The sequence below is a fragment of the Sphaeramia orbicularis genome, chromosome 7, assembly GCF_902148855.1.
Source record: "Sphaeramia orbicularis chromosome 7, fSphaOr1.1, whole genome shotgun sequence".
Lineage (NCBI taxonomy): Eukaryota > Metazoa > Chordata > Actinopteri > Kurtiformes > Apogonidae > Sphaeramia > Sphaeramia orbicularis.
Window position 1 is genome coordinate 6,842,655 of NC_043963.1, and position 141,397 is coordinate 6,984,051.

The 141,397-nt window shown below is 35.7% G+C and overlaps 3 protein-coding genes and 1 long non-coding RNA gene across 4 annotated transcripts in view; all 4 read left to right on the forward strand.

Annotated features, from left to right (window-relative positions):
* Positions 1–9,457: 9,457 nt before the first annotated feature.
* On the forward strand, positions 9,458–14,202 carry LOC115422035 (uncharacterized). Its single transcript, XM_030138077.1, has 5 exons — positions 9,458–9,581; positions 9,681–9,838; positions 11,300–11,498; positions 11,725–11,821; positions 13,756–14,202. Exons 1-5 carry the CDS (start codon positions 9,469–9,471, stop codon positions 14,200–14,202), a joined length of 1,014 nt encoding a protein of 337 aa, XP_029993937.1. The 5' UTR covers positions 9,458–9,468.
* Positions 14,203–15,654: 1,452 nt separating this feature from the next.
* On the forward strand, positions 15,655–18,514 carry LOC115422010 (uncharacterized). Its single transcript, XR_003935778.1, has 3 exons — positions 15,655–15,732; positions 16,768–16,988; positions 18,475–18,514. It is a non-coding gene; the product is annotated as an uncharacterized LOC115422010 (long non-coding RNA).
* Positions 18,515–58,715: 40,201 nt separating this feature from the next.
* On the forward strand, positions 58,716–121,569 carry LOC115423040 (FYVE, RhoGEF and PH domain-containing protein 1-like). Its single transcript, XM_030139740.1, is given in 20 exon segments — positions 58,716–58,996; positions 84,700–85,005; positions 86,099–86,297; positions 88,827–89,607; positions 92,966–93,013; positions 93,015–93,056; positions 94,031–94,136; positions 94,139–94,178; positions 94,284–94,440; positions 95,356–95,494; positions 95,595–95,653; positions 103,352–103,498; positions 105,877–105,969; positions 107,831–107,910; positions 108,005–108,035; positions 109,768–109,869; positions 115,528–115,656; positions 116,742–116,900; positions 117,076–117,222; positions 119,837–121,569. Coding segments are annotated over 20 exon segments (3,099 nt in total). The 5' UTR covers positions 58,716–58,938; the 3' UTR covers positions 120,113–121,569.
* Positions 121,570–133,008: 11,439 nt separating this feature from the next.
* Positions 133,009–141,397, forward strand: part of LOC115422649 (transcription factor E3-like) — a 42,546-nt gene continuing 34,157 nt past the window's right edge. The window contains exon 1 of the mRNA XM_030139091.1: positions 133,009–133,464. Coding sequence (XP_029994951.1) covers positions 133,310–133,464 — 155 coding nt within the window. The 5' untranslated portion in view covers positions 133,009–133,309. The remainder of the gene's footprint in view (positions 133,465–141,397) is intronic.

A 141,397-nucleotide genomic window follows, 5' to 3' on the forward strand; every position in this document is an offset into this window, starting at 1 on the left:
TTCACCTTCTAATGCACAGACCGGGCCTGACGATGAAGAGCAACATCACATCACCACATGAATATAAAACACAGAAATGATTAAATAAGGCAACAGAGTTCACTGGAGTCTGACAATGAAAGAAACAACACACGATAAGAAACAGATGGAACAGGATGGAAAAGGCAAAGGATTTATTTCACGTTTTGTCGTCTTATAATAATAATAATAATGATAATAATAATAATAATACATTTTTATTTTGAATATAAGGACAAATAGAATATAAAGGTGAACAAAAGTAGAGCTGCAACTGATTAATCGACTAGGTGTTTGAAGCCAATGCAAAAATTCCCAGTTCGATTAATCGACTCGAATTGATTGAAGGGAGATAGCCTATTGCAGTTTTCCTGAATTGAAGCTTCTTTGTGCGTCACAGTAAGCGTCCGTGTGAAACACAACAGTGGAACCAATGTTTAAGAGCAGAGAAATGAAGGAAACAAAACTTTGATTCAGGAGAATTGTGGTTGAGTGAGTTTTTTGGATCACTTTGAGTCGATTAATCGGTTGCAGCTCTAAACAAAAGGCAAAGAGAAGCAACAAATTTAAACAGAACACTCCAGAATATCGAAGGCAACCAAAAAAAAATAAAGGTCATACAACATACAGTTACCTCATTGTGGCTCGTCAATAACACTTTATGTCCGAAATGGAGTAGGAAGAAGTCGAGCTTATATTGTCATCCCCCAATTTTACATAGCTAACATATTCAGTCCGTAATAAAGAACCGATCAAACAAATGTTCAGAGAACGCAAACCTCCGCCAAGCACCCTGAACGGTGTGCATGTGTGGATCGACTGTTTCTGTTTAAATTCAACAGTTTCCAGGTTGTTCCATACAGCAGAAAAAGTTGAAGCTTGGTACCAGTCATGTGTCTGTCAAATTAGATTCAATTCCAATCAATATTTGTTGAGTTCTAATTTTAAATGTGTCATAAATGGGATTTTCAGCGTTAAATGTAAATGTCCACAGAGTCCACATTCCACAGTGGATGTGGACAATTTTGTGCCAGATACAAGATACTGTTATAAGCTACAAGTGGATCAAATTGGAGGCTAATCAGAGTCGTTTGAATTTTTTATGAATTTTCGACAATTGCTCAATGATGACAGATAGGAAAATTGCAGATTTTGTGACCTTGCTGTGACCTTGAACTTTGGCCTACTAGGCCCAAAATTTCGTGGGTTCATCCCAGGGCCTAGGCCTATCTGTGGGGAAGATTTGGTAAAGATGGTTGGAATAGTTTTCCCATAAAGTTGCTAACAAACAAACACACAAAGCAAAGTGATCACAATACGTCCTGGTGGAGGTAATAATACATTTTTATTTAGAATATAAGTACAAATAGAATATAAAGGTGAAGAAAACTCAAAGAGAAGCCACAAATTTAAACAGAACACTTTAGAATATCGAAGGCAACAGGCAACCAAAAAAATAATAAAGTCACACAACGTACAGTTACCTCATTGTGGCTCCTCAACAACATTTAAGACCGAAATGGAGTAGAAAGAAGATGAGCTTATATTGTCCTCCCCCAGTTTTACATAACTAACATATTCAGTCCATAAAAAAGAACAGATCAAATTATAACATACCATAGAAAACAGAACGGCACAAAACAATACAGGTGTATTTCCTTCTTTCAACACTTTCGTTACCGTCCTGGGTTAAACTGTTGTTCCATATTTGTATTTTTTTTTTAATTTTATTAGTTTATTATATCGTGGACAATCCCAGTTAATGAACTGTATCAATAACAGTAAAAAGGGGCAACTTTAGCCAACATGGCCAGTATCCCGCTGTTGTCCCCGGCCTGATGACAATAAGCTCCCTAAAAAAAACAATGTATTACAGCACATTAATTAAAAGAGAGAGTTAAGCCAGATAAGAGACAAGATAAAGCAATAAAGATAAAAGAGAACATTAGCATCAGAACAATCAGCACATACAATATAATCACATATGATACATCAGCACAGAATCACAGACAATCCTCATCCTTATATTTATTTAAAAATGGCATTTTATGTATTCCTTTAAACTGATTTATGTTTTTACTTTAATTCATCTGTTAGACTGTTCTATAATTTAACCCCTGCAACTGAAACACACATCCTTTTACAGTTCCGACACAATTCATCTTCCCTTTCATCTCTGAGAACAATGTGTGTATTTTATTTGGAAGTAATTTATGTCTTGCTTTAAATATTAGCTGAGCTGTTTTAAACTGAATCAAATCAGGAAATTTTAGAGTTTGTAATCTTAAAAAAAAGTTCATTTGTATGGTCTCTATATGCTGCATTATTTATCCATCTAATGACCTTTTTCTGCAAATATTTTTTTGTACATTGGTTTTATATGTTTCCCCACATCTCAGCAGCACAGTAACAGTAAAACTAATGCACAGTAAAATGTATATCACAGGTGTCAAACATGCGGCCCGGGGGCCAAATCTGGCCCGCCAAAGGGTCCAGTCCGGCCCTTGGGATGAATTTGTGAAATGCAAAAAATACACTAAAATATTAACAATCCTTTTAGTTCAAGTTCCACATTCAGAGCAATTCAATCTCAAGTGGGTGAAACCAGTAAAATACTATTACAATAACATATAAATAATGACAACTTCAAATGTTTCTCTTTGTAAATATAAATATGTTCATGTATTTACACTACAACAAAGTATAATTTTGCAAAAAATGTGAATAACCTGAAATGTCTTAAGGGCAATAAGTACAATTTTAACAATATTCTGTCTGCTATTATAATGTTTTGTGTATTTGTAGATCCACTGTGATCTGTAAGTTATAATGAACGTGTAAATGATAAACTGAGGCAGAATATTGTTAAAATTATACTTATTTTTTCATTTTGTTCATGTCATTCACATCTTTTGAAAGGACAGTTTGTAGATGTAAACCTTTTCATAATGGAAATTAACTTTTTTTGCTCTAAAACATATAGAAAAGTTTGGAGTTGGCATTATTTATATATTATTATGTTATTATTTCAGTATTATTTCAACCCACTTCAGATCAAATTTAGCTGAATGTGGCCCGTCAACTAAAATGAGTGTGACGCCCCTGACGTATATAGTTCTTTCTGATTGAGGATATGCCTTGGTTTTCCCAGGACAGTTAAGCTCCATGACAACTTCCCCCAAAACATATTTAATATGAGGTTTTGTTGGCTTCGTTTCATTTATAAAATTACATCCGTTCCTCACATTCAAGAAAAAGTTGGAACAGCACCAGTTTCCAGTTCGTAATGAGGTCAGTAATTATGGCGTGAGCAGGTTATTGTATCATGAGTTTGTCCAAAAGCAGCATCTGGGAAAGGTCCAGTCCTTCAGCAGCACAAATATGAGAAAGAATTATTAAAATATTTAGTACAATGTTCCTCTAAGACGGATATGAGTAGTTCTGACCCATGTGGTTCTATCAGGTCTACAGATGAATGATGGTTCTGGATGCGGTGTCATCTGAGGGACCAGATATCATGGTGTTCTCTAACAGACTCCATCCATCTGATCTGACCTGTAGAGGGTTAAACGTCCAAATCCATTCATATGTTTTTGCAGGATCGTCACCTCTAAACATTTCAACAATTCTGTCTCATATTTGATGTTAAACTGGTGGTTCTCGGCCCACTTTTGCTCCTCAACAACTGGACCTTTCCTGGATTCTGCTTTTACATCCAATCATGATCACATTTATCTGATCACATCATCATTATTAAACCTATTAATCTTAACCTGCCTCTGTTTTTAGCTCATTCTTCAATGTGTTTCAGCCTGAATATGAAAATAGATGTTTTCATAGATAAACCGAAGTGAAATCTGTTGTATTCATGTTAAAGTACATTTCAATACAACTCCATTGATTTTTTAAAAATTATTTATCTCTTATTCTTGGTTGTATATTTATTGCAGCCTAAATCACAAACCAAGTTATTCAAAACAACTGTAAAAGTCTATGAGACATTTCTTTTTATGTCATTTTCTATTTTACCCATTACATGAAGTGGCTGAATTTATCCAAAGTTTAGTATTTATAATTTTATCAGCTTTCTGTCCTGGTTATTCATTATCTAATTGCTTTAAGATAATTACATATAAAATATTCCAAATGGCCATAAAGTACAGTTCATTCGGATACAAACAAACTACATTTAAGAATTCACCTTAAAAGAGCCTGGTTTTAATGGGTTTTGAGCAGAATTTATATATATATATATATATATATATATATATATATGTATGTAACGAAAGCTTGTCACCTTATCTTTTTTTTTTTTTTTTTTAGATTTTCTTGGTGAAATAATAACTTTCTGTGAACATATTTTCCTTTGGTTCTGAAATCACAGCCGAAACAGAACAATTTTTAAATAATTTTATATATAAAAAAATAATACAGTGACAACATCTGGGTTTATTACTTATATTGGTAAATTTGCTATGTATTTTCATTTTTATTTTCACTAAAACTTTATTTAAGACAAATTAAAAACATTCACGTGACATCTATGACCTCTGACCCGGTTCAAATACGGCGCCCTGATTGGCTGAACCCGCGCACCTGCAGACATGGTGAAGGTCCCGCTGACGCAGACTCTGCTTCTGCTGTTGTTCCTGCCGGTCTCCGCCGGTACCGGACCGGACCCTGACCGCGGCAGAACCGAGCTGCGGCGCGTGCAGAGCCTCGCCGCTCAGCCCCGGTATGGAGACTGCTGGGCGCGTGCTCTGGAGCACCTGGACACGCGCTGCCGGGACATGACGTCAGAGAGCCAGAGCCGCATCGCGCTGAGGTTCACGCACTGTCACCTGAGCAGGTAGGTAACGCACGAGACTAAAGAGTTTATCTTAGTGATGGGAATTTGGAGCGCGTGCAGTGGCTCGCATCCCGGCCGATGGTACCACGAGACTGGTTCAGAGAGTGGTGATGAGAGATGAAATAAACAGCAGCGAAACATAACTGAGGTCCCCAGACTTTTTTTTTTGTTTTTTTTTTTAGATAAACAATGCTTTTATTAATGTTGTTACTTTTAGCTAATGCTTTTACATATTTATAGTGTACACAATATACAAATAATAATAATAATAATACAAAATAAATATGACAAAAAACACTGTAGCAGATGAATTAAACCCTGCATTGGTTAATTTTTTTTTTTTTTTTTAATTGGCACAAAGCAAATTTACAGAACAAGAATGGGATAAACATTACAAAAGAGAAATATAGAAATACATTTGAGACATGGTGGAATGATTAAACACAACTATCTGAAACAAACAAACAAACAAACAAACAAAATAAATAAAATTTTTAGACATTTGAAATGTAATGAAAATATTGAAGCAGAAAGAAAAATAAATAACTAAATCAGACTGGACAACAGAGCACAAAGGACTAGGCAAGATATAATTAAAACAGCAAGGACTTAGATAAACTAAAATAAAGTTTTCTGGCTTTTTTTGACATATTTTCAATATACTTAAGAGATTTGTAATACTTGATAAAATCATATAAAAACAAGTTAAAGGAGGGGTTTGGAGGTCCCCAGACTGTTTAAAAGTTATAAGATCTGTGCCGTTTGTTCCCAGTTGGTATCATTACACAAAACAATAGATTAGCAACAGTAGAAGCTTCATTCATATAAAACCAAGTTATGGTCTGAAAACAGCAAAGGTGAGACAAAACTCATTATTATCTCTTCGTAATGTGACTTATTTTTGCTCTTTGTCTTGTTCAGTGACTTTTAATGACAGAGGAATTCTGCTTGTATTGTTAGATCTGCTCAGTGTTAGCTTAGCGCTGCAAAGTTTGTCTCATTGGTGTGTTGTTTTATTAAAGGAGTGATATTTTGCTTTTTTTAAATGGAATTATGCATTTTCAAACATTTCCCTGTGGTCTACATAAACTGTAAATGCTCTGTTTGGGTCAGAGTTCTTCATTAATTCAACTCCAGAGATCCATCTTCAATCCTATTTCTGAGTAATGACACCAGAAAGGTAGTTTTGAGCGCTGGCCCTTTAAATGCACATGAGCCACTTCAGGCCCCGCCCCCTCCAGGTTGTTGACCATTTTTTTCTGTCCCATTCAGCCACTTCTTTTCGTTAATACAACCAACAATTGAACGTTTTAGGTAATCGGCTCAAAGTTTGGACATATTTTCAGTTTTTACTACAACCGCTGCTGCTGACAAACAATTATGTTGTAGTCGGAGAAATGTTTGTCAGAAGTCTTGACCTTATATGTGCAAATGTTGTGATGTAACTATAAAATGTAACAAATTAAGAAAGAATTGAAGTGGAGGGACTTCAACAGATTTATTCTCAACCATGTTTTCAGAGACTTTGTCATATTGGGGAAAAATGTACTATTTTGTTTTAACAGATACCCCAAAAAGGAAAAAAAAATGCTTCTTTATAATTAATTTATTTCTCTTACTTGCAAAATTTTTCATTCACAAATGTAAGTTCTGTGACACAAAACCAAATATTATTTATTTTTTGAAAGATGTTGAACTTAATTTAATGCTTTTAGATCAATCTGGAAACAAAAAGACTACAAAAACCATCAATATTTGTTCTGATGCAGACATTATATTATAATAATTGTATAACCCTTCCCCCTGGAAAACTTATTTTTTTCTTGTTGTATACATTGTTTATATACTCTTCTTCATTGAATAAAGATTTAATAAAAAAAAATTTTTTAAGAAAATTTAAAAAAGAAAGAAGGAAATGAAATGGGTTGTAGAAATCCACTCGGTTTTTGCTGGCCTGAATGTAAAGATAGCTTTGCAGCACCTGGAGGGTTCAAATTCAATCTTTTTGAACTATTAGGGTCCAAATACAAAAATAAATGAACCACAGACTAATAAAAGTGGGTTTAGACAAATATGAGTCCTTTAAATTATTCATGACATACGCTGGGCTCACACTGTTAGCCCATTTAAGTGCTTGTTGTTTGTATGGTGTTCTGTTGTCAAGGCAGTTGGTTTTGTTGATTGCATAGCTGATGTATAGAATGTATATATAGGTACAAGAATCGTGTATGGTTACCATGACAACACAGATAGAACTATGGCTGACCCCTGGCCTTAAGGGGCCATTTTAAAATGGTTAAAATGCTTTAACCAAGTAACACACACACAGGGCTGTGCAATTAATCGAAATTCAATTACGATTTCGATTATTACACGCAACGATTACAAAAATTATGTAATCGAGAAAAAACGATTATTAATTTTGAGTTGTTTAATTCACGCGCACTCAAGCTCCCATGAGCTGCTCTGCCCCGCCCCCCTCTAAGCTACTGCTGCCAGCTAGCCGGCAGGTCCACCCCAAAAGGAAAGTTGTACCTAGCGGTCTGGAAAAATAGTAGGAGAATCACAGCAGAGGTGCTTGGTAAACAAAAAAGGCAAGTCAAATTCAATTGTATGGAATCACTTTGGGTTTGATGAAGAGCAAAAACCCATCACGTGCAAAAAGTGTTTCGTAGTTGTGTCCGCACCGACCGGTAACACAGCAAACCTGTTTAACCACCGCGACCTTTATCATAATCTTATGAAAAACTAAAACACAAAAACAACTTCGTCCACAATGCAATCTTCAGTCTCCGAATCTCTTTACGCTGCAACTCCCGTATTAACCTAACTGAAACCTCACGGCACGCCACTGAATTTACTGTTTCATACTACACTGAACATACTTGAATTTATAATTTGCACTTTACGTGAGTTTTTTTTTTTTATTGTTCCAGTTCTATGGCAAGTCTAGAGCAGTTTAATTCCAGTGCACTATTTGTTTACAAAAGGAAACATACTTGAATTTACAGTATACTTATTTGCATTCAAAGATTTTTTTGTTTCGTACAAAAGTGAACATACTTTGTTTTAATGGTTAAAAGCTTTATTTATATTTAAAGATTATATCTTACATTGTTTTGCAGGAAAAAAATAAACAACTTTAAGGTTAACAAATAATCGTTTTTAATAATCGTGATTTCAATTATTGCTAAAATAATCGTGATTATTTTTTTTTCTATAATCGAGCAGCCCTACAAACACATTCAGTGTAATCTCTCCAGTTTTAATATTTCCATGTTATCTTATTTCTTAAAGGACAGTACATTTATTGAAATGGAAAAATATACATCAAACCAATAATAACCAAACCAGCTTCTTCCCTCTGCTGTCAAACTCTTGAACTCTAAGTAACACCAACACCAAATACACTGCATTATCACTGCATCCACCTGCTGATTAGACTGTTAATCACTTGCACTATCTGCACAGAACCGTAACCGGTACGATTATAGTCTTATTCCACCCACTGGTTTTGTCCACACTGTATATTTTATATTTTGAACTTCATCTTACTTGTTTATTCTCTTACTTCTTTATTTATTTTATTTTGTTTTTTACTTTATGCTTCTTGCTTACTCCATGTCCTATGTACGCACCAAAGCACTGAAGCAATTTCCTAGTAATATGAACCCTGTTTACTTACACGGCAATAAACACGATTTTGATTCTGATTCTAATGGCCTTGTAAAAAGTTTGCATGTTGTGTACTTTTTGTCCAGTAGATGGCTTAGTAGAGCAAATGAAGCTTTGCCCATGGTGAACCAATTCAATGAAAAGCTTCCCTTAAGGTTCTTGAAAGTACGGAAGAGGATTAGGGCCACTGGAAAAAAGAAATTTAGATTAAGATCCAATATATATATTTTTATTATTATTATTCTGAGGAAAAAAGTCAGAATTCTGAGACAACAAGCAGAATTCTGAGATTAAAATCAGAATTTTGAGAAAAAGGTCAGAATTCAGACTTTTTTTCTCAGAATTCTGACCTTAATCTCAGAACAAAAAAAATGAAAACAGTCAGAATTTTGCCTTTTTTTTTTTTTTTTTTTTTTTCAGAATTCTGACTTTTTTCGCAGAATAATAATTTAAAAAATATATTGGGCCTTAATTTTTATTTTTCCCAGTGGCCCTAATCCTCTTCTCTCTACAAGGTTAGTTGATGAAACCTTTAAAGAAACTCAGCCTTTATAGAGTCTAACAAGACAACATTTCAATTTTATGTTTGTTTATTCTGTTGTTTCTAGAATGAAGTTTTTATCATCATTATTTTACATGTTCTCTTGTTTATATCCCAAATAAGGCCTTCAGTTCAATATATTCCAAGATTAAATAAAAATAAATATTATGGTCCTGTAGGGTCCACATGACCTTATTCTTTAGAATCTTTATAGATCCTTTAGGGCCTGAGTTAGATTCTTCAGGTTGTGACCCAAAACAGATGTTATGCAAACAGGAAAAAAGCATCTGACATGAAAATAGTTACCTGTCATGGGTATTTCAGCTCTGGCAGAGATTTCCCATCATGTCCTGAGGGGTCCGACGTCCGCAGGTGTACAGCCAGCATGGACGCTGTGGCGTTTAACACCTACACAGAGTTCTTCACCCACACTCACTCCATCTGTCACTTCCTGCAGTCTGAGGCCTGGCAGAGCCGAGCAGAGAACACCATGCACAGGTGAGTACTCCATGCACAGGTCGATACAGGTAAAAGTATGGACAGGTAATAGCATAGATGGGTAATGAGAGGTTCCACAGGTGTGTGTTTGTGTCTCAGGCTGACAGAGAGTTCAGCGGGTGTAGCAGAGCAGCTGCAGTCCACCAGGCAGATGGCAGAGGACCTGATAGAAGCCCAAAGTGCGGCCTTACAGGCACAACAGGAGATCCTGGACAACGGAGAGGAGCTGAGAGTCACCCTGAGAGACTCAACCCAGGGTAAACAAAACAGCACAGCCTGAGAGATGAAACTCTGGGTAATATAAGAAAAAAAACATACCACCTGAAAGGCTGTACCTGTGTAAAGGATTATTAGAGCCTGGGGATGGGAATCATTAAGAATTTAATGATTCTGATTTCATTATCGATTTTGCTTATCGATCCAATTCCTTATCGATTCTCACTGGGTGAGGGAATAAAAGAGTACAAACGGGCGTGTTTTCTTTAACTGTCTTCTATATTTCCATCTGCACAGGAAATATACCATAGACAGTATGTACAAATAATAACAGTTGATGCTGGGCCCGGTTCGGGGGCGGGTCGGCGTGCAGTGAAAGTGAAACTAAAGACACTTTACTAATTCCTCTATTGCCGCATGTTCACTATGTTGAACCAGTTCGACTCGGCTCGGCTTGTCTCCCGTTGTTGTGCACCTCATTTCCTTTCCCCTACCTTCGGAAACTTGTATTTGGGTACGACGTTTGTTGCCCACACTGGAACTGGGCCCAGCGTTCACTCTGCCGGTACATTCACAAGCGTCGCTAAGTAGCGTTTCAAATACGTTACATTCCTGTAAATGAATCACATGCTGTGGACGAATGTTTGAGCAGATTGGAGGGATTCCACCCTTTAGAAGACATGGAAGCTTTGACAGTGTTCCAGTGGACCTGGTGTGGTCTGTTTAGACCGTTTGCCTCAGTGCCATGTTGGCTACATTCTGACCAAAACAATGCAGCGTACGTGTGATGTCATCGCGCATGTAGGTGGAATCAATAAGCAGAATTGTTAAGCAGGCAAACGATTCCAAGGAATCGAGCTACTGGGATCCGGTTCTCAAAAAGATCCGGTTCTCGATTCCCATCCCTACTAGAGCCTGAGAGACATGACCCAGGGGAAATGAAAGCGATAATTTTTAAAGACTGTATTCATACAAGTTTTATTTTAAAGGTAGGGTAGGAGATCCTGGAAAAAATGGTTTGAGCAAGCTACATTTTGAAAATACACAATTTAAAAGTCCAAACCCCTTTCTTCAGGACCCCCCCCCCCCAGAGTACCGGATTGTACTCACAGAGGGGTGAGGGACAAATGACAGTTGAGTTTGACAGACATATCACAATTTAATCATTTTGATGCACTGGTTAAAATGATTGGATGGTGGTTTTTCAGTCCTGTCCATTCCACAGGTGACTAATTTTTTTTTAATTTTTGTGTTAGAGCATTAAATAAGTTGGTGCAACCTGGGTGTGAAGGGGATTTTAAGCAATATAGTAAAAAAAATGCCCTAGGAAAACATCTCCTACCCTACCTTTAATTCTGTAGATTCAGATTCTGTTCATCCGTTCCAGTTCTTTATCAGTTCCCTACATAGAATCTACTTGAAGTTCCTGATGTGACCCCTGTTATCTTTGTTTTATTTGAACATTTAACAGTTTCACCCTATCTCTCCATGCCTTTCTGTAGGCCTTAGGTCTATTTTCTTGGAGCTCAGCAGTGTCTCCAGGGAGCAGCAGGTGGCGCTGTCTGAGCTCTTCAACAGAGTGTCCTTCCTGCAGAGCTTCCTGATGGTGGAGGCTCACAGTATGAGCTCCTGTCTGTACAACGCAGCTGCACTCTGCGCCTCCTTCCTCCTCACCTCCACACAGCGCTCCTCTAGAGCCAGGTATCTGCTCCTCCTCCTCACCTTCATGAACATCCTTTTGGGTCGCTCAGGATAAACGCAATACATGGTAAAGCTGTTTTATCTGGACTAAAGGTGCCGTAACCTTTGACCTTTCCAATATGGCTGCAGCAGTGACTTTTTTTAACTTTTAACCTTTAACTCCTCCTCTCTGGTGGTGGCGCTGTAGCTGATTGGATGACTGTTCTGTCGGTCTGTCTGTGTGCAGGTTGATGCTGTTGGGTCTGGTCTGCTTAAACTTCTACTTAGAGAGGAAGATCTACCAGTTTGTGTTGAGCTCTGATCATCCTGAACACCAACACATGGTGAGGGTTTTTACCTGGAAACACCGTCTTTTTTCTTCAGCTTTATTGAAAATATATATTAGTATATATTTTATTATATATAGGTGTACAAAACAGGGAAATTTTGAACAAACATCAAGATGTCACAAGGAAAAAACATCCAAACAAATAGATTAAAATAATGCAAAGACTTAGAGACACAAAGGAGAACAGACAAATAATAATAATAAAAACTTAAAATATAAAGATCTAACAAATAAATAAATACATCAGAGTAGGTTCAGTCTGTTTTAAAGAATTCTTTATAAATTGTCAGTGTTTGTGCTTTTCTTGTTTAAGATAAATTCCATTGATTTAATATATTTTTCAAATTCAATCAGAAAGACTTTAAAATGTGGGCGTGTTTTGGCATATTTACCTGGAAACACCTTCATCACACATCGTCATCAGAACCAGCTGATGATGAATAAATCACCTGCCCTTTGAAGGATATTGTACAGGATAAAAACACACAATACTCACATTTAGTCACAGGTCATCCACATACCTGACCCCTAACACAGTAATGTAAACGGTCACTCCTGAACCACTTGCGTCATTCACAAAATTCAAATGGCATCAGAAAGCAGACATTCTGAGGTTTCCAACGCTGTATAAGGATTTATGGTAGAGGCATTGACTGTGGGGGAGAGGTGGAAGTGAGCAGAGCATAAAGTAGCAGACCGGAGCAGGGCAGACAATAACGGGTTAATGGGAGACACTTTTAGCTGCATTTTCAGTTCATTTCACATATTTATTTCCAACCTGCTACCACAGTATAACACTTAACAGATGACGACTTGACAGACTGCTAAACACATGGTTTTGAAAAGGGAATGGAAGAAGCATTGCTTTTAGAATTCCAACCTCTCATACCATGCAACCCATCTCACTATACCATTACAGAACAATACAGAACATTACAAAACAGTACAGTTATGAAAAAAGGTAAACGACACGCACATCCAAAAAATAGGAGGTGTGCAGGATCCCAAAAATTAACCATGAAAAAATAAAGGAAGGTCCGCACAACCTGTGAGCTACACATTCTCACAGGACAGGAACACAAAGACAGCTGTGTGTTAACGACCTAGTGTGTTTTGGCGTGTTTTTATGATTAAAAAACACATTTTGTTCTATAACACACTGTTTGTTTGTTTTTTAATACAAGTTTTTATTTGGTTTACAATGCAAGATTTACATATTTACCTCCGCCAAGGAGGTTATGTTTTTGCCAGGGTTTGTTTGTTTGTTTGTTTGTTTGTCTGTCCGTTAGTGTGCAACATAACTCAAAAAGTTATGGACAGATTTGGATGAAATTTTCAGGGTTTGTTGGAAATGGGATAAGGAAGAAATGATTAAATTTTGGTGGTGATCGGGGGTGGGGGGGCCCACGGGGGGGGCCACTGATCAGCCTTGGCGGAGGTCTGCGCTCTCCGAGTGCTTCTAGTTTATAAATTGATAGTTTTGTTTTTTATAAAACAATATAAAAAACAAACAAACAAACAAAGAGAACAATCGAGTAGCAATTGAACAATGGGCGTCAAGTATGTTCTTTTTAAGTATTTATAAAGTCTATCCACGGTCTCCAGCATTCCTTGAATTTGTCATGGTCCAGTCTTAGTGTAAAGGTGAGTTCTTCCATTTGAGCGATTTCTTTAACAAGGTCCAATATAACACACTGTTTTAAGCATTTACTGCATATAATAATGATAATTAATGGCCAGATATTAAAAATGAAGTTCTTCCTGAAAAAATATGCAAAAGAATTGGCAAAAAAGAGAGATTTTCTGACACTTTTATTGCAAAAACAACATAAAGAAATCAATAATGGTGGTCTTAAAAGGGTTATATTGAAGAAAACAACATTTGTCTTTGTTGTGTGTGTGTGTGTGTGTGTGTGTGTGTATGTGCAGGAGCTGGTCAGTGTGTATGTGAGTGTGTTGCGACAAGTCATGGTGTTTATAGGAGTGTGTGTTCTGCTACGAGCGTGTGTTCGGTACCAAGACCCGGTCCAGGAGGTTCTACAGCAGCTCAGAGAAACCCAGAACAGCCTGCAGGAGGCGCTGCAGCACGCAGGTGAGTTCTGCCTGATCCACATGGACCAGTACCTGACCCACGTGGACCGGTACCTGATTCAGATGGACCAGTGCCTGATTCAGATGGACCAGTACCTGACTCAGATGGACCAGTGCCTGACTCAGATGGACCGGTACCTGACCCACATGGACCGGTACCTGATTCAGATGGACCAGTGCCTGACTCAGATGGACCAGTGCCTGACTCAGATGGACCAGTACCTGATCCACATGGACCAGTACCTGATTCAGATAGACCAGTACCCATCTCACATCTCTGATTAGATCATCTGAACTGTAATATTTTAACATCTCTGGACACTATTTAATTCAGTTCATTTCTGCTGTATCCGTGGAAACACTCCTCATGATCTCATCCTGTGGCTGTGATGGTTTTATATATAAAAAATATATATCCATAAGTCTGTAGTTATTTAAAGATCATGCACAAATGGTTTCCAGAAAAATATGTTAAAATAGTTAATTTTTGAGGTTTTTCTGCATTTTGATGTGGATAAAAAAAAAGATAATACATCGATCAAACAATCTCGTCACTAATGTGGTAAAATGTAAAAATTGTGTACAAATAGAACAGATTTGTTGAAATGCAGCATCTAGTGGATGATGGAGGAACTGCAGCGTCTGATTGGTTCATTCTTTGTCTGTAGAGAATTTAGGAGAGACACAGAAGAACATGGAAGGACATCAGCGGAACATGAAGGTGAGCAGATACAGAAGATCTACTCAGCAGTCTGTCATTAAACCTTTTATTGTAAAATCTGCATTTCTTGTGTTTTTGAAGATGATGTTTCTGAGGTTCTGAGTTTCACGATTTTTGAGTCTTCCGATGAAGTTCTTGAGGAGGATTTAGAGGATTCTTATGAGGGTTTTGAGGATTCTTGAATCTCATGAAGAGGTTTTACAGCATTATGATGATGTTCTTTAGCATCCTGAGGTGGTTTTGGGGGGACTCAGGTGAGGTTTAGGAGTCTTGATGAGGTTTATGGGTCTTGTGCCAATGTTCTGGAAGATATGGACTGATTGGGCTCTGTAGGATACTGACAGTCATTGGGGAGATTTTAAAACCTGCTAAGATTGTGGGGGATTTTGATGAGGTTCCTCTTGTGGTTTTAGACCTTTCTGATGAGGTTCTTGAGCCTTCTAGTGAGGTTGTAGAAGATTCTACTGAGGTTTTGAAAAATGGTGAGGTTCTAAAGGAGGTTTTGGAGGATTCTTATGAGGGTTTTGAGAATTCTTGAATCTCATGAAGAGGTTTTACAGCTTCGTGATGCGGTTCTTTAGCCTCCTGAGGTGGTTTTGGGGGGATTCAGATGAGGTTTAGGAGTCTTTTAATGAGGTTTACAAGGTCTTCTGCTAAGGTTCTGGAAGATTTGAACCAGGCTCCTGACTGGGTTCTGTAGGATTCTGACAAAGTTATTGGGAAGGTTTTAAATCCTTCTAAGTTTGTGGAGGATTTAGATGAGGTTCCTCTTGAGGTTTTAGACCTTTCTGATAAGGTTCTTGAGCCTTCTGGTGAGGTTGTAGAAGATTATACCGAGGTTTAGAAGAATGATGAGGTTCTAAAGGAGGTTTTGGAGGATTCAGATGAGATTCTTCATGAAGTTTTAGAGCCTTCCACTCATGTTTTAGAGGATTCAGATGAGACTCTGAAGGTCTTGAGGGCATTTCAGGGGGTTTTAATATGGTCCTTGTTCATGTTTGTATGTTTACCTGTTCAGGAGTCAAGGAGGAGGAGACGAGTGGAGGAGGATTCAACCATTGACTGTTCTGACGTGTTGGACCTCTCACACATCGGTTAGTACCTCTATGGAGAGATTATGAAGATACTTGTTTCTTTATTCATCAATCAAAAAGAATGGCTTTACAATTAAAAAGAGATTTGAGAGCAAAAGACAGTAAGTGGCAATAAAAAAAAAGATCATTTTGCTCATACATCAGTCCTCTTTGCTTGTGAGCTAAAAACTTTTGCTTGCGACTTCAAAAGTTTTGCTTGCGAATTAAAACTGAACTTAATGGGCGGGGCCTACGCTGCTGGATGAGAGAAGAGTTTCTATTGGTGGGTTTGACCTGGCTCCAGTGCCGGTGTTCTGTCGAGTTGAGCTGCTCCGTCGAAGTAAGCTACCAGTAGCTTATATCGACAGCGACGTCTATCGATTGACGCTACCCCGTCAAAACATGCTACCTTACATTTCGACACGCCTATTTGAAAATGAAATAATGCTTTGATTGTCGAAAAACACCATTATTTACTTATTCATCTGAATATGGGTAGAGGAAGCTCATTTCGACAGGCTTATAACTTCTATTAAATAAAGCTCCTACTATAGAAACACCATTATTTATGTTATTATCATCTCACTTTCTACATCTATCCTTCGTGCACATGTAATTGTTTACAGGAATTGTTAACATAGATTTAGTCAGTTAAATGATAGGCTACCATTATTGGCGTCCGTTGAACTAACTTAAACAATAATCTAAACGCCACTAACACCCACCTGACCCACATACTTAATGCTATATCATACAATGAGAACTTCCTTACGCTATTATCATCTCGTGTCAATATTCTACGTCTATCTTTCGTGCACATAATTGCTTCCATGCTTACTGCTCAAAAGGCACTATTAAAGAAATATACATACAAAATATGACTCACTTCTGCCTGGGGGAGCACAAATCGATGGGCATTTAAACTGTGAAAACGCTTAGGGGCATGCGCATGCTCAGTAGCACTAGGTAGCTGAACTCGACAGGTAGGGTGTTTCGACAGGATACCGGCTCTAGCTTCCGTGTTAAACTCACTTCTCCCTCGTGTTTGTCTTGCAGGTTGGAGCACCGACAGCCTCCTCAGCAGTACAGTGAACGCCTCATCAGCCGATACCACCCTGGTGCCCGACACTACCCACAATGCCACTGTGCAGAGTCCCAGTCCTCAGAAACCCCCCGCCAGTCCAGGTAGACGTCCTCGGCGATCGTCTTCCTCCCGCTGCGTCTCCTCCTCATCCTCGTCTCCGCTGGTCTACAGTATCCTGGTGGAGGACAAACAGGTATGAGTGGAAACCAGCTGATGTGTTCACGGGTTCACATGATGAGATCTGACACGGAATGAAATGATCTGTACCCAAACCTCTGAATACATTTTTACTGTATTTTCTATATTTTGATCAGTCTCTTAAAGTCAGTTATAAGTCATCGGACCAGGTTTAAAAAGCTGTTTAGGAAGTGGAGGCATTTTTTTACCCATTGTCCAACATGTCCAACATATGAAGACAATGTCCTACGTTTAGGTTTGAAAACAGTTCAGGCAAATTATACTTAAGTTTACATCCAAATGTTAGAAAAAAACATTGAAGAAAATTGTGTTGACCTGTGTTTTCTATTTGTTTTTTGTTTCTCTTTTTTCATTTTGTTGGTTTGTTCATTTCGCTGCTCAGTTTGTTTACTTTTCGTCATTATTGGCTTAATTTTTTTCATTTTTTTTCATTGTCTTCCTTGGTTTGGTGATTTTGTTGGTACTTTGGTAAATTTTTTCTTAATTTTGTTTGCGTCTGGTTAATTTTTCTTCATTTGGTTGCTACTTCGGTCCATTTTTCTTCATTTTGTCTCAACTTTGCTTCATTTTTGTTTCTTTGTTTATTCATCTTTCTTAATTTTGTTGCATCTTTGGTTAATTTTTCTTCATTTTGTTACTTCTGTTGTTTTTTTCTTCATTTTGTTGCTTAGTTTTTCATTTTTCTTCAATTTGTTGCCCCGGTCCATTTTTCTTCATTTTGTCTCATCTTTGGTTCATTATTGTTTCTTAGTTTATTCATCTCTCTTAATTTTGTTGTGTCTTTGGTAAATTTTTCTTCATTTTGTTGCTTAGTTTTTAAATTTTTCTTGAGTTTGTTGCCTCTTTGGTCCATTTTTCTTCATTTTGTCTCATCGTTGGTTCATTTTTGTTTCTTAGTTTATTCAGCTTTCTTAATTTTGTTCCATCTTTGGTTCATTTTTTTTTTCATTTTATTGCTTCTTTGGTTAATTTTTGTTCATTTTATTGCTTCTTTGGTTCATTTTTCTTCAATTTTTTTACTTATTTTATTCATCATCTTGCTTATTTTGTTCACTTTGTTGCTCATATTGTCAATTTTCTTGCCCATTTTATTGCTTGTGTTTATTCATTTAGTTTATTTTGCTGCTTAATCAATTCTGTTTGGTCGTTTTTACTTGTTTTCATTTTGTTGCTGTATTATTCTTTTTTTTTTTTTTTTTCATTTTGTTTGTTTTTTCCCTGAATTTTGTTGCATTGTTTTTTTGTTGTGCTATCTTTCACAACATCGAATCTTATCCTGTACATGTTTTTTTTATATTTTAACGTGTATATAACATCTGATATGAACAACATCAATAATTAGACCCTGTGACTGTCTTGAGATTGCAAGATTACAACCATCTTCTTCAGAGACCAGATGCTGACAGGTTTCGGACCAGTAGACATGACCTCTGACCTCTGCTTTCTCCTCCCTGCATCTTCATCATTGCCTTCATCATCAGCCTCGTTACAGCCTGAGGAGCCGACGATCAGAGACTCCACGAAAAACCAACTCTCACTGAAGGAAACAGAGCTTTTGACACCGAAACCCTTTTATTCATATTTTCTAAATGTCAATAAAGATTAATTTTACATTTTAAGAAACAGAAACTTGTCACATAAGAAACCAGTGTTCTGCTGCCTCCTGCTGGACACAGGCAGCATTCCAGCCTGAATCCAATATTTTCACAGGAGACAGGATTTTTAATGAAAAAAATACCATTGGAAACTACACAGAAGCTGATATTTGACTCTTTAATCTCACTCTTATTTTTGTTTGATTATATTGACACATCACTTTCAGTAAGAATCAGTTCAAGTCACTTAGAATAATCCAAATTTTAATCAATTAGATTTTTAGTCAGTGTCCATTGGCTGTTAAAATTTAGAATAGAACAGGTCTTTATTGTTATTGTTACAGGAACAATGAAAATCCATTTAGCAGCTCTGTCACTGTTTAGCAGCAAACATTGAAACTACAAAAAGACTGAAAAATATCACACAAAACACTGAGAAATATTGGCAATATACAAAACAACAGAGCTAAAATATTAGATATGCAAATACTACTAAAATATACAAAAGCTAACTCTGTACTACAGATTAGAAATATGTACAAATTCTATCCAGATAAGCAAGCATGACAACAGAAAATTAAATTATTCAGCTATTATTTATACAGATGGATTTTCTAACTAGACAAACAAGTAACATTAAGAGAAATATTTCTAGATCCACCTCCATTAATATGGTTTTGAGATAAAATTCACTGATACTTGTCATATACGTGTACAAATAACCCATTAAATTATGGAAATATTTACATTTACAAACTATCCAAACAAAAAAGATTTGAATCAACCTAGAAAAAAAAGGAAATTTCTTAAGAAAAATAAGTGCAATTTTAGATATTGTGCCTCAACTTATCATTTATACATGTATATTACATATCAGATCTACAAAGGCACAAAACATTTAGTAACAGGCAGAATATTGTTAAAAATGCACTTTATTTTCTTTAGACATTTCAGGTTGGTATTTGTTCAGGTTACTCACATTCTATTGTTCAAGGATAGTTTATGTCAGTATTTTAATAATTTAGTATAAAATAAGTTATTTTTTTGCTTTAAAACAAATAGAAAAATTTTGGAGTTGTCATTATTTATAGGCATAATGTAGTATTTTTTTCCACATTAAACCAATTAGTAAATTAGGAGTAATTATTTCTAGCTTATACCATTATTTTACTTTAGGTCCCATTGGTCAGTATGTGGAACCTGAACTAAAACTAGTTCAACACCTTTGATTGTTAATAACTTCCAGTGTAATTTTTGCACTTTGCTAAGTCACCTGTGGGCCGGATTGGACCCTTTGGCGGACTGATTTTGGCCCACTGGCCACATGTTTGACAACCATTTTCTAAAACATTTATAGAGAATCAGAATCAGTTTTATTCTTTGTCCCAAACAATACAGACCGACAGGCAGATCTGCACAAAAAAACAAACAAAAACCCCAATAATTAGGTCAGTTGTAATAAATTCACATATTTGCAGTGCCCTAAAAAACTAAAAACTGACTGATTGATTGACTGTTTTCATAGTAAAACCAGAGCATAGTGGAGCCCCCTGGTGGAGGAGAAAAGTTTAGAAAGTTTAATTTTACACTGTTGGTTTTAACTAAGAAAATCCAGGAGGAGGAGCTTGTGTCTGAGGAGGGGAAAAAGTGCTGGAATTTCTCTCAGCAGTTTTCCTTTTGCTTCAAATTTCAGCCTCAGAAAACCAAAAAAGCAGAGAAAATGAGAAACAGACCGCAGAGAGAGAGAGGGAGGGAGGAAGAGGAGGTGGGTGTCGGGGGGGGTTGTGGGGGGGCTGGTCTGGGATCAGATGTCTGGACGGAGGAGGAGTTGTGCTGTTGGTCTGCAGCTCAGATCAGATTTTCACACAAAAGCCTGGAGCTGCCGAGCAGAGAGCGACCACCCCGCCGTCCGTCTGGAAGTCTGGACGTCTGTCTGGAGGTCTTCAGACAATCCCACCCTGGAGTAGAGGACGGAGGTGGAGGAGCAGCAGGACGGCGGCGAGCTGGAGGAGCGCTGAGTCTGCACTTTGTGGATTTAAGAAAGAGAAGGAGCTGGGACCCCGGTTCTGTGATCAGGGGTCAGTTTGAGCCGCCTGGAAACCTGAGACCAAACAGGTTTTTATTCTGAAACCTTTCCCAGCCGTTGGAATAGACATGGAGAGGAGACGCTTCAAAGTTTTCTTAAAGTGACACAAGGAGGAGGAGGAGAGGATGGGAGAGAGAGGGGGAGGATGAAGGAGGTCCGTCCTCACCTCCACATGGCTTCAACCGGAGACAAAAGCAGCAGATTCACATTCAGATACAAACGCGGCATCTGCTGGTTTTAACGTCTTTAATGTGAAGGATCTGAACTGAAAGAAACTAAGTCAACAAACTCAGCGAGTCGCCTCCTTTTCCAACGTTTCCTTCACTGTCATTTTTCACTTTCACTCTTGAGGGTTTTCTCACATTCCTCGGCTGTGGGAGAAAGTTTCCCACCAAAAAATCTGAATTTACGGGGTTGATGTACGAGCTGGATTTGTGACGAGACCAAAACACTGGAGCAGATTGTAATCTAGAGTGAAAAATGAAGCCTTCAGTGACCAAAGACTGAACCTTTTAGGAGGCAGGAAACGTCCAAAACCTGGGAGATAAACTGAAAAACTCAGAACCCGGAGAAGAAAATGTCAGAGTAACACATTTCTTTGTCAAAACCTTCACATTTTTTTCCACTCTGGGTGTTTTTATGAACTCTTCTAACATGACTGAAGGAGATTTGTAAACAGTCAGACAAACGTCAGCTCCTTGCTGACCTCTGACCCCTGTACAGGAAGCCCCGCCCCCTCCTGTTACCTACCCAGGTGTCCGTCATGCAGTTGAACCGGCCTCGTAGCGCCCTGCTGGGGTTCAGCCTTCCTCCTCCCCCTCCTCCTCCTCTTCCCCCTCCCTCCTTCTCCAGCCAGTTCAGCACCATGAGGTTCTCCTACCACCTGGTTACCACGGCAACGCCTCGCAGCAGCATCTGCCGGACAGGTGAGTGAAGATAACACATACACACATCTGTTATGAGGGAGTCTACGGGTCTTATCTTTATAGTATCTTTACATCTTTTACCGTTGTGACTGGAAATACATCTGTTCAGACTTGGTTCCAGATTGATCCGATCACAAGTGGATGTTCTAAACCCAGGTACAGACACATCCAGTCTGGGTCGAATACGTCCTCATACTGTCAGGAGCAGAAATCAAACATAGAGGTTTGTAAGTCAAATGAGCATATGCTTCATGTTCAGCAGTAACTTCCTCATTTTCTGTTTTTCACGAACACATAAAATCTCCAGAAGTCCCAGTGGTGAAAAACCTTGTACAAAAATGATCATACATATTTATTTCTCATTCTTTTTTCTTCACATACAACAAGAAAATACAGTAAATATGTGCTCAGCCTTAAAAAGACACGCAAAAAGCGTGTTGTAAAGGTTAAAGTCACTATTTGGTGTGACCTCTGACAAGAAGCATCACAAACAATTAGAAATACCTGACGTGTTGAATGAAACGTGGTATAAAACCTCAGAAAATTAAAGCCATAAATCTCATATTGTCTGAACAAAAGGGTTTAAGATGCTAATTACAAAAGGAGGTCACACTAAATACAACCACTTTGGTTTATAGAAGCTGTTTTTATCCTGAAATTTTAGTATTTCCTGCTGTTCATACTTCGCTTGTATCAGATTGGATCTAAATACAGACAAATGTATATGTGTGGACTAAGACTTTTACACAGAACTGTAGATCGCAAAGAATTAATATTAAATTTATGTAATAGTAGTTAGAAATTTCATCAAATTTCAGTATGTATTTAGAGCAACTGTAATAATCTGGACCTTAATGAACATTGATAAAAACTCCATTTGTTTTTAGGTCTGACATTAGCTAACATTAGCTAGCTTCGGACACCATTGTCAGCAAACTCATAAAAAATGTCCCTTAATTAGTTTTAGTTGTTTCCTTTACAGTATTTATTCAGCCTTGAATTATACACAACCTATTTTAAAGGAAACACGAATAAATTAACTCCTATCCCAAAAAATATGTTGAATTTTCCTTGTTTGCTAACATCTGCAGCACTAAAGGAGCTAACTTAGCTTAGCTTAGTGATAACATTTAAAGACAACATTGTACCACTTTGGTTTATAGAAGCTGTTTTTACCCTGAAACTGTAGTTTTTCCTGCTGTTCATACTTCACGTATATCAGATTGGATCTAAATACAGACAAATACTATGTGTGGAGATTAGAACTTTAATAAACCAACAAACAGAATGTTGGACTAAGACTTTTACACAGAACCATAGACCAGGTTTTCACAAAGAATTAATGTTAAATGTATGTAATAATAATTTAAAAATATCATCAAAGTAAGGATCACAGTGTGTATTTAGAGCTACTTTAATAATCTTACCTCAGTGAACATTCATTAAAAACTTCATTTGTTCTAAGGTCTGACATTAGCTAACATTAGCTAGCTTAGGACACGGTTGTCAGCAAACTCATAAAAAATGTCCCTTAATTAGTTTTAGTTGTGTTTCCTTTACAGTATTTATTCAGCCTTGAATTATACACAAACTAGTTTAAAGGAAACATGAATAAATTAATTCCTATCCCTAAATATATGTTGAATTTTCTTTGTTTGCTAACATCTGTGCGCTAAAGGAGCTAACTTAGCTTAGCTTAGTGATAACATTTAAAAACAACATTATACCACTTTGGTTTATAGAAGCAGTTTTTACCCTGAAACTGTGGTTTTCCCTGCTGTTCATACTTCACATATGTCATATTGGATCTAAATACAGACAAATACTATGTGTGGAGATTAGAACTTTAATAAACCAATAAACAGAATGTTGGACTAAGACTTTTACACAGAACTGTATGTTAACAAATATTACATTGGTTGATGTATGACTCTTATTGTTCTTTTTTGTATTGTTTTAGTGTTGGTTTTGTTTGTGTTTCCCAAAAAACTAATGGAACAACAGTGTTTACAGTGACTTTAGATTCCGTATCCCTCAAATTTGACATAATATTGCTGTTATTTTAGAGAATTTTATTTTCATGTTTGAATTTCTCCATACTTTATAATTCATTATCATGCCCAAAAATATATTTAAAATGCACATTTCACCGGTGAATCAATTATGGGCTTTATATTCATCTTTGGGGTTTTATTTGCAGTCAGATCCATATATTTAATGGTGTTGTAGGTGCTTAAACAGCCGCACACAAGACACATCCTTGAAAATGGTCCAAATGACATCCAGGTTCTGCTGAAATCTGATGACTTTTATGTAAATGAGGCCTTGAAGGATCTTTCCTTGACTTTGAGAAACACCTGATATTTGAAGCGACTGTCGTGGCTACAGATTTGTGTTCCGGCACAGACAGATAAAACACATTTTCATTGTCATTGAGATGTGAACCTGCAAGATAAACAGAAGACTAAAGTGAACTGCAGCGAGTACAGGAAGTAGTTTTACTCATTCGACCAATCAGGATGAAGTCAGATTGTATTTAAATTAGATTAGGTTGGATAGAACTTTATGGATCCTTTGGGCATAATCCTCAGGAAATTAATGTTCCAGTAGCAGCACAACACTAAATGTACGTATATAAGAAATTTAATAAGAAAATAGTAATAATAACAATAACTATAAAACAGTAATGAAAAAACAGGGAATTGCACATTAGAATAGAATAGAATATCTTTATTATTCATTGTAACGTACAACGAAATTAAAAGTGCCATCCAGTCTGTACATCATATTTAAAATTTACCATAAAAATACAAATAAAAACAACTAAATACAAGGCTCAGGTAAAATAATTGGGTATAAAAAAAAGCAACAAATAAAACCACAACTAAAAATAAAAAACCCTAAAACTTAAAAAACACAACTAAAACAAAAAACAACTAAAACAAAAAAAAAACACCTAAAACTGAAAAAACACAACTAAAACAAAAAAACACAACTGAAACTAAAAAAAAATGCAACTAGAAGAAAGAAAACACAACTAAAACTGAAAAGGACTAACATAAAAGTATTACAAGAAATAATAAAGTAGCAATAATAATAAATAACAATAGATAAGTAATTCTGTTATAATATTATAATATGCACAATATATATTTGTCGTTTAATAATCACAGGATAAAAATGTTAGTTATAATAGGGATAGTAGTCGTAACAATGATATATAAGTAATATAAATATGTAAGTAATAGTAATAATAAGAATAAAAGTAATAAGAAGCAATAAAAAAAATAAATTGACAACAAACAAACATTGCACACTGGAATTATTCCAACTGGTCTCACAGTATTGGATCATGTCATTGCACGTTGCAGATTTTCCTCATTCTACTCCATCAGATCTGCTTTATTTGCCAAACACGTGAGCCCGTTTAAGGAATCTGTGTGGGTCTGGATGTAAACCCCGGCTGGCAGAGGCCAACACCCAACCGCGAGGTGGTAATTCTAGTTTTCTTTGACACTGGAAAGTTTTCCCCTGACCCAATAAATCGCTTTTCTCCCCCTCTTTGGAAAAAGCCAAACATGAAATTCACATTAGCGAAGCATCACGGCGGCCTCACCAGCCTGGAAGTCCGAGCGTTGAGCGTCTGTATGTGGTTGTTTCTGAAGGTCACAGAGACGGTTCATTACATTAAACTGAATCTAATTACATGTGCAGCTCCTCGCTCTGCGCTGTGAAGGCGGGTCAGACGGGTCACACTGTGTTTCCGGGTTTAGCATCAGTGACGGTGAAAAAAAAAGTGCGTGTCTTGTGATGCTGTTTGTGGAATAATCCAATGATGCAAACTGTAAGACAACAAAGTGCATGTGTGTGCTGTTTAAAGGGTCAGTACAAGGACAGTTTGGTTGAAAAGGTGGTTTGTGGTTTTGAAGGTTTGGATTTGGGCTTTTTTTTAGATGTTTCTATGAATAAATCCAGGCTCTAATACACCTCTACTGGTGTTATTGTCATCAGCTGCTCTGCACAAACAAACAGCACTAATGAATTCACCCTAAACTGCATCATCTGTGTGACCATAACCTGATTTATCTGAACTCATCTGAACTATAAATATGAATAATTGTGTATAAATGTGTCATATGTTAGCTAGTGTAAGTGTGTATAGACATGTCTCACATATGATCTATATATGACTAGAAAAGCACTCAGAGAGCGCAGACCTCCGCCAAGGCAGATCAGCCCCCCCCCCCCCACACACACACACACACACTTTTTGAGTTATCTTGCTAACAAACAGACAAAAAAAAAAAATCCCCCCGATCACTACCAAAATGTAATCATTTGTTCCTTGTGCCAGTATCAACATTTCCTGAAAATTTCATCAAAATCTGTCCATGACTTTTTGAGTTATCTTGCTAACAGACAAACAGACAGACAGACAAACCCAGATGAAAACATAACCTAACTAGAAGCACTCGGAGAGCGCAGACCTCCGCCAAGGCCAATCAGTGGGCCCCCATGGCCCCCCTACCCTCGATCACCACCAAAATTTAATCATTTGTTTCTTGTGCCAGTTTCGACATTTCCTGAAATTTTCATCCAAATCCGTCCATAACTTTTTGAGTTCTCTTGCACACAGACAGACAAACAAACAGACAAACAAACCAACACCGACAAAAACATAACTTCCTTGGTGGAGTAATAATAATAATAAGAATAATAACAGCAGTTATTTATTTATTTATTTTGTTTTTATTTGCACAAAATAAAAACAGCAATAGAAAAAAAACAACACCATTCAAACAAGTAACAAAATTGTGCAGGAGAGGTTAGAAGCCAAAAAGAAGGCTTATATGAATACCTGCCCCGAAAAGAACAATACACAAAAAAAGAATTAAAAAATACAATATAACTGAAATAATAAACTAAAGTAAAAACAATAAAAATGTAATCCACATTACAAATCATCAAATACAAATCAAGTGATACACAGCCTTACATTTTTTCATGAATTAAAGTCCTTTTCAGATGCTTTTTAAACAATGATAAAGTAGATGTTGATTGAAGTTCAGGTCGTAGATTATTCCACAGATTTGGTCCACGATATTTCAGAGAATACTGACAGACTGAAGTTCGACAGTACAGAAGATAAAATTTGCTTGAAAATCGTGTCGGAAAGTTGTGAATGACAGAAGACAACATAAAGAAATTGTGAAAAACTTTAGGAAGAATATGAGTGAAGTGAACATATTTGTACATGAAGACACAGGTCTGGTAAATGTTCACATCAAAAACTGAGAGAAGATTGAATTTTTGGAAAAGAGGAGTTAAGAGTTACCTTTGAGTTATTTTGCAAACAGACAAACAAACAAACAGACGAACCCCGATGAAAACATAACCTCCATGGTGGCAGAGATAAATATGCAACAAGTGGTTCCAGGCACAACAAGCCCCGCCCCTCATACATATGGTAGCTTATTTTGGCATCGATCCAGCTGATGTCATCATGTCTATGCATGTGCTGATGTCATCATATCAATTGCCTCTATATATGTGCCAAGTTTGAAGTAAATTTAAACAAAATTGATGTTTTTATAAACGTGAAATTTCACCCATTTTAAGTAAATGGGAGAAAAAAAAAGATTTTAAAAATTCATAAAAATTTGAACTTTGACCTACTTTTCCCAAAATGTAATCTCATCTAGAGCTCCAACCCATTAATTGACTAGGTGCTTGAAGTCGATGCAAAAAGTCCCGATTCGATTAATCGACTCGAATTGATTGAAGGGAGATATTCTATTGCAGTTTTCCTGAATTGAAGCTTCTTTGTGCGTCACAATAAGCGTCCGTGTGAAACACAACAGTGGAACCAATGTTTACCAGCAGAGAAATGAAGGAAACAAAGCTTTGATTCAGGAGAATTGTGGTTGAATGATTTTTTTGGATCACTTTGAGTTGATTAATTGGTTGCAGCACTAATCACATCTATTCTGGGTCACTGGCAATCTATAAACCCAATTTTATCTTAGTTTTGCTGCTACAGACGTGGAAATTTTGCCCATTATAAGTAAATGGGGAAAAGAAAATTTTCAAAAAATGTATAAAAAGCTGAAACTTTGACCTATTTTTGTCATCTGAGCAGTAAAGAGACATTGTCGTGTGAAAGTGGGTAAAAGGAAATCAGTGAGTCTTGGCGTTAAACAGGGCAACATGTCTGCACTTTGGGAAACAGAGGAGAACATTATTTTTTAGCAAAATAGCTCTAAAGTCTAAAAATCTGTGTGAAAAAATCACTTTTTACAGTGGAGATGATTCATTCTGCAGCCTCCAGAGTGATGGCATTTTCCTGCTGATTATGGGGGGTTTTTGCATTCGAGTTCATTTAACCTTTTATGTTATCAGTGACCTGTGATCTCCAGCTGTATTTAGGTTTTACTGTTCGTACATTAACAGACATATTGTCTCTGGACTGGGGAAGCCTGATTTTCCTGATCTCACGAGTTGATGAATTGAATGAGTTGAAACAAAGTCTAAATTTGAGCCAATATCTATATTTAAAAGACAGTTTGGACAAAACCAGTGATTATTTTCTATTTGTTTGTTTTATTTTTGTTATTTATCCCATTTTGTGTCCCAATGATCAATCTTAGAATGTGCGTAATTCTAACACAAACTATAGTTAGATACATAAGTATTTGGACGATGACATATATGGAGGGACTACATTTGTAATGGTTGTAATTATTAACTGATTCATGCAATATTTTTATTGAAGTCCTTGAATAAAAGCTGATCATCCACATACGATCACGTCTTCATTGTGTCAAATCCATTTTACTGGTGTACAGAAAATCCAACGTGATATCATGACACATGTAACTATACACACCACTTTTAATTGGCTTATCTGTACACATTATAAGCTTTCTGCGTGTATGTTCAGACCGTGTCAAATACCACACACTGAGGGTTAGTTGTGTAAACCGGAGATCTTGGCCTAACTTGATACTCAATCAAATGGCGTTGAATAGCACGCAAAAGGTCAAAAATGTGTATGTATAGCACGCCAAATGTCACAAGAACTGGCATGACATATAACGCGATTTCATGATATCAGTCTCAGAAAACCGCAAAATTTATGTCACTGTCCAAATACTCATGTACTGACACTGATATTTTCTTGCCTTTATTGTCTGATATTATCAATATCTCTTTGGATCTGTAGAATATATTGATAAAAAGTAAAATAAATTATTCTTGAAGTGGTTTTGTGTATTGTTAATATTCCAAACTCTCACCAGTAGGGGTCAGTCTGGTACCAGAACACACTTAAGTTCCAAACCACCGACAAATCAACCTTATGTATCCACAGACTGAAACAGTCACTGAATAAAGTATAAAGCTCGTTGTTTACACACAACCGCATTATGGAATCATCAAGTTTCCTTCAAAAACTAAAACTCATAGATGTTTATTTTAACAGTTAATAAAATAACACTGTTTCTTATAATCTACACAACAGCTGATAGTTTACATTATAGCTCTGTTAGCTTAGCTCTGTTAGCTTAGCTCTGTTTTTAGACTGAAAACAGCCACAGCAAAACCACTAATCACCTGTTTTCTGTTTGGTTTGTGTTGTCAGTAGCTGCACTAAAGATCTGTTTGAATCCAACAAATAAGGTCAGAACTGTCACAGTTTAGTCTGAACCGATGATCAACAAACAGCAACTTAACAAAGATAAGAACATCCCATAATAACTTTACACCCTCATAAGCCTCATAATCAAACTCACTCGTGTAGAAGAAACACTGACATTTAACCATTAAACTCCATTCTTTACATTTACAGCTGAGTCCAGTGGCGAAAACAACAGCTTCTATTTTTATCACTTCTTTTCTTTGACTGAAAGTTGTTTCTTTCTGGTTCTCATCATCACCTTGTCCTCTGCATTAGTTTTCCTCACCGTAGGAGACCGGTATTATGACTCATTACTCCCTCTAGTGGTCACATAAATCCCTCGACCCGTCACTAGAAGTAGATTGAGTTCATATCTGTACAGTCTAATAAAAAAACAGAAAAAAAATCTACTTTTATCACTTCTTTTCTTTGAATGTGAAAGCTGTTTCTTATGGCTCTCATCCTTAATTAGGCCTTGGTTTCTTGGGTTTCCTCACCGAAGACCAGCAGAGTGACTCACCCATCCAATGGCTTGTAACCCCATTTTAACATCACAAATTAATGCTAAAATTAATTAGTTTTTGATCATGTAATAGTTTGCTATACTATGTTGCAAATAAACGTTCATATTAGATAATATTTAGACTGTATAATAATCCTACTATAATGGATGTTCTGTGTCCGACGCGTGTCCTGATGTTGCAACATGGGAGGGCGTACGGGTGCAATGCCGCTGTTGCACCACAGGAGGGAGCTATCCTACAATGGCACCACGGGTACAATGCCGCTAATGTATGTAATGCATCTTTTTGGTGTCTGCTTCTTAGTTTCTTTTGGAGATGTTTTAGCGGGGCCAGGCGGGAAAAGAAATCTATTCATTCTTTGTTCGGTCCAGTTGTCTGATTGCGACTGTGTCCGGGCAGGTTGAAGCGTAGTAACGTACGTGGTCACATGATCGGGTCAATCAACATTATGCCCTCTCAGATATTATATCCTGCATTTTATTCGAACTGGATTTTTTTTATTAGGAAAAGTTTGTGGCGCTTTAGTTATAATGAAATATATCTTGAATCATTAAAAAATGTTTTATTTGTAATTTTTAAAAAAAATCAATTACTAGAAATTTCAGGCGACCCCACGTTTGACCCCAAGGTTGAAAAACATTGGACTACTCCCTCTAGTGGTCATTTATGTTATATTCATAGTGAAGAATTTACTTTTCATGCATTAACATTAATCATAGCTTCAAAGCTGCAAACATGTTTTTTCTAACAGCAGTAAATTCTTCAAATTCTTTCAACTCTGAAAAGTTCAACCTTATATGGTCGTTTTATGGGCGAGGCTAATGCTAACGACTAAAGGGTACAGATGTTCACCTCCTCATGAACTGTGAGTATTTATATAAGTCAGAGATATTTAGGAGAATAATCTGACAGTATTTCACAGTAGAGGCCTGATGACTTTCTAATTCTAATTAATCTGACATTTAGGAATAAATCTATATTTACAGATTCATATTATCATAAATTAAACAGTTAATGGCTCTATTAACACTCTGCCACTCATCCTGTATTCTAGTGGGATAATGTAACCTGCAGATGAAACACCGAGGCTGGTTCAGAGTCTGAAGACGGTGACTCAGTCAGTGTTTCCCCCCACGCTGCTTCTCGAAATAAAGTGAGGCGTTAGTCATTCACCGCCCGCTGCAGGATGAATCCGGAACAGGGTTTATGGAGCCACAGCAGATGTTTGGAACAAATAAACACCTTCGCATTAACCTTTTAACCTCATGTTCTTTTATTCATCTGATATCAAAATGAAGCCCCGCCCCCTCACTTGGATGGTCCTTCAGCCAATCAGATGCAAGGGTTTAACTTTCAGCTTTCCCACTGTTTATTATCTCAAAATATTAATCTGTATTCAACTCAAACATGATTATGCGTTAAAAAAATAAGTTCACTTCTATGAAGAAACGTGGTCGTAAACAGACTATTGTAAAGGTGCAGTAGATAAGGGTTAATTAATAATGTTGTTGGCATGAATAATTTTTTAAAGAAAATGTAAGAATAGTTAACATTTTAATTAATTCATATATTTATTATACATCATCTACATACAAACATGCAATATCTGGTTAATAACACTTCATTATGCAGTTATAGCAGATATAATCATTAGTTCATGTATCCATAGTGACTAATGTGATTATAAATATATTATTATTCATTAATATCACATTATTATGCAGAGGCTACAGATATAATTATCAATTCATTCATTTATCATGCATATGCTGTTTAGAAATATATAAGAACAATACTATACAGTCATAATAAATATAATCATTTCATATATTTTCCAGGACAGTCTACTTGTAAACACGTAATAACTGGTTAGTAACACATTATTAAGGAGCTGTAGCAGATATTATAATTAATGCACCCATTTATCATTAATAATCAGTTAATTAGCATGTAGTAACTTATGAATAGTGTTATTATGCAGAGGTAGTAAATATAACCACTATTACTGCATGAATGTATCTATAATCTTTGAATAAAAATGTAAGATTGATTAGTGACAATGACACACAGCTGTAGTAGAAACAGTCATTAATAATAACTGATTACTAATAGCATGTTATGCAGCTGCAGCAGTTTTTGATGGCTTAACCCTTTGATCGCCAACATCACAATATTGCGAGAAGCAGCATAAGTGAATGAAACAAACAGCTTTTTAAAATCTTTATCAAGATTGAATATTAACCCAAAAAGACCCAATGTTACTTTTCCGGCAGTTCCCAAATGAATTTTTCTCTCCATTTAACCTTTCTTAACCAATTTATCACAATTTTTTGTAATATTATCATCTGTAGTTTGTGCTTCTTCAACAAAAATCTAAAATTTTCCCATATTTAATTCACTGTTTGTTGTAGATTTTCATAAAAGCTCAGATTAAAGTTAATTGTCCTAATATCAGAAACGGAGAAAAACTAAGAAAATGTGACTGTTTTTAACAAAGTTCATCAGTAACTGAACGTAAACCCAGTGTGTCCATCCACTTTCATTAATCCAACTCCATGGGTTTTACTGGTGAATCAATGTTGAAGAAGATAACAGTGTTTCCATGGTAACTATGGAGCCTCTGAACATCCAAATGGGTCATATCTGATGACCATGAAAAGACGACAAACTGCAAGTTTGTTATTAAACATTTTATACTGGTAGATGATTTTGGTTGCCAGTGGTTGTTTGAGTCTTTATGGGTTTAAAAAAACAAAAATCCTGCACCATAAAAGGTTAATCATGAATAATTGTCTATAAATGTGTCATATGTTAGCTATTACCTAGTGTAAGTGTGTACGGGCATGTATCATGTATGATCTCTATATAAATATGCAATAACTGGTTGAAGCTTTAAGCAAATAACCAGCAGAGTGACTCACTACTCCCTCTAGTGGTCACATAAATCCCCTGGCCTGTCGCTGTACATCAATAGTCGCTTTTCCATTGACCCTTAAATTGTGCAAATATAACTTGCGTATAAAAATTTACCTAATGGAAAAAAACATGATCACTTCGCCTAAGCTCTTATTTTTCGGTTAAAAGTTTTGCACTGGCAAGAGGTGGTTTTTCAAGTGTAGCGCAAATAGTATATCAAAACTGCAATGGAAAGACCTTTTTTCGCAACAAGAGTCACGTGAGTAAAAAAAAAAAACTGATGTTGACGGACGTTACATCAAGTGAAGAAGAAGAGTTTTAAAAGAAATGTGGCGGTATGTGTGGACGCACCAGGGAACCCAATCATTTTTTAATTTAGTACGTGATAGAGGGGTAATATGTAATAATAATGAATATATCTGTAAATTAACACCATATTTACATTTGTAGACATGTTTATGGAATGACTTCTCGTGTCATCTTGCGATGATAAATAAACAAATCATTGCATTTGTGATTTATTGGAGAAAACGACTTTACGCACTTCTGTTTTTTCGACATTTAGTAAATATCGTCAAGTTTTGCGCAGATGTCCAATGGAAAAGCGACTATTGGCATCTTTGACAGAACTTTGCAGCTCTGATGTTGCTTTCAGGTCATTGCTTTAATATTTCAAAGTAGAAATACTGCATATAGGCCCTTGTAGGTTATTTTTGTATAATTAAAAATCTGTAGTTTCTGCTGTTTCTGCATCTGTTCACGCTGTAAATATTTATATATATGTGAATATGATAGTAAAGTAAACAGGCACAACATGATGATTAAAATGCAGAAAAGTCCTGCATTGCTTTCAGATACCGTTGCATGTATGAGTAATGTCCTGGTGGTTTTTCCCTCTGGCTCTTTCATGTTTTTATTTGGGGTCGAATCCCCTGCATCAGCCCTGAATCCTACGCCTGTGACCGAGCTGCGTAAACCCAGTGTGTGCGTATTAGTTTTCAGTTTAATATCGAGTTGTGGTGCGACAGACAGAAGCAGTAAAACCACAGACAACGTGGCAGAGGGAAACACAGGGTCAGATTTTCTGTTAAAGTTGGACGGAACGAGGAGAGAGAAAATAAAAGAACGACGACTGAGTTTGGTTTTATTGTTCAGCGACTGATGGAAGTGTAGATTGTGTTTATTTAGTTGTAGAGGTTTTTATTCTGGAAGTCTGAACCTTTACAGTTCATATTAATAGATTTTTCTTTTTTTCTTCGTCGTGGTGTATTTCCCATAAATGCTTCCACTGTGGCTTCTGAGTGGAATGACAAAGGAGGAAGGGACAGCTCAGCCCAAATGTTCGACGTTAGTCCTTGTTTCTTCATATCTCTACAGGGCAACAAAGTTAGCGTGACCGCAGAGACACAACAGTAAAAGGAAAACAACCCAGGGATGTGTGTTCTAGTACCCACTCCAAGGTCAATCGCAGTCTGAGGTTGTTTTTCTGCACAGTTTTATCAAACCACAAACTATGACCCAGGATCAGTCCAGTTCATCCAATCAGATCTAAGGGTTTAACTTTGACTGATGCCACTGTTTATTACCTCAAAACATCAGTAATCTACTCAAACATAATTATTACTTGAACCCTTTCATGCATGAATTAAGAGAACCTTAGTCAAGATTTTTTTTCTTGAGTGTTTTTATTCCTCCTTAGGCATGAAAAAAACAATGCGATCAAGTTTTTTTTTTTTTTCATGGAGTTTCAAAAATGTCCACGCATTTCATTTTTGAAGTAAAGAAACATGTTTACAACCCAATATCAGAAAGTGATGTAAAAACAATGAAATAAAAACCTTTTTAATGCTGCTAATCTGATGTTTTCTCACATTTTAACATTTTCTAATGCTAGTTATTACTCACTTCATGGAGATAATATGCAAAAAAAAAAAAAACTTGTGTCCAACAAATGACAATTGATTTACACTCAAACATGTTACTGCAGATGAGGTTTATCAAAAACAGCAAAGTTACAGTAATGGCATGAATGTCAGTGTATTATGAGATGATGCATAAATGTCCACTGTGTCGGCTGATATGAAACTAAAACTACAAAACCCATGAATATACAAGAGAACAGCTATAGAATAACTGTCCACTGTAGTGACCACCATGCATGAAAGCATTAAAAAAAAGTTCCATAACTTTAGCCTTTAGGGGTCTGAGCCTATTTTGGCTGTTTTTGAGTAGTTTTGATTTTGCCTTAATATAGAGCAGGGCTGTCAAGATCATTTTAGTTCAGGGGCCACATTCAGCTAAATTTGATCTGCAGTGGGCTGAACCAGTAAAATAATAACATAATAATATATAAATAATGTCAACTTCAAACTTTTCTTTATATTTTACAGTGGAAAAAGTAAAATTAAACAATGAAAATGTTTACATCTACAAACTGTCCTTTCAAACAAAGTGAATTACTTGAAAAAACACTGAAAGAATAAGTGTAATTTTAACAATATTCTGTCTCAGTTTATCATTTCCACATGTTCATTATAACTTGCAGATCACAGTGGATCTACAAACACACACATTTAGTATCAGGCAGAATATTATTAAAATTGCACCTCTTTTTCTTTTTCAGGTTCTTCACATTTGTTCAGATTATTCACATTTTTTGTGAAATTATACTTTGTTTTAGTGTAAATACATGAAAATATTTACATTTACAAAGAGAAAAATGTGGAGTTGTGAGTATTTATAGATTATTATGATAGAATTTTACTGGTCTGACCCACTGGAGAATGAATTGGTCTTAATGTGGAACCATAACTAAAATGATTGTTAATTTCTTAAGATCTATTTTTGCATTTCACAAATTCATCCCAAGGGCCAGACTGGACCCTTTGGTGGGCCAGATTTGGCCCCCGGGCTACATGTTTGACACCTGTGATATAGAGGGTATGCACATACGTCACTTCCCCCCCGGGCCACGTCCCTCTAAGTCAGACTGAGTGGCAGAAACCAACCTGCTCAACATGACGGAGTATAGCAGTAAACACAGCCAGGCTGGGAAAATGTGAAATATGAAATTAAATGAAGGACAACTGGACTGGACATGGATCTGTACGAGCTACCAAAGAACAAGTGGTCCATGAACACTGGCATGTGGACACGAAATGGAGTATCCTGACCTGATCCAGGGTGGAGGGGATCATCACTACTTTTACCTGAAATAAATATATATGGTTTCATCACCACTGACAACCAGGGTCCAAAACTAGGGCCCAGAACCAGCTGATCCAAAGTGCATTTACAGTAGAGCGTGGACTGACCCCAGTGAATATATGCATGATCTACTGGGACTGAGGAGATTTACTGAGTCTAGTTCAGATCCAGTACCGTATACAACACAGATACTACTGCTGTGGACCAGCAGGGCACCACTTTATTCTTGTAATATTATGGCTTTATTGTTGGAATATGACGACTTTAATCTCATAAGCGAACATAAACATTATTCTTCAAATCAGGCTCGTTTCAGGTCACTGAATAAAAGTCCTGCGGAATTTCATTTGAGTGTATTCAGTAAATACATTCAATGATGTCCAGGCTTTTTATCTAAACTGTGGTCAGATGGACAGGCAGACAGGTGGACAGACAGGTAGATGGACAGATTATTGTAATGCACTTTTATGAGCGACACAGATACACTGTACGAAAATGTTTGTCAATTTTTTTTTATCACAGACAGGTGGACAGAGATAGACAAACAAGTGGACAGACAGATAGACAGACAGGTGGACAGAGACAGGTGGACAGACAGATATACGGAGAAACAGATAGACAGATAGATGGACAGACAGACAGACAGGTGGACAGGATGTCTTTGTCAGTGAATCTAAATACAGTGTGTTACTGATGTGTGACTTATAGAAGTGATGTAATGTTACTGTGTGTGTATGTAGAGTGTAAATGTAGTGTGTGTTGTGTGTATGTATGTAGTGTGTATTGTGTGCAAATGTAGTGTGTGTTGTGTGTATATTTGTAGTGTGTATTGTGTGTAAATGTAGTGTGTGGTGTTGTGGATCTGTGTCAGTGTAGACAAACTGTGACCCCCCCCCCCACCCCTCCCTGCCGTTTCCCAGCATGCACCGCTGCAGCCGGTCGGTACAGATATGAGCAGATATGAATGAAGAGCTGGACGTTAAAAATAGACGCCACATTCAGCTGCTGAGTGTGAAACCATACGACACACTTTCTACTCACTTTGTTCTGCAGTCGCTTTGAAATGGACAGATTTGATTTATTTTCTGAATCAAACATACTTTTACATAAAACCGACTCATATTCAACTGTTTTTGCTCATAATTAAAATATTTCTATTATTTCCACTGTTTTCTTCTTTGTTTTCTTCTTTATTTAATCATTACAGTTATCTATTATTATTATTATTATTTATTTATTTTTAAGTAGTCCAGAAAAACGCCCTGTTTTCGAAACAGTGACATATAAGACTACTGTTTAGTTCACCCAAAAATCTGTTAGTAGTATTTGTTCTCTGTTATAAAGTTATCATGACTTGATCAGGAGCAGTTTGTAGGTTTTACTGGACACACAAACAGCTGCATGAATGAAAATGTGTTCAACATGAGGATAATGTTAGCCTTTCATAACGTTAGCCTTTCATAATGTTAGCCTACTCACAGTTTAACTATTGGGACAAAATCTCTCCTCTAAATGTGCATTTGTCCAATAGTTTAAAACAGTGACTCGTTCTGAAACCACCTTCAAACTTACCTCAGAATTCTGTATTCCATGAAAGTAGGTTCTCTCCATATGTGTCACTCACTTGAAATGCGTTCAATCCTTCTTTATCGTTCATATTTCCAATAATCGTGCATCTTTCAACGAGACGTGCAGTGACCTGTCAATCAACTGGGGTGGAACTGGCACCTGAGGAGGCCAATCAGGTTCCAGAGGTGGACAGTAGTCCTCATGCCAAAAGTTAACCAATCTAATCAGTGAAGGTACTGAGCACTAGCCAGTTAGAGGCAGAGCAGGGCGGGTCATGGCTTCACCATCTGAGGGGAAAAAATGGACAATTTAGTTCAGATACGACTGAACGGTGCACATTAGAGGGATTTAGAAGAGGGTATACACAATGATGAATGAAAAATAAGTAGGTATACACCATATACCCTGGACTAAACCACTGCCTTACTTCCTTGTGTTTCTCATACTTAGACCCGAGGTGTCAAACATGCGGCCCAGGGGTCAAATCCGGCTCACCAAAGGGTCCAGTCTGGCCCCTGGGATGAATTTATGAAATGCAAAAATTACACTGAAGATATGAATCATTTTAGTTCTGGTTCCACATACAGACCGGTTTAATCTCAAGTGGTCGGATCGGTAAAATACTTAGGAAAAAAAATCCCACATTAAACTTTAAGGAAATATTGATGTTTTTATCTGAAATCCTCATAAACAGGACATCTTACAGCTGTAGACATGATGTGTCCCAATATTTATGTCCATATAGTTTATAAACATCAGTATTCAACAAAACAAAACAGTGAGGGGCTATGACGTAACTTACCTGATAGTATTAGACGTGATCTTATGAAATAGCAATGAAAATTCACTACAGCAGAGGTGTCAAACATGCGGCTCGGGGGCCAAATCGGGCCCACCAAAGGGTCCAGTCCGGCCCCTGGGATGAATTTATGAATGCAAAAATTACACTGAAGATATGAATCGTTTTAGTTCAGGTTCCACATACAGACCAGTTTAATGTCCAGTGGGTCAGATCAGTAAAATACTATCATAATAACCTGTAAATACTCACAACGCCAGATTTTTGTCTTTGTAAATGTAAACATTTTCATGTAATTTTACTGTATTTACACTAAAACAAACGATCATTTCACAAAAAAAGCAAATAATCTGAACAAATATGAACATTTTGAAATGTCTGAAGTGTAATTTTACAAATATTCTGCCTGTCATTAAATGTTTTGTGTATTTGTAGATCCACTGTGATCTGTAACATGTGTAAATGATAAACTGAGACATAATATTGTTAAAATTGCACTTAGATTTCTTAATAAATTTCAGTTTGTTCATGTTTTTCACATTGTTTTAAAGCACAGGTATCAAACATGCGGCCCGGGGGCTAAACCAGCCCACCAAAGGTTCCAATCTGGCCTGTGAGATGAATTTACAAAGTGCAAAATGCAAAAAATTACCCTGAAGATATTAACAGTCAAGGGCATCAAACTCAAAAATAACAGCATAATAACCAAGAAATAATGACTCCAAATGTTCTTCTTGGTTTAATGTGAAAAAAATCATATGGCATTATGCCTCTAAATAATGACACCAATTTTTTCTCTTTGATTTATTGTAAAGAACATTAAATTCTGATATCCTTTAACACGAAAATGTCAATAACCTGAACAAATATGAACAACCTGGAATATCTAAAGAAAAATAAATGTAATTTTAACAATATTCTGCCTGTTTTGTGTCTTGGTAGATCTGATCTGTAATGCACATGTAGAAATCGTAAGTTGAGGCAGAATATTGATCAAATTGTACTTATTTTTCTTCAGAAATTTCAGTTTTTTTCCAGTTATTCACATCTCACATTCACTTTTTTGTTTTGGATAGAAATAGTTTCATCATTTAATGTTATTTTTTGCACTGAAAAATTTGGAGTTATCATTATTTATAGGTTATTATGCCATTATTTTACTGCTCCAGCCCACTGGAGATCAAATTGGGCTGAATGTGGAACCTGAAAGAAAACGAGTTTGACACCCCTGTTTTAAAGGATAGTTGGTAGATGTAAACATTTTCATCGCATAATTTGACTTTTTTCGCCCTAAAACATTGAGGAAAATTTGGAGTTGACATTATCTCTATATTATTATGTTCTTATTTCACTTCAGGTCAAATTTGGCTGAATGTGGAACTGAACTAAAATGAGTGTGACAGCCCCCTAGACCAGGGCTGTCAAACTCATTTTAGTTCAGGGGCCATATTCAGCTAAATTTGATCTGAAGTGGGCCAGATCAGAAAAATAACATAATAACGTATAAATAATGACAACTCCAAATTTTTGTCTCTGTTTTAGTGTAAAAAAAAAAAAAAAAAAAAAAAACCAAAAAAACATTAAATTATGAAAATACTTACTTTTATAAACTATCCACAAAAAAAAAAACTGAAAAAACTTAAATATAAATTTAAAAAATGTAAGAAAATTTAGTGCAGTTTTAACAATATTATTCCTCAACTTATCATTTCTCCATGTGCATTATGGATCAGATCTACAAAGACACTAAACACTGAGGAACAGGCAGAAAAATTGTTAAAATTGTGCTTAATTTTCTTTAGACATTTCAGGTTGTTTATATTTGTTTAGGTTATTCACATTTTATTGTTACAGGATGTTTTGTAAATGTAAATATTTTCATAATTTAATGTTCTGTTTTACACTAAAACAAAGGGGAAAAAAATTAAGTTGTTAATTCTAGATTTTTTTTTTTTTTTTTTTTTTGCTTAATTCAAGATTTTTTTACTTAATTGAAGTTTTTTTTTTTTGCTTAATTCAAGATTTTTTTTGGCTTAATTCAAGATTTTTTGCTAAATTTGAGATTTTTTTTTTGGCTTAATTCAAGATTTTTTTATACTTAAATGAAGACTTTTCTTTTTTTTTTTGGCTTGATTCAAGATTTTTTCCTTAATTCAAGCTAATTGGTTTTTTTTTTTTTTTTTAAATTTTTGTTTTTTTATTGCTTAATTCAGTTCAAAAGTGTGGAATTTTTGCACTTTGTAAATTCATCCCAGGGGAACCCTTGGCATTTGGCCCCCGGGCAGCATGTTTGACACCCCTGCCCTAGACTGTTTATTTCATCTGTTATTTCCAGTCTAGTTCTGTTGTTTTTACTGTTTCTTCTTTGTTTTTATGACATCTTTAATGTTTCTCTTGTTTTATTCCTGCTTTTCTTCTATTTCTCTTCACATTAAACTTGTCTTCCTTGTGTTTCTCATTCTCAGACACATATTTCTTTACTTATTCATAGATTTTTTTTTTTTTTTTTTACTCTTGCTTCTACATTCATTTAAGTGATTTCATTGATGTGTTTTTTTTTAGTCTGTCACTGATTTTCATCCTCTTTCTCTTTTTTTCCATCCTTATTTTGGATATTTCTGGTATTTCTTCTTTCATTTCTGTTGCAGTTTTTGCGTCAGGACAGTGTTTTGTCAGTAAAAAGAATAAAAAAAAAACTAAAGCAGCAAAGTTCGAATAAACCAGATCTGAGTCTCTGCCAAAACCTTTGGCTTTGTCCACATTTCTGATCCTCTGACTCTTATTTATAGTCTTTCTATTTATTTACTGTTGTGATTTGTTTGAGTTTTCCTGGTGTTTCTGTTCTTTCTTTTCGTCGCTGATGTTTATACCGTTTCTCTATTACTTTACACTTGTATTTTAAGTCATTTTAATAATTCTACAGCTTTTTCGACTCTTTCTTTTGTCATTTCACCTTGTTTTCCTGGTGTTTCTGCTCCTCAGACTCTCACTTCTTGTCTTATTTGTAGTTTTTCTGTCTACTTTGGCTTTTCTTATTGTTGTTTGGTCTATGTCTATATCTGGTTTTTATTAAGTCTGTGATGCTTTTACTGTTTTGGTTCTTTTATTTCAGATTTTTCTACTATTTAAGCTTTTATTTAACCTTGTTTTCCCTCATGTTTTCTGTCCTTAGACTCTTATTTTGTCTCGTATTTATTAATTTTCTGTCTATTTTTGCTTTTTCTAATGTTGTTTGTGCTGATTTTGGGGGTTTTTCTCTTCTTTTTATGATTCTTGTGCTCTCTCTGTTGGTTTATTCCATCTTTTTACAGTATATTGTCATTTCACCTTGTTTTCCTTGTTTTCTCGATCTTTCGACTCTTATTTCGTCTCCTATTTCTCATTTTTCTATCTATTTTTGCTTTTTCCAATTTTATTTGTGCGGATTTTGGGATTTTTTGCTTTGCTCTTTATTATATCTAAGATGCTCGTACTCTTTCTGTTGTTTTATTCTATCTTTATCTTGTCATTTCACCTTGTTTTCCTTGTTCTCCTGATGTTTAAGCTCTTATTTCATTCATCTCTTATTTCTAGTTTTTTCATCTACTTTGGCTTTTTTACTGTTTTTCTCACTGTTTTTCTTCTGTTTTCTACTGTTAATATTCTCTTTTCACCTTTGTCTTTTTTTTTTACTGTTTTTCTCACTGTTTTTCTTCTGTTTTCTACTGTTAATATTCTCTTTTCACCTTTGTCTTTTTTTTTACTGTTTTTCTCACTGTTTTTCTTCTGTTTTCTACTGTTAATATTCTCTTTTCACCTTTGTCTTTTTTTTTACTGTTTTTCTCACTGTTTTTCTTCTGTTTTCTACTGTTAATATTCTCTTTTCACCTTTGTCTTTTTTTTTACTGTTTTTCTCACTGTTTTTCTTCTGTTTTCTACTGTTAATATTCTCTTTTCACCTTTGTCTTTTTTTTTTTTTACTGTCGTTTCCACTGTTTTTCCTTTCATTTCTTCTATTTATTTTCTCATTTCACTGTTTTTTTTCTTGTGATTCTTACTCTTATTTCTTTTTTATCTACTCTAGCTTTTTTACTGTTTCCACTGTTTTTCTTGTTTTCTACTATTTATATTCTCATTTCACCTTTGTGTGTTTCTGATTCTTAGGCTCTCATTTTTTTCTCTTATTTCTTATTTTTTAACCTCTTATGTTATTTGTGCTGTTATTGGCGTTTTTCTTCTTTTTTTTTTTTTTTTTTGTAGATTTAGGATGTTTGTACTATTTCTTTTTCTATTATTATTTTCTCATTTCACCCTGTTTTTTGTGTTTCTTATCCTTAGACTCTTATTTCCGTTTTTATTTCTCGTTTTTCTATCTACTTTGGCTGGTTTACTGTCATTTCCTCTGTTTTACCTTTCATTTCTTCTATTTATTTTCTCATTTCACCCTGTTTTTTTTTTCTTTTTGTGATTCTTAGACTCATTTCTTTTTTTATCTACTCTAACTTTTTTACTGTTGTTTCCACTGTTTTCCTTCTGTTTTCTACTGTTTATATTCTCATTTCATCTTTGTGTGTTTCTGAATCTTAGACTCTTGTTTTTTTCTCTTATTTCTTACTTTTTAATCTCCTTTTATGTTATTTGTGCTGTTATTGGCGTTTTTCTTTTTTTTATTTTTTTCGTAGATTTATGATGTTTGTACTATTTCTTTTTCTATCATTATTTTCTCATTTCACCCTGTTTTTTTTGTGTGTTCCTTATCCTTAGACTCTTATTTCTGTTTTTATTTCTAGTTTTTCTATCTACTTTGGCTGGTTTACTGTCATTTCCTGTTTTACCTTTCATTTCTTCTATTTTTTTTCTCATTTCACCCTGTTTTTTGTGTTCCCTATCCTTAGACTCTTATTTCCATTCTTATTTCTAGTTTTTCTGCATCTACTCTAGCTTTTTTTATTTTCATTTCCACTGTTTTTCCTTTCATTTCTTCTATTTATTTTCTCATTTCACCCTGTTTTTTTCTTTCTTTGATTCTTAGACCTTTATTTCTTCTCTTTTTCTATCTACTCTATCTGTTTTACTGTTGTTTTTTTTTTACTGTTTTCCGTCTGTTTTCTACTATTTATATTCTCATTTCACCTTTGTGTATTTCTGATTCTTAGGCTCTTTTTTTTTTTTTTTTTTTTATCATATTTCTTATTTTTTAATCTCCTTGTATGTTATTTGTGCTGTTATTGGCGTTTTTCTTCTTTTTTTTCTTTTTTTAGTAAGTCTGATGTTTGTGCTATTTCTTCTTCTATTATTATCTTCTTATTTAACCCTGTTTTTTGTGTTCCTTATCCTTTATAGTTTTTCTATCTACCTTGGCTGGTTTTCTGTCATGTCCATTGTTTTCCTTTCACTTCTTCTATTTATCTTCTCATTTCACCCTGTTTTTTTTTCTTTTTATGATTCTTAGACTCATTTCTTCTCTTTTTCTATATACTCTAGCTTTTTACTGTCATTTCCACTGTTTTTCCTTTCATTTCTTCTTTTTATTTTCTCACTTCACCCTGTTTTTTTTTTTCTTTTTGTGATTCTTAGACTCTTATTTCTTCTTTTTCTATCTACTCTAGCTTTTTTCTTTTTTTACTGCTGTTTCCACTGTTTTCTTTTTCTACTATTTGTCTTTTCATTTCACCGTTTTTTTCTTCTTCTCTTTCTTTTCGACTTACGCAAATGATTTCTCATGTTTAAACTTCTATTTTTGCTCATATTTTGAGTTCTTTTACTTACTTTTTCTTCTTTTTTCTACTTTTACTGTTGGTGTTTGTCATCTTTCTGACATTTCCTGTATCTGTTTATTTCTGTTGTCGTTTTTCTATAGTAATGAATCCGATTTTGCCTTTGCGTTCATGCTTCTGTTTCTTCTTCTGTTCGTCTTTCCTGTTGTTCCTTCATCGTCCTTGGTTTCTCCTCTTTTTAGATCCTGCTGTTTGTTTTCGGTCTCAGTCAAATAACAGTGGATTTTTGGACTATATAAAGCTGACAGTGGTTTCCAGTGTCCGTCAGCTGCTCGGTCTCTGTCCCCGGGGGGTTGGACGGGGGGAGTCTGTTTCTCTTTAGGTCACTGGGTCGCTTGCTCATTTCTCTGGGGGAGGGGCATTCTGTAAATGCCGGGAGGCTGGAGGTCAAAGGTCAGGATGTTGGTATTATCTCCACCCCTGTCAGACGATAACACAGTGTTTGTGTTTCCTTTACTCTGATGTGTTGAATGGGTTGGGTGCGTTTGTTTTGTCCTTCACAGACGGGTGGAGCTGATGTGTGTTCAGTGAATCGTATCATTTATAGTTGTCACCGTCCACATCCACAGTAACAGAGGTGCGTTAGTTTTATACACATCCACAGTAACAGAGGTGCGTTAGTTTTATACATATCCACAGTAACAGAGGTGTGTTAGTTTTATTCACATCCACAGTAACAGAGGTGTGTTAGTTTTATCCACATCCACAGTAACAGAGGTGTGTTAGTTTTATTCACATCCACAGTAACAGAGGTGTGTTAGTTTTATCCACATCCACAGTAACAGAGGTGTGTTAGTTTTATTCACATCCACAGTAACAGAGGTGCGTTAGTTTTATCCACATCCACAGTAACAGAGGTGCGTTAGTTTTATCCACAGTAACAGAGGTGCGTTAGTTTTATCCACAGTAACAGAGGTGCATTAGTTTTATCCACATCTACAGTAAAAGAGGTGCGTTAGTTTTATCCACATCCACAGTAACAGAGGTGCGTTAGTTTTATCCACATCCACAGTAACAGAGGTGCGTTAGTTTTATCCACATCTACAGTAACAGAGGTGCGTTAGTTTTATCCACATCTACAGTAAAAGAGGTGTTAGTTTTATCCACATCCACAGTAACAGAGGTGTGTTAGTTTTATTCACATCCACAGTGACAGAGGTGCGTTAGTTTTATCCACATCTACAGTAAAAGAGGTGTTAGTTTTATCCACATCCACAGTAACAGAGGTGCGTTAGTTTTATCCACATCTACAGTAAAAGAGGTGCGTTAGTTTTATCCACATCCACAGTAACAGAGGTGCGTTAGTTTTATCCACATCCACAGTAACAGAGGTGCGTTAGTTTTATCCACATCTACAGTAACAGAGGTGCGTTAGTTTTATCCACATCTACAGTAAAAGAGGTGTTAGTTTTATCCACATCCACAGTAACAGAGGTGCGTTAGTTTTATCCACAGTAACAGAGGTGCATTAGTTTTATCCACATCTACAGTAAAAGAGGTGCGTTAGTTTTATCCACATCCACAGTAACAGAGGTGCGTTAGTTTTATCCACATCCACAGTAACAGAGGTGCATTAGTTTTATCCACATCCACAGTAACAGAGGTGCGTTAGTTTTATTCACATCCACAGTAATAGAGGTGCGTTAGTTTTATTCACATCCACATTAACAGAGGTGCGTTAGTTTTATCCACATCCACAGTGACAGAGGTGCGTTAGTTTTATTCACATCCACAGTAACAGAGGTGCATTAGTTTTATCCACATCCACAGTAACAGAGGTGCGTTAGTTTTATCCACATCTACAGTAACAGAGGTGCGTTAGTTTTATCCACATCTACAGTAAAAGAGGTGTTAGTTTTATCCACATTCACAGTAACAGAGGTACGTTCGTTTTATCCACAGTAACAGAGGTGCATTCGTTTTATCCACATCCACAGTGACAGAGGTGCGTTAGTTTTATTCACATCCACAGTAATAGAGGTGCGTTAGTTTTATTCACATCCACATTAACAGAGGTGCGTTAGTTTTATCCACATCCACAGTGACAGAGGTGCGTTAGTTTTATTCACATCCACAGTGACAGAGGTGCGTTAGTTTTATTCACATCCACAGTAATAGAGGTGCGTTAGTTTTATTCACATCCACAGTAACAGAGGTGCGTTAGTTTTATCCACATCCACAGTAACAGAGGTGCGTTAGTTTTATTCACATCCACATTAACAGAGGTGCGTTAGTTTTATCCACATCCACAGTGACAGAGGTGCGTTAGTTTTATTCACATCCACAGTGACAGAGGTGCGTTAGTTTTATTCACATCCACAGTAATAGAGGTGCGTTAGTTTTATTCACATCCACATTAACAGAGGTGCGTTAGTTTTATTCACATCCACATTAACAGAGGTGCGTTAGTTTTATCCACATCCACAGTAACAGAGGTGCGTTAGTTTTATCCACATCCACAGTAACAGAGGTGCGTTAGTTTTATCCACAGTAACAGAGGTGCGTTAGTTTTATTCACATCCACATTAACAGAGGTGCGTTAGTTTTATCCACATCCACAGTAATAGAGGTGTGTTTTATTCACAGCCACAGTAACAGAGGTGCGTTAAATTTTTTTCCTGCTCTTTCCACTGTTTTCTTCTTTTTAATTTTTCTCTGGTGTTGATACTGTTTCTTTATGAGTCATTTTAATATTTCCCATTCTTTGCCTCGTGTTTCTGATCTTTAGACTCTTATTTCTTGTTATTTCTAGCGTTATACAAATAAAAATATTATCTAAAGGCTGTGGTGAGGGACGCTTGGTTTTCACAAGTGTGCAGCCCTGATAGTGATGCCCTTTCCTTCAGTCAGGGTCAAACTACTGAATAATTTTTATGGATTTTCTTTTTTACTGAGATTTTTGATTCTAACAGAAATCCAAACTGTATCGTGTGTTTTTTTGTCAGTAGGTGAAGGTTTCATCACTTTGTGTTTGGAGACATGACAGTAGAAATAACAGAATATGATGAGGATGCTCGCTGCTGAAATGCACCCTGGGAGTCGTAGTGTGGTTCATGTGGTTTTGAATGTGTTGATGCTCAGCACATTCCCTCAGTAAGGTAACGTCCAACCCTGGAGTTTCACTGGAATTTACTAGAGATGTGGAGTTTTCATCTAGAACCAGAACCAGAACCTGAACCAGAACTAGAACCAGAACTAGAACCAGAACCTGAACCAGAACTAGAACCAGAACCTGAACCAGAACTAGAACCAGAACCTGGTTTAGAGTTAAAACCTGAGGCTACATGGTCTAATGTCTTTGCTTTGTTTCATTTTTTGTTTGTCTTTTTCTTTCTTTTTCTTTCTTTCTTTCTTTCTTTCTTTCTTTCTTTCTTTCTTTCTTTCTTTCTTTCTTTCTTTCTTTCTTTCTTCTTGCCTTCCTTTCTTCCTTCCTATCTTTCTTTCTTTCTTTCTGTCTGTCTTTCTTCTGTCTTTATTCCTTCCTTTCTTCTCTTTCTGTCTTTTTTCTTTCTTTTTTCTTGTCTGTCTGTCCTTCCTTCCTTCCTTCGTCCGTCCTTTCTTTCTTTCATCCTTCCTTCCTTTCTTTTTTCTTTCTTTATTCCTTCCTTCCTTCCTACCTTTCTTTCTTTCTTCCTGTCTTTCTTTCTTTCTTTCTTTCTTCCTTCCCTCAGGCTGGTGTGTAAAACTTTGCTGAACCTCAGATTTTTCATTTCAGGGAAACAAGCCTTTTGTTTAGGGGAAAAAACACTGCTCCATAAGATCAGATCAGATAAGTTAGATGAATGTTTAAAGTCATTTCACATTCATACCATTTACACAGTACAGTGAAATTGGAGCACTGCCCCACACGGTGCAGGAGAGAGGGCACAAAACAATAAAAAGAACACAACCATAAAAACAGAACAAAATATACACAGAATAAAACTATGATAAAATGTTTTATATGTGCAAAAATATGCATATAAAAGTTTATTGCTGATTCATTATTTATTATTGATATGATTTAAATCATAGGAAGAAAGAATAGGTTAAGTCAAGGATAATATAGTAACTACAGGATTAAATTGTAATTAAATAAATAATTTAAAAATGAGAGCAAGATATTTTTTTCCTACATATTTAAAAAATGTTCCCCCAGTGTACTACTATGAAAACATTCTGTTACTACTACTATGAATACTAATGATACTAATAATAATAATATAACTAACCAGGATCCATCATCTGGAGTAATAATTAACCAGTGTAATCAAAACTAAATATAACCTATTTCTCTTATTCTGGATTCTTCACATTCAGAGACTTTTATTTTGAAATTATGTGTTTTCCTTCTGCTTCTGCCTCTGTTCAGTCACATTATTCAGGTTCAAACAGGACATTAACTCAATCATCTGTGTATTTTCTGATGTTATATCATACATCAGTCACAGATTTCTGTCTCTATAGTTATTGTACTTTATTAAACCATTATCTCTGCTTTGATTGTTTTAATGTTATAATAGTGGGATATGTGCGGATTTTTTTTTTTTTTCTGGTACTGGTTTGTCTCCATCCTTGGTTTTCAGGTTAGAGTTGATGAGGTTTTGAATGTAAACCAGTGTAACGTCCCTACAGCGAAGGAAAAGCTCATGTGTGTTGTATTTTATTGAGTGTCATTGTTCGGCCACATGTTGTGTGAGTTAAAGCTCGGGGCTTAGTGTGGTGTCATTACCTCACTATTGTTCCGACACATGTCACGTTTTTGTGTGTGTGTGTGTGTGTGTGTGTGTGTGTGTGTGTGTGTGTTGGCGGCAGCAGATGGTCAGCGGCCTCTCAGGGGAATCTGGGGTTAAATCTCTCCTTTTAGCTTCGAGGCAGATTAAATGTCATGCTGCTGGTCTGAGGGGGGCGGGGCTTATCTCAGGTGTTCCTGCAGGATCACACCTGTCCTTTTGCATCCCCGCTCTATGTCTGACATTTGTACTGGGTAAAAGGCCAATACCAGTACCTGCCAAGGGTTTGAGCCAATAACGTCATAATATTTGCAAACAAGTGTTCAGAGAACGCAAACCTCCGCCAAACACCCCGAACAGTTCGCATGTGTGGATGGACTATTTCTTTTTACCCTTTCATGCATAAATTATGAGAACCTTAATCAAGATTTTTTTTCCTGAGTGTTTTTATTCCTATTTAGGCATGAAAAAAACAATGTGATTGAAATTTTTTTTATGAATCTATTTTTCACAGAGTTACAAAAATGTCCACTCAGCTGGACAGCATGCATTTGATTTTTGAAGCAAAGAAACATATTGAAAACCCATCACCATAAAGTGATATACTGTGTGAAAACTATGAAATATATATATTTTAATGCAGCTAATCTCATGTTTTCACACATTTTATCATATTCTAATGTTAGTTATGGAGATAATACACACACACACAAAAAAAAACTGTTTGAGAAAGTTAGCAGTTGATTTACATTCAAACATGTTAGTGCAGATCAGGTTTATCAAGAACAGCAAAGTTACAGTAATGGTCTGAATTACAGTGTAGATGATGCATGAGCATCCACTGTGTTGGCTGATATCCTCCTGAGACCCAGGAGAGTGAACATTTTTAGCTTTTTTTTTTTTTTTTTTTACATTAAACAGTCATCTTGATTGGAAACTGCATAACGCAACAGTTTTTTTCAGATACATTTCTAAAATTATTTTCATTTATTTATTCTTTAATGGAATGTCCATCACAATGAGCAGCATTTATTTTATTTATTTATTTATTTTTTTTGTGAAACTGTCAAACTTTTGCCCCCTACAGAGGACAAAAATGCATTGCTGGGTCTCAGGAGGACATGGAACTAAAACAACTAAACCCATGAATATACAAGAGAACAGCTGGAGAAGAGGTGTCCACTGGAGTGACCACTATGCATGAAAGGGTTAAACAGTTTCCAGGTTGTTCCATACAGCAGAAAAAGTTGAAGCTTGGTACCAGTCATGTGTATGTCAAATTATATTAAATTGCAATCAATATTTGTTGAGTAATAATGAAAAATGTGTCATAAATGGGATTTTCAGTGTTAAATGTAAATGTCCACAGAGTCCACATTCCACAGTGGATGTGGACAATTTTGTGCCAGATACAAGATACTGTTCTAAGCTACAGGTGGATCAAATTGGAGGCTAATCTGAGTTGTTTTGAATTTTTTTATGAGTTTTGGAAATTTGCTCAATGATGACAGATAGGAAAATTGTAGATTTTGTGACCTTGCTGTGACCTTGACCTTTGGCCTACTAGGCCCAAAATTTAGTGGATTCATGCCAGGGCCTAGGCCTATCTGTGGGGACAATTTGGTAAAGATGGTTGGAATAGTTTTCCCGTAAAGTTGCTAACAAACAAACATGCAAACAAACACACACACACAAAGCAAAGTGATCACAATACCTCCTGGCAGAGATAACAGTAAGAACTTATTGGCTGTTTATTACATTACTGTCCCAGCATTAAAACAAATCCTTTGAAAATGTAATAACTGCTGACAATAATGTACTAATACATAAATGGGAATGCATTTCTTGGAAATTAAAGATTTTTTTTGCAGTTTTTGTGTTCATCAAAAACAGCTGTAGTGCAGGGATGTCAAACATGCGACCCATGGGCCAAACCTGCTAAAGCTTCCAATAAATAATGACTCCAAATGTTCTTCTTGGTTTAATGTGGGAAAAAATACAGTATGCCTATAAATAATGACATCTCCAATTTTTTCTCATTGTTTTAATACAAAAAATAACATTAAATTATGAAAAACAAAACAACAGCAAGTGAATAACCTGAACGAATATGAACAGCCTGAAATTTCTAAACAAAATTAAGTGCAATTTAACAATATTCTGCCTGTAACTAAATGTTTTGTGCCTTTGTAGATATAAATGATAAGTTGAGATATAATATTGTTAAAATTCCACTTTTTTTTTCTTCACAAATTAACATTTTTTCAGGTTATTCACATCTTTTCTGTTTAGATAGTTTGTAATTATAAATATTTTCATAATTTGATGTTATTTTTTGCACTAAAACGAAGAGAAAAATCTGGAGTTGTCATTATTTTAAGGTTATTGTTTTACTGGTCTGGCTGAATGTGGAACCTGAACTAAGATGAGTTTGACACTTGGTATAGTGAATTACATAGTCGTTATATTCATTCATCAAGGATTTGTAATGTCCAGTTCTCTCTCCTTAATTATGTCTCAAACATTTTATTACTTTATTTGCAAGTCATTGCAATTTAAATAGCCTAAAATTATTATTCCTTAAATAGGCCAAACTTACTCTGTTACTGACAGGTATTACATTATTGATGCTACAGTTATAAAATATTAATAACTGCACTATAATTTTTCTCACTATTATTCTAACAAATTCTTGATAAATGTATGATCTGTTTTCAGTGTTTAGATTTATTGAAGCTCCATCTGTGTATGAGTATGGCTGCATTCAGTGTCAAAAGTTAACCAGGGTTAATGGCTCATATCTAGTTTTTCTATGTTTTAATTAGTGTTTTCATATTATTGTACAATGTGGCCAATTTGAGAATCCACTATGACCTGACGTGCATTTGCATCAGTGTATTTGCAGTTTCTGTTATGAGTTAATGAGCAGTGGAAGAAGAGACATTTATTATTTATTAACATCAGTATGAAGAGAAACTGAGCCAAACTTTTTCACCTAAATTTGTGATAAATATTGATTTGGAGCGGTGGTTCCTGAACTTTCTCAGCTTGAGACACAAAGATGAAAATGAATTTTAAAAAGGTAAAAATAAATATGTCTTCTCTGGACCCTAATTTGCAAAACTACAGAATGAATCCCATCTTAATACTTTGTTTTTGTCTTTTATATCATTTTCCTCTTGTTGTGTCTTATACGACTGATGCCTTCCCTCTACATTTCACTAAAAGGTCAACAGTTATAAACACTTACTTTATCTTAAGACATGAGAACAGTGTATGATGTTTGTGTCACATATCTTATTCTCCGTGACCCATTTAAGGTCCTGACGCTAAGTTTGGAAAAATCAGATTTAGAGTCCTGTGAAGGCTGCATGAATTCCAAACTGAAGTTGTATTATTTAAAACAGGCAAATAACATGGAAATGGTTACAGATATCAGTTTATTTACTATTAAGCACTGATAGGAAGTCATATATGGACTTTGATTTGGGTCCATGACCTTTGACCTTGAGTGACCTTGAGGGTCAAACTTACGGTCACCAAAGTCTAGATCTCAACAATCTTCTTCTCTGAAACTCCTGGTTAGATTAATTTCAAATATTATACGTATCTTCCTGGGGGCAGTGTCTACAAAGTGTATTCATAGTTTTGAGAAATTTTCATTTTTTAAAGTTTGATGAATTTTTTAAATGTAAAAAACGTGCCTTTACTTATAATGGCCCGCATTTGATGGTTTGTAACATGTAAATGGTTACAGATATCAATATAGTTACTATGGAGCACTGATAGTATGGAAGGGCATTGCATTCACACAAAAAAATAAATTCGGCTCTGTTTTTCCAAATTAACGAGATAATTATCTTGTAATTACGAGAAAAAATAAGTAAAAAAAAAAATTCGGCCCTGTTTTTCTGAATTAACGGGATAATTATCTTGTAATTACGAGAAAAAATGAGTAAAAAAAAAAATCGGCTCTGTTTTTCTGAATTAACTAGATAATTATCTCATTAATTCAGAAAAACAGAGCCGAATTTAACTTTTTTCAGAAAATGGTATCTTGTTAATTTGGAAAAACAGAGCCAATTTTTAAAAAACTTATTTTATACTGTTTTATGAAAAAATTTAAATTCGGCTCTGATTTTCTGAATTAACGAGATACTGTTTTCTGCTAAATTTTTAATTCGGCTCTGTTTTTCTGAATTAACTAGGTAGTTATCTCATTAATTCAGGAAAACAGAGCCAAATTTAAATTTATTCAGAAAACAGTATCTCGTTAATTTGGAAAAACAGATCCAATTTTTTTTTTAGATTTATTTTATACTGTTTTATGAAAAAATTTAAATTCGGCTCTAATTTTCTGAATTAACGAGATACTGTTTTTTGCAAAATTTTTAATTTGACTCTGTTTTTCTAAATTAACTAGATAATTATCTCATTAATTCAGAAAAATAGAGCCAAATTTAAATTTATTCAGAAAACAGTATCTTGTTAATTCGGAAAAACAGAGCCAATTTTTTTTTTTGGTAAGTATTTTATACTGTTTAATGAAAAAATACAAATTGGGCTCTGATTTTGTCAGTCGATGGGCCAGTGGTGGCGTATATGGACTTTGATTGGATTAGTTGAGTTCTCCTCCAGTGAAAGTCCCGCCCACTTCTATTGGCAGATTGATCTGCTTCATCCAGACCACAGAACTGGAACACAGAACAGAACCTGAGAACCTCACACATTCAACTGGGGACTGATTCTTGATTGAACATGACACTGACATACAGGGATATTAGTCCCATGTTTGTTTTTTCTAAACTGTAAAGCTACAGAACCAGCAGTGTCTAGTTATTACTAAACTGTGATGTGTAAAAAAAACCATCATCATCCTCTTCTGAACTCGTCTCGTGGCACAAAAACAAAAACCCAGAATCAAAACTAAACCTAAAAGTGCTTAAAATGATCATTATCACTGTTGACATGACTGATCCATGAGGTTTAAGGGCTACACTGAGGTGGTTCTGTGTCCGATGGGGATGCTCTGCGGATGTATTCCGGACCAGTTCACCTCGGCTGTCACCACGGCAACCAGAGTCCAGACGAGCAGGAGAACTGGATGGATCCTAGGCGGCTGTCGGTGAATTGATAAACGCTCTTTTATTTTACCTTTGCATCGGTTTGATCTCAGTTGGTCAATAATCAGCCGAGTCATCGCTCATTTTTCTCCATCGACGGGCAGACTGACAGATTTCCTTCCTGTAAAAATGATTCTGCCACGACCAGCAGACTGAATAAAATGACCTGATAGAATGTGTGTTTAAGTCCCAACACATTTAGGCAGAATGAAGTTTATAGAAGGAAATATAACATTTTAAACCTTTACAATTAATGAAAATATTTTCAAAACTGTAATATGGTGTTACAAAGAAGCCCTGGAAGACCAATCATAATGTTCAGATGTAAAAGGATGTTTGACCGGTAGATTTGAATCAATGTTAAAATTAATATTCCATGGATCAATCTCATCAAATCAATCTCATCAGATTTTGAATTTTAAAAACCATTGAATTTGTAGCACTGACTTTTTTTGCACTGAAATTAGGTATCTGAATTTTTTTTTTTTGCACTGAAATTAAGTATCTGAATTTTTTTGCACTGAAATTAAGTATCTGAATTTTTGTCTCTTAATATAACTATGTTCATAAAGTTAGAATGAAAAAAATGCAAAAAAAAATCAGATGCAAAAAATTCTGAGGCAAAAAAATCAGATGCAAAAAATTCAGATGCAAAAAAAATCAGATGCAAAAAATTCAAAAGCAAAATATTCAGATGCAAAAAAATCTGATGCAAAAAATTCAGATGCAAATAATTCAAAAGCAAAAAAAATCAGATGCAAAAAATTCAAGAGCAAAAAATTCAGTCAAAAAATCAGATGTAAAAAATACAAAAGCAAAAAATTCAGATGCAAAAAAATCTGAAGCAAAAAATTCAAAAGCAAAAAAATCTGATGCAAAAAATTCAAAAGCAAAAAATTCAGATGCAAAAAATTCAAAAGCAAAAAATTCAGATGCAAAAAATTCAAAAGCAAAAAATTCAGATGCAAATAAATCAGATGCAAAAAATTCAAAAGCAAAAAATTCTGAGGCAAAATATTCAGATGCAAAAAATTCAGATGCAAAAAAATCAGATGCAAATAATTCAAAAGCAAAAAAATCAGATGCGAAAAATTCAAAAGCAAAAAATTCAGAGGCAAAAAAAATCAGATGCAAAAAATTCAAAACCAAAAAACTGAGATGTAAAAAAATTCAGATGCAAAAAACTCAAAAGCAAAAAATTCAGATGCAAAAAATTCAGATCACACATCCGCGCTGACCGTCTTCCGGCATTGGTGTCACTTGACTAACCTAACGTAACTCGACTGACTGGCTGTCGGTTCGACTTGAGATAGAAGCGATCGCTTATCCTTGGTGTCCCGGATGTGTGATCTGAATTTTTTGCTTCAGAATTTTTTACATCTGAATTTTTGCATGCGAATTTTTTGCATCTGAATTTTTATATTCAAAATATATGAACATAGTTAAATTGAGAGACAAAAAAAAATCAGATACTTAATTTCAGTGCAAAAAAATTCAGTGGCTTTTATAATTCAAAATCGGATGAGACAGATTTACATCCATAATATTCCCACTAAAATTGTCTTTTATTTATTTATTTATTCATTCATTCATTCATTCATTCCAATGTAAATGATTGGAAAGGAGCAGGATGAAGAACACTTATAATACCTGCCCCTTTCTTGAATCATCTGTTTACATCAGATACGTTGCCATTACAGTTATTACAGTAAACACTTTACCTGACAGTCAATGCAAATAAAATAAATAAATCCAACATCCATAAGTTGAATTATGTCATTACATGCTTTTATATAGCTTCTCTATTCTTTCCCTGTACAACCTCTTAATCTGAAAAATATTTGTACAGCTCTTCTCTTCCACTGCCAAACAATTCCACATCCTGACAGCCACAACACAAATACACATTTCCTTCACATTAGTCCGAACCCTTTGCTGTTTAAAATTAAACCTCCTTCTATGTTCTTCATCCTGTGATACTAAAACAAATAATCTCTGAAAGTTTGCAGCAAAAGTCTGTTTCTCGCTCTAAACACAATCAGCAATGTCCTTAATTCAACCAACTCTTTTATTGCTCAGTATGGTCCAAATTCAAACTTTTGAACCTTTACGGTCCCCAAATACACAAATAAATGAACCAAAGACTAATAAAAGTGGGTTTAGAGAAATATGAGCCCTTTAAGATATTTATGAAGAAAATATGTACTTTTGTGTTTTTCTTTCATCACTCTGCTGCACTTTTTAGCTGTGTTTACCTCCTACCTTCGAACTGAATTATGGGAAATTTCTCATACCCCGCCTTTCCTCTGACTCATCGAGAACCGGGACACCCCTAACCCTTCATGTGAACGCACAAAATGGAGGGGTAGGGCTAAGGGGGAGGGGCCAAGGGGTGAATTAGGATTAGATCTGAATGTTTGCCCTGATATCCATCATATTTTGGTGTCTCCTGTTGACCTGGTCGCTGGTTATCTGGTCTGGTCTTCTGGTCTTGGTCATGACTTAGTCCTGGTTTAATTGGTCTTGACTTATTTGTCGTTCCTATTTTTATTGGAATATCAGATTCCATGTAAACACAGTGATGGAGTGTTTTCCAGAGGGACAGAGCCTCATCGATAAGTTGAGAAACAGATGAGATCCATTATTAATAAGGACGCTGAGGGCTGTCAAACATATGGCTCGTGGGCCAAAACCGGCCCACTAAAGGGTCCGATCTGGCCCAGGATGAATGTGGAGATCCAGAAATTACATTGAAGGAATGAGCGCCAAGGATGAACTCATTTTAGTCCTGGGGCCACATTTACATTTACATTTATGCATTTACATTTATGCATTTGGCAGACGCTTTTTTCCAAAGCAGTTTACAGCAGAAAAACCAAAAATGAAAGAAAAAAACAAGAATAGCTTAAAAACATAAAACAGCTGTACAATTAAAACAGTGTTGTACAGAAGAATAAAAAGCAAAATGATCGACTAAAATACAAGAATAGATTAAAAAGACCTAAAAGCAGCTGTCCAATTAAAAACTGAAATAAAAATACCAAGTAAAACAACAGAATAAACATAATGATACATTTAAAATGGAATGTGTGAAAGTGGACAGGAGGTGCTCTCTGAAGGGCTGGGTCTTCAAGAGCTTCTTGAAGATAGGCAGGGACCCCACCACCACCACCACCACCACCACCACCCGTTCTGGTAGTGCTTAGATCATTCCACCAACGTGTAACATACAGACCAATTTAACAGGTCAGACCAGTAAAATAACAGTATAATAACCTATAAATAATGACAACTTCTAATCCAAACTCCAAAATTTGAACATTATTCTGCCTCTTACTGTAGGTTTTGTACCTTTATAGATGCACTGTGATCTGTAATGCACATGTATAAATGATAAATGTGAAGTCACACTGCAAAACATCAGATATGTAACCGATTTAGGACCTCATATGAAAGTGGCCTGGGTCTGATTTGAAAAAAAAAAAATCATGAAAAATATAACAAAAATCACATATGTGTCACGTATGGGTGATTCAGGCCACTTTTCCCTGCAGAGTGAATGTAGCATTAATGTTTTGTGCCTTTGTAGATGCACTGTGATCTGTAATGCATATGTATAAATGATAAATGGGAAGTCACACTGCAAAACATCAGATATGTAACTGATTTAGGACCTCATATGTCAGTGGCCTGGGTCTGGTTTAAAAAAATAATAATAATAATGAAAAATATAACAAACATCACATATGTATCCGATTTAGGACCACATATGAAAGTGGCCTGGGTCTGATTTGAAAAAAAAAAAAAAAATCATGAAAAACATAACAAACATCAGATATGTGTCACATATGGGTGATTCAGGCCACTTTTCCCTGCAGAGTGAATGTAGTGTTAATGTTTTGTGCCTTTGTAGATGCACTGTGATCTGTAATGCACATGTATAAATGATTAGTTGAGGCATAAAATGGTTAAAATCAGATTTGCTTTTTTTTTTTGTTTTTTTTAACTTAATTTTTATTTGGTTTTGCTCATCCAAATATATGACATTTTACATACATTGACATATATAACCACACATCCCCATATGGCACACATGAGAAATTAAAAAAAAAAAAATCTATATCTACAGCAGATATTGATTACAATTGACCACAAATGAAACATAAATGATAAAATAAATAAATATATATATACATATAAATACATACGTACATATTAATAACATACCTGTTTACAACCACTTCTGAATGCTCACTGCATTAAACGCTTCATCATGGGACTCCATCTCTTTGTAAATAGCTCTTCCTGAATTCTAAGTACATATGTAATTTGCTCCAGCTGATAGATTTCCCTCACTTTCTCAATCTAAATGTTCTATGTTGGAGGTTCAGGTTTCAGATTGACTTCTCTGAAGAATTTTTTGTTTGTTCAGTTACATTTTGTGTAAATTTTCATAATTAAATTGTACTTTTTTGCACTAAAACAAAGACAAAAATCAGTAGTCGTCCTTATTTCTAGGCTGTTTTGTTGTTATTTTACTGGTCATTTTACAGTTGAGCTCATACTGGGCTGAATGTGGTCCCTGAACTGGACTGACTTTGACACCCTGGTCTACATGATCCACATCAGACCAGGTTAGACCTGCACATCCAACTGTCACTGCTGCTGTCTGCTTCTCATTTTTTCTTAATTTGTTGTCAAGGAAACCAAAATGGAGGCGAGAGGATGTGTCAAACTCTCTCTCTCTCTCTGTTGCTCTCTCTCCCTCTCTGCCCCCCCCCCCCCACCCATCCACACCGGGCAGCCCTGTGAACCAAACCGAGCGGCTCTAACCCACTTCTTCCTCCTGCAGCTCCGCCGCAGCAGCAGTAGACCTGTCGGGTCCGTGTCGGTCCGGACCGTCTGTGGGTCTGCGTCTGGGTCTGGGTCCGAGCCGTTCCGCTCCGGTCCGTGCCTTTGCGTGCGTGCGTGTGTGTGTGCGCGTGTATCTGACCCGGTTTCTTCTCCGTGCTGTGGACCGGGAGAGCCGCTCTCTCCCCGCACCAACATTTTCTTTAATGACCGGATTTGTGTTTTGCTGCGCGATGTACATGGACAGAAGCAGCCTGACCAGGGGTGAGTCCGCATCTGTGCAGAAACACACATGCACAGTCCACATGCACATTCCACACATGCACCTGCACCGCCTCTGCACATACATGGATACCTGCACATGCACGGGCACGCGCACACGCACATCTGCAGCCTCACCACACATGATGCATCTCATTTTAATTTAGGCTTTAAATGCAAGTGATTTTTTAAAAATATATAGAAATATAATCCTGATGATGGGGGGTTGGGAATGACTTACGCGCGCCCCCCACATGCTGTCGTGCACGCGCACACACTGACCGACATCTCGCCGCAGTGAATGTAGGCTAGTATGGCTGCATGATACTGCGTCTGCCAGATGTGAACCCCCACTATCCCCCTTTTTTTGTTTTTAAATTCAGGTTTTTTTTTTATTTTCATGCTCAAACATGGTGGATTTTTGGGGGGGTCTGCAGACATATTTGTTCCATTAATGATCCCACAGATGTCAGCTGATCAATAATGTCTCCACACACCAAATCCACAGCACAAGTCTGTGTTTTTTTACTGACAGCATCCAGCATGTGTGTGCATGTGTGTATGTGTGTGTCATTGTATTGATGGACTCTTAATCCATTGATTTTGCACGGAGTTGCTGATGAGAGAGGAGCAGGAGGATGGGCATGGGGTGGGGTGAGTGGGTTTAATATGTGCAGTAGTATGGGTTTATGTGCAGACAGACACACCCCCCTCCACCAGCACATACACACAGGCAGCAGCAGCCAGTCCTTTATTTAACCCTTACAATTCAGTTAACGCTGAAGGTGAAATCTGCACAATCATTAAGTTGTCATGGTTAAAAAGGTGGATTTAATCATAAGCAGACCTCTTTTACCCTTTCATGCATAAATTATGACAACCTTAGTTGAGATTTTTGTCCTGAGTGTTTTTATTCCTCTTTTTAAATCAACCCTTTCATGCATGAATTTTAAGAGCCTTAACCCTTTCATGCACGAATTATGAGAACCTTAATCAACATTTATTTCCTGAGTGTTTTATTCCTCTTTAGGCATGAAAAAAACAATGTGACTGAAAATTTTCTTATGAACCTATTTTTCATAGAGTTAAAAAATTGTCAGCTTGACACCGTGCGTTTAATTCTGGAAGCAAAGAAACATGGATTTACTGATATATCATGTGAAAACTATGAAATAAAAACCTATTTAATGCAGCTAATCTGCTGTTTTCTCACATTTTAACATACTCTAATACTAGTCATTACTCACTTCATGGAAATAAAATGCAAAAAAACAAACAAAAAACTGTTAATTGCACTTTAGTAACAATAACAAGCAATTTATTTATTTATTTTTGTTTAATTTATTTTGAATATGCAACAAGACAAAGTAATCTTACTTAGTCCTTAGGGGAAAAAAAACAGGTAGTAAGAGGTCATGGAAGAAAACAAAAAAACAAAACTTATACATATACATGACTTCATTTGCACATTCTAAAAGGAGTGGAGGAAGTATAATTTATTTATCCCACCCCTTCAACACTCAAACATGTTAGTGCAGATCAGGTTTATCTAGAACAGCAAAGTTACACTAATGGTATGAATGTCAGTGTACGGGATGATGTATATGTGTCCACTGTGTTGACTGATATGGAACTAAAACAATAAAATCCATGTATATACAAGAGAACAGCTGGAGAAGAACTGTCCACTGGAGTGACCACTATGCATGAAAGGGTTAATCAAGATTTTTATTCGTGTTTTTATTCCTCTTTAGGCATGAAAAAAAAAAATGCAATTGATTTTTTTTAATAAACCTGTTTTTATGATTTGTTTCTTTATTGCTTTAACAAAAAAAAAAAAAAAATCAATAAAAAAAAGTGTTTGAATGAAAAAAAAAAATTACAATCCAAAAAAATTGCATTTGAACACTTTTTTCCTTGATTGAAGTGAATTTTTTTTTTTTTTTTTTTTTTTTTTTTTTATGACATTTTTTTTGGGGGTAGAAGCAATAAAGTAACAAATCTACCTTCATAATTTCTTGTGGAGTTCCAAAAATGCCCACTCCGTTGGACACCATATGTTTAATTTTTGAATATCAGAAAGTGATATACAAAATCAAAACATTTTTAATGCAGCTAATCTGATGTTTTTTCACATTTTATCATATTCCTAATTTTTATTAGCAATTGATTTACACTCAAACATGTTAGTGCAGATCAGGTTTATCAAGAACAGCAAAGTTATAGTAATAGTATGAATGTCAGTGTATTATGGGATGGTGCATAAGCGTCCACTGTGTTGGCTGATATGGAACTAAAACAACAAATCCCATGAAAATACAAGAGAACAGCTGTAGAAGAACTGCCCACTGGAGTGACCACTATAGTGACCACTAACTATATGAGCCTTAATCAAGATTTCTATTCGTGTTTTTATTCCTCGAGGCATTAAAAAAAAAAACAATGCGATTGAAATAGTTTTTATGAACCCATTTTTCATGGAGTTGCAAAAATGTCCACTCAGCTGCACACCATGCATTAAATTTTTGAAGCAAAGAAACGTATTTACTGATAAACTGTGTCAAAACTATGGAATGAAAACATTTTTAATGCAACTAATCTGATGTTTTCTCACATTTTATCATACACTAATACTAGTCATTACTCATGTCATGGAGATAATATGCAAAAAGGAACCCTTTTTGTTTAAGAAAACTGTTAATTACAGTCTAATAACAACTAGCAATTGATTTACACTCAAACATGTGTGTGCAGATCAGGTTTATCAAGAACATAAAGTCGCAGTAATGCAGGGTTGTCAAACTCCTTTTCTTTCAGGGGCCACATTCAGCCCAATTTGATCTGCAGTGGGCCGCACCAGTAAAATAATAGCAGATAAATAATGACAATTCCAAATTTTTTAGTGCAAAAACTAACATTAAATGATGAAACTATCTCTATCCAAAACAAAAAAATGACGTGAATAACTGGAAAAAACTGAAATGTCTGAAGAAAAATAAGTACAATTTTATCAATATTATGCCTCAACGTATGATTTCTACATGTGCATTACAGATCAGATCTACCAAGACACAAAGCAGGCAGAATATTGTTAAAATTGCACTTATTTTTCTTCAGACATTCCAGGTAGTTCATATTTGTTCAGGTTATTGACATTTTCTTGTTAAAGGATATCAGATTTTAGTGTTCTTTGCAACAAATAAAAGAGAAAAAATTGGTGTTGCCATTATTTATAGGCATAATATCATATTATTTTTCTCACATTAAACCAAGAAGAACATTTGGCGTCATTATTTCTAGGTTATTATGCTAGTATTTTTTAGTTTGATGCCCTATCTTCAGGGTAATTTTTGCATTTTGCACTTTGTAAATTCATCTTGCGGGCCAGATCGGAACCTCAGGCGGGCCGGTTTTGGCCCCCGGGCCGCATATTTGACACCTGTGTAGTAATGCTATGAATTACCGTGTATGGGTGGTGTGCGTAAGTGTCTAATGTGTTGGCTGAAATGCAACTAAAAAAAACCCAAAACAAAACCATGAACATACAAGAGAACAGCTGTAGACTAGATGTCCACTGTGGTGACCAGCATGCATGAAAGGGTTAATTAACACCAGATATTTCAGATCATAGTGCTGAAATGTGTAAAATATTAAACACGGTGCAGATATATTCTTACAACCTTCTGGACACACACCACAGCATGAAAAAAAAAACCCAGAAACATCCAGATAAGGGTTTAATTGGCCCGACTGGTGCTTGGCAACAAAATGTGTCCCAAACCCTCCTGAAAGTATGCACAGACACATGGGTAATTGGACCCTTTAAATATGACCCAACCCTCCCTAATGTATTCTAGAACATAATCACACCTTAACAGACGGTGTTAATAGAGGAACCAGCTGAAGAACCTCCTCTGTAAATCAGTGTAGGTGTTTGGTTTTATTGTATATTTTTACATTACTTTTATTCTATACATTATATATGTTCTAGATCTTTTATTTTGTTTTTAACACTTTAACATTCCACTGTTGGTTGTGTGTGGGATGTGTGTTATGAAGGGTCAGTGGGTTTTTGTACAGCTGTAGTAACCAAACAGTTTCCTGCAAAGGAGCAATAAAGTATCGTCTATCTATCTATCTATCTATCTATCTATCTATCTATCTATCTATCTATCTATCTATCTATCTATCTATCTATCTATCTATCTATCTATCTATCTATCTATCTATCTATCTATCTATCTATCTATCTATCTATCTATCTATCTATCTATCTATCGTTCTATCTATCGTTCTATCTATCGTTCTATCGTTCTATCTATCTATCTATCTATCTATCGTTCTATCTATCGTTCTATCGTTCTATCTATCTATCTATCTATCTATCGTTCTATCGTTCTATCGTTCTATCGTTCTATCTATTGTTCTGTCTATCGTTCTATCGTTCTATCGTTCTATCGTTCTATCTATCTGTCGTTCTATCGTTCTATCGTTCTATCTATCGTTCTATCTATCTGTCGTTCTATCGTTCTATCTATCATTCTATCGTTCTATCTATCTATCTATCGTTCTATCGTTCTATCTATCGTTCTATCTATCTATCTATCGTTCTACCTATCGTTCTACCTATCTGTCGTTCTATCGTTCTATCTATCATTCTATCTATCTATCGTTCTATCGTTCTACCTATCTGTCGTTCTATCGTTCTATCTATCTATCTATCTATCTATCTATCTATCTATCTATCTATCTATCTATCTATCTATCTATCTATCTATCTATCTATCTATCTATCTATCTATCTATCTATCTATCTATCTATCTATCTATCTATCTATCTATCTATCTATCTATCTATCTATCTAAATCCACCTATAGAGGCTCTGGTTCTAAATACCAGATGACTACAACCACTAGAACTGAATTTTAAACGTCCTCTAGAGACATGGGAAGACTGGAACCTTCTTGAAGAGGTTTGACACCTGTTCAGTGAATAACAGAACCTGTGCACAATGGTAATCAGTTGTACGTAAATATGACATGAACCTCCAAACTAATCTGTATACTGTCCAAATGGATGATTTTTTTCCAACTTTATTGAAGATACATACATACAAATTATTATTTACATGTATTGGTAGGATTAATGCAGTGTTTTTCAACCTTGGGGTTGCCTGGAATTCAAATGGGGTTGCCTGAAGTTTCTAGTAATTGATTTAAAAAACAAAACAACTTACTAATAAAAAACATATGGTGAGTTGACAGAGACAATCCCAATCCATAACAGACATGACAAACTGTGAGTCTGAAACTGCAGCACTGTGGTTCTGTTTATTTGTCAAATGTTCATTGTGGTCAGTTTCAGATGCTGCAGCTCTTTCATAATTCATAGTTTGAGTTTTTGTTTGTTCAGTATTAATTATCAGCCTTGGAAATCCAAGCTGGACTGACTGTACATATCCTGACCAAGGAAAATCAAATTCTCATTTTGTGCAGTAATCTACACCTGGATTCCCAGACTATTACATGATCAAAAACAAATTAATTTCAGCAAAAAAAAAAAAAAAAAAGTCTCAGTTTTGAATGTGTGGGGTCACCAGAAATTTGTGATGTTAAAATGGGGTCACAAGCCAAAAAAGGGTTGGAAACCACTGGATTAATGGATCAACACTTATTGCACATTTTAGATCAGTAGATGCTTTGGGTCGGCAATGAATGTTTGGGTCTTAACGGGTTAACAATCTCTTGAAGCCACCAGTAGAAACAACATAAAAACCACAGAATTACACTGGGTTACAAAAAAATGTTTTTTGCAAGTTGTCTAGGTTTTTTCAACCGAATTAGGACCATTTTGCACCGCTAAATCCAAAAATGACATCTGTTTTTCTTAATCAGGTCAGGTTTTTTTTGTTAATTTGATTTGGAAAAATTTGATCTTCTCACAAAATTGATTACATTTTTGTGACTTTATCAGTTGATTTTTTATGTAGTTCTCACCCAAAATAGGTTTTAAGAGGAAAAAAAATCATTTTCTAACAGGACGTATGTATTATTTATTATGTATTCACTGCAGATGTAGCAGAATACGTCAGGCTTATTTTTGCAAGATCTTCTAGTCGGAGCCATTTCATTCACCTGTAATATTAAAAAAAACATTAATCATAAATTGGCAAAAGTAAAATCTTCAGAATTCGTTTATTGCAAGAAATATGAAAGAATTTTGTATCATATGATGTGAAAATGCCCATAAATGTAAGCAAAAATGTTAAAAAGCCAATATGTAGCATAGTTCAGAAAGTTGACCTGATTGAGCAAAATGAATGTGATTTTTGGATTCAGCACCAAAATGATCCTAAATCAGCTCAAAAAACTTAAACAATAAATTTGTTGTTGACCAGTGTTATTTATAAAGATGTCTAGAACCTCCTCAATAAACGATAGAGTGAGTAGAACGTTTATAGGAAGCTAAAGGACCAAATGTAGAGTGAAAATTGTGGTCCAATCCAATGCACCGTCACATTTATAGTCATGAAAAGTCCAACCTCTGGACCCCCCCTCATCCACAGTGGTGATTAAATCATGTTGGATACACATAGATTGTCCTTATGAACCATCTGAATGACTAGAGAACCACTCTCTCACCTCTGCAACATCCATGAAGTAACTTGAAGGAACACTAAGCCATGTCAATGGCCGGTAAAGTCATCTGTGTCCTCCAGGGCCACTTTAAAGACCTGCAGATGAGGTCTTAAGATCCCTAAATCCTCCTCAGCAAACACTAGAACCATCTGAGCAGCTGTTAGAAGCTAGAAGCCAAGTGGAAGTCCTCTTGAACGTCCATATTGATGACCATAATGATTATTTAAGTATTCCTAATGAGACGGTACAGATTCCTAAACCCTGTCTTTACTTTCTGACGCCCAAAGAGCAAGTTCTTGGCTTGGGTAGGCTGGTTCTGGATCGGTGCCAGTGATCAGTGGTCCAGCATCAAAAACCACTTATATCAGGGACTTGGGCAGGATTATCAGGACCAGTAAGACCAGCTAAAGGGGCGAAACCTCCCCTAGACCACAGTGCAGACCAAGGACTAGGAGTTTGGAGGTTCTTCTTGGCCCAAGTGGTCTGAAGATACCAGGACTAGGAGCTTGGAGGTTATTCTTGGCCCAGGTGGTCTGAAGATACCAGGACTAGGAGCTTGGAGGTTATTCTTGGCCCAGGTGGTCTGAAGAAACTAGGACTAGGATTTTGGAGGTTCTTCTTGGCCTAGGTGGTCTGAAGATACTAGGACTAGGAGTTTAGAGGTTCTTCTTGGCCCAGGTGGTCTGAAGAAACTAGGACTAGGAGTTTGGAGGTTCTTCTTGGCCCAGGTGGTCTGAAGATACCAGGACTAGGAGCTTGGAGGTTATTCTTGGCCCAGGTGGTCTGAAGATACCAGGACTAGGAGTTTAGAGGTTTTTCTTGGCCCAGGTGGTCTGAAGAAACTAGGACTAGGAGTTTGGAGGTTCTTCTTGGCCCAGGTGGTCTGAAGATACTAGGAGTAGGAGTTTGGAGTTCTTCTTGGCCCAGGTGGTCTGAAGATACTAGGACTCGGAGCTTGGAGGTTCTTCTTGGCCCAGATGATTTGAAGATACTTTTTGGGTGGTTTTAAGTTTCAGACCCATCACAAGAAGTTAAGAAACAAAAGAAGAAAACTAACTGAAGAGGGACGTGCTTAAAAATGAGGCGAATTTGCAGCACGTTGACATCAAATTAGCATATCTTTATAACCCAATCGATGTCAAATAGGACATATTAGTCGCTGCCAAAATTACAGCTTGAAACAACACTACCTCTGACCAAAACTTGAATCGGGTTTGGACTTTCAGATGTGAAAACTCAAAAAACCGCTTATGTAGAGTCTGTTTTATCCAATAAGACCGTCAGTGTGGATCATTACACTGTAGAGTCTTCACACCAATTATTTACATGTATTGACAGGATTAGTGGATCAGAAGTTATTAAACATTTTAGCAGATAGATGATTTTAGTCAACAGTGGTTGTTTGGGTCTTTATGGGTTAAGATGAGATAAGATAAGATGAGATAAGATAAGATAGGATATACTTTATTGATCCCTCACGGGGGAAGTTCAAATGTATAGCAGCTCAAGACAATAAACATCAAATGCTATAGAAAAATAAAGAGAATGTTAAAATATATATATTGAAAAAATAGTTAAAGTGACTAAATGAATGTGTAGTAGGTGATATTTAATTCAGTTTTGTTTAATTTCTATGTTGAGGAAAGCCTGTGTGACATTAAATCTGTTTTCCAAATCCACTGTATATTTAATTCCCCATATTGTGCAAAGACATTTTATTCTTATGCGTCATAAACCATTAACATCTGGGGTAAACGAGGCTCATTTTACCTGTAATTGTCATTTCTGTGTGTTACAGTGTGTGTTCATTGTACTTTTTCTGTGCTTCTCCTGTTGTTGACACCTGCCACCTGCTGTTTCTCTGCAAATGTGACTTATGTTTCCTTCTTGAAACGTAGATACAGATGATTCCAAACCACGTTGCGATGCTGATGTGTGAGTGTGTATGAACAATAGTTGATGATCACAGCATCTTTGTTCTGAGCTCTATTCATTCTCTGCAGTGTGTGTTTGGTGCAGTTTAAATATCTGCTCCAACACAGCGCTGGCTCGGTTCTTCTGTTCTGGTCCGTTCTGTTGCGTTGTAGTGGAAACCTTCTGCTGCAGCAGCTGGTTCTGACATGTTGCCCGTGTGCAACACAACATGTATCAGCGCCGTACATCAGTGTGTGTCTTTGTGGGTCTGTGGTGGGGGAGGGGGGGAGGGGGGAGGGGTTCACTTCCAGCAGATTCAGCGTCTCAGAGACAGAAATATGTGTCTGTTATACGCTGATGCAGAGAGGTTTCTAAAAGCTAAATGTAAATGTGTATAATCTGTGTGTGTGTGTGCGTGTGTGGTGGATTTGTGTGTCAGGATTGTGTGTGCATTAGGCTGTGTAGGTGACAGTGGTATTGCAGCAGCCTGGATTTATTAAAGGAGCAGTCTCAACGTTTCAGTAAATCTTCTTGTCTTCACATGTTTCCAGAGGGATCCCAGTTTCCAGTGTGTAAAAGATAAGCCTCGGCATTTCCAAGGTTCATTTACTGGAAATTTATGCCGCGTTCTGTTCATTTTGGAAGCCGAAAACCCACAAATGTGAAGCGTTTCATTTATTTGTTTATTTCGAGCAAGTTCAAAAATTCCAAAATCATTCATTTACATTCGAAAAGGAGTGGGAAGAAGAAAAACGTATTTAATCCCACCCCCATTCTCATCATCAAATAACTTAACATAATAACGTTTTAAATACTCACTCCTGTCCTTTGACTTCAAGCCAGAACAATGAGCAAAACAGACCTATACCAGACTATGATAAAGTCATTTGACAGTATTTACATTATAGAACCAAAATGTGTGTGAAAAATAGAAATAAAGTACAGGGTGGGGAAGCAAAATGTACAATGAACATTTACTTGTTTTTTCTCAGCAGGCACTACGTCAATTGTTTTGAAACCAAACATATATTGATGTCATAATCATACCTAACACTATTATCCATACCTTTTCAGAAACTTTTACCCATATGAGTAATCAGGAAAGCAAACGTCAGAGTGTGTGATTTGCTGAATGCACTCGTCACACCAAAGGAGATTTCAAAAATAGTTGGAGTGTCCATAAAGACTGTTTATAATGGAAAGAAGAGAATGACTATGAGCAAAACTATTACCAGAAAGTCTGGAAGATACTATTAAAGAAGAATGGGAGAAGTTGTCACCCCAATATTTGAGGAACACTTGCGCAAGTTTCAGGAAGCGTGTGAAGGCAGTTATTGAGAAAGAAGGAGGACACATAGAATAAAAACATTTTCTATTGTGTCAGTTTTCTTGTGGCAAATAAATTCTCATGGCTTTCAATAAATTAATTGGTCATACACTGTCTTTCAATCTCTGCCTCAAAATATTGTAAATTTTGCTTCCCCACCTTGTACATTCTTGGCGGTGTTAGCACAGGAAACAGTTAACCGTCAACTTATATTATAATAAATACACTCTCAAAAACAAAGGTACCAGCTTGTACTTAAAAGGGTTCAAATGCTTGTCGCTGGGGGTGTACTTTTTTGAGAGATATTTCTGTACCTTTTCGAAATGGTCCATTTTTGTACCTTAAGTACTTTACATAGAAAGAAAACTGCCATATGGTTGATAATACCATGATGTTTAACCTGTTTAACCCTGACCATACTTTCAGTAGAAAAACGCCTAAAAAGACAAACCCAAGGTAAATGAAGAATTACTTATAGTACTTACAATAATAAGGTTCTTATGGATGTTCTTGGTGTCTGTGGACATTTAGAGACCTAAATGTCTAAAATATTGTATCTATTACTCTGCCTGAGTAAACTGTAACAAACTAAAAGAGAAATTAGAATTTTTTATCCTCGCCTGTTTTTTTTTTTCGCCTGGATTGACGATGATACGCATAAATTAATTGTTCATGCTGGAGATTTTTTATAGCGTATATTTCACCCCACAAAGATTAAAAATCACGTTTGAACATTAAAGTTTGCACTAAAATACACTTTTGATGTACTTTTATTAACATTAGGGTCTAAACTTTGAGCGAAAGTTGAAAAAAACATCCATTGTCCTTATTTATTATATTTTTATAGTAGATGAATATTAATATAATTTTTTTTGGCCCGCGGGTGGGCTGATAGGGCTAAAGGGGTTTCTAAAATATTGTATCTATTACTCTGCCTGAGTAAACTGTAACAAACTAAAAGAAATTAGAATTTTTTATCCTCACCTGTTTTTTTCGGCTGGGTTGACGATGATATGCATAAATTAATTGTTCGTGTTGGAGATTTTTAATAGCGTATATTTCACCCCACAAAGATTAAAAATCACGTTTGAACATTAAAGTTTGCACTAAAATACACTTTTGATGTACTTTTATTAACATTAGGGTCTAAACTTTGAGTGAAAGTTGAAAAAAACATCCGTTGTCCTGATTTATTATATTTTTATAGTAGATGAATATTAATATAATTTTTTTGGCTGATAGGGCTAAAGGGGTTTGCACTATAAGACTCACACGTCAGGGCTCCAGTGATTCTGTTACACAGTACTTAATGCAGTTTACAGTGTTAGCGTTTAGCATTAGCTCACCTCTGACCCTTCATTCTCCTGTAACTCCGCCCCTTTTTTTCCAAATAAGGTCTCTTCCACCTCCAAAAAAACCAGCATGGGGACCAGCTAATCACAAACTTATTTCACAATATCAGTTCAGAAACCAGTGGGAAATGTCGCGTTTCCTGTGTTCGCTCATTATATCTCGTCGGTGGTTTAACCAGATAATTCCATATATAAACACACAAACATGAGGTCATCGCTCTGCCTTCTGACCTCATTATTTACTGATTGGACGTCCCATTTGGAGCTCATTAACCAACCACCAACATACACTGATCATCTGTGTGACCTTTGACCCTCTGACCTACATATTTACCCACTGACACGCACACGCTGATAAACGACGCTACAAGTCTCATACCTGTTTTCTTCTCGAACTACAGACGCTGAGGGGGATTGTGGGTAATGTAGTGTGATGAGTGTGAATCAGACAGGAAAAGTGAAACTTATTAAAGGCCGTCTGTCTGTGTGTGAACCTAAACACACACCATCTGCTTTACATTAGCCTGTTGATGTTTTCCCATGACCTCTCCCATCATGTTCACATGTGTGCACCGCCCACAACACACACAAACACACACACACACACACACACACAGCCGTCATGTATGTACGAGTGTTCGGTCATGTCTGAACTAAAACAACGGTTCCTAGAAAAAGTCACATTTGTAGTCAGTGTATAAACATTTACCAACTATTTCACCTTCCACTGTTATTATAATGAGTCTGTGGTGTTGAAGATACAGATAAAGATGTTCCCCTCATAGGATACAGTAGTGTTATTTTTACTGGGTTTAGTGGGACGTTTTGTGTATTCAGTGTTACAGTTTGTGTATCAGTAGTGTTATTTATAGTGTAATCATAGTGTTATTTATAGTGCATTAAAGCTAGTGTTTCTTGTGTAATATTATGTGAAGTCTGGTTTATTATAGTGATACATTTTGTGCATCAGTAGCATTATTTCTGGGTATTATTTGTGTTATTTCTGGTGTATTATTAGTGTTATTTGTGGTGTTTTAATAGTGCTATTTCTGGTGTAATATTAGTGTTATTTCTTACGTTTTAATACTATTATCTCTTGTGTTTTAATAGTGTTATTTCTGTTGTATTATAATGTTATTTGTGGTGTATTATTAATGTTATTTGTAGTGTTTTATTTGTGTTATTTCTTGTGTTTTAATAGTGTTATTTCTGATGTATTATGGTATTATTTCTAATGTATTATAGTGTTATTTCTGATGTATTATTGTATTATTTCCGATATCGTATAGTGTTATTTCTGGTTTATTATTAGTGTTATTTCTTATGTTTTAATACTATTATCTCTGGTGTTTTAATAGTGTTATTTCTGTTGTATTATAGCGTTATTTCTGACATATTATAGTGTTATTTCTGGTGTATCATAGTGTTATTTGTGGTGTATCGTTAATGTTTTTTGTGGTGTGTTATTTGTGTTATTTCTTGTGTTTTAATAGTGTTATTTCTGATATAGTGTTATTTGTAGTGTATTATTAGTCTTATTTCTGGTGTATTATAGTGTTATTTCTGATGTATTATAGTGTTATTTCTGATGTATTATTGTGTTATTTCTAGCGTATTATTAGTGTTATTTCTGGTGTATTATTGTGTTATTTCTAGTGTATTATTAGTGTTATTTCTAGCATATTATTAGTGTTATTTCTAGTGTATTATAGTGTTATTTCTAGTGTATTATTAGTGTTATTTCTGGTGTATTATTGTGTTATTTCTAGTGTATTATTAGTGTTATTTCTAGCATATTATTAGTGTTATTTCTAGTGTATTATAGTGTTATTTCTAGTGTATTATTAGTGTTATTTCTGGTGTATTATTAGTGTTATTTCTGGTGTATTATTAGTGTTATTTCTAGTGTATTAGTGTTATTTCTGGTGTATTATAGTGTTATTTCTGGTATATTATAGTGTTATATCCAATGTATTATTATTGGTATTTGTTTTGTAGTATTAGCATTTTTTTCTTGTGTAATATAATGAAATTTCTTGTATATTCTTATCATTACAAACTGTATTATTAGTCTCATTTCTACTATATTAATAGTGAGTTTTCTTGTCTTCTACTAATGTTAAATTGTGCATTAATAATGTTATTTATAGTGTATTATTACTGCTCTTTCTTTTGTAATAATACTGTTATTTTTAGTGTACTAATAGAGGTATATCTGGTATGTTAATAGGATTGTTTCTTATGTATTAATACTGGTATTTCTTGTGTATTTTAGTATGATTTTTGGTGTCTAAATAGTGGTATTTCTTGTGTAATACGATGTGATTTCCGGTGTATTAATTGTGTGATTTCTAGTGTATTATTATGTAATATAGTGCTATTTCTGGTGCATTGCTGTGTGATTTCAGGTGGATTAATAATGTTATTATTAATTATTGTTTGTGCTCTGGTACTGCTGTTATTTGATGCATATGATTAGTTTTATTTCTGGTGTATCATTAGTGTTAAAGATGTCTTTTCTTTCATCAGAATACGCCATGAAATGACTGAAACATAACAAAACATTTAATACGACACAATACACATATAATTTTTCACTGCAAAATGCAATGAAACGTTGTCATTTTTACATTTCGGTGGCTCTGCTTTTTCCTCTACTCTGCCTATAAATAAAAATACAGGTTATAAATACATACAGATTACAACAGACTGTCTGAAACTCATTGTACACTATGGTATTTGTCTGGCCTACATGAACGTCTGGACATTTACTGAACTGAAACCACTTACACATGTGTTATTATGGTCTTATTCAGTGGATGTTATTGATGTTTTGTCGTTGATTTTAGATTATTTTAAACCATCTGCATTTGAGATTCCCTCCTGTTGGATCAGTAAAGATATTCCGCCGCTAAAAGAGGTCGTGGCTTTTTACCCTGTAGGTCAGAGGTCAAAGGTTAATGGGTTCGACAGGCGTTCTTTGTCCCAGAATTACAGAGTGGTGCGGTTATCGATCGTTTGTTCCCTGGACGATCAGTAAAGAACAACCTGAACAGAAGCTTTTCCTAAAAAAACCTGACACTGTGACCGCATCCCATCAGTCTGTGCGTCCACGTCCTTCTGCCACACACCAGTAATCTGAAAATAATATGTTTATGAAGATACGACAGAAATGAAGAGGAGGTGGAGACAGATTATCAGTGCACAGAGGCGGTAGACCAGGTCTGACCAGGTTTAATCGGTTCATCTGTGTCCCAGAATGAGACCCACATGTCCCACATTTAGATCCAGCTCTGGTTTACGTCCAGATGTGTCACAAATTTTAACTGAATTCTGAGAAAATACACACAAACATGCAGAATTTCCTGTTTCTAGGTTAGTTCAGAATAAAGTACATATAAGATGAGACATTAAGCAGAGTTTTTGTTTGTTTTGTGACTTATTTTGTTCATTTCCTAGTTTTGTTGCTAATTTTTTTTTATTTAATTGTTTATTTTTGTTCATTTCATTAATTATTCTGTTGATTTTTTTTTTAATTTCTGTGATTATTTTGGTACATTTTTGGTCACTTTGTTGCTAATTGTGGTCATATTTGTTTAGTTCAATGCTTATTTTATTAATTTTGTTGCTTATCCATATCAAGTTTTGTCCATGTTTATTTTTTACGCTTATTAATTTCATTGGATATTTCATTCATTTTCCTTATATGTTGCTTATTTTTTCACTTTTCTTCATTATGCTACTTATTTTGTTCTTTTGCTAAAATTTTGATATTTTTTCTAATTTTTGTTCATGTCATTTATTCATTTCCTCCCTCTCTTTGATTTTTTTTTTTTTTTTTTTGGTTAATTTTTATGTTGTCAAATGAACTAACGAAATTCAACATTCCAAGTGAAATGGCTTTTTATTTTTATTTTCAGCTGCAGGATGAGAAACTTCCAAGTAGATCTATGAAGAAGCAGATCTGAGGAAACCAAATGAGCTGTTTTTAACTGTTTTTGATCGGTGATATAATGGTAAAACATCATAGATACTTCCAATCATCATTAATTCCTGAAAATATAAGGAAGAGAAAGTGCAGACTCAAGTATCTGAAAATACTACTGAGGTGAGGTAAAGTAATGGAGTACTTCTACTTGCAGACATCCTTCTGGATCAATAACCAGGAGCTCAATCATTCACAGAGTAATCAATAAGTGTCTGAACATCAGATGTGGTTGAGGTGTTGGCGATCTGACAGATTCCTGTTTCCATGAATAATCCATCAAGACAAAGAAGAAAACGGTGACTCAGCGAAAACCTGAGGTCGTTTAGGGGTTTAATGAGTAAAGGATAAAGTCATTGTTTCCACACATCTTTACTATGGAATTAAGAATCTCCTGCTGGGGTTTGTGTGGGGGTTAATGGTGTCCTCCCCTCTTCGGGCTCTGCATGCTTGCCCCCCCCCCCATAGTCATATGAATTTAAACTGATTCATATAAACTCAAAACAGATAGTAACTGATACAAATACATTATTACAAATATTACATTATTTAACTCGTTGTATTGTGACTGCCTCCGCCGCTACCTCTGCCACAATAATACTAGCAAATTAGGCTACTGGTATTATTAAATATTTTTCTATTATTACAACAATTATTACTTTCCCCCTCACTCCCCCCTCTCTCTTTCTCACTTTCATTCACACCCCCCTCTTCCCCTTTTCCCTATCACCCCTAACCAAGCTATATGGTTTAGTTGCTATTTACATTTATGATCTTTTTCTTTGTAATATGATGCTGTTGTTGTTGTTGTTGTTGTTTGTCAATACTCTCATTGTTGTTGTTTTTGGTTTGTTTGTTTATTTGTTTGAGTTTCCCTTTGTTTATGTGTTGTTGTTGTTTTTCTGTCCACATTGTCTTGTTAACTATCACTAATAATAAAAAAAAAGAAAAAAAAGATTTCTCCTGCAAACTAAAACTCATAGACGCTTATTTTAACAGTCGTCAAAGTAACACTTATAATCTTGACATGCTGCGTTAGCTGATAGTTTACATTATTTTTTTATCTACCGTTTTATTTAATAGGGAGCATGCACATTTATGAACATTGTTGTATAAAAAATACACCCATGTAAATATGCCAGAATTATCAAAAATAACTCCTTTTCATCTGCAGTCCCTACACAGGTGACAGGAACAAGACATAAAACAGCCAACACTGATGCATCACTCATTTGTTTTATCCTCCTCAGACCCAGGAAATGTCAGCAAAGTACCAGCTTTTTTTGTTTTTCATTAAATAAGTGCCTATACTGGAAACATCATGATGCAACAGTTTTTTCAGATGCAGTTTTTAACATTTTTATGGACTGTCCTTTGTGGTGGACAGTTTTCTTTTCTTTCTTTCTTTTTTTTTTTTGTATAAAGTTGTGAAACTCTTGTCCACAAATGTAGACAGAAAACCCAAAGCTGGGTCTTAGGGGGATAAATAAAAAATTTAAAAATCACAGTCAATTCTAGAGATAAATACCTGATTAATATAATGCTGGCAGCCTGTAAAAAAGCCATAACAAGAAAATGGCTGAGCGAAGAAACCCCAACAAAGAAGGAATGGATTGGAATTATTAAAGAAATATATAATGTGGAAAAACTAACTTTCTCCTTTAACCACAATTTGGACAAATTTACTAATTATTGGCTAAAATGGACATCTATCCCAGAAGATGTGACGCCCCAATAGGACAGCAGCTTATTTTTCTCATGAGAAATACACATATATGCCAACATCTGTGTTTTATTATCAACATGAGTAAATATGCGTTTCAGGAAAATGTACCCAAATGTTTATGAAAAATGATGCATGTAACTATGTCAGCAGGTTTACGTGACATGATTGGATGCAATATGAGAATACATCTGAATCATCTGACTCGGACTGAAACAGGACAATACCCAAACTATTTCAACCTTCTTATTATGATGGGATAACATTATGACTCATTGACCCGCATATTTATCGTTGTACTTAAATTTTTGATACTACCCAGTCTGTGCTTGTTGACGTCTCTTGTTTTGTATGTCTTTACTTTATGTTTTATTATCTGTTTGTTAAAAAATGTAAAACCTGCTAAAAATAAAGTATAAAAATAAATAAATAAATAAAAATACTCATAATGATGACAGGCATCACCAAAACAAACAAACAAACAAACAAAAACAACACTAATTTTTTCCATAACTGTATCTATAATCCAATATATCATCATGTTTGGCAGAACTTCACAGCTGTTTTTTCTAAACACTGATGATACTTTTAGGTCTTTTTTTTTTAACATTTGAAAGAAGAAATATTATATATAAACCCCTTAGTTTATATTTTTCTCAGTTTTGTTGATTTAGGGCTCATCCTGACTTACACGTCAATAAATTAAAAAAAAAAAAAATGAACAAAACTGAAGTTCAATCTCTAATCTTGTAAATTTTCTCAGCTTTTCACTCCAAAAAACTCCTATAATATGTAGATGTTTTTTGATGCATCCTAAAATTAAATAAATATTCAACCTGTCCGACACAAACATACTCCTCACCCACATTCATTTGGTTTGTATCTGTTCACTCCAGTCCCATGATACTTTTCCGAGTCTGTTTGGGTGTAATTTCCATTTTCCATCCGACTCCAAAGTCCCCTTTAACCTTTGACCTACAGGTGTGCTCCATATTTGAGCCAATCATCTGCAGCCGTAGGTGTTCTTTGGATTAGGTTTCAGTCCAGCTGTCACTCGGACGAGCCGGAGACGTCATATGGAAGCTATTAGAGCGCGGTGTCTGTTTCTACAATCAGCTGATTTCATTCTGCCGTCCCTTTCCGTGTTCCCACTCGTCCATCTGTCTCAGTTCAGATGAATGACTTTGTGCAGGAATCTAACTGGGACAAAAAATATGCAAAAAAAAAACCTCAGTATGTGATTATTGTGGACAGAGATGTCAGTATATGCTTTAGCGCAGTGGTTTTCAACCTTTTTTTGGCTCGTGACCTCATTTTAACATCACAGATTTCCAAGGTTATTATCGTTAACGAAAACCAACAAAATGACGAAAACTAGAATTGTAAAAACATTTTCGTTCACTGAAATAAATAAAACTATAATTAAAAGAAAAAACGAGAACTAACTGAAACTGTATTGTGTGCTTACAAAACTAACTAAAACGTATAAAAATTATGGATAAAATTCCCTTTGTTTTCGTCTTTGTCAATGTCGGATTGATTTGAAATCCATTTATTTCGAGCAATTTTAGCTGCTGGCACCATACGACACTTCACAGTCCGTCACTTCTTGTTACTTGTTGTTTCCAGTCGTCTTTTCGTCCCCACTCTACCTGGAAACATGCAGACTAAAGTTGGGAAAAAGCAGCAGAGTCCTGTCTGGGATTTATTTGAATGTAACGGCGAAAAAGATAAAAGACATAAAAAAACTAAGACTAAAACAAAGCATTTAGACCAAAACAAAAACGAATAAACACTAGCAAACCTGCTCTAAAAAATAATTAAAACTAAATGAATTAGAGAAAAAAAAAGTCAAGACTAAATAAAACTAAACTATAATGAAAAATCCAAAACTATTAGAACCTTGCAAATTTCTGGTGACCCCACACATTCAGAACAAGACTTTTTTTTTTTTTGTTGCTAAAATTAATTTGTTTTTGATCATGTAATAGTAAAAGTAAAATAACAACAACATTTAAAGAGGGGTGTACTTGATAAAATAGATGACAGTAGCAATATGCAGGGAAATACAGTTTCCTAAAGAAAAGAGAATATATAAATACATTTTTTTTTAAAAAGATTTACACAAAATCCGGTCATTTTAATAAGATATATGTACTCCATTTCTCCCATATTTTATCAAATCTATCATTTTGGAGTTTGTAGAATGTGATTCGCTCCATCACAGAAACTGTGTAAAACAGTGGTTTCTAAACTGTTTTCACTCATGACCTCATTTTAAAATCACAAATTTCTGGCGACCCCAGACATTCAACATGAGACTTTTTTGGTTATTTTGCTAAAATTAATTTGTTTTTGATCATGTAATAGTTTGCTAGACTATGTTGCACATAAGCACTAATTTTAGCTGACATGTAGTCTATATAATGTATATTATTCTGGACGGAGGCAGTAACTCCAGGTGTAGATTACTGCACAAAGGGAGAATTTGATTTTCCTTGGTCAGGATATGTACAGTCAGTCCAGCTTGGATTTACAAGGCTGACAATTAATACTGAACAAACAAGAACTGAAACTATGAACTATGAAAGAGCTGCAGCATCTGAAACTGACCACAATGAACATTTGACAGATAAACAGAACCACAGTGCTGCAGTTTCACACTCACAGTTTGTCATGTCTGTTATGGATTGGGATTGTCTCTGTTAACTCAGTATAGATTTTTAAAAATTTTTATCAATTACTAGAAATTTCAGGCAACCCCATTTGAATTCCAGGCGACCCTACGTGGGGTCCCGACCCCAAGGTTTAAAAACACTGCGTTAGTGTCAAAGATAAACCACAGTTTATCCATCAGATCATACTTTTAGCCCAAATATACACACTCAAACTAGAATTAAAGTAGTAGTAGTAGTAGTAGTAGTTTATTTCAAGCACATAGAATCATCAAATAACAAAGAATCATACAACGTGGTCAAAACAAATAAATAAATACAATTTTTTTGCGCTCGAAAAGGAGTGGGAAGAAGTATAACTTATTGACTCCCACCCCCTTTTTACAATCTAATAATCAAACTAGATCCGCCTCCTTTGCTTTGTTCACACACATTTTCCTCTGTATATTTTTTACAATAACACAAAACATCCATAAAAACCATTCATATACACTTTTTTTTAGTCACCTCATATACAATCAGATTTACAATAATCCACCGTTTTCAATATAAACTATAATATATATATATATATATATATATATGTATATATATATATATATATATATATATATATATATATATATGTATATATCCACCTCGAATATTTACTCCAAATACAATGATCAATAAATATGATAGTATCTTCCTATCATGATAACCAATTAACCATACTATCTTATTTTATGCGTACTTCTGATGGTTTATATTTTGTTATTACAGTGGATTTATACATCCTTTTAAATGCACAGATTGAAGAAGACATTTTTAAGTTTTGCTCCAGATTATTCCACAGATGTACCCCTCTAACAGAGATACACTGGCTTTTTATGTTTGTTCTACACTTAATTTTCTTGTAGATTTCAGTTCCCCTTAAATTATATTTACTTTGCCATATACAAATACTTCAAACAAGACAGAAATGATGCACAAATGATCAAATATCACCACAAAAATCACTGGACTATTGACCTTTTCATGCATGAATTATGAGAACCATAATCAAGATTTTTTTTTTATTCCTCTTTAAGCATGAATAAAACAATGCCATTGACAATTTTCTTATGAACCTATTTTTTATGGAGTTACAAAAATGTCCACTCAGCCGGACACCATGAGTTTAATTTTTGAAGCAAAGAAACATGTAGTTACTGATAAACTGTGTGAAAACTATGAAATAAAAACATTTTTCAATTCTGCTAATCTGATGTTTTCTTATATTTTAACATACTCTAATACTATTTATTACTCACTTCATGGAGATAATATGCAAAAAAAAAAAAGTTTTGTTTAAAAAAAATGTTAATTACAGTGTAATAACAATAACAAGCAGTTGATTTACACTCAAACATGTTAGTGCAGATCAGGTTTATCTAGAACAGCAAAATCACAGTAATGGTATGAATTACAGTGTATGGGACGATGCATAAACGTCCACTGTGTCGGCTGATATGGAACTAAAATAACAAAATACATGAGTATATGAGAGAACACCTTTAAATAGCTGTCTACTGTAGTGACCACTATGCATGAAAGGGTTAAATTGCATCCTTTTTGCAATAATAAAATTGTGCGAGCTGACATTGTGAGAGTGATTCGTTCCACTGTGCTGCTCTAATTATTGCAATTATTTTGACAGACATTGCAGTGAGTCACAGGTTTACAGAAAACAATAATTTTTGCCTTTCATTTTAGCCATAAAATGTTTATAAACAAGGACGGAAGAAGAAATTCTTGTTTCTTGTAATTTTATTCTGACATTTGTGTCTGGTACATGAGCTGTTTCACACTTGAGCTAAATCGTCCCATCATTTAATTACAGAGATAATTGTGAGGAAAATAAGGTTAAAAGGATTTGTCCTGCAGCAAACGCACATGTCCTTTTACTTCTGGAGAATATGGTTTGTAGTCTGGTGTCTCTTTTACAACTCAGTGACTATGTTTACATGCACAGTAATATGCCAGGTTTTTCATAGACAGACAGTATTCCAAATAAGCTGTTCATGATATCTGTTTGTTTGTTTATTTATTTCGAATTTGCTTTAAAACCAAACAACAAAAGGGTTATATAAAAGAAAGTCCAACATTCAAAAAAGAGCAGTATGAAGTTTAAATTACAATGTTCCACCCCCTTACCCCATCCTTCAACCTACCCTAAATTCCTGTATTTATTTATTTATTTTTAGTGTGTAATTAACCTTACTTTTTTTTTTTTTTTTTTTGTTATCATCGTACCTATCACTGTGTTCTGTGGTATCCAATGACACGTTCTTATGTCTTGTGCCCACTGTTGGTATTCTTGTTCTGAGACTCCATTCCAGTAATATTGTATCCCCTGGAATACCTCTGTTGGATGTTATTTGTTAAATGATATGAAAATGAAAATAAAAATTTGATCGCAAAAAACCCCTACCCTAAATTCCTACAGAAAACACAAAATTGCTGTACATATCAAGTATAGAATGTGCATTTTGCAGCAGCATTTCACATTAGCATTAGCATATTCATATCATACTAATATTCATTCATTATTCATTCATGTATTTCTACTGTGGAGGGTCTTCGTCCGTATTCCAGCTGATCGTAAACCTGCAGGAATGTGTAAATTAATTTTTCTGATTGTGCTGTATGTGCATCTAAACAACCCTTATAAAACTCAAATAATATGGACATGTTTCATATGTCTAGATTGGGAAATGCTCCACACAGACTCTGATTACATTACATCTGTCAAATATGGAATTATAGTCAAATAATGTGCCTGTAAATGTAGTCAGTGTTTAGTTTATAGTGGTGTGTTGAGACATTTTGTGTTTATGAAAAACTATCACATCCTAAGGTTCATTTATGTATCTGCCACAGTTATAGACATGTTGATAATCATACCAGACTGGAACGTAAATTTTTATTTTGTCATGTAAAGACTTCACCTGAGTGGAGATGTATGGGTTTAGAGGCTTATTAACCCTTTCATGCATAGTGGTCACTACAGTGGACAGCTGTTCAAAGGTGTTCTCTTGTATATTCATGGATTTTGTTGTTTTAGTTCCATATCAGCCAACACAGTGGACACTTATCCATCATCCCATACACTGCAATTCATACAATTACTGTGACTTTGCTGTTCTAGATAAACCTGATCTGTACTAGTTTGAGTGTAAAAAAAAAAAAAAACCTGCTAATTGTTATTAGACTGTAATTAACAGTTTTTTGGGGGGGGGGTTTGTTGCTTTTTTAAACAAAAAGTTGTTTGTTTTTTTTTGCATATTATCTCTAAGAAGTGAGTAATAACTGGTATTAGATTATGTTAAAATGTGAGAAAACATCAGATTAGCAGCATTGAACATGTTTTTATTTCATAGTTTTCACACAGTATATCAGTAAATACATGTTTTTTTGTTTCTAAAATTAAACACATAGTGTCCAGGTGAGTGGACATTTTTGTAACTCCATGAAAAATAGGTTCATAAGAAAAAATTCAATCACATTGTTTTTTTGTTTTTTTTTTGTTTGTTTGTTGTTTGTTTGGTTTTTTTTTTTGGGGGGGGGAGGGGGGTCATGCCCTAAGAGGAATGAAAATCACTCAGGGAAAAAAAATCTTGATTAAGGTTCTCATTCATGCATGAAAGGGTTAGACTGTGATATGTGTATTTTTTAACCCTTTAATTCATGAATTATGAGGAACTTAGTCAAGATTTGTATTCCTCTTTAGGCATGAAAAAGCAATGTGATTTTTATGGAGTTATGAAAATATCCATTCAGCTGGACATCACACGTTTAATTTTTGAAGAAAAGAAACATATATTTAAAACACAAAATCAAAAAGTGATATACTGTGTGAAAACTATGAAATAAAATATTTTTTAATGCTGCTAATCTGATGTTTTCTCACATTTTAGCATACTCTAATACTAGTTATTACTCACTTCATGGAAATAATATTAAAAAAAACCCTTTTTGTGTAAGAAAATTGTTAATTACATTGTAATAAATAGCAATTGATTTACTCTCAAACATGTTACTGCAGAGCAGGTTTATCAAGAACAGCAAAGTTATAGTAATTGCGTTAATTGTAGTGTATGGGATGGTGCATAAACATCCACATTGTTGGCTGATATGGAACTAATACAACGTAGCCCATGAACATACAAGAGAACAGCTGTAGAATGACTGTCCACTGGAGTGACCAGTATGCATGAAAAGGTTAAAGATATAAAATTTTGGAGTAACTTCTTAAAGCCACAGGAGTTGAAATCAGAGGGAAAAACCCCAGAATGTGGAAATACACACCTTCCGTCTGCAGTTCCTCTAAATCTAAACACTAAAAAGAAATCTTAGCTGAACCTAACACTGTTTTCCACCGTCACTAATCTTCTATGTGAAGCCGTAGATCAGAGCAGTAGAGTCACATCTGACTGAATCTGGTCAGTGATTGGTTGTTACAGCTGTCAGTCACATCCCTGAAAACCTCTTGTAGGATTTTCTTTCTACAACCTGAAAATAGTCTAGAAAACAGTGTAAAAGTCGTTATTCCTGTCAGTCCACTTGAATTATAATGTGTTGAAGGTAATTATGTAATTTGGACTCAGTGGCGCCTTAAAAACACCATGCAGTGCAGCTTTAAAGGGATGACACTCTCTTACCTTCAAGTGATTTTCTAAAAATATGCTGTAGATGTTTTTTTTTTTAGGAAACCAGGTCAAGATGCACAGAGTAGACTGAGACACATGTGGCATAGAGCCTCCATTCAGTATTCACCTGTGTATTTATGTGAATGTGGAGGACGGTCCTCTCTAAATCAGATGAGCACTCTTAGGTAAACTATCCTCTTACATCTCCAGCCTCTTATCTTATCATACTAGTAACTACAGCACTGGATTGGCTGCCTGAATTATATTTGATGTTCCCACAGTGAACATTTTCTTTTCATGCACCATCTGCATGGAATGAGTTACAAAACATCCTCCCATTTCCAACACGTCCTCCTTTAAATACAGTTAAAGGTGTTTTACAGGGTGTGAAAGAATCTGTCTGCTGCTGTATATGATCTGTGGAGGTGTGAGGGATGGATGGATGGATGGATGGATAGAGAGAGAGAGAGAGGAGGAGGAAGGGGGGATGATGGATAGATAGAGAAAGAGAGAGGGATGAATGGATAGAGAGAGAGAGAGATGGAATAAGAGGGAGGGAGGGATGAGAGAGAGAAAGAGAAAGACGGGGTGGATGGATGGATGGATGGATGGATAGATAGAGAGAGAGAGAGGAGGAGGAGGAAGGGGGGATGATGGATAGATAGAGAAAGAGAGAGGGATGAATGGATAGAGAGAGAGAGAGATGGAATAAGAGGGAGGGAGGGAGGGAGGGATGAGAGAGAGAAAGAGAAAGACGGGGTGGATGGATGGATGGATGGATGGATGGATAGATAGAGAGAGAGAGAGAGGAGGAGGAAGGGGGGATGATGGATAGATAGAGAAAGAGAGAGGGATGAATGGATAGAGAGAGAGAGAGATAGAATAAGAGGGAGGGAGGGAGGGAGGGAGGGAGGGATGAGAGAGAGAAAGAGAAAGACGGGGTGGATGGATGGATGGATGGAGAGAGAAAGAGAGGGAGGGATGGATGGAGAGAGAGGGGGGTGGGTGGATGGATAGATGGAGAGAGAGAGAGAAAGAGAGAAGGATGATGGATGGATGGATTGATGAGAGAGAGAAAGCGAGAGGGATGGATGGATGGAGAGAGAGAGGGATGGATGATGGAGGGAGGGAGGGATGAGAGAGAGAGAAAGAGGGGGCGGATGGAGGGATAGAGAGAGAGAGAGGGATGATGGATGGATGGATGGATGGATAGAGGGAGGAATGAGAGAGAGAAAAAGAGGGGATAGATAGATAGATAGATAGATAGATAGATAGATAGATAGATAGATAGATAGATAGATAGATAGATAGATAGAACACAGTCCACTCAGGGTTGTTTGTCACAGAGGTTAAAGTTAAATTCCTGTATTTTTCCAAACAGTACACTTCTGTCGTTTACGCTTCCCTCCTTCCTTCCTCAGGTCCCTCCTCCTCCTCCAGTCCCAGCTTGCTGACGAAGAGCCTTTCCCTGGAGCCGCCGTGCTCCCCCTGTGGCCACCAGGGGGCGCTGGAAGGCGACGCCGCCCTGCAGTCGACCTCTGACCCCGGGCCCAGCTCCTCCTGCTCAGGCCCCGCCTCTCTAGAAGGAGGGGCGGAGCTAACAGAGAACCGCAGCCCAACTGAAGGAGTGCTGCAGGTCAACGACACAGGCCCGCCGGAGCTGCCGGTGACCACGGTAACACCACCGAGCAAGAGCCGACCGCCGCTGCCCGGACCCAAACCGCAGGGTAAAACCAACAAACATGTTTATCAGACTCACACTGTAAAAAAAATCTGTAATTTAACAGAATTATCACTGTTTATTTTACAGATTTTTCCTTTATTTTTAAGATACAGGAAAATATCAATGAAATGACAAAAATAGACAAATGTAAAATAACATGAAAAAACTGTAACTGTGAATAACCATAAAATTTCCATTTTTTTAAAAGAAATTTTTTCTTTTTTCACAGAAAAATACAGTTAAAATACATTTGCAAATGTATCGTAATTTCACAAATATTTCTTTTCTATTTATGAGATTAAACTGTTCATTTAAAAGTAAAAAAAAATTAAATTAAATTAAACAAGATAAAATTACTGACAATTAACCGTTAAAGAAGTATTTGTTCTCTAAGTTTAGCAAGACTTATTTGTTAATTGACAAATATCTTGTGTAATTACAGGAGGTTTCACAACAAAAATGTTGAATAAATGTATTTTTGTGAATGTAGAACATGTATAAGCACTGATAAACTGTCCAAATACAGTTTTTATCAGTGGATTGTACAACTGAGTCTCATTGAAAATTATTTATATATATATATATATATTTATAGGTGATTTGATTGTTTTAATACATGTAAATATTCTTTATTAAACATTAAAAAGTCAAAAAAATATGCAAAATCTTGTGTAAAGTTAGGGCAAAAAACTGTATTTTAATTATGGAAAATTACCGTATTTTTATGGCAGTGTTATTTTCCATTATTTAACAGTATTTTTTTGGCACCCCTGCTGCCGGAATATTACCGTTTTTTTACAGTTTTTTCTTTTTTTTTTTTTTTTACAGTGCAGCTTTAGTGTCATTGGTACATGATAAAGCGAAATATACTTACCCAGGTCTCTGTTTTTGTAGCATGAGAAAGATAACGGATAAAATATAAAATAAAATATATATAAGGTCAATAGGGTAGAATAAAGACTACCATAAAATATACAAAAGATAAACAAAGAATAAAATTACTTCTTAATATCTACAAAATTCCACACTATACTTAAAGTGATGCACAGTTTATGCACAGTCATGTAATAACCATCATCTGACTCCGCCCACTGCAGTCCCACCGAAGCCTCCGCACCTCCAGCAGCAGGCGGGAGCGTCCAGGCCACGCCCCCGAGCTCCAGACAAGCCCCTCCCCCCTCCTCCGCCGTGCAGACCCCTCCCGGCCGACCCGCGGGGCGTTCGGACTCCGCCCACCCGTGGAGATGGGACCGCCTCCCCCACCTGTGTCCTGTCACTCATTGAGAAGTTTGAGAGGTGAGTTCAAAGTTCCCAGATTTGGATCGGACTTTCATTTTTACGAAGCATCCATGAACTGTCTCCTGGAAATTCAGATCCGTTCAGTGGAATGGGATAAAATGTAATCCCATTCCTTTTGTAACTGCACAAGTAGCTCCATTGACTTTTATTTTACTGTCGTCAAACCCTAATGAAGGGAAACACGTAGTATTTAACAAAAACCCCAGCAGACACTCATTCAGCTGGAACGTCAGCTGGACTTAAACTGATCCATGTGTGAGTTCAGCTGACAGAGGCGCTGTTCAGCTGAGGTTTGGCTGAACCGGTGCAGGAGGAGTCCACCAGGCTCTGGTGAACAGGCCTTTGAAGTGGAGCCATCAGGCAGAATGTGCTCGGCAGGTTGAAGGGAATCAGGTCTGAGCGGCTGATAAAGGAGGAAGGCTCCGGTTGAACGGCCGTCTTCTGCATGATAATTACAATAATACATTTTATTTCTAAGTGCCTTTCAAAACACCCAGGGACACTGTACGACAAGATAAAACAGACAATGCATAAAATACAAAGAAGTAAACAAATAGATAAAAGAATAATTACGACATTTAGAAACAAGTGTTCAGAGAACGCAAACCTCCGCCAAGCGCCCCGAACGGTGTGCATGTGTGGATCGACTGTTTCTGTTTAAATTCAACAGTTTCCAGGTTGTTCCATACAGCAGAAACAGATGAAGCTTGGTACCAGTCATGTGTTTGTCAAATTATATTCAATTCCAATCAATATTTGTTGAGTTCTAATGAAAAATGTGTCATAAATGGGATTTTCAGTGTTAAATGTAAATGTCCACAGAGTCCACATTCCACAGTGGATGTGGACAATTTTGTGCCAGATACAAGATATTGTTCTAAGCTATGGGTGGATCAAATTGGAGGCTAATCGGAGTCGTTTTGAAAATTTTTTAATGAATTTTCGAAAATTACTTGATGAGAGATAGGAAAATTGTAGATTTTGTGACCTTGCTGTGACCTTGAACTTTGGCCTACTAGGCCCAAAATTTAATGGGTTCGTGCCAGGGCCTAGGCCAGTGTTTTTCAACCTTGGGGTTGGGACCCCATGACCCCATGTGCCTGGAATTCAAATGGGGTCGCCTGAAATTTCTGGTAATTGATAAAAATAAAAACTTACTAATAAAAAATAGATGGTGGGTTGAGAGAAACAATCACAATACATAACAGGCATGACAAACACTGAAGCTGAAACTGAAACCCTGTGGTTCTGTTTATCTGTCAAATGTTCATTGTGGTCAGTTTCAGATGCTGCAGCTCTTTCATAATTCATAGTTTGGGTTATTGTTTTTACAGTGTTAATTTGCAGCCTTGTCAATCCAAGCTGGACTAACTGTACATATCCTGACCAAGGAAAATAAAATTCTCACTTTTCTGCCTTTGTCCATAATAATATGCATTATGTAGCCTAAATGTCATCTAAAATTAACATCTTTTTGTGACATAGTATAGCAAACTATTTTAGTTTTAGCAAAAAAAAAAAAAAAAGTTGGGGTTGGCAGAAATTTGTGATGTTAAAATGGGGTCACGAGCCAATAAAGGCTGGGAATGTGCTGGCCTAGGCCTATCTGTGGGTACAATTTGGTAAAGATGGTTGGAATAGTTTTCCCGTAAAGTTGCTAACAAACAAACAAACAAACACGCAAACAAACAAACACACAAAGCGAAGTGATCACAATACCTCCTGGTGGAGGTAATGAAGTTGTAAAATGGAGAGTAAAACTTCTGCTCTGAAGAGGTGAGTTTTGAGTCTGGATTTGAATGTGGTTGGATGGTGGGAGGGAGTTCCAGAGCTGAAGGCTGATGATCAGTGTCTGTAGCTTTTTAATCAGGAAATGACAAATAGTGTGACCAAAAATCATATTTAATCCACAAAGACCCAGCGGTACTTTTGTGGTAATTCCCAAATTATTTTTCTCTATATATTTACCATTTCTTAAGTGATTGGAAATAATCTGGGGTGCCAATAAGGGGGGAGGGCATGACAAATTCATGGGGCCCCATAGAGCAGAGGAGGGGGTCCAGTGGATACAGGTTTGAAGTTGTGAAAATGTTCTGTAAGATCCACTGTATAAGAGAGACCTAGAAGGCAGGAATTGGACGTTCAAAGCATGTTCAGTTTCAGTTTTGTTTAGTTGTGTACTTCTGGTCCTATATTGTGGACAAGTTAAGGGACAGACCTGTGACTTACAGTTACAAAGGGTGTACCACAGGGCTCAGTCCTTGGACCTCTCCTTTTTATTTTGTATATTAACAATATCACTCAAAATGTTTCCAATGTTAATTTTCATTTTTATGCAGATGACACAGTTATTTATTCCTCGGCATCCACACTCAGGACACTCATGTAAAAGAGGTTTTTAATCTCAACGAGTTTTTTCCTAGTTAAATAAATGTTAATAAAGTAAGTAAATAAAATACTGCCCTGTGTTGCCCTTATGGAGTAATCTGATTACACTGACACTGTACCATATGTGTCTGTGTTCAGGGAGCAGATCATCATGGTTCCTGACATCACCGGCGGCGCTCTGTGTCCCCGCCTCCCTGACCCCTCCCTCACCTCCTCCCAGCCTTCATCACCTCCGTCATCATCATCGCCTGCCCCTCCCCTCACTGAGGAGGAGCCGCCCCCTGAGCTCAAAGGTCACGACCCTGCTGAAGTCACTGTGGAGGCGGAGGGTGAAGGACAGGAGGAGATCCTCCATGATGAAGATGAAGATGATGACGATGACGACGACGATGATGATGATGACGATGATGATGAAGAGGTGGCAGCAGCGTGTCGGGACGACGTCCATCAGAAGCGTCTGTCCATGGAATCAGGCTACAGCGCCTCAGAGAAACACCTGGAGGATGATGCGGTTGCCGTGGAGATGAGAGAGCAGCAGCCGCAACCGCCACTGCTCGACAGCCAATCAGAAATCCCCTCGGAGCGTCTGTCCCTCCCCTCGTCACAGACAGATGGAAAGCTGGCCAATCGAGACAGTGGCATCGACAGTATCAGCTCGCCGTCGCACAGTGAGGAGCTCTGCTTCGCCGGCGTAGACGATGGGGGTGTGGCTTACCCGTGCAGCCCCGCCCTCCTGCCCCGCCTCTCTAGCTCATCCTCATATGCTGGTGATGGAGGAGAGGAAGGGGAGGGGGAGGCACAGGGGGGAGCGAGGAGGAGGAGGGAGTTCTCTGAGGAGGGAGATAGCGACCTGGAGGAGGAGGCGGAGCTAACGCTGGTGCTGCCGCCAGCGAAGACGGACAGACAGGACTCGACTGAGGTGAGACGATGAAACCGATCAGATATTAACGATCAGTTTAACTTTGGTTCATAAACACATCTTCAACGGGGCCTAGAGGGTTGGAGAGTTGGCTTATGACCAAAGGGTTACCGGTTTGATTCCCTGCACCAGCAGAAAACTTATTGGCAGATGTGCCCTTGAGCAAGGCACTTAACTGCCACTGCTCCTAGTTGCAGGGCTACTTTTGTGGAAGTTGCCAAATTAACTTTTCTCTAGATTTAACCTTTTCTTAACCCTCCGGTATCCCGTCCAGCAAGGCCCTTACTAAGCACCAAGTGTGCCTTTTTGGCACACTTGTGGAATAATGTCCAAAAAAATTTCATAGTTTGTTTTTAATTCATTTACACTTTTTTTCTAGTTCATCAACTTGAGCCATAAATAAAAACACCAAATACTCAATAATTGTCATATTTTTTAACCCTTTAAATGCCGTGTTTGTAATGTAAACAAACCATTTTTTAGATGCAAAAAACACAAAAAAAATTTTTTCAATATACTACAGAAAAAGTGGATCACATATTATTTGATTTTTTCAGCTTGGCATATGTCAATGAATAATTCCAACACTGGTTAATTTGCATTATTGTTTTTGGTGCTAGGTCAAATGTTCAAAAATACTAACATCTGTCACCAAGTGTGCGTAAAATGCACACCTATAAATCAAACTATTAAATATTATATATTGATTTATTTTTCTGCTCTAATTTGACTTTATTTTTGTAAATCCAGGTCAGCCTTAATCATACAGATCAAATGGAAGAAACAGTGCGTTTTAGGCACACTTGGCAGACAGACGCTAGTCTGGTAATTTTCTTTTGTTTATAATGTGCACATTTTAGTTGGTGGCCAGAATTTTAAAGATCATGCAAAAATGAACAGCTTTTGAATTCTAACCTTATTTGAATTGTGAAAAATGTTATGAAGTTTTTTAAAACAAAGTGCAAAGTGTGCCTAAAAGGCACACCTGGGTACCGGAGGGTTAAGTGATTTATTACCAATTATTATCATATTATCTTCTGTATTTTTTTGTTTTTTCAGTAAAAATTTAGTATTTTCCTATATTAAATTCACTGATCATGTAGATTTTGATAAAAGCTCAAAGTAAAGTTGAGGGTTATTATATCAGAAACAAACAAATCTGAAGAAAAAGTGACTTTTTCAGCAAAGATATCATTAACTAAACATAAAAACAAGTATCTCCATCCACTGTCATTGATCCAACTCCATGGGTTTTACTGGTGAATCAATGTTGTAGAAGATGATGGTGTTTCCACGGTAACTACAGAGCCTTTGAACATCCAAATGGGTCATATCTGATGACCATGAAAAGATGAAGAACTGTATTTTACACCAATTATTTACATGTACTGATAAGATTTGTGGATCAGAAGTTATTAAACATTTTAGTAGGTAGATGATTTTGGTCAACAGTGGTTGTTTGGGTCTTTCTGGGTTAAACTAAGCTAAGATAAGATACGATAAGATAAGATAAGATAAGATAAGATAAGATAAGATAAGATAAGATAAGATAAGATAAGATAAGATAAGATACACCAATTATTTTCATGTATTGATAGGATTAGTGGATCAGCACTAATCAACTCCAACACAAATGTAATGTCTGCAGTTGAATATTCTGATTGAATGCTTCAGGTCATGTAAACACATCTTCACTCATCACTTTATTTAACTTCCATTAGGAGCAGAAATCAGACAAAACATACTGTCCCCTTCATACCATGATAATGATTGAAAAACATCAACAATGCAGCGTGGTGTCTGAAACTGAAGAAGACTGAATACTCCCAAAAAGACCAAAACAAACAGTTATGTAATTCTATATTTGTAGATAGATAGATGTACTTTATTTATCCCAGACTGGGAAATTCCAGTGTAACAGCAGCATGACACACAATAAAAATAGAATACAAGAGCAAACCCTTCACACGATACATAATAGATTAGAGGTTCCAAAAAGGTCTGGGTAAAGAACCTGGATAATAACTGGAAAGGGCCAAAATAAAACTGTAAGATGCAAAACAAGTTGTAATATTCAGAAATTATTATTATTATTCACTGCATAATGTGTGAGTTTGGTCAAATATAACAGCTGAAATGAAACAATGAACAAAAAAACACATCAAGTCTTAACTTAGTACCTGTTTAACAGACACTGACTGCAACGTCCATGGATTTTGATACAGGGGAGCTTCTATGAAACTGGTCCTAAAAACAGAACAGAAGGGCTAAAAATTCAAACCAGATGTAGACGAATGTTATGAAGCAAGTTTGGAAGCACTTTGGGTCTATTTTAAAAATAAATACTTACTGAGATAAAAGAGAAACTGTTTTTCAGATAAAATGCATTTTTATATTATTTTCGTATTATTTTTAATACAAAAATCTGTGTGTAACACGGTCAAAAAAACAACAAAATTACGCACTACCATTTTTTTGACTATCTCTTCATTCTCTTACAGGTACAGTTTAGGAATTGAACTAATTATACAAGGCCGAGTGTTTCACAAAAATGACCGCTGTTGCAAAATCCTTTGTGATTTATATGTGCTTAACTGGGCAGGGTCTGCATGTAACACCAGTGGACACGATGAGTTCCACACCAAACCTGGAATGAGACTGAGATTGATGAAAAACCCACATGTGTGGATTAGAAAAACCACTAGGATCCACACATTTAACAGTTTCTTTATTTAGAGCCTATAGAAGAGCATTTACACACGTTTTCACATCAAATGCACCTAGGGAGCTTTAATGTCCATATTTTGGCCCCAGTATTTGATAAAAAATTCATTAATTATGGGATGGCTCAGAGCAAGAGTATGGTTTTTTTTTTTGTATTTATCTGAGGTCATTATTAGGTCCATCCTGGGGGGAAATATGTCTACATTTACCTTTTATTATTGGGTCTACAAAAAGCTGGAAAAGTGCCAGATACTAAAATGAACCCAGTTTCATAGAAGCACCCACAGATAAAAAAGAACCATCATTATTCTGTCAGTTTTTAGTCCTTCCCTTATACTTCCTGTTACCTGGTAAATTGTTGTTTCTAGTCAGAATGACTTCAGTCAGATTCTTTTTTTTCCCAAATATGCAACGAGACAAAGTAATCTTACTTAGTCCTTAGAAATAAAACAGGTAGTAAGAAGTCATGGAAAAAAAAAAACAAAAAAAACTCTACATACATATATACATGACTTCATTTACACATTCAAAAGGAGTGGAGGAAGTTAAAGGGCTGAAGATAAGGAGACAGGTTTATAATCTGTAAACTCAGCGCAGGTCTGTAACCCGTCTGTCTGTCTGTCTGTGTTTGCAGTTGTCCGTCCAACAGAGGGTTTTCAACATCGCCAATGAGCTGCTTGCACACAGAGACCGCCTACGTCTCTAAGCTCCACCTCCTGGACCAGGTGACACACTGGACACTGGTCTTCTTCTTCTTCTTCTATTTCTTCTTTTCTTCTATTTCTTCTTCTTCTTCTTCTTCTTCTTTTCTTCTTCTTCTTCTTCTTCTTCTTCTTCTTCTATTTCTTCTTCTTCTTCTTCTTCTTCTTCTTCTTCTGTGCAGATTCTTTGTCTTTGATGTGTTTGTGCTGCTGTTGCCATGGAAACCTCACAGTATTAACACATCTCAGATGAAAAACCAAAGTGTTAAAATATTAATATCAGTGGCCAAAATACTGAGGAGGAATGTGTTTACTGTTTACTTTAATATTCTGGATTATTTATTATAACATTTTGTTCTTTACAGCTGAACATTTATGTGCGATGGGATTCAGGCAGTTTTTCATTTAGTCTGAAATTAACTCTTCTCCTTGTTCTTTTCTTCTTCTTCTCCTCCTCCTCCTCCTCCACCTCCTCCTCCTTCACCTCCACCTCCTTCTTCTTCTTTCTCCTCCTTCCTCCTCATCCACCTATTTCTCCTCCTCTTCTTCCACTTCTCCTCTTCTTTCTCCTTCACCCCTACCTCCCTCCCTCATCTCCTCCCCTTCCTCTTTCTCCTTCTCTTCCTCCTCCTTCTCCCCCTCCTGCTTCTGTCTTCTTCTTCTTATTCCTCCTCCTCCCTCTCCTCTCTCCTTCTCTTCTCTTCTTATTCCTTCCTGTTTTCCTTCCTTTTCCTCCTTCCTCTTCTCTTCTTTCTCCTCCTCCTCTTCTTCCTTCTTCACCTAAACCTCCTTCTTCTTCTTCTTTTCCTTCCTTCCTCCTCATCCATCTATTGCTTCTCCTCCTCGTCCTCTTCCTCACATCTGCCTCCTCCTCACTTCTTACTTCTGCCTTCTTCTCCTCCTCCTCTTCCTCCTCTTCTCTTCTCATCCACTCACCTGCCTTATTCCTCTCCTCCTCCGTCCCCCCCCTCCCCCTCCCCCTCGTCCTCCTCCTGCAGGTCTTCTGTGCCCGGCTCCTGGAGGAGGCCCGCTCTCGCTCCTCTTTCCCCTGTGACGTGGTCCAGGGAATCTTCTCCAACATTTGTTCCATCTACTGTTTCCATCAGCATTTCTGCTGCCGGCGCTGCAGAAGAGGATGGAGGAATGGTGAGGATGTTCCTCTGTTTCTGATGTTATTTCACCTCCTCCTGCTGCTGCTCTCATTCTCCCTCCTCCTCCTCCTCCTCCTCCTCCTCGTCTTCATCCTCGTAGGGACCTGAACCCTCGGATCGGGGACATCCTGCAGAAACTGGCTCCCTTCCTGAAAATGTACGGAGAATATGTGAAGAACTTTGACCGAGCCATGGAGCTGGTGAACACGTGGATGGAGAGATCAGCTCAGTTTAAGGCCATCATCCAGGAGATCCAGGTAGATTATCCATCCTAACGCTCATGCATCACTATGGACATTTTTTACATTTGGGGAAACATTTCCTCTTCATCGTATCATTTAAGTCTATGTTAATACATTTGACACAATCTTTTGTAACAAGTCTCTCTTGACAAAGTTTAGGCAAAGGAAGTTTATTTGTATAGCACTATTCATACACAGGGTAACAAAGAAAAAAAAAACAAGACATTGAAATTATATTAAAATCAAAAAACGGAGAAAACACATTATAAAACTTGATTTTTAAATGCATTCACAGAATAAAAGAAAGACATTAATTATATTAAAATCATATATTAAAATTAACATTAAAATTGAAATAGAGTAAAGCATGGCATTAAAATCAAAAAAGTGCATTTAAAAGACAAGACTGAAAAGAGTTTACTCATAAGCACATGAAAAGAGGAAGGTTCTTCATCTGGAATTAAAAATTCTACATTTAATTTTTGCCATAGATCATCAGGATACTGAAAAAAACCCATCACCCTCTGAGCCATACTTTTTTCCAAAGTGACTTACAAGGGAAAACCCCCCAAAAAAAGAGTCATCGTACGTACAGAAGAATAAAAAAGCAAAACGATAGACTAAAATACAAGAATAGATTAAAAAGACATAAAAACAAGTGTACAATTAAAAACAGTGAAATAAAAATACTAAGTAAAACAACAGAATAAACATAATAATACATTTAAAATGGAATGTTTGTAAGTGCTAGGACAGGAGGTGCTCTCTGAAGAGTTGGGTCTTCAAGAGGATTGAGTTTTCAGCTCAAAACCCAAAAGAGAAACACGATTAAGGATCCAAACATTAAAACATTAAGAACTGTTAAAACGTCTCCATCCCAGGTGTAAGTAACTGAACATGCACTAACCTGTTGTCGTTGTCGTCGTGCAGAGGGAGGAGCGCTGTGGAAACCTGACTCTGCAGCATCACATGTTGGAGCCGGTGCAGAGGATTCCTCGCTACGAGCTGCTGCTCAAAGACTATCTGCACCGGCTGCCGGAGGACGCTCCGGACTACGGGGACGCCCAGAGTACGAAAACAAACGCACCACCTTCATTCAGTTTATGCACAAAAATTCAAAGCAGACGTTAAGTTGTACAGTACATTATCGTTTATTTATTTGTCTGCAGAGTCTCTGGAGCTGATTGCGACGGCGGCAGAACACTCCAATGCCGCCATCAGGAAAATGGTAAGAGGCTCATATGGTCCTCTCCTTAAACCTGCAAAACCTGACATCTATTCATGTCATTTAATCTGAGTTCAATGAGTTTATTTCAGTCTCTATTGAAGATTAAACTATATGGACAAAAGTATGTGGACATGTTGAATTCCGGTGTGTCTTTTCTAACAGGGGTCTGGGATACAAAACAATAATGACTAATATTATAATATAGTTTTATATTGGGATAACTATCACTACATTGGTTAGTTTGGTTTAAATTATTATCTTTGCATCCAAAATGCCTTAGAGATGGTTTTGACTTAATTTCTCTCAACATTTTTTTTTATTTTTTTATCCATGACTATGATTTTAAATATTCTTCATCTAAATTTATAAAATGTTTTTTACACTTTGACTGTAAATAATACATATATACAGGGTGGGGAAGCAAAATGTACAATATTTTGAGGCAGGGATTGAAAGTGTATGACCAATTAGTTTATTGAAAGTCATGAGAATTTATTTGCCACAAGAAAATGTACATAATAGAAAATGTTTTTATTCTATGTGTCCTCCTTCTTTCTCAATAACTGCCTTCACACGCTTCCTGAAACTTGCGCAAGTGTTCCTCAAATATTGGGGTGACAACTTCTCCCATTCTTCTTTAATAGTATCTTCCAGACTTTCTCGTAATAGTTTTGCTCATAGTCATTCTCTTCTTTCCATTATAAACAGTCTTTATGGACACTCCAACTATTTTTGAAATCTCCTTTGGTGTGACGAGTGCATTCAGCAAATCACACACTCTTTGACGTTTGCTTTCCTGATTACTCATATGGGCAAAAGTTTCTGAAAAGGTATGGATAATAGTGTTAGGTATGATTATGACATCAATATATGTTTGGTTTCAACACAATTGACGTAGTGCCTGCTGAGAAAAAACAACTAAATGTTCATTGTAAATTTTGCTTCCCCACCCTGTAGATTTTTTTTTACCACCACTAACCATCTACTTTCTTCACATCTCACTTTGGAAGAAAACCTCCCATTAAACTTGGAGGAAGTATTGATGTTTTTATCTGAAATCATCATGAACAGGACATTTTACAGCTGTAGACATGATGTGTCCCAATATTTATGTCCATATAGTTCATAAACATCAATATTGAATTAAACACAACAGCGAGAGGCTGTAGCATAAGTTACCTGAAGGAACTATATTATATATATTATACCTGATCTTATGAAATAGTTAGCGATGAAAATTCACTCCAGGTCCCCTTTAATGAAACAGACATAATGGTCCCATTTTCTAAATTGTCTAGATCAGGGGTGTCAAACATGTGGCCCAGGGGCCAAATCCAGCCCGCCAAAGGTTCCAATCCGGCCCTGCAGCATGAATTTGCAAAATGGAGAAATTACACTGAAAATATTAACACTCAAGGCTGTCACATTGCATTATGAAAGTATTTACAATTACAGACTATTCTCACAATAAAAAGTGAAAAACCTGAACAAAGATGAATAATCTAAAATATTTAAAAAATTCAATTTTAACAAAAGAGTAGATTCACTGCGATCTGTTATTTGTGTTAATAATAACCTGAGACATAATATTCTTGAAATTGCACTTTTTTTTTAATGGCTGTTGAGGTTACTCATATTTTCATAATGCAATTTGACTTTTTTCACACTAAAATAAAGTGAAAAATTTGGATTTTTAGGTATGTAAAAATTATTATACCTATTATTTTACTGCTCCGGCCCTCTTGAGATCACCTTGTGCTGTATTTGGCCCCTGAACTAAAATGAGTTTGACACCCATGGTCTAGATGGATTATGTTCATTGTTGATTCATTTCTGGTATTTTCTTGATTCATTCACTGATTATTTGGTTTATAAAATATTGGAAGACAATGAAGGAATTAGAGGATTTTAAAGGTTTTTCTAACAGATTATCAGTTATTATTTAGAATACACACATTGACCACTTTTATTCAGTCCAATCCAATCCAATCATCTTTATTTATGCAGCACATTTAAACAACCAGAACGTTTCCAAAGTGCTGCATATCATACAAACAATAAAACAATTAAGAGAAATACTAAAAACAATAAAGTACATAAAACTACAGGAATGCCCTAATTAACACAAAATCAAATGGTTTAAAAAAGTAATAAAATCAATAAAAGTAAATAAGTAAAAGACACAGAGGACCACACAACTCACACGGAGTTATTATTTGGTGCACCTCTCCAGTACTAGGTGTACCTAATAAAGTGGCCGGTCTGTGACATGTTGCTGTAGTTCATCTGCTTCACAGTTTAATATGTTGTTCATTCATAGAAGGTCTTCTGTATAACTCGGTTTTAATTAGTGCTTATTTGAGTTTCTGTTGCCTTACTAACAGCTCAAACCAGTCTGGTTCTTTTTCTGCCCATTTTCTATCATTTTAGAGATGGTTTTTAGTAAAATTTCTGAAATGTGATAATAGCAGTAGTGTAAAAATATTCTGTTTTGCTGTTTTAAGTAAAAATACCAAACTATTAGCATAAATGACCAAAAATAAATAGCGTACAACCCCCAGTGAGGTTATGTGTTTGCTTCTGTCGGTAGAATTTCACCATAACTGTCCCCGAATCTGCTCCATAATCTAATCTACGTCCTACCCGTCGGCAGAGTTTCACAGAAACCCTGAAGTTTATGTGTAATCCTGTTGACAGACGTACAGATGGGAGTGATCACTTATAAACAAACATCTATAATTCATCTATAATCATAGGGTTCATTTTAATTACTATATCTACGTAATAATATGATTTTCAGATGCACCCGCCCTCGTGTGTCTAATGACAGTTTGTCAGTTTAAAGTCAGTTAAAAACTTTTTTTTTTTCATTTATTTCCACTCGGTTTCATTTAAATACTGGATTAAAACTGAGGTGATGCTAATGCAATGATGTTGGACAGTGGTGCTTGTTATTTTAATTTAATATGAAACTGAAAAGTGATTAGAGGCTTAATTAAAGTTTCATGTACTTGTCTATCAAATGAAGTAACTCGCTTCCATGTGAAATTAATACAAGATGGTGTCGGATGTTCAGCAGGATACATCTGTGGGCTGTTCATAGTGGGCTGAGCTTAAAAAACACACTGCAATGATAATTCATATGAACTTTATTTTATTTTGTTTGATTTGATTTTTTTTTTTTGTTCTATTTTATTTTATTGTATTGCATTTTATTTTATTTTGTAGATTTTATTTTTTTTTGGCTTCATTCAAGATTTTTTGCTGAATTTGCGATTTTTTTTTTTTTTTTTTGCTTAATTGAAGTTTTTTTTACTTAATTGAAGATTTTTTTTTGGCTTCTTTCAAGATTTTTTTGCTGATTTGCAATTTTTTTTTTTTGGCTAATTGAAGTTTTTTTTTAACTTAATTGAAGATATTTTTATTTGGCTTAATTCAGATTTTTGCTGATTTGCAGGGTTTTTTTACTTAATTGAAGATTTTTTTTTTTTTGGCTTAATTCCAAGATTTTTGCTGAATTTGCAATTTTTTTTTTTTTTGCTTAATTGAAGTTTTTTTGACTTAATTGAAGATTTTTTTTTGCTTCATTCAAGATTTTTTGCTGAATTTGCAATTTTTTTTTTTTTTTTGCTTAATTGAAGTTTTTTGACTTAATTGAAGATTTTTTTTGGCTTAATTCAAGATTTTTTGCTGAATTTGCAATTTTTTTTTTTGCTTAATTGAAGTTTTTTGACTTAATTGAAGATTTTTTTTGCTTCATTCAAGATTTTTTGCTGAATTTGCAATTTTTTTTTTTTTTTTGCTTAATTGAAGTTTTTTGACTTAATTGAAGATTTTTTTTGGCTTAATTCAAGATTTTTTGCTGAATTTGCAATTTTTTTTTTTTGCTTAATTGAAGTTTTTTGACTTAATTGAAGATTTTTTTTTTTGCTTCATTCAAGATTTTTTGCTGAATTTGCAATTTTTTTTTTTTTTTGCTTAATTGAAGTTTTTTGACTTAATTGAAGTTTTTTTTTACTTAATTGAAGATTTTTTTTTGGCTTTATTCAAGGTTTTTTCCTTAATTCAAGCTAAAAATTTTTTTGCTTAATTTGATTGAAGAATGACGAATTTTTGCACTTGGTACAAACATCCCAGGGGCCAGATTGGAACCTTTGGCAGGCCACATTTTTGGACTGCATATTTGACACCCCTGATGTAAACATTTTTATCGCATTATTTAACTTTTTTCGCTCTAAAACATAGAGGAAAGTTTGGAGTTGACATTATTTCTATATTATTATGTTATTATTTCACTGGTCCGGCCCACTTCAGACCAGATTTGACTTAATGTGGCCCCTGAACTAAACTAAATTTGACCCCCCTGCTTTAACTTCCTTATGACTTTAACTCTAAACCCTCTGACACATGTGAAGCTGTGAGTAACGGACATGTCCTCTCTTCACACACCGTCATATGATAAATCGTTGTCAGAGCGAAGAAGCCGCCGCCGGTTTGTCATTAACCCTCACTTCATCTTTAATTACGCTGGGGCTGATTAAAGCGGTCCCAAACACACACAGCTGCGTTGGACGGCCCTTCGCTGTGCTCCGCTCACACACTTTTATCCACAGCAGCAGGAGTGCCATTAAACTTCTGCCAGTGTGTCAGAATCCTGCAGGCTCCGGTGTCTGTTTGTTTCTCAGACGTTCGCCGTTCGAGTCATGAGAAGCAGAGACGATGAGCGCCTGACTCCGCCCCCTCGCAGCGGGGTGTTTACTGTCGTCTCTAATTAACGGCGTCTGATTAAAGAGGAGCTGGGAGGGCATCGCTCCACGCTGTTTACAGGCCTCTGGCAATGTGTGGGATTCTGGGAAATTAAACCAACATCAACAAACGGCATGCAAAACAGTTTAGAATGTAATCAATTTGAGGATCAGTGCGTTTTCTTAAAAAAGTAAAAAAAAAAAAATTAGAACTGAATTTCCACAAAATCAGAAAAGTACTTTAACCTATAAGGCAGGGGTTTCCAACCTTTTTTGGCTCGTGACCCCATTTTAATATCATACTTTTTTTTTTTTTGCTAATATTAATTTGTTTTTGATCATGTAATAGTTTGCTATACTATGTTGCAAATAAAAGTTAATTTTAGACATTTAGTCTATATAATGTATTTTTATTCTGGACAGAGGCAGAGAAGCCAGGAGTAGGTTACTGCACAAATGGAGAACTTTATTTTCCTTGGTCAGGATATGTACAGTCAGTCCAGCTGTGATTTACAAGGCTGACAATTAATACTGAACAAACAAGAACTCAAACTATGAATTACACTGGGTTACAAAAAAATGTTTTTTGCAAGTTGTCTAGGTTTTTTCAACTGAATTAGGACCATTTTGCACCGCTAAATCCAAAAATGACATGTTTTTCTCAATCAGGTCAGGTTTTTTTTGCTAATTTGATTTTGAAAAATTTAGTCTTCTCACAAAATTGATTACATTTTTGTGACTTTATCAGTTGATTTTTTATATAGTTCTCACCCAAAATAGGTTTTAAGAGAAAAAAAATCATTTTCTAACAGGATTCCTGTTAGGTACAATGGTGTATTCAGCGCAGATGCAGCAGAATACGTCAGGCTTATTTTTGCAAGATCTTCTAGTCGAAGCCATTTCATTCACCTGTAATATTAAAAAAAACATTAATCATAAATTGGCAAAAGTAGAATCTTCAGAACTCGTTTATTGCAAGAAATATGAAAGAATTTTGTATCATATGATGTGAAAATACCCATAAATGTAAGCAAAATGTTAAAAAGCCAATATGTAGCATAGTTCAGAAAGTTGACCTGATTGAGCAAAATGAATGTGATTTTTGGATTCAGCACCAAAATGATCCTAAATCAGCTCAAAAAACTTAAACAATAAATTTGTTGTTGACCAGTGTTCTGGTTCTCATAATTCATGCATGAAAAGGTCATCAGTCCAGTGATTTTTTTGGTGATATTTGATCATTTCTGCATGGACCAGTGTTATGAAAGAGCTGCAGCATCTGAAACCGACCACAATGAACATTTGACGGATAAACAGAACCACAGTGCTGCAGGTTCAGAACCACAGTTTGTCATGTCTGTTATGGATTGGTATTGTCTCTGTCAACTCACCATATATTTTTTATTACTAAGTTTTTGGTTGTTTTATTTTTATCAATTACTAGAAATTTCAAGCGACCCCATTTGAATTCCAGGCGACCCCATGTGGGGTCCCGACCCCAAAGTTGAAAAACAATGTTATAAGGACTACCATTATAACAAACCACCTATATTTATTTATATATATATGTATTATGATCAGTATTTTGAAATTTATTTTATTTTTAGAATTTTAGTTTTCTAGAAGGTTTTGTACAGAAAAAAGTACAATAGCAAGAACGTTTAAAGAGGGGTGTACTTAATAAAATAGATTACAATAACAACATACAGGGAAATACAGTTTCCTAAAGAAAAGAGAATATGTGAATTAAAAAAAAAAAAAAAAGATTTACACAAAATCTGGTCGTCTTCATACTCCATTTCTCCCATATTTGATCAAATCTATCATTTTGGAGTCTGTTGTAAAATGGGATTCTCTCCATCACAGAAACTGCGAAAAAACAATTTGATGCCAGTCATTTACATTTAACCATTTTTTAGTGTATTTTGAATTTTTAAGTTAAATTCATGTATTGTCCTGTGTTTAATTAACTGATTATGTAGATGTTCATTAAAGTTCAGATTAAAGTTAATTATTATATCAGAAACAGAGTAATTATTATATCAGAAACAGAGAAAAAGTGACTTTTTCAGCAAATTTATCAATAACTTAAGTGTCTCCATCCACTGCCTTTTATCAAACTACATGTGCTTTAGTGGTGCATCATCATTTCACCATATAATTTATTATTTTGTAATTTTCCTTTTTTTTTGTTCATTTTATTTATTACTTTATTTGTTTTGGTTCAATTTACTTAAAGTGTTTTTCTTGTGTTTATTTGGTGGTTTATTTTATTCTTTTTCATTCATTTCGGTACATTTTTTTGCTTGTTCACATCATTATTTTTTATTTTATTCATTTTTGCTCATTTTATTTGTTATTTAATGTATATATAAACTAAGCCAAGTATCTCCAATCACTGTCATTTATCTAACTACATGTGCTTTAGTAGTGAATCATCATTTTACCATAAAATTTATTATTTTGTAATTTTTCTTATTGGTTTTTGTTCATTTTACTTTAGCTGTTTTTCTTTTGTTTATTTTGTTGCTTATTTTATTGTTTTTTATTCATTTTGGGACTTTTTTTTTGCTTCTTTTTCATATTATTATTTTTTATTTTATTCATTTTTGTTCATTTTATTGTTATTGAATGTATATATAAACCAAACTGTGTCTCTCCAGTCACTGTCATTTGTCATTGAATCAACGTTGTAGAAAATGACATGTTTCCATGGTAACGATGGAGCCTCTGAATGGGTCGTGAAAAGTGCAAAAACTGCATTTTAACCCAATTATTGACATGTATTGATAGGATTACTGGATCAACAGGTATTAAATGGTTTATATCAGTAGATGGTTTTGTCACCAGTGGATGTTTGGGTCTTTATGGGTTTATCATCGTTAAATATTTTCCTTTCCATCTCTGTCAAACATAACTTAACTTAATGATATTGTTTCTGTTTCTGCATCAGGAACGAATGAGGAAGTTGTTGAAGGTGTACGAGTTGTTGGGAGGAGAAGAGGACATCGTTAACCCGACTAATGAGCTCATTAAAGAAGGACACATCCTCAAACTGTCCAATAAGAACGGGACCACACAGGACAGATACCTCATCCTGGTACTGCCACCGCTCTGTTCTTTTACACCACATTATACAAATTTCCTTCGCACTTAACATGTCTCTAAGCCTTTTGTTTAGACAAGATGAGATCAAATTTAACAAAAATGAGATAAAATGAGCCCCAAATTGAAAAAAAAAAAAAAATCAACATGAAGGAAAAATGAACAGAAAATATCAACAAAATGAACAAAAATGAACAAATTCATAATAAAATGAACAAAATAGTCAACAAATAGAAGGAAATATTCAACAAATTGGACAAAAATGAATAATTTAGGTTACATTCACACAGCAGATCTTAATGCACAATTCAGATTTTTTTTGGTGAAATCTGATTTTTTTGGGTGTTCGTTCATATTACACATTGAATGTGACTTCTGTCAGTTTTGAGTATGAACTGAATGTGACCCTGAAGTGACCTGCATGTACAAAAGAGGCTCGGACATAATTAGGAATGAGGAAATACACCGTATCATGTGACATATCTGGAAGGCTGCCCCATTTTGAACTTACAAGCTATCGGTTGCTATGGGCAACAGCATAGTAACGATGTGCAGGGAAGAGCCGTATAAATCAAGATTTAAGATTTTAAAAAATGGATAAGGCGGTGGCAAAAACAAGGGGTCCCTATGGAGAGACCCTGAACACGACTGCTAAGCAAAGGTATTTGGAGAAGATCAGAAATATGAAGGATATAGACCCTACGAGCTACTGGTGTTCACCAGTGTGTGACTGGTCCTGCCACCCTGGACCGACATGCAGTTAGTTAACTATCTCGTTTTGGGCATAAGTTACTACACAGTGGAATAATTCAAAAGCCTCATGTCCCCTGACAGATGTGAACAGTTCTGCTGTGGCTGGGTTCAAGGTTTGGGGATCTACAAGAACGATGACTGTGAAAACACTGTGGTGGGGTCAAAGGTCAGCCTGTGGATAGTGTAATGTTTAGTGTATATGGAAATTGCAAATGCATTAAACTAGTCGAAAACTCAAAATAACGTAGCTCTGGGTCTCTACGTTTGCTGTGTCAATGACGGGAGTAAGTGGAAAGGTCGGATAAATGCGATCTGGCCGTTCAGATTGTGGTCGCATTTTAACCCTTTCATGCATACTGGTCACTACAGTGGACAAATCAACCAACACAGTGGACGCTTAGGCATCATCCCATACACTGCGATTCATACCATTACTATAACTTTGCCGTTCAAGATAAACTTGATCTGTAGTAACATGCTTGAGTGTAAAATAAATTGCCATTTTTTTGTTTTGTTTTGTTTTGTTTTAAACAAAAAGTTGTTTTTTTGCATATTATCCCCATGAAGTGAGTAAAAAATAGTATTAGAGTATGTTAAAATGTGAGAACACATCAGATTAGCAGCATTAAACATGTTTTTATTTCATATTTCTCACACGGTATATCAGTAAATACATGTTTCTTTGCTTCTAAAATTAAACATATGGTGTCCAGTTGAATGGACATTTTTGTAACTCCATGAAAAATACGTTAAAAAATTCAGTCACATTGTTGTTGTTTTTTTTGTTTGTTTGTTTTTTTTTGTTTTTTCATATCTAAAGATTAATAAAAACCACTTGGGGAAAACAGATCTTGATTAATGTTCTCATAATTCATGCATTAAAGGGTTAAAAAATCTGACATCTGTTCGATTCAGTACCACATTTGAAAGTGGCCCAAATCTGATCTGATGAAGATTCCATGTGGCTTGGGCTGTTCACACGAGAGCTGAAACGATTAATCGACTCAAAGTGATCCAAAAAAAATCATTCAACCACAATTCTTCTGAATCAAAGCTTTATTTCCTTCATTTCTCTGCTGTTAAACATTGGTTCCACTGTTGTGTTTCACATGGACGCTTATTGTGACGCACAAAGAAGCTTCAGTTCAAGAAAACTGCAATAGAATATTTCCCTTCAATCAATTTGAGTCGATTAATCGAATCGTGAATTTTTGCATTCACTTCAAGCACCTAATCGATTAATCGGTTTCAGCTCTAGTTCACACTGTCATAAAAGACTCTGACCTCAGTCACATAGGGGGGAAAAAATCAGATTTGGGCCACATTTGCCTGCGGTCTGAACGCAGCCATAATCAGGTTTCATTCAACAGTTTCTAGTTGTAGTGACCTCCCTTTACACTTAACAAGTCTTTAACCCAGTTTCATAAAAGCACTCAATTATGTGTTGAGGAGTTCTGCAGGTTTAGCACAGGGCCCTTGCATATTTAAGGTTGGGAATGGCTGCTGTAATGTCATTCTCTTTCCATATTTGGAGTATTTTACCTTATTCTGTCTTCAATCATATACTAATATTATATTAATATTAATGGGTACATGCTGTTTTTCTGTCTGTGTGTGTAGTTTAATGACAGGTTGCTGTACTGCGTCCCAAAGCTGCGTCTCATTGGTCAGAAATACGGGGTTCGAGCTCGCATCGACGTGGACGGGATGGAGGTGAGGATTATCTGATGACCCCGATACGTCACTAATGATAAAAAAAAAACAGGATAAAAAGGCCACATTTGACATCGAAGACAAAAAAACTGCTGGTTATACTATTGGCAGCAAGTAAGGAATCTGTCCTGAGGAAATGGTTAAAAATAGAACCACCCACCACTGATGAATGGATTGGAACTGTCTATGAGAGTTATGTTATGGAGAAGATATCTGTTTTCCTCAGAGCTGAAAAAGAAAAATTTTATAAGATCTGATCCAAATGGACTGAGTATGTAAAACCAACCAGATCTGATTTAATTTGATTGTACTTGTGCTTTGTGTGAAACTAACCCCCCTTTATGGGATGTTTTGATTGTATGAGGTGGTGCGCTCTCCTGGTCTGTTTTAATTTGTTATTGGTTCAACTGAAAATTAGTGGTCCGTAAAAGGAAATCCTGGAAGGGCAGTATAGATATAACCGCTCAAACTTTCTACATCCATCCTTTTTTATTTGAATGAAATCTTTATTTCGAACATGTCAACAGTGAAGTCAAAACAAAAATCAACCAACCAAATATTAGTTCTGGTACATACAGGGTGGGGAAGCAAAATGTACAATATTTTGAGGCAGGGATTGAAAGACAGTGTATGACCAATTAGTTTATTGAAAGTCATGAGAATTTATTTGCCACAAGAAAATGTCCATAATAGAAAATGTTTTTATTCTGTGTGTCCTCCTTCTTTCTCAATAACTGCCTTCACACGCTTCCTGAAACTTGCGCAAGTGTTCCTCAAATATTGGGGTGACAACTTCTCCCATTCTTTAATAGTATCTTCCAGACTTTCTGGTAATAGTTTTGCTCATAGTCATTCTCTTCTTTCCATTATAACCAGTCTTTATGGACACTCCAACTATTTTTGAAAATCTCCTTGGTGTGACGAGTGCATCAGCAAATCACACACTCTTTGACGTTTGCTTTCCTGATTACTCATATGGGCAAAGTTTCTGAAAAGGTATGGATAATAGTGTTAGGTATGATTATGACATCAGTATATGTTTGGTTTCAAAACAACTGACGTAGTGCCTGCTGAGAAAAAACAACTAAATGTTCATTGTAAATTTTGCTTCCCCACCCTGTAAATGATTAATAAGCAGACAAACAACAAAATAAATAAATGAATAAATAATAATAGTAAATAATTAGTAGTAGTAGTAGTAGTAGTAATAATAATAATAATAATAATAATAATAATAATAATAATAATAATAATAATAATAATAATGTAATAATAAGATGAATAAAACAAATTGAATGAAATTATACATGCTCGAAAACGAGTAGAAAGAAGAAAAAACTTATGTACTCCTACCCCCAATTTCTATTCCTTATGGTCACTACATAGCAATTATTATTGTGTATGAATATCAATATAATAATAATAATAATAATAATAAAACAATATCACACATCCTTTTTCCTATATACACGAATATGATTACAACTTATCCTACCAGATATTAATACCAGATATTAATAAAAACAAAAAACAAAAACGAAACAAACAAAAACACATATACGTGTATAATATAAATACATATAATATTCTATATTGTCCTATATAGTAGTATAGTAATAATATATTCATATAGCCATATTTAAGCTAGATATTATCAGCACATATGTGGCAAAGCCCCACTATGAAAAACAACAGGACCCCCCCCCAAGCCCTTTCCTCTTTTCTTGAGTGATTAAGGCTGTAATTAATGTATGGGATGGACATTTGCCCTTCCAAATATAAAGATAATTAGAAAAAAAGGCCTCGTTTAAAAGAGTTTCCCCTGAATTCAGCCGGTTCACTGTCACTGTTTGTGTTACAGTTGAAGGAAACCAGCAGCATCGCCGTGCCAAGGACGTTTCTGGTTTCAGGAAAGCAGAGATCTCTGGAGCTGCAGGCCAGGTACAGACAGAATGAAGGAACAGCCAGTCAAACACACAGACGTGTGTCATCTATTGACTGACTTTTTTTTGATGTTTGTTTGTGTCTTCTGCAGGACGGAGGAGGAGAAGAAGGACTGGATCCAGGTAAACAAACCCAGACAAAAATATTCAGTTTGTTTGCCGTTAACATGCTTTGAAAAATGAAATGTACGACATGATGGGCATCTAAACTGGGAAAAGAAGTCGACTACAGTTCCCAGGTTGCATTTCACCACCACATATTCATTTGAAGAGCTCCAGAACTGCTCAGCTACGATCAGAACAGAACAGAACAGAACAGAACAGAACAGAACAGTACAGTACAGAATAGAATAGAATAGAGTAGAATAGATCAGAACAGAACAGAATAGAATAGAATAGAACAGTACAGTACAGTACAGAATAGAATAGAATAGAACGGAACAGAACGAAACGAAACGGAACGGAACGGAACAGAACAGAACAGAACAGTACAGAATAGAATAGAATAGATTAGAATACAATACAATACAATAGAGTAGAATAGAATAGAATAGAATAGAATAGAATAGAATAGAATAGAAAATAATAGTACACAATAGAATAGAGTAGAGTAGAATAGAATAGAATAGAATAGAATAGAATAGAAAATAATAGTGTAGAATAGAATAGAGAAGAATAGAATAGAATAGAATAGAATAGTATACAATAGAATAGAGTAGAGTAGAATAGAATAGAATAGAATAGAGAAGAATAGAATAGAATAGAATAGAATAGAATAAAATAGAATAGAAAAGAATACAATAGAATACAATAGAAAAAATAATAGTATACAATAGAATAGAGTAGAATAGAAAAGAAAAGAATAGTATACAATAGAATAGAATAGAATAGAAAAGCATAGGATAGAAAAGAAAAGAACAGTATACAATAGAATAGAGTAGAATAGAATTGAATAGAACAGAATGAAATTTAGTAAAATAAAATAAAATAGAATAGAATCTTTATTGTCACTGTTACAGAAACAATGAAAATCAGTTAGTCGCTCTGTTCTCTTTAACAGCAGAATGTTAAATTGCAAGCAAAAAACTGTAAATAAAAGAAAGTTGTCACACAAAATTTGAAGTTATACATTGAAAAATACTGAAATATACAAAGGCCAACTCCATACCATAGAGAGAAGAAAAATACTGTATATACAGCATATAAAGGATATAAACAAGGTAAAAAAAATAATAGAATAAAATGTGTATAAGATTAAAAACGTGTCACCTGACTATGAATATTGCAGGGGATGAAAGCTGTTGTCAAAAGCCACTGCAGTTTAGACTTTTTTCCTCTAATCTCTAAGAATTTGAAATGGCAACTAGTTAAACTGTTTTTTTTTTTTTTTACGCCTCCGTCTTTTTGAGTTGAAGGCTGTTGTCCAAAAAGCACCAGAGTTTGACGTCTTTGCTTTTAGCTTCATTTTTACAAAGAGAAGAAACACTGTGGCATTTAAAGTGCTCTGATTGGTTGCTTCTCCACGGCAACAGCAGCTGATTGGTCAGAAATAAAATGACGATAATTTAAAGTAGAGATGGAACCGACTATTAGAATTGTTGCTGAGGAGATGGATTAAAGAGAGATTTAGTTGAAGTTGAATTAATGAAGAATTCAGACCCAAGCAGAGCATTTACAGTTTATTTAGACCACAGTGAAACGTTTGAAAATGAAGAATCCATTTAAAAAAGCAGAATATCACTCCTTTAAGAAAATATTCACATGTACGTCTGAGAAAAACATTTTATCTGACTGCTGTCGTTAACATATGCTTTGGTTCTATATACGGTGCATTAATGACCTGTGTGTTCTTCAGGCCATCCAGGCGACCATCCAGAGACATGAACAGACCATGGAGAGTTTCAGACACCTGAACTGCTCGCTACGAGACGACGAATCAACACCGCCACACTCCCCGGTAACACACAAACACATTTACTTCCATCACACACTGACTGACCTCCATTTCCTGGAGAATTAACCTTCTGCTAACTTTAAAGCAGCTCCTATCCCTCCAATTTAATGACTTTTTCCCTGTAAGGACGATAGAAACAGGGTGTTGGCTAGGCTAGTAAACATGAGGAGCTGAGCCAAGATTCTACCCCATCAGAAAACCTGTTAAAAATGTACGATATGTAGTAAATATGTGAATATTCCTGTAATCTGAAGATCTCAAATGAGCAAAATGTGGATTGGATCCAGTTGGGCAAATTACTTTAAAAAAGTAATTAATTATAGTTATTAGTTACTTTCCAAAAAAAATAATTGAATTAGTAATGAAATTACTCCTTCATAAATGTAATTAGTTACCAGGGAAAGTAATTATTGCGTTTGTTGAGCCGCATTATGTAATAAAAGTTCAAAATGTAAATGTAATAAGAATGTCACGTCATCTTGTAATAAAGCCGCATTATGTAATAAACTGACGCATTTTGGAATAAACTACATCAATGCATTATATAGTAAATTTTTTCGCATTATGTTGTAAGTTATTACAATTTGAGAAATTTATTACAAAATGCACTTGACACATTTTTATTTTCAGGAAAATGTAATGTGCTAAATTAATCTTTAAACCATGTGGTTAAAGGTCTGATTCCATTACCTGGAGCTCCTGTGACTAATTTCTTCTAAATTGCTCTGAAATTATATTAATTTGGATTGTTATTACATAATGAACCATGTTATTACATTTTTTTTTTTAAATAAAAATGTGTCAATTGCATTTTGTAATAAATTTCTCAAATTGTAATAACTTACTACATAATGTGAAAAAATTTACTATATAATGCGTTGATGTAGTTTATTACAAAAAAATCTCTACTCTCTCTCTTTAACCCCAACTGGTCCAGGCAGACGGCCATCCTCCAGGAGTCTGGGTCTGCTCCAGGTTTCTGCCTGTTAAAGGGAAGTTTTTCCTCGCCACTGTCACCAGTCACAAGTGTTTGCTCCTGGAGGATTCTGTTGGGTTTCTGTAGAATTGACTTAGAGTCTGGTTTTGACCAACTCTATATATAAAATGTCAAGAGATAACTTTTTTGTGATCTGGCGCTATATAAATAAAATTTGATTGATTGAGTGATTTAATTGGTTTTCCCCTGTAAGTCGCTTTGGAAAAAAGCGTCTGCCAAATGCGTAAACATAAACATAAACATAAAATGTGTCAGTTTATTACATAATGCGGCTTTATTACAAGATGACGTGACATTCTTATTATTACATTTTGAACTTTTATTACATAATGGGAATTTATTACATAATGCGGCTCAACAGTGTTACTTTTTAAAAAACTTTCAAATATGTAAAAGGAAACTGATTTTTGTGCATGTTTCACGGGTCAGTTCCAGAGTAGAACAGCAGACAGGTACTGAGTACCATGACTGTGGTGAGGCTGGGGTCCACCAGGGTCCACCAGGGCCCGGCTGGGGTCCACCAGGGCCCGGCTTTTCCACCACATAAGTGCATATCTGCATTTATAGGTAGAAGATGCTCCTCCAGTTAATCCCACATCTCCACTTTTTCCTGGATCCAGCGGTAAATGTCTCCAGTCCGGTCAGTCGGACTCTCACTGATAACTCCTCCCCTAAATTAGCTGAGCACATAGATGCGTTCAGGTGCATGTGCTGTGCTGCGGACAGCTCATACTTGGACATGTCATTAGTCACTCAGGTGAAGGCGGTGTGGACAACTCAGACTCATGGACACACAGGTGAAGCATGAAGGCAGTGTGGGTGATTTGAATAGAAAAACGAACGGCTCACAACGAATCGGTTCTTATCGTTCCCTGAAAAGAGCCGTTCAAAAGACTCGACTCATCTGTGAACGTCACACGTCTGGTGCCTGGCTGAGCGAGCCAGGATGGATAACAGCTGTTAGATATCAGTGCAGAGTAACGCTCCACATTTCACTGCCGGTAACGGTAACGGCGTCGTAACGTTTCTAATAGTAATTAATTAGATTACCTGTTACTGGAAAACAATAACGACATTAGTAACACTGATATTTTTAACGCTGTTATTCCCAACACTGATTAGATTCAGTATCTACTACTCTTCTATCTGATGAAAAGTTACACCTGTTTAATATGAAGTATAATTCCCAGCGCAAAGACACAGGTTGTAAAACAGAGACAATAATGTCCGCCTTTGCCCTCCCCTCATCCAGTGATCCCAGATCCTCTAAAGCACGGCTGTCAAACTCATGTTAGTTCAGTTCCACATTCAGCTATATTTGATCTGAAATGGGCCGAACCAGTAAAATAATAACATAATAATATAGAAATAATGTCAACTCCAAACTTTTCTCTGTGTTTTAGAGCAAAAAAAGTTAATTTACATGATGAAAAGGTTTACATCTACAAACTATCCTTTCAAACAATGTGAATAACATGAACCAACTGAAAAAAAAAAGTGTAATTTTAACAATATTCTGCCTCAGTTTATCATTTACACATGTGCATTATAACTTACAGATCACAGTGGATCTACAAATACACAAAACATTTAGTAACAAGCAGAATGTTGCTAAAATTGTACTTACTTCTCTTAAAGACATTTCAGGTTATTTGCATTTTTTTGCAAAATTATACTTTGTTGTAGTGTGAATACATGAAAATATTTACATTTACAAAGAGAGACATTTGGAGTTGTCAATATTTCTATGTTATTATGATAGTATTTGACTGGTCCTGTCCACTTGAGATTGAACTGGTCTGAATGTGGAACCTGAACTAAAAGGATTGTTCATATCTTAGTGTAATTTTTGCATTTCACAAATTCATCCCAAGGGCCGGACTGGACCCTTTAGCGGGCCAGATTTGGCCCCCAGGCCGCATGTTTGACACCTGTGCTCTAAAGAAAAAGAAAAAAACAAAATACAAAAGACTAAATATTGTGATAAAGAAGGAATAGACCACATTGACATATTTTATTATTTAGCAGAGGACTGGGGGGGGGGTTTCGTGGGTTCACCCTATCTGTCTTAAGCCTGGTTCTATGATATAATCCCCCTGTAAACACGATAAACACCAGTTTCCTGTCTGATTACTGTGTGCTCGATGTGCAGGCGTATCTGATGTTTACACCGTTCCTCTAAATGTTAACCTAACATTAAATTAATGTGACTGTTGAAAATGAGGCCACTCTGGTTTGTAGTGGGCTAAGTGCGAGTAAATGCCAGCGTCGTGTTGTGGATTTGGATGAGAGTCATTGCTTTGGTTTTGATGTTTGGCCATGTAGTAATGTTTGTGTGGCGTTTCCCACTGAGACTGAGCCTATTTACTACAGACTGAAACAGTTCTGTATGTGATGCTTCATAGGGGAAACGAAATTCTGAAATTCTGCTTCTCATTTTAATCATTTATTTTTACCTCCGCCAAGGAGGTTATGTTTTTGTCCGGGTTTGTTTGTCTGTTTGTTTGTTTGTTTGTCTGTCCGTTAGTGTGCAACATAACTCAAAAAGTTATGGACAGATTTGGATGAAATTTTCAGGGTTTGTTGGAAATGGGATAAGGAAGAAATGATTACATTTTGGTGGTGATCGGGGGTGGGGGGGCCCACGGGGGGGGGCCACTGATCAGCCTTGGCGGAGGTCTGCGCTCTCCGAGTGCTTCTAGTTTATCATGAATTTATGTGCATTCTACTTTTAATTCTATATTTTTTACTATCTTGATCTGTTGTTCCTTTTCTCTATGTAAAGCATGATAAATTGACTGTGATTTTTCTGTCTGAACTATTAACTATATTTGATTATTTTACTACAAACAGACCAAACTCAATAATTCCAGTTTCTGTGTTGTTGTTCTAGATCAGGGGTGTCAGACTCATTTTAGTTCAGGGGCCATGTCCTCCCAATATGATCTGAAGTGGGCCGGACCAGTAAGTTAATAACATAATAATATATAAGTAATGCCAACTCCAAACATTTCAATATGTTTTATAGTGAATAAAGTAAAATTACATTATGGAGACATTTACATCTATAAACTGTCCTTTTAAAAATGTGAATAACATGAACAACCATGAAAAAACTGACATTTATTAAGAAAAATAAGTGCAATTTTAACTCTGTTCTGCCTCTGTGTATCATTTGTACATGTGCATTACAACTTACAGATCACAATGGATCTGCAAATACACAAAATATTTTAGTAAATGGCAGAATATTAGTAAAATTACACTTACTTCTCTTAAGACATTTCTAGTTTTTCATATTTTTTGTGAGAGGCTAGTTCGTAAATGTACACATTTTCATCGAATTACACTTTTTTTTACACTAAAACAAAAAGGAAAAATTTGGAATTGTCATTTTTTGTAGGTTTTTATGATAGTATTTTACTGATCTGACCCACTTGAGACTAAAGTAGGGCTTTATATGGTCCCTAAAGTAAAAGGATTGACTGTTAGTATCTTGAGTGTAATTTTTGTATTTCACAAATTCATCCAAGGGGCCAGACTGGACCCTTGGGCAGGACAGATTTTGCCCCCGGGCCGCATGTTTGACACCTGTGTTCTAGACCATAATTCCTCTCAGGGCCATGCCCAGTATATATTGCTCACAAAACATAATGTCATTTCGCTGTTTCAAGTTATATAAATGCAAATAATTGTTATAATTTCACTACTACCCTGTTGTTCAACATCTGAAAAGAAAATGGAGTGAAAATCTCATTAAATTTAGTGATAAGTAAAAAAAAAAAGTAAAAATAAAATAAACTAAAAAATATATAATTAAAAGAAAGTAGAAAGCACACAAATTCATGATAAAAGATAAATGATTAAAATCATTAAAACGCGGGATGAATTAGTGAAATACAAAAATTAAACTGAAGACATTGACAGTCAAAGATGTTCAAATAATTTTAGGTCAGTTCGATCTAAGTGGGTCAGACCAGTAAAATACTATCGTAATAAACTATAAATAATGAAAACCACAATTTTTTCTCTTTTTTTTTATTGTAAAAAAAGGAAAATTACACAAAAATGTTTATATTTACAGACTAGTCTTTTACAAAAAAATGTGAACCTGAACAAATATGAACAACCTGAAATGTCTTAAGAGAATTAAGTGTAATTGCACTAATATTCTGCCTGTTATTAAATCTTTTGTATATTTGTAGATCCACTGTGATCTGTAAGTTGTAATGAACATGAGAAAATGAGAAGCTGAGGCCAAATAATGGCATAAATTGATAAAAATTGCACTTTTTTTCTTAATAAGTTTCATTTTTTTCATGGTTGTTCATGTTTTTCACATTTTTTTAAGGATAGTTTGTTGATGTAATCATTTTGATAATCTAATTTTACTTTTTTCCACTCTAAAACATAGAAGTTAGACATACAAATTTTGGAATAGGTATTATTTATATATTATTATGTTATTATTTTAATGATCATTTTGGGCTGTGTTTGGCCCCTGAACTAATATGAGTTTGACACCCCTGCCCTAAAGGTTTATCCACCTTTCTGAAATGTGGATGGGATGCTTATATCCGAACACTTACATGGATACTTGAGTTTGTATTCACGTGGATGCATCGGTAACACACTCCTGTTCTTGTCTTACCCTGAACTGTCAGAGCTGTGTGGAACTGGGGAAACGAGCTCCCACTCCCATCAGAGAGAAGGAGGTCACTCTGTGTATGAAATGTCAGGAGCCCTTTAACTCCATCACTAAGAGAAGACACCACTGTAAAGCCTGTGGACACGTACGTATGCTTTTCAACACACACAAGAACTTATCTTATCTTATCTTATCTTATCTTATCTTATCTTATCTGATCTGATCTCATCTGATCTGATCTGATCTGATCTGATCTGAACCATTAACTCCTAACCAGTAACTCCTGAACCATTTACACTATTGACAAAATCCAAATGTCATCTGAAACCTGGGATTCATTTCTTTCTATTGGTCTATAACACATTAGAGTAGAGGCCTGCACTGGTTGAAGGGGAGGGGTGGAAGTGGGCGGATCAGAGAGCAGTAGAGTGCAGTCGGTGAGAGAGAGATGGAAGATTTGTATTAATTTTATCAGCCTTTTAGCCAGGTTTTAGCAGTATTTTGTGGTGAGTTGTTGTAAATAATTGTATGTAATAGTGATAGTGCTGTTTTGGAGTGTTCTGCTAGTGTGTGTTTTGCTTGATTTTTGTCGAGTTCCACTGTTTTTGTTTATTTTTTCAGTGCCTTTTTTCAATTTTTCAATTATCTGTATTTTTGCTGTATATTATGTAGCTTTATAATATTATATAAGTGTGTGTGTGTGTGTATAGAGAGCTAGCCAGGGCAGAAAGAGATGCAGTGTCTGTAGGAGAAGCAGATGATGGATGTTTTTGTCAGTGAAATGAGGGGCTGTGTCTACAACTACACAGAAAGTGAACACAGATTATCACACAGGATCCAAATGACTAGAAATAATAAAAAATAAGAAGCTGGAACATGGACACAGAATAATCTTGACAAAAAAATAGTTGAAAGTTTATTTCTATAATTTTCATTTCATTTTCATAAGTTTCATTACCGTTGTTTTTCATAAATGTGTGTTTGTGTGATTTTTTTTATTTCTTATTTTTTACTCTAACATACTGATTTATTACATATAATAATGATAATCAGTGCCCACATATTGAAAATTAAGAAAAAAGGTTCAGAAGAACGGGCAAAAAAAACCCAAAACATTTTCTGACAGTTTTAGTGCAAAAACAACATGCCTGTTATGATGGTAGTCTTCAGAGGGTTAACATGTTTACACTGACACACATGGAACAATAACTGTCATCTGTGATTCACCAGGTGGTTTGTGGGAAATGTTCCGAGTTTCGCGCTCGGCTTTCGTACGACAACAACCGAACAAACCGTGTGTGTGTGGACTGCTACGCTACACTGGTGGGTGTGTCGCCTTCACCTGCTGCTCTGACCAGCAGCACCCAGAGGAGGCGCTCTATCCTGGAGGTTAGTGTCGCATCACTGTCACGTCGCATCTCAGATTTAAGGAGGATTTAAGGAACTATGGCAGTATCACTTGTACACTATGTGAAATGTTATGAAAATATGAAGGACGGACCGCAGAAGGTCGACTCTGTCAGAAATCTCACTCTTTCTGTCTCGTTTCCTGTGGTTACCATAGAAACAGGCCTCCCTGGCAGCAGAGAACAGTGTGATTTGTAGTTTTCTTCACCACATGGAGAAAGGAGGGGGGCGGGGCTGGCAGAAGGCCTGGTTCGTGGTCCCTGAGAACGAACCCCTGGTGCTTTACATCTACGGAGCTCCACAGGTACGAAACCCCATAATTTAAGGAACACTCCCACATTTAAATACATTCACTAAGAGTCAGATGACAGGATGAACGCCAGGTTTACATCTGTGAAATGTGTGTCAAATTATTTATCGCCCGTTGGCAGTTGCCAGGCAACCCTCAGAGAAGTTACTGCAGTGAGAGTTGACTGTTAGGGCATCAGATAATTCTTGGATGACTGCTGGAGTGTATTAATTTTCCAGAATACAAAAGATGGGAGTGATGCTTCATATTACATCACCATAGACCTGTTAGATCTGCAGCTTTCACACTGGTTTAAGTAGCGGCTACATGCCAGTTTAGACTGTTCTAGGATTCTAAATTAAATAGAATTACCTTCAACACGTAAAAATATCACCCACTATGTCACAGGTGTCAAACATGCGGCCTGGGGGCCAAATTCGGCCCGCTAAAGGGTTCAGTCTGGCCCGCAGGATGAATTTGTTTAAGGCAAAAAATACACTGAAGATATTAAACAATCAATGCTGTCAAAAACTCAGAAAAACTCAAAATACTCAAAAAAACTCAAAAAAATTCAGGTTCCACATACACACTCATATAGACAAATTAGATTTCCAGTGGGTCAGACCAGTAAAATATTATCATAATAACCTATAATAATGACGACCCCACATTTTCTCTTTGTTTTTTTGGTGTAAAAAAGTAAAATTACATGAAATGTTTACATTACCACACTGTACTTTTATAAAAAAAATGTGAATAACCTGAACAAATATGAACAAATGGAAATGTCTTAAGAAAAGTAAATGCAATTTTACAGATATTCTGCCTTTCACTAACTATTGTAATGCAAGTTGTAATGTACATGTGTAAATGATGAACTGATAAACCGAGCCCTAATATTGTTAAAATTGCACTTGTTTTTCTTAAGACAATTCAAGTTGTTCATTTTATTTAGATTTTTAAGGAAACTTTGTAGATGTAAACCTGATCATAATATAATTTTACTTTTTTCACTGTTATTATTTTATGGTCCGGCCCACTTGAGATCAAATTGGGCTGAATGTGGAACTGAACTAAAATGAGTTCAACACCCCTGCACTATGTCAACACTGTAAGAATGGTATGTGGCATAATAAGGATAAAGTGAGTTTTAACCCTATAAAACCACTTGTATCATATTTGCTACGCCAGGTTCTGAGACCTTTATCTTCTTAACAAAATCAATGCTTTCCTTAAAAACTTGTTGTATATGACCAGATATGTGTTTTCTATCCCCTGGTGAATTATCATCCAACTACAGCCAGTGGAAAGGCTTTATTTTACCCTTTTCAGTATGGTCACTAACATTAAATCATCCAACACACATTTTGTCGGAAAGTCTTTGGTCATTTTCAAAAAGTTACGTTAAGAAGAACAATCATATTGTTGAAAACTGAAAAATATTGAAAAATATTCAGGGTGAATGAAAGTGAGAAAGGGGGGGGACTGAGGGGGAAAATAATAATTGTTGTAATAATAATAATGATAATAACAACACAAAAAATGTATATATAATACCAATAATGTAATTCGCTAGTAGTATTGTAGCAGCGGTAGCGGCGGAGGCAGGCACAATCCAACAATGGGGTAAATAATTTAATATTTGTAATAATGTATTTGTATCAATTACTATCAGTTTGAATTTATATGAATTAATTTAAATTAATATGGCTATGGCGGGGCGGGGGGGGGGTTGGAGCCCATTTGAGATTATACTGGGGTAATGTGGCCCCTGAACTAAAATGAGTTTGACAGCCCTGTACGAGAGTAAACCATATTCTTAAGCAGTGGTTTCCAACCTTTGTTTGACTCTGACCCCATTTTAACATCACAAATTTCAGGTGACCCCAGACATTCAAAACATAGACATTTTATTTGCTAAAATTAATTTGTTTTTGATCATGTAATAGTTTGCTATACTATGTTACAATTAAACTATAAGTTAGACAACATTTAGACTACATAATGTAATTTTTATTAGTAAGTTTTAATTTTAATTTTTTTAAAATAAATTATTAGAAATTTCTGGCGACCCCAGACATTCAAAACGGAGACATTTTATTGCTAAAAGTTATTTGTTTTTGATCATGTAATGGGTTTGCTATAATATGTTGCAAATAAACATAAATTTTAGGCAACATTTAGACTACATAATGTAAATTTTTATTAGTAAGTTTTAATTTTTAATTTTTTTACAATAAATTATTAGAAATTTTGCGCGACCCCAGACATTCAAAACGGAGACATTTTATTTGGTAAAATTAATTTGTTTTTGATTGTGTAATAGTTTGCTTTAATATGTTGCGAATAAACATAAATTTTAGGCAACATTCAGGCTATATAATGTCAATTTTTATTAGTAAGTTTTAATTTTTATCAATTACTGGAAATTTCAGGCGACCCCATTTGAATTCCAGGTGACCCCACGTGGGGTCCCGACCCCAAGCTTGAAAATCACTCTTAAAGGTTCAACATGTAATATTTCCATGTATTTGTGTGACGTTTGTGTCGTTGCTAACTGGACCCTACTTTTCCGGACAGTCATGTTATGTCGTCAGTTTACATGGCGTTCATTTTGTTTCCCCTTTAGGACGTGAAGGCGCAGCGCAGCATCCCTCTGATTGGCTTCGAGGTTTCCCTTCCGGAGTCATGTGACCGTCTGGAGCGACGTAACGCCTTCAAGATCTCCCAAAGTCACCTGACGTTGTACTTCAGTGCCGAGGTGGAGGAGCTACAGCGGCGCTGGATGGACGTCCTATCACGTGCCGGCAGGGGGGAGGAGCTCCAGTTCCACCATTCAATAGTGGAGAGCGTGGAAGAGGAAGGGGAGGAGCTAGCTGCAGCAGCAGAGGGGGAGAACACGTGATTCTATTGGACGAGGAATGATGATGCTGAAGAGGGCGGGGTCTTTAAAGATTAACACACAAACACAAACACACATATACACACACACACACACAATCTGAGCTCTCTGTGTATTTAACTTTGGTGGTTCGTCTGCATGATTTCTCCAAGATGGCTTCTCTATTTCTCTCATATCACCTGACTTTATGACAGTGAGGTGGGCGGAGCTTCAGATATATCTTCTCACTGTAAAATCTTAGTAAAGTTTAGTTTTTAGCAGAAACACTACATTACCCATGAGCCTCAGCATCTGTTGCCAGTGAGATAACTCCACCCAGACATCAGAGTTTGTATCATATTCAGAAAATTAAATCATATGTTAGAGTTTAAAGTGTAACTTCACTGTGCCATGATCCGCCCAGCGACAGATTTTGAAGCTCCCTGATTGGCTGCTTCCCTTAATATAGTCAAATATAAAGTAAGAAAAGTAACAATTTATTTATGTGGAACTTTTAAGAACAAAAGTTACATAAAAATCTGCCCGGTGACAGATTTTGAAGCTCTTTTATTGGTTTTGTCCTGTAACACAGTCAAATATGAAGTATTAAAGTAACAATTTATTTATGTGGGACGTTAATGACCAAAATGTAAAGAGTAATCTGCCCGGTGACAGGTTTTGAAGCTATCTGATTGGCTGTTTCCTGTAATACAGTCAGATATAAAGTAAGAAAGACAATGTATTTATGTAGGACTTTTCAGAACAAAGGTTACAGAGTGCTTCACATTAAAAGCACAAACAAATGTAAAAACCAAATGGAATTTATTACAAAATATAATCACATACATATAGTATATATATATATATACATACACACATGCACGCACACACACACACACACACACACAATTTAATCCAAACTAAAGCAAAACTCTGCTGCTGCTGGATTCAAGAAGAGATTAAAGAAGAAGAGATTCTCCCCCGTTTTTCAAAGATTTTCTGAGCTGAAATGAAAGATTATGGAATGATCTGTCAGACCCAGACGGAGAAAGTTCTGAGACTTAAAAAAAAAAAAAAATGAAAGAAGAAGAAACAGGCTTATCTGTCCTTGTGCACTTCAGACATTTAAAACCCAGACTAACCCCCCACCCTCACCCCCTCCCCAGACCCCCACCCTCCTCCTCCTAGTCCTGCTGTCTCACCTCCAAACCCACCCATCTCATCATCTGTCTGGAGGTAAACTCCATTACCCAGCAGCCTGCGAGGTAAAGGCGCTCTGCCCTCTGCTGGTGGAAGGAGATACTGCAGGTTTCACAAAACAAACCGTCAGTAACTAAATAAACGTCAGTTAATCTGTCAGTTTCTGAATCATCACTTCCTTAAACAACTAAGACATTATTACTTTCTTCAGTCTGACCAAAAAAAAAAAAAAAAAACAGAATTAAAATTACTAAGAAATTTGAAAGTGAAAAGCAGGAAAATTAATCACTTCAAACAATGAAATTTTGGAACGTAGACATTAGTGACCTTGAGTATGACCCTTCAAGGTCACTCAAGGTCAAAGGTCATGAACCCAAATAAAAGTCCATATATGACTTCCTATCAGTGCTCGATAGTAACTATATTTATATCTGTAACTATTTACATTTTTATAAGCCATCAAAATATGGCCCATTGTAAGTAAAGAAAAATTTTACTATTTCAAAAATCTGTCAAAAATCTAAATTTCTCTCAAACTTTGTTAGACAAATAGACAATGTTTGGAATTTCTCATCATTTTTGAAGCTGTCTTACAATGACGAGCAATTCATTGGGTGAAACTAATTGGATAAAAGGTAAAACTGTGACTTACAAATTAAACTTCCATAATTTTGACAACTTTTCTTCATTATTGTTTCGGTGCATTTACTTAAAAGTCACAAAAACATTAGTGGATTCTAATATCCACTAACTATATCCAGTATCCATTAATATTTACAATCTCTGCTGTTTCTGAGTATACTTACAGTTTGAACTCTCATCCAAATGAACCTTTATTTACAAAAGGACAAAAGAATGAGAAAAAAACTGACAGATTAAGTGATGGTGAAAATAATCTGTGTGATGTAGGAGGCGTCTGTGAACACTGATGGGTGGTGGTAGTTTTTTGGTCGGAGGCAGAGATCAGACTGAACTCTGAGACTCTACAGGTCCGTGGACTGTAGTTTCTCTCAATCCAGCGATTAGACGGAGCCAATCTGATCCTAAGACTTGGGTTGTTTTTAATCATCTTCACTTCCAGTATTTATGGTATCTCTCTGTCTCTGAACACCTTTTGGAAAAGTGTTTTGATAGTGAAAAAAAAAAGCAAATACTATTGATATTCTTATTGTTCTGATGATGATGCTATGATGAACTGCAGACAGACGTCTCGTGGGATATTTCTGTGTTTATGAATCTGGGTTGTGTTTGTTGTTTGCTTGATGCAAGAAGAAAACAAAGAGTCAACTTTTGTAAATATAATTTATTCTCCTGTGGCCCCATGGTCATGTGACTGTGTAAAGATTAAAGGTCAACGTTCGCTGTTCCTCCACACTTCGCAGAACCTCCACGCACCCAGAGCCGCACATGCTCAGTCTGGGTGCAGCAGCGGCCATGTTGGCTCCACAGGGGGGTTAAAGGAACAATCGGACATTTGACGAAATCCTCCTTTCATCGTGTTTTAAGTCAGTTTTATCTGTAACTATTGTGTATTTAATTAGAGCTGCAACTTACGATGAGTTTAATTATAGAACCCACTTGTTATTTTTAACCCATAAAGACCCAGTGGTAATTTTGCGACAGTTCTTGGATGATTTTTTTCTCTAGATATAACCTTTCTTAAATTATTTTCCATTTATTACAATATTATCTTCTGTATCTTGCTTTTTTCCATGTAAATTGTGTATTTTCCTATATTTAATTCACTTATCATGTAGATCACAGGTGTCAAACATGCGGCCCTGGGGCCAAATCTGGCCCACCAAAGGTTCCATTCCGGCCCTGCGGGATGAAAGTGCAAAAATGAACCTGAACAGTCCAGGTTGTCCAAATCATATTGGTTCAGGTTCCACATACAGACCAATGTGATCTCAAGTCAAAATAACAACACAATAACCCATAAATAATGACAACGCAAATTTTCTTTGTGAAAAATTATATGGAAAAAATTTAAGTGAAAAAAAATAACACTACACTGAAAATATTTACATTTACAAAACAATTCTTTCACAATAAAATGCAAATAAATACATAAATAAAAACAAAGATGAACAACCCAAAATGTGCAATTTGAACAATATTCTGCCTGTTACTAAATGTTTTGTGCATTTATGGATCCACTGTGATCTGTAGTTGTGTTAATATTAACAGATGGAATATTGTAGAAATTGTTCAAATTTTATTTCCAAACTCCAAAATTTTAACAATATTCTGCCTGTTACCAAATGTTTATGTAACACTGTGTGTAATGCACATATATAAATAATAAGTCAAGGAATAATATTGTTAAAATTGCACTAGTTTTTCAAATGAAATTTCTGTTTTTTTTCAGGTTATTCACGTCTTTTTTTGTAAAATGTAAACATTTTCATAATTTAATTGGGTCTGTTTTTGTTTTTTTTGTACTGAAACAAAAAGAAAAACTTGGATTTGTCATTATTTATAGGTTATTAAGTCATTATTTTACTGGTCTGGCCTGCTTGAGATCAAATTGGGCTAAATATGGAACCTGAACCAAAATGAGTTTGACAGCCCTGATGTAGATGTTCATAAAAGCACCAGAGTAAAGTTGAGGGTTATTGTATCAAAAACCGAAAAAAAAACTGCTGAAAAAGTGACTAAATCAGTAAAGTCTATCATTAACTGAACATAAAAACAAGTGTGTCCATCCACTGTCATTGATCCAACTCCATGGGTTTTACTGGTGAATCAATGTTGTAGAAGATGACAGTGTTTCCATAGTAACCACGGAGCCTCTGAATGTCCAAATGGGTCATATCTGATGACCATGAAAAGATGAAGAACTGTATTTTACACCAATTATTTACATGTACTGATAGAATTAGTGGTTCAACAGGTATTGAACATTTTTAGATCAGTAGATTATTTTGGTCGCTGGTGGCTGTTTGGGTCTTTATGGGTTAAAATTAGTCAAGGATTTTGGTAAAATGTTCTAAAACAGTGAAACAAGTACATCTTAACTCCATTTAAAGACTGAGTTTTCAGCAATACATAACAACCAAAAGTGATAAAAATCACAAAAGCACTTTATAAAAACTGAGTGTTGATCTTAATAGTGAATGAGTGATTTATAGTCAGATTCCTCAGACAAATGTTAGAAAAGACACAAAAACACAAGAGACATTAGTGTGTGGGTTTTTTTTTAATATTAAATCCATTCAAAGTGAAAGAAATGTGACTCCAAAGGTGAAACTGAACTCAATCAAAACCCTTTTTGCTTCCGATTTTTCCTCTGAAATGTCCTGATTGTCCTTTAACTCCCTGTCTTAACTGGTGCTCAGTGTGTGCGTGTCTCTGGCTGTCACGGCGTGTTTTTTGGCGTGTTTTTAGCGTGTAAAAGCAGACTCCAGTGGTGTGTCGTCCTCTCCTCCCTCAGTGGAAGGAAATGGCCAGTAACTCCGCCTTACAGCTTCATCATCATCTTCAGCTGTTTCCATGTGGTGAACGATGTTTGAAACTTTCTGAGTGACTCTCGTTGGGCTATCTTCGCTTCTTTTGTACGGGAATTTATTTTCTCCTGTTGCCAGAAATGTTTGCTTCCAACCAGTCTGTACCAGCGTTGCCAGATGTTAGATTATGTACCAAGTTAAATCCCCTTTGATGGATCACTACCAACTTTTTTAACACATATATCATCGCTGTCGGGTGGAAACCTCGAAAGTCCATTTTTGGTCCTTTTTTTTTTGTCATAAAATAATTCTATTGGTCAGTCTTCACATTGTGCTGATGATTTTAGAAATATTTAACCTGTGAAAAGTGTTGAAAACAGCTCGTGACTACATCCCAGATAGCAAATATTTTGGCAGTATTATGGCATACATTTGGCATTTTTGGCTTTCTTTTGGCATTATGAAAACCTTTAGGCTTAACTATGGTATGATTAAGGTTATCCATAATAGATCTGGAGGCACCAGCAATATATGGCTGAGTTCTGGCATATGTCTGGTTAACCAAAAGACTCAGCAAAGGAGCGGGATCAAGTATAGGGATGGTATGGCATGTTTATGGCAAGCCAGAAGATTGACTAAAGAGCGGCAACATCTTATTCCATATATGGATGTTTTTTGGTTGTGTTTTGGCATACTTCTGTAAAGCCAAAACACTTCATAAAGAGCGGGAATTTCTACCCAGAAGAAAACCCCACTTCATTTTAAAAGCATGATCAACACAAATTTTGGCCTCTCTTTGGGTCAGTTTTGGCTAATTTTTGGGTGGATTATGGGGATTTGGGGCTTTTCTGGGACAATTATGGCTATATTTTGGAAGTCCGCAATTAGTTTTGGGTAAATTTTGGCTTCCTTCTGGTTTGATTTTGGCTGGCCTATTTTGGGCCATACATCCGCCCAGAACTTTGCCAAAATGGCATGCCAGTTTTGGACCAGATTTAAGCCATAATGATTTTGCTATCTGGGATCTCTTAACTCCATTCATTTATTTACAATATACATAATTTTTCCGCTTTCCTGAAAAATAACCGTTTTGGACATAAGAGCCCCCCCCCCCCCCAACACTGACAATATGTGCTGATAATCTTGGTCAGAATAAGCCTGTGGTTCTGACAGGTAAACATTTCCCATCTGACAACGCTGGTATGAACCATCTGAACAGTGCTGTGTCGTATCAGTCCAATGTGCACTTTCTTCATGTGCCAAAGCACATATTCAACGCTAAGTATTCAGTATTCAGAGGTAGTGATGTTGTTGGCTAATATATCAGATCATTGTTTTATATACATATATATATATTCTATTTAAATATTTCTCATTGGTTCTTTGGTCTGGATACCACACATAGGTTCAGTTAAGCATTCAGTTTGGGATGTATTTAAATAAATGAACACACATTAACAGTTCTGATAACTTATCCGGTGCACCATCCATAGTTGAAGTTTATACAGAATATTTTAGAAGATAAACTCTAATCTCTTAAGTGAAATTCTATGACAAAAGAACATTTTTACTGAAATTAAGTTCTAACATCTAAGAAAGTGAGTTCAAGCTTTGTTAAAATTGGTATTTACCAACAAGTTATTGTTATTTAAGCTAAAAGTTTGTAACCCATCTAATGCAAAACTAACAAAATCTTTGTACCGCTTGTTTTTGTGAGGTGCAAGCTAATTTTAGCTGCAAAACCTGCCCTGTTTTTAACATTTAACACATTGTATAGGATTTAATTTATCAAACAGAACAGAGTGGCACATATTAGGGTACATTTGTAATGATTTGTCAGACAGAATAATAAAATTAACAGGAATGAACAAAAACTGTCCTGACTAGAAAGTAGCACAACAGAACTTTTGCTTGCAAGCTAACTGCTCAAACCCACGCTAGCCAACAACATTGTAGTGCTAATCTGTGCCATTTATGTGTTTTGTTCCTTCGGTCATCACTGTTAAGATGATTTCCTGTTGATATGTGTGCACATTTGCATGTCAGAGTTAAACACAATGCAATGAATTTGCACAGATTTGATAAAGCAGGTTAATCACATCAGTTTTCATTAAATAAACTGGTGGTGGTTTTAGATGCTGCAGTGATTCAACCAATATTCTGCATGAACTTTCTCTACAAATGCACCCAAACGTCTGCAGGCTGGTTTACTTCAGGTTTTAGGTTGTCAGACTATAATATGTTGATTTTAGTTTCATTATAGCCCCAGTCAACTACACTATAGGAAATAAATAAATACACTATTGATACTTGTTGTTAACTGGTATTTAAAAAAAAAAACAAGCACAAACTCCAAAATTTCCTCACGAATTTCTAATTAATGTCCATGTTGACAATCAGGCGTCTCAATACTTCTGTCCATTTTGTGTCCATTTCGTGACAGTTAAGTATGTAATCCACTTAGAACCAGTTAGCTCTTGCCAGGTCAGACTTTTCACCTCCACCAACAGTATTTAGTTCCAGGTTTAACAGTTTCAAACAGGTTTAACCTCCACTGGACTGATCTGGGCTCTGGTTTCATATGTTCAGATTTTGCCTTACACTTTCAATGAACTTTTTCTCTCGTGCCAAATCAGATGATGTTCAGTCGTTCCATCTGTGGTCTTGTATTTATTTTGTGGTTTTTAATCCAAAGTGGTATTATTGTTTTGTTTTTTGTTTTTTTTTAATTTACTGGTTATTTTCTGATCACAGTGAGTTTCTTTGTTTTTAATCTTCACACTGAGTCTGCAGTGATTTTTCTACCTTCAGCCTGTGAAACATCCTGTCACTCTCTAATTCTTCCTTTTCACACGGTCACAGTGTTATGGACTGTTCAAGGCTGCTGTTACCATGGAGACCGTCAGGGTTTTCGCCTTCGTTTATATTCAGACAGACACAAGGATGCAACTCGCATGAAACTAAACCAAACGGCATGAAAAAATTCTGTTACTTGCAGTGTTCTGGCACAGAAAGTTTACACATGCATACAAGTGGTTGAGGAATCAGTTTGTTTTAGGGGTGGGTGATGATACTGACTAAAACCTCTGTCTACAAATGCAAACCTAGTGCTGGTTCTGGGCTGGTACCGGTTCTAGTTCGGAATGGGTTCAACTTTCCCCTTTGTTTTGATGTCCAAAGGTCCAGATCTTGGTCTTGTTCGAAAAGGTTAACTTTCTTTATTATCAACGTAGGGAAATTTAGTGCATTTTACCTACAATACACATAGTACCTAGCATTAGCATTAGCAATTAGCATGAGCAAATAGCAAAGACTTTAATAGCAGTGAGCTGCCTCCCATTAGCCGCTAATGGTTGTAAAAATTATAATCAGACATCTCCAGAAACATGAAATCTTCATTTAGGCAACCACAGATTTAAAGAAGAACATTATTTGATAAACTGTTTAAACTACATTCTATGACCCAACAACAGTAGTATTTTGAAAATGGTAACCAACAGCTAGCCTGCAAGCTAGCATATGTCTTTCTATGTCTTTTAAACTGATGTTTTACACACTAATGCTACGACATTACTTTAGGTTAAGGTTAAAATTTATGCTGCATTCCAGTCCACCTGTAACTCATGTTTTTCCATCCTTCTACCAGTGAAAATGCACTGGAATGTCAGTCAAACCTGTGACTTCCCACCCGTGAACTCGTACTAGATCGATGTACTCCCAGTTCCGAGTTCTGACGTCACGTAGCAATGGCCGCCCCCATGGATGTGGTGTTTATGCAGATTGTTTATTAAAACAAAGTATTGCTCTGACAGTTATCTGCAAATGTTCTGCAGAATCAGCAGCTGCTCTACCGTTAGCTAGTTTTCAGTCCAATGAGCGCAAGAATAAATTAATACCAAATATGTATCCAAGTATACAAATAACATAAAAGGTAGAACAGCTTCTCTTGCCTTATGCGCCGTTTTTCCTCCGTTTCCCTCAAATAAGCAAAGAACAAACACCTTTGGCGATAGAAATGACTGTAAATGACCATAACGTACAGTCCACCATGCTGGTTTGTTTACATCTAGCTACGACAATTCCTTGCGTTCAGGCAGTTTGGCGTGTCTTGCCTGGAATGTTACAAAGTCGTGAGTTGTGGTTTGAAGTTGTGACTTACAGGCTCAAAAAATGGCCTGGAACGCAGCATAAAATTAATTTAGCTGGTTATCCCCATAGGGAAACTCAGCCCCTGCATTTGACCAAGCCTTACAGCACCTAGCATTAGCTTTAGCAATTAGCATTTAGCACATTAGGACGTTTATGGTGGGTCTTTAGCCTATGGAAAAGCAAACTGGTTTTTAGTAGGCCCAGAAGTTGGACTAATTCTGAACCAGTACTATTATCAGTCCAGACCTGGTCCATTTTGATAGTAAAGGGGTACTTAGAATCAAAAACCAATCAGATGGGGGCTTAGCTTTGATGTCACTCAGTTGACAGACATCATTTTTGTGACCAGAGCTGTTATGTAATCACTCGTCGCCGTAGTAACCAGTGGGGTTCTTGAATAGTGTTACCATGGTTAAGTTCCCAGGCCTTGTTGCCCAGCGTTACTATGGAAACCAGTGGCTCCCATAGCCACTGCCAGCCCCGTGTTACTATAGTAACCACTGGATTCTAGGTCACATCATACTGTTACCGTGACAACAGCATCCACTATCATCTCTCTCACTCTCTCCAGGTGTAACAGCACCACGAGTGTGTTCTCTTCTTCCCGTTGTATTTCTGGTATCCTGTTATTATTGATTATTAAGTATTGATTGCAGGTTATCGGTTAGTGGCCGGCCACTGCCTTCCATCCTGTTGATGTCTGTTTCCCATCATGCCCTTCTGTAAGAAAATAAAATGAGAAATGTTTATGAGGTTATAAATGAAATAAAACATAAAAACTGAACAAATGAGTGTCTGGATGTTTATCATCTTCTAGCGTCAATGCTGATTCTACTGCCGTAAACATGTTAGAAGGACATATGAAGAAGCAACACCACCATCTAGTGACAAAAAGAGAACAATACATGATGATAAGATTAATGTAAGTAAATCCGGAATAAGTAAAGGTTTAGTTTTAAACAATAAGGTTTCTGATGTTGATTTATGTTTACTTACAAGTGATATTGTACTCTATTTAAGTTAATATAAGTGTAATTCACAGAAAAACAAGTTTAAGTTTCAGCTCAAAATACCACAACGATTGTTAATTACCGTTCTATCTGGCTGTTTTCCAGTTCTTTAAACCCTGTTCCAGGGTTACCTGGTTCTCTGGTTCTCTTTAAATCCAGATGAGCTGCTGCCCACACCCTGTTGGCGCCATGGATACCATCATATGGACATTATGGAATAGCACGTCAGGGTGTTCTGGAAGAGCATGTTATATCTATTTCTCAGCGAGTGTTTTGATGTGTTTACATTGTTTTTAGATCTCTCAGACCTGGTTTCTTATGGAAAAATAACTATATATATATATATATATATATTTTTTTTTTTTTTTTTTTTTTTTTTTTTTTTTTAAATATAACCTTTTAAATTTAATATTAACCTAATAATTATAATCTTTACCTTACATATACTGATTAGCTAGTGCATTGGAAATACCCGTATTTATTTATTTATTTATTTATTATTTTTTTCCATGGCAGATGTTCATCTCAAAAGTTAGAAAAGTTATAGTAAACTTTTTTTTTTTTTTTTTTTTAAATGTAAACAATAAATTGTCAAGTTTTTTTCAGTGTGATATCAGCAGATTAGCCACTCAGCTGCTTTTTTCTACAAGAACATACTGCTATTATATTAGTTAGTTTTTGTTTTTTTTTTTAAGTTGCTGTCGGTCAGTATCTATCTTTTTTTTTTTTTTAGCACTTACAATATCCAAGTTACAGAGTAATTCACAGAGGCCATAAAATAAAACTGAAAAATCATAATATTTTCTGGGTTTAATGGAAAAATTAATTTGGCATCATCACACCTGCAGATAGCCTCTTATAATATTATCATTTATTTATAGATAATTTACCAATATGTATGAAGTATTTAACAGAGAGAAATGGATAAACAAAAATTGACAAGTGAAGACAAAAGACAAACCTCAGAAGTAAAATAAATTAATAAATTAAGTTATTTATTAAAAACAAGAGCATATTTAGTGAAAGAAAGCTTAATTTAAAATGTATGATTTATGTCTTATATATTTTTGGTGTTTATTCTTTTTTTGCCCTAATCATTATTATTATTATTATTATTATTATTATTATTATTATTATTATTATTATTATTATTATTACCTCCGCCAAGGAGGTTATGTTTTTGCCAGGGTTTGTTTGTTTGTTTGTCTGTCTGTTTGTTTGTTTGTCTGTCCGTTAGTGTGCAACATAACTCAAAAAGTTATGGACAGATTTGGATGAAATTTTCAGGGTTTGTTGGAAAAGGGATGAGGAAGAAATGATTAAATTTTGGTGGTGATCGGGGGTGGGGGGGCCCACGGGGGGGCCACTGATCAGCCTTGGCGGAGGTCTGCGCTCTCCGAGTGCTTCTAGTTATAATAATAATAATAATAATAATAATAATAATAATAATTATTATTATTATTATTATTATTATTATTATTATTATTATTATTATTATTATGTAACAAACAGGTGTTTTCTATTTTTTCAGAGGTGACGTTTAATCTCGTGATGAAGATGATGAAACCGTCGGTAATTTAAAAACTTTCCCAAAAGAAAAAAAAAAAAAAAAAAAAAAAAAAAAGCAAGCAAGATAAATACGACCTCCCGCCTGTGTCCCACCTCTTTGTCTTCATTTCGGCTCTTGATTGGACGTCACCGCTGCCAATCCGCACTCATCCGATTAGTGTTCAGCGCTTACGTCACCTCGGATTTCCCCGCCACACTTTCGCTTCCCGTAAAGCGGAGATGAAAACAAAACAACATGGCCAGCCCCGCCCACTACGAGGCAACAGCGGCGGATCATTGGCCTCTTGCTGACCATGCCGCATTCCTATTGGATGAGAGAAGAGACCCCACAAGCTTATTGGTCTACTGGATATCACTCCAGGAGGATAAGTCCCACCTCCCTGAGTTAATGGATCAGACATAGAAACAGAACAGACAGAAAAGACGATTTAAAGTCTGCTGGTCAACAGGAAAATAAACAGATGACTGATCACTGTGAAATGTGTATTTTTTCAACAAAGAGTATATAATAATAATAATAATAATAATAATAATAATAATAATAATAATAATAATAATAATAATAATAATAATAATAATATCCTCCTAAGACCCAGCTATGGGTTTTCTGTCCGCATTTGTGGACAAGAGTTTCACAACTTTATACAAAAAAAAAGAAAAGAAAACTGTCCACCACAGAGGACATTCCATTAAAGATTTTAAAAAATGCATCTGAAAAAAACTGTTGCATCATGATGTTTCCAATATAGGCACTTAATTAATGAAAAACAAAAAAAGCTTGTACTTTTCTGACATTTCTTGGGTCTCAGGAGGATAATAATAATAATAATAATAATAATAATAATAATGTCGCTGAAAAATCACAACTTCAAACATTGCATTTCTGTATTTTTTTAAAAATTAATTTTACATGAGTTGCTCAAAAGTTACATGCTACATTTAAACAATCCTCAAAAATTATCTATCTATCTATCTATCTATCTATCTATCTATCTATCTATCTATCTATCTATCTATCTATCTATCTATCTATCTATCTATCTATCTATCTATCTAAACATACAAAGAAAAATATATTCATTATATTATATTTACGCAGGGGTGTCATATAATATAGAAAATATTAAAGATTCAAACCTTTATAAGTTTCTAATGTGTTAAATGCAATGTCCAGTCTAGTTTTAAATTTCTGTATTCCAGTGTTTTATTTTTAGTCCTTTTCTATTTGTCTCTATTAGCATCCCCCCATTCAAAAAAAATTAAAATAAATAAACAACATTTTGTCATTAGAAAAGTCTCCTTTGCTCAATGAACAAACCTGAATTTAAGGTCTGTTGGAAATAATAACATGAATAATAAAAACTGATGCAATGTAAAAATGGATGTGAGTTTTATGTATGTATGTATGTATGTATGTATGTATGTATGTATGTATGTATTTAAAATGGACGTGATTGGAGGATGGAAGTAGAGTCATGTTGCATCATCCCCACTTCTTCCTGTTTTATTTTTGTTGTTGTGTTCAGTCTAGATCCTCTGAGTCCTGTGTGTCGTGTCTGTGTGTTGTATTTCTAGGCTCTCAGCTGCTCGGGCTTCAGACTACAGACTCTGTGTTTCGTGCCCAGGTGCACTTCAGCTCTTTCTCCTCCATCCTCCTCCTTCTCTTCTTTGAGCTGCTGTTCGTTTCAGACAGACTGAGCCGCTTCTCTGTGTTTGTGTGAAACATGCTGTGATTTCACTGAACAGACTTTGACCTCACCCGGTGGCTGCTGGGAAATAAAGCCTTCTTCTTCTTCTTCTCCTTCTTCTTGTTCGTCTTCTTCTTCTTCTTCCGTGTTGGAGAAATGTCAGCGGTCGGTCCGGACCAGATCAAGACCGGAGACCAAACCCGAACCGGAGCCGGATCCGAGCCGGACCCCCAGGAGGAGGAGGCCGGGGTCCTGCAGCCCCAGACCGTGTTCGTCATCCTGGACTCGGCGGAGACTCTCAACCTCGTCCGGTGGGTGACGGAACTTTTACCGTTATCTGTGCGGAGCCACACCACACCGAAGTGCGCTTAAAAGTTCACACATTTAACGTTTATACGCTTATTTTGTAGAAAATTCTATCTTTTTGTCCATGAAGTACACAAATCTGATATCTAGAGGTTGTTCGGCTAAATTCGGCTCCTGAACTTTACACCTGGACTGAAAAAAACAATATAAATTAACATTAAGAGTAGATGAATGACTGCCTTGTTAATTGGCTACAGCCTAATGGGATTATACAGCCCAGAAAGACACTAAAATTACATATTTTTTGCTCTTAACACTGTAAAACTAGACTTTTAAATCCTATTTGGTTCCACTTTATCTGTTTATCAGTGTTGGAAGTTGTCTCAGATTAGAGATGATGTTAATGTAGATGTTTAACAGGCAAATTATGCATCAAATTAACCCTTTATGTGCATCTATGATCCAAGATTGAAACCGACCATGGTCTCTGCTCATGGTGGTTCATTATCAGCATAAATTTACCCTGATGCGTTGGAATAGTTGGTGCATTTTTTGCTGAATTTCACATTTTGAACATGCACAAGACTGGTGTAGTCATTTATTTACAGATGCAGGGGAGATTGGGTTTGGTGGAAACACTCTATCAATGTTCTGAGCTGCAAATCTTTATATAATTTGCTTACGTTTACCTGCTAGTAGGTCTGAGTTGCAACATCTGCACATTTCTGACTGTACTTAAAGTTCCAGATTTAGGAGGATTTAAGGTGCTATAACCCAGGAAATGAAAAGAAAACAACCAAGACCTCTGTTGTTTAATGGTATTTTGGATTTAGAGAAACTGAGCTGACGAAAAAAAAAAAACAGAAACAAATAAAATAAAAGTTGTTGAACTTTCCATGTTTGTGCTGAAACCATTCTAAGTGAGTAATCTGTGTATTTTCCAAAGAAGTGACAGTATTAACCACCAAAATAGAATTACTGCTTCACCAAACTGATGGCATCAACCCAAACCTCTGCAAAAAAAAATCAGACAAACAAGTCGAACACATGGTTTTCTTTTGCTGCAGTTCCGCCCCCGGTGTCGGCAGGTTGTGACACATTCTGGCATGAAATGGAACAAAGGAGTAGAAAAAGAAAGTGTGGCACCACGTCTATGGAATGACCTGCCTCTACACCTACGGTCCATGGACTCTGTAGAGAGCTTTAAGAAACACCTCAAAACCCTCCTGTTCAAAAAGGCTTTTTAGTCTCCCACCTGACCCAGGACCACCACAGACTGATTACACTCTATGTATTCATCATAACATACTCCATGTGTCACCCCCCCCCCCCAGTCTCTCTATATCTCTATCGCTCTCTCTTTTCTCCTCCTTTACTCTCTCTCTCTCTCTCTCTCTTTAACCCCAACTGGTCAAGGCAGACAGCCATCCTTCAGGAGTCTGGGTCTGCTCCAGGTTTCTGCCCGTTAAAGGGAAGTTTTTCCTCGCCACTGTCACCAATCACAATCTGGTACACTTCAAAAGGAGGTTTAGTGAATTAACTTAAATACTACAACTGTTGCATGAAAGATAAAGAAACTAGATGATTTTTAGAGTAGAATAGAATAGAATAGATCTTTATTGTCATTGTTACAAGATCAGTTAAAATATGTCTGTCCGTTTAGCAGCAAACACTTAAAGTGCAAAAAGACTGTATAAAAATATCACAAAATACTGAGAAATATGGGCAATGTACCAATAAACTTGAGATACAGTATTAATATGACTAAAATACTACTAATTACTCCTAAAATATACAAAAGCTAACACTATAATATAGATGACAAGTATATACAACATATAAGGATATGGATAGGTTGGTAATAAAGGATATGTACAAGGTCAAGTTAAATTATTGTTTTTTGATCTTTTCGTAGATGCAGAACGATGAAAACATCACAAGAGATGCAACAAGATGAAAATAATTTAGATGTAACCAGACCAAAATGTTATAAAAGATGTATCAGGATGATTTAAATGACATAAATGACATAAGACTCAGTAAAACAAATACACAACTGTCATCTCTGTGATTTAGTTCTGCTGTTATCATTGAAAAAATAACTCAAACTAGGCAAGGCAAGTTTATTTGTTTAGCACATTTCATTTACAGGACAATTTTAAGTGCTTTACACAACACATAAAAGCATCACAGGACAGGCATAAAAATACATTTAACTAGTGCAAGGTGAGTTCTTATCCAACACAATGCAGATGCTTATACGAGTAAAACAGTTATTGGCTACAGGTCTCCACTTCTGAACTCTGCGTGTCCTGACATGGAAACACTCCCAGGATTTGACTTTATTTTACTTTTTTCGTTGCATCTCTGTTTGAACATGTGTTGGTCATCATTCACACAGTCCACATGACATTTAAAAGACGATAAATAGGGAATGATTCGACTGAATGATGCAAAATTTGGTACAGAAATTCCCTTGGAGGTAAAGTTGACCTGAAACAGTTTTTGTAGCCGAAGGTCAAAGGTCAGGCCATTTTTACAAACACATGTCAGAAACACCTCTAGAAAATGTCTTCGTTCACATGGACTCAATGTAGATCTGATTAGAATAAATTTGTATGACAGATTTTAGATTTAATAGAACAGATTTGGTCATAACTGTTTGTACATCAGACTGAACTCATGCATGACATGGAGGTCACCATGTTTCTTTGAGATGAGGGTTAATTGGGGATGAAACTCGAACTAAATGAAAACCCCGCCCACATCCACTAATAGTGTCATAATAAGCCCCGCCCACATTCACTAATGGTGTCATAATAAATCTCATCATCACTTCAGATCCTTAATAAATGTTAATTAGGGATGCAAATTATCAATTAATTCATTAATCGTTAGTTGGTTGCCCAAATCGATCAAATAACGATTAATTGATAAGCAGTGATTTTCCTCAGAACCTGAATTTCTTTTTCAATAGGGTCTCTAAGAATAAAAGCTAAATACTGTTTATACACTTCATGAAAAAGTATGTCATATTCCTTAATGATTGATTTATTGAACCACTGGGTACAGTCAGTGTTTCCTGTGGAATTCATCTGTTGATGTGACAGTCTGTAATGGGGGGGTGCATGCGCATGTGTTTTGCCGGTGGGTGGTTGGGCGCACACGTGTGCGTTTCGTCGGGGGTGGGGGGTGGTAATCGTTAATCGTTAGTTTACATCCCTAATGTTAACACATATACTTGTGTAGATAACAGTATAAATGTACAAACACACTAATAATGGCTTCTTGAGCTAATTAGCAGGCTAGCTGACAGACCATAGAATTTAATACAAATCAATGCTAACATGAGCTAATGCAGCTAAATTGTAATGAATCTCCAATAAACTCTGATGGTTGGGATATTTTAACTCCCCAAACACAACTACAGCAAAAAAGATAATCTAAAAATAAGTTTTATTTAATAAACAAGAGCTCTGCATGTCTGTCTCAGTAGCTAATGCTAATTTAACCTCTAATTAAAGTGCTAAAAAAATAGGGCTGCAGCTATCGAATATTTTCATATTCGAGTATTCTACTGAAAATTTCTTCGATTAATCAAGTAATCGGATAAAACTTATTGTTGCTTGGTTAAAGAGCAATTATAAATACACAAGAGGAAATAAGGTTATTATTAATATTAAAACACTTAATAATGAAGGACCAATTGGTTTCCTTTTTTTTTTTTTTTTTTGATAATTAACAGTTTTATGTTACATTCATATTGTGCATACTCAACAAAATGTATTTTCTTGACTAGAAACATTTCCAGAGAGGCAATTGCAAATACAAATAAAAATAAATAAAATTTAAGTACTTTCAACTTAGTATTTCTTATAAGTATCAAAAATATAAGGCAATAATAAATTTTAAAAAAAAAAGGCATAACCATTGCCTTTTTGATATGCAACTGAACTTTGGCAGCTCTGAGTTTCAGAATTTTCAATTTAGACATAACAGGAATGTGTTGTGGCATATAAGAGGCAAGAACATTTGAACAGGAACTTGGAATGAGTCCATGCATGAACAGTTTGACACATTTCACACATTTCTGCTCTGTTCAGGAGAATCAAAGCAATGGCCCCCCCACCTTATCTGTCTGTCTAATAACCTATAACCCCACCCCATCCCTCCCCCGCTGCTTCAATTTAGCAAAAAGTAGTTGGATTTTGCCAAAATTCAGCCGTGACAAAGTAAGAGAAAACTTTTACCAACCCATGCACCATTTTGGCCGTGCTTTAGGGAAATTAACCGTGGAAATCACAGATGCACGGATGCAAATCTATGGTTGTCACAATCGTAATAAACTAGCCACACATTCGACAGTAGCCACAATTAACAGAAACCTAACCCTCCACAGGGCTAACGTTATGTTAGTAAGGTACATCAACGTTAATCTCATTGATTTGCGCTACGTTAATTTTATTTTATCTGGGGTCCTCCGCTTCGTTCTGGGTGTCTTATGAGTAGATGGTCCATCGCAGATGTGCTGTTGTGGTATGGAAGGGCCATGTTACAACAGATACATGTCACAGTGTTCACCTGCTGTTCAGTCTGAAATGCTTCCACACTTCTGACATTTTCTGTCTTTTTATTGTGTTTTTTTCTGTGTCTTTCGTCATTGTTGTATTCACTCGCCTCTTCCATCTTCCCGCTGCTTCAACCGAACACTTCCGCATCCTGTCATCTTCCTTTGCGTTAGTGACATAAGCGCGTTGTGACACATGAAATAGTTCGTGTGAAATGCCGTGCTTTGAGCTTTACAATTAAATAAGCCATTCCTCAAGGCAGAGAAAATTCCTTGATCATTTTTTTTATCGAGGTACTCAAATTACTTGAGGAATTGTTTCACCCCTATAAAAAAATGTCAACCTTTTCTTTGGAGAGGATCTCTAAACCACACAAAATCTTGAAAGACACTGGAACCCACAGAGCGTCTAAACCCATGAAAACATAGAGGAAAATTCTGAATAACACACAGAAAACTACATGGAAGATGCTATTATAGTTTGGAATATGTGTTACATACGCAGAGCTTTTTTTCTTATTATGATCTAAAGAGGTGTCATATAAAAAAATGACCTCCTGTACAGTTTTCATGGTGTATAATTAACTTTAGAGACTAAAAGCGTTCTTTGTACCGGGCTATAGAAATGTTTATTTCTGTTGTAATGTTTGACATGTTAACATGGATGGACTGGCTTTTGGAATGGACCCCCTGGTGGACATTCAAGGAACTGCATCAGCTTCACTTTTCAGCCTCAGAAGTCACCACTTTCTCCTGACCATGTTTAGGAAAGGTAGTTTCACAGAGTCTAGACGTGTTTGTTGACAGCTTTGGCTTGTGGGTAAACACTGTCAGGATCACATGACTCCTGTCTGATCCCTGATTGGTTTAAACAGTGATGTTACAACCACACGCGGTCTTCCCCAAACATTAACTTGACCTGTTTTGAGCGGAGTTTGGTATGAGGTGTTCTATAAAAAGAAGTGAAAACTGCTGAGTACGACGGTACTGTGGTCATGATGATGATGATGATGAGGTCATGTGTGATGTTTGGACATACTGTATGCCAGGACGCTCATCGATCCTGCCTGACCTTTGACCCCTGATCCTCTTTGCTTACCACTGGAGTGACTCATCCAAGATTATCTCTGACATGCCGGTGGTATTTTCCCAGGGGAAAACGGAGGCAGAAACGCATGGCGACAGGCCCGGTCTAGTCCTGAACCCTGCACAGAAAAAAAAACAAAAAAAAAAAACACCGCTCCATAAACACACACAAATAAAATGTGTGGGTGTGGAGACAGAAACCAAAAGCAAACAGAGGCTGAGACTGAACACGATGCTGTTTCAGACTGATTTATAGAGTTAGACCAGACTCAGTTCTGCTCTAAAACAGAAGTCCACACATTGTTTACTCCAGAGGACACAGATCCTTTTGTAAAAAAGACCGATTCAGCTTCATTATGGCAGTAAAAGTATAAAAGTCCAGGCTCTAAAACATCATCACGCTATAAAAGTCAAATGTCGGGCTTTGAAGGACATTTCTAGTGTCTATTGAAGAGAATCTCATGTCATATTAATATCATGTGAAGCCCTTCATTGTTTGCATTGATATTATTATTATTATTATTATTATTATTATAGATATTTAAAGAGATTGTGTTTTCATTGTGTTATTCAGGATTTTCTCTGTGTTTTTACAGGTTTAGATGCCCTGTCAGTTCCAGTGTTTGTTCAAGACTTTGCAGAGTTTATAAATCCTCTCCCAAGAACATTTTAGCCATTTTTAACACTTTATTAACCCTTTAAGCGCCAAAGTTACAATAGTCCAACAAGCAACATACCTGACTGAAACAGACCATAGCTCCAGATCACAGGTGTCAAACATACGGCCCGGGGGCCAAATCCGGCCCGCCAGAGGGTCCAGTCCGGCCCTTGGGATGAATTTGTGAAATGCAAAAATTATACTAAGATATTAACAATCCTTTTAGTTCACGTTCCACATTCAGACCAATTCAATCTCACGTGGGTCAGACCAGTCAAATACTATCATAATAACATATAAGTAATGACAACTCCAAATGTTTCTCTCTGTAAATCTAAATATTTTCATGTATTTACACTAAAACAAAGTATAATTTTGCAAAAAATGCGAATAACCTGAAATGTCGTAAGAGAAGCAAGTGCAATTTTAACAATATTCTGCCTGTTACTAAATGTTTTGTGTGTTTGTAGATCCACTGTGATCTGTAAGTTATAATGTACATGTGTAAATGATAAACTGAAGCAGAATATTGTTAAAATTACACAATTTTTTTCAGTTGGTTCATGTTATTCACATCTTTTGTAAGGATTGTTTGTAGATGTAAACCTTTTCATAATGTAAATTAACTTTTTTTGCTCTGAGACAGAGAAAACTTTGGAGTTGGCATTATTCATATATTATTACGTTATTATTTTACTGGTTTGGTCCATTTCAGATCAGATTTAGGTGAATGTGGCCCCTGAACTAAAATGAGTTTGACACCCCTGCTCCGGATATAGTTTCCAAATCTTGTTACCACCTCCCACCAGTAGATGGCGGACACGTGCGCCTTCAATCCTAACACCATTTCAGAGCATGTTTCTATTCAAAGTGAAGAAGAAAATCCAGTTTAAAGGCGTGGTCCTGAGCTGGTTTAGTAAGAAAATAAAGTTTATTTAGTTTTACTTTGGATAGATAAGGACAGATTTGTCTACTCTGCTGTTTAGATAAAAAGATATTTTTAGATTTTACTTCCTACTAAAATTTAAGTTCATTTATTTTAAGGATAAGATGACAAAAAACCAAAAACACAAAGAAAATTTCCATGTAAATATGTTCAAAGTTAAATTTTACTAAAAGTTACGCAATCCAATATGGCTGCTGCCATGTGATGTCACAATATGCAAATTAACATAAACTTTGGGTCATATCCAATATTTTTCTTATTTACAGTATAACTTTATCTCTAACCACTTCCAAGCTCCAACTTTTTGAAATCTTGATATCAAAAATTAATAGTTTTTGGGAAAACAAAAACCCTCCAGTATCTAAAGGGTTTTTTGGTTTATTATTTTATGTTTATAGTTTTATTATTTTAGTGTTGGCACAAAAACTAACTCTACACGAGTAAAATTTAACTTGGAAAATAAACATTTATTAAGTGTTTCAACTGAAAATGTGAACAAAGTTACATTTTTATTAAATTTCAGTATATTTTTTCTTTGCAGTGACTTAATCTAATGTGTTTTTTTGTTTTTAAAGAAAGTCAGAAATTCCTTTAAAGTCCAATTAATTTAGTCTCACTTAACATAGACTAGAGTGAAGCCTCTTTTTTTCTTCAGATCTATTTCCATTTATTTCAGTATTA

Coding starts and splice junctions, on each gene's coding strand:
- LOC115422035 (XM_030138077.1), top strand. CDS start 9,469: ATGGACGCTGTGGCGTTTAACACCTACACAGAGTTCTTCACCCACACT. Junction 9,582..9,680: donor GCAGAGAACACCATGCACAG/GTGAGTACTCCA, acceptor TTTGTGTCTCAG/GCTGACAGAGAGTTCAGCGG. Junction 9,839..11,299: donor CCTGAGAGACTCAACCCAGG/GTAAACAAAACA, acceptor GCCTTTCTGTAG/GCCTTAGGTCTATTTTCTTG.